At 37.0% G+C, this 136,245-nt stretch overlaps 4 protein-coding genes and 1 long non-coding RNA gene across 12 annotated transcripts; 2 read left to right on the top strand and 3 right to left on the bottom strand.

The window, feature by feature from the left end:
- Window positions 1-15,224: 15,224 nt before the first annotated feature.
- arhgef37 (Rho guanine nucleotide exchange factor (GEF) 37) lies at window positions 15,225-44,863 on the bottom strand. 3 transcript variants are annotated; one of them, XM_008420860.2, is made up of 16 exons: window positions 44,745-44,863; window positions 39,758-39,960; window positions 39,350-39,443; window positions 34,943-35,433; window positions 31,930-32,059; window positions 31,326-31,473; window positions 31,040-31,239; window positions 30,375-30,505; window positions 28,371-28,475; window positions 27,283-27,396; window positions 26,968-27,137; window positions 25,716-25,863; window positions 25,496-25,624; window positions 24,180-24,375; window positions 23,334-23,503; window positions 18,054-18,263 (listed from the first exon to the last, which is right to left on the bottom strand). In XM_008420860.2, exons 4-16 carry the CDS (start codon window positions 35,420-35,422, stop codon window positions 18,054-18,056), a joined length of 2,331 nt encoding a protein of 776 aa, XP_008419082.1. In that variant the 5' UTR covers window positions 35,423-35,433; window positions 39,350-39,443; window positions 39,758-39,960; window positions 44,745-44,863. The 3 variants fall into 3 exon arrangements, with proteins under 3 accessions (XP_017162749.1, XP_008419082.1, XP_008419084.1); XM_008420862.2 differs by having other exon boundaries at window positions 39,350-39,440; XM_017307260.1 differs by lacking the exons at window positions 39,758-39,960; window positions 44,745-44,863 and having other exon boundaries at window positions 15,225-18,263; window positions 39,350-39,449.
- An 845-nt stretch (window positions 44,864-45,708) lies between these two features.
- Window positions 45,709-59,301, top strand: elp1 (elongator acetyltransferase complex subunit 1). 2 transcript variants are annotated; one of them, XM_008420865.2, is made up of 36 exons: window positions 45,709-45,811; window positions 46,671-46,836; window positions 46,928-47,080; window positions 47,175-47,256; window positions 48,148-48,228; window positions 48,432-48,517; window positions 48,613-48,803; window positions 48,920-49,043; window positions 49,158-49,251; window positions 50,299-50,529; window positions 50,610-50,780; window positions 50,978-51,056; window positions 51,158-51,313; window positions 51,410-51,516; window positions 51,738-51,841; window positions 52,399-52,452; window positions 52,540-52,645; window positions 52,755-52,870; window positions 52,966-53,039; window positions 53,320-53,398; window positions 53,734-53,813; window positions 53,902-54,039; window positions 54,277-54,362; window positions 54,468-54,616; window positions 54,889-55,012; window positions 55,110-55,207; window positions 55,315-55,516; window positions 56,168-56,229; window positions 56,650-56,712; window positions 56,806-56,866; window positions 56,957-57,070; window positions 57,157-57,256; window positions 57,341-57,468; window positions 57,954-58,105; window positions 58,570-58,648; window positions 59,141-59,301. In XM_008420865.2, the coding sequence occupies exons 2-36, from the start codon at window positions 46,687-46,689 to the stop codon at window positions 59,206-59,208; spliced, it is 3,942 nt and encodes a 1,313-aa protein (XP_008419087.1). In that variant the 5' UTR covers window positions 45,709-45,811; window positions 46,671-46,686; the 3' UTR covers window positions 59,209-59,301. The 2 variants fall into 2 exon arrangements, with proteins under 2 accessions (XP_008419087.1, XP_008419088.1); XM_008420866.2 differs by lacking the exon at window positions 57,954-58,105 and having other exon boundaries at window positions 59,141-59,298.
- Window positions 59,302-59,397: 96 nt separating this feature from the next.
- Window positions 59,398-70,895, bottom strand: LOC103471686 (probable carboxypeptidase X1). 4 transcript variants are annotated; one of them, XM_017307266.1, is made up of 16 exons: window positions 70,741-70,895; window positions 70,367-70,567; window positions 69,437-69,595; window positions 66,178-66,287; window positions 65,964-66,103; window positions 65,299-65,383; window positions 65,055-65,214; window positions 64,578-64,669; window positions 64,083-64,206; window positions 63,246-63,442; window positions 62,981-63,160; window positions 62,115-62,312; window positions 61,943-62,039; window positions 61,645-61,784; window positions 60,688-60,790; window positions 59,398-59,813 (listed from the first exon to the last, which is right to left on the bottom strand). In XM_017307266.1, the coding sequence occupies exons 2-16, from the start codon at window positions 70,401-70,403 to the stop codon at window positions 59,512-59,514; spliced, it is 2,124 nt and encodes a 707-aa protein (XP_017162755.1). In that variant the 5' UTR covers window positions 70,404-70,567; window positions 70,741-70,895; the 3' UTR covers window positions 59,398-59,511. The 4 variants fall into 4 exon arrangements, with proteins under 4 accessions (XP_017162755.1, XP_017162756.1, XP_008419085.1 ...); XM_017307267.1 differs by having other exon boundaries at window positions 70,367-70,531; XM_008420863.2 differs by lacking the exon at window positions 70,741-70,895 and having other exon boundaries at window positions 70,367-70,730.
- Window positions 70,896-71,886: 991 nt separating this feature from the next.
- On the bottom strand, window positions 71,887-77,734 carry smu1a (SMU1 DNA replication regulator and spliceosomal factor a). 2 transcript variants are annotated; one of them, XM_008420868.2, is made up of 12 exons: window positions 77,627-77,733; window positions 76,597-76,807; window positions 76,246-76,398; window positions 75,783-75,893; window positions 75,573-75,701; window positions 75,343-75,462; window positions 74,937-75,053; window positions 74,606-74,733; window positions 74,334-74,460; window positions 73,648-73,815; window positions 73,410-73,562; window positions 71,887-72,522 (listed from the first exon to the last, which is right to left on the bottom strand). In XM_008420868.2, the coding sequence occupies exons 1-12, from the start codon at window positions 77,650-77,652 to the stop codon at window positions 72,424-72,426; spliced, it is 1,542 nt and encodes a 513-aa protein (XP_008419090.1). In that variant the 5' UTR covers window positions 77,653-77,733; the 3' UTR covers window positions 71,887-72,423. The 2 variants fall into 2 exon arrangements, with proteins under 2 accessions (XP_008419090.1, XP_008419089.1); XM_008420867.2 differs by having other exon boundaries at window positions 75,573-75,893; window positions 77,627-77,734.
- A 29,681-nt stretch (window positions 77,735-107,415) lies between these two features.
- On the top strand, window positions 107,416-111,596 carry LOC103471689 (uncharacterized). The gene is made up of 3 exons (XR_534710.1): window positions 107,416-107,491; window positions 110,458-110,525; window positions 111,516-111,596. It is a non-coding gene; the product is annotated as an uncharacterized LOC103471689 (long non-coding RNA).
- Window positions 111,597-136,245: the final 24,649 nt, after the last annotated feature.

The following is a 136,245-nucleotide window of genomic DNA, read 5'->3' as shown; positions in this document are numbered from 1 at the left end:
AGGACGGCGGAGTCCTCTATGAAATAGTTAAATTCCGCAAAGGACGGCGGAGTCCTCTATAGTTAGTTAAATTCCGCAAAGGACAATGGGAATTTGTTTTTTTAATTTTTATTTTTTAAATTTCTCTCTTTCTCACTGTTTATTTCTGTTTTTATTTTAATTATGTAAAGCACTTTGAAATGCCTTGCTGCTGAAATGTGCTATACAAATAAAATTTGATTGATTGATTGATTGATACAACAGCAGCAGCCTTTTCCCAACATTAAAAGACTTGCATAAAATCTGCTCCCGGTGGTCGTCTAGTTTTGCTTTAATGAGTCGGATAAAAAATGGTTTGAACTTGCTTGAACTGTAAACCTCTTCCTCTCCAAACAGAGCACATCCTCAGCTGTCAGCAGCTTGCTAGGCAGAGCCTCACGTATGTTTATCTCTCAAGAAGAGCAGCAGGATTTCAGTTGTAGATGAGAGCTGTCAGCAAACACGCATGTTGATGCATAAAAACATGTGCTCTGATTGCATGTTATTGACTTTGGTATAAATTGGTAAACCAGGAGTTGTCCACACATAGGATATGCTTTGAAGAAGAACACATTAAGACATATGGAAGCATTTTCTTGAACATAACATTTGGTTATGCATGAATTTAATTGGAGCAGTTTTATTTTGTCATCAAGTATTATTTGGTCCCTTGTTTTGCAGTCACAACAGTCCGGACGCCCGTAGACTTCTGAAGTTCTGCTGCGGTATCTGACACCACGCTGTAAAGGACATATCATTCAGTTCCTGATATCTGAGATGTGACGCCTGCAGAAATCTGGAACTGTTTGCAAAGGACAACCCACAAATGCTATTAGCATTCTCCTAAAACATTATTCTTGGTGTGGTTCAGGGTCCAATACTTTACAAACAGGTAACTTAGTGTGCACTGATTGTGTGACACCATCATCGTTCAGGCAGGTATTTGTATCTCTGACAACTACGACGCTGTCCAGCGAAAGCAATAAAGTGCTACATGCTTGTTCATCTGGTTCATAACTTTCACTGACTGTTTAACTAACCAGTCAACCGATGATAGAGATTTGTGAGTGTAAATTAACCTGCTCTTTTATAAATATTTATGGGCTAATCAACACAATGGTCATGCTGAAATATGTTTTCTAAACTTTTCAAAGAGGAATTTACCTTTATTCTGTGAGCGAGGCATTCCTTACAGGCATATGTGAGAGTCGTAACAACCGATCAGAAAATACTTATTAGAAGTCCATGTCAGAAGATTGGAACATCACACACTGTTTCAGTTTCTCACATTTTTGACTGACAGTAAGTACAACATTCAGTGGCATGTGTCAATCTGCTGAGGACAGAAATACACAACTACACTCAACTCCCAAAATGGTGACAGCTGGGCAAAACAAATAGGACAAACTTAAAAACACATACTTCCATCAAAATTGTGAGGACTTGCTTTTCTCTCAAGCTCCCAAGGTATGTGCAGCTCCAAACAGCCTCATCAGTCTTTGTCAGTGCCCGGCATGCACACTCACTCACAGCTACACAAAGAAAGAGTAGAGCGAAGACACAGCAGCTCAGCTTGCCTGTGCAGAAGACCTACCAAGCAAGGAAATGTTTGTCTTGACTCTTTCTACCATAAAAGACTGGAGAGGAGTGTAAAATATTCCTGCTGTGTTGTTTCTGGAGAACACAAATATCTCCTGGAACACAAAGCCACACATTGGACTCTGACTAAATAAAAGTGACTCTGAGTGCGTTTGAATTGAGATGTTTTGGTATATTCCTGTATAGAACGTCACATCAGAGCAGTTAGGTTGACTTAATTGCCTTTTAAAAGCATTTCTCTTTTTCCACTAAACACATAATTTTTTTGTTGTATTAAAACCTGGACAGCTTATTAAAATCTCCATCAAAGCTAAATGCCACTTAAGAGCTGTTCAACATCTTGCTCAATGCTACAAAAACTAGTTCCATTAAGAAATATGATTTAATGCACATGTCGTTACACTAATTGTTGTTACACGTATCACCTATACAAAGTATATGATTTTCTTGAAATAAAAAAACAGAAGGAAAACCTTCACTGAACATTAAGATGCCTAATGATTAATGATGTCTTAATGATTCAGCATTCAGTAGGTGAAATGAAGTGTGTATATAAAATGTGTCCTCTTCTAAATCTGTAATGTTGAAACAAAGAATTGAAGAGTGAGAGACTATACTTGAAGTCAGGACATGAGAAAATATTTTGTTTATTTGATGAAGGTAAAAACAGCAATTACAAAGAGCATCTCTTTGAAAAAAGTTACTGAGCCATAAAGTTCTTTAATTAATTGCCAAATTGAAAACAAGTAATAAAATGCTTGTTGTGTTGCATTAACTACTTCTTTTGAAAAACAGATTGCACTTTTCCCCATTTGATTTTGTTCCATGTATGTTTTTTTGTTTGTGATAATATATTATCAATATATTTTATATATATAAATAAACATTGGACTAATCAACTTAATAACAGGCTTTGTGCACTATACTCAAACTATTATTCAAACACTGGCTAATTGTTATTCTGACTTTAAAACTTAAGTCTATTCTTCCATGTACACTTTTTTGTGTAACTTGTGTTCTCGCTATTGAACATACACATTACACACATGTAAGAATATAGATACCCAACAAAACGTCTACTTTTCAACCTTTTGTTGATATTTCATATTTCATAGATTGTTTCCTGTACATCCTGTGTGAATGAATCTGACTTTAAGGGTTGCATACAACTCCAAGGATCATTCACAGCACTCTGTATCTACACTCCTGTAAAACAACACAAGGAGCACGGTTGTAAGCCATAAAACAAACTTGGACTGCCTGGACACTCAAACTCTGATGGCCTCCCATTGAAGTTCTGCATGGATCGAGATCTGGTCCAGTTCCATGACCAGGACAAAACCCACTCTGCTCCTCCTGGATCTAATATCCAACATCAGAGCCTCCTTCTCCGGCACCATAGGGCGATCTCTCAACAGTTGAAACACTATTTATAAACAAAATATTGGTTCAACATCACACTTCATTATTTTGGGAAATTGATAATCTGTGAACATTTTACCTTTGTAAACAAGAGGAGCAAACTGGTAAGACTGTTCTAACAACATGAGCTGTGTCAGCTAGAGTTACAATCAATCACTTGTAAACATTGAAGATGCAACATTACTTAACATGATGTCAACCAGCTACCATATGTGCACTACAAGGACCATTTCTGGGCTAACATACAATTTGTATTTTGAGTGTGAGAGAAAAACTAATGCTTCAAGAACTATAAAAAGTTTGTTCTTAAAAAAAAAAAAAAACAGCTTTCTCTCATGCCGCATGAGAGAAAGTGGAAAACAGCATCAATTGTAGTGCTTTATGTAATTTACAGCAGGTAATCCTGTTATTTCTAAACCTTTACAAACACTTTCTCAAACAGCCTGTTACAAAAACTGAGATATGTTCCCAGTCGGTTTCAACCTGTTGAAACCTGTTTTTTTCCCCCGACATGTAATTAAGAGAAGGGGAACATAAAAGAAATCGGGTATGGGTGTGTTGTCTTGCACAACTATGCTGCAGAACAGGAACCTGCTTTGTGCTTCGTTCAAGTGTTTAAATCAATACATGACAGTAATCCAAAGCTGGGAGACACAAATCTTTTGTCTAGGTTCACATTGTATTAAACTTAAAAGGTGTATTTTTCAAAAAAACATTCTAATTTCAGTTAAATGTGATATTTATATAAGCTATTTCACCTTTTTTTGCAAAACTCCTACAGAAGAAAAGATATTGTTCTGTGGTCTCTCAACCAAACTCACCTTTCATGCTGGGATTCAGCATTTATATTTTTAGGACATTTTTGTAGCTCAAAAAGCAAAGCTTGGCAAGTTTCCAGGGGCTTTGTTACTGATTTTGCTGATGCCAACATAAACAGACTTAGTCAGTACAACCGGGAGACGGGCTTATAAATGGGTAAGAAGTGATGTGGAGTTCATGTTGGAGGGGTGAAGTCACACATTTAACCAAGAGTAAAAAGAAAATCAGTTTCTCTGAAGAGGATGTCCAAGCAGAAGATGACAGCAGTGCCACGAAGGCCTTAAAGATTGGGGAAATAAACACAACTGTATGCTAAAAATAATCGTTTTCTCCATTAAGACACCAGATGTTAGCAATCAACACAATGTGATATATATTTGTTTTGAGCAGGTGTGTCAGGAAAACTCAGTAGTAAAAGGTTGAGTCAGTTTCATGGTGCTGCTTCCCAGGCCGTCTGATTAGATCACTGTTTCCCCCATCATGCTCTGCACTGTTTGGGTTTAGGTTTAAATCCTTTATGTTGGCTGCTTACACTGTCAACATGTTTAGATGTTTGTTGATGAAGAACAAGTCAGTATCAGTGTTGATATGTAAGCCTTATTATAAGAGAGTATAAACAATGACTAAAGAGAGTATGTGTGTCATCACACATCCAGGAAGTTTAATTTTGAGGAATTCTTTCTGTCAGACTTCCGCAGTTATTATTTTTGTTTGTACATGTGTCAAAATGCCTTAAAGTCCTTGGATAAGTACGTGTGTCAACATTGTAGTATTGTCTGCTAGGCGTTGTACAGACAAATAGAAAAACAGGAACGATGCAGCACACGAGACTGTTTTACCAGCACATTTTTAAAGTTAATTTAATTCAGCCAGCTAAATTGGGAACATTTACTGCACATCAAGGACATTTTTTATATATCCTTGATGTACAGTTTGATGTAAAACTAAAACTATAGTTTTACAGTTGATGAGGAGTGCAGAAGAACAATATTCAGAGTTCTTCCACTGTATTTATATTAGAGTCTAAAAAAGTCTAAAAAAGTTTGAACTTTTCTAGATTTTGACAATTACAGGAAAAGCAAAGTTTAAAAAAAAAATTTATTTCCAGACTTTTTATTTCCTTTCTCTTTCCATACCTAATGAATATCTGAATTTGTAAAGTCAAGTGCGTTGTGATCCGTAGTTTTATGTGTTTATTTTTGGGGGTTTTCTGTGTTTATTGTGATCCTGTCCCCTCTGAGTCTCTGTGATGTCCTGTCCTCCGTCTTGATTGATCCCAGCTGTGTCTCGTTCCTGTGATTACCCTCCCAGTGCATTTAAGTCCACCTGTTGTCTCTGTCTCTGGTCGGGTCCTCGTCTACTGTCGTCTAAAGGCAGTTCTGTCGTACGCCTGACGTTTTCTGCTCTCCAGTTTTACTGTATAGTCCTGGTTAGCGTTTAGCTCTCGTTTTCAGTCCTCATTGTATCAGTTGCTACCGGTAATTAGTTGTGTGCTAAACTCTCTGCTGTGCTGCCTGATCTGGACCGTTTTGAGCCACATTTATCATTAAATTCATCATCATCTTTATCACAACCTGGGCCTCTGCGTTCATCCTCACCACCACATGACAAAGTGTGATTTTTCTGATTGTTTTTATGTGAAACTGCACATCAAGGTGTTGTATCCATATCCTGACATGTTTCAATTTTAACCCGATCCTTTCCGTAATGTTTGGGTTACTGTCATAAAAGCCGTAACAAAGTATATGGAAGACCTAAAGCTACAGTATTAATGCAAGAATACATTGATCCTCCATTTCTACTGTGTAAATAAATATCTTGGGTCCTCAATCTTCAAAAGCCAGAAAGTAACAAGAAAAAGCTTTTACTTTAATTCTATAAGGCCACTATTATTTTTCTATGGTTTATAAATGAGTGTAGCTTAAATGGGTAGCCTGAAACACTATATCACTGAATAAGTGCCCAATCTATTGTTCAGCAGTCTGAAACCGATCTTTTAGAATCTCACTTATATTATGATGAAATTAAGGTTTTATTAACAGGGGCTGCAGCATAAGAGTGTGCTGCATAAAATATAATTTTGCTGGGCTAAGCAGCTCCTGCTGCTTCCTTTTTATTGTCAATAGTGTTGAATCAAACATTCATGTTTCTCCTTCTAAGTCTGGTGCTTCTTTTACTACCTAAAACATAAATTTTAAACAAACATACATTTTAAACAAAAGAAAACTATCCTGAGCTGTTAGCAGCCTTTTATGTCTAGTTGTTGGTCATCCTAACAATAGATGGTGAGAAGGGAAGGAAACGTAATTCACTTCTGGCTTTGGTGGTCCGCCCAATAAACTCACAATCATAAAAGTATTTCCTCATCTAGTAAGAAAAGAAGGATGTTCTAGGATAACCTGATGCTGGATCACAAAGACCTCACAAGAACAATCAGGGATCTCGTGACCAATCTGCAAAACAGAGGAAGAAGCCATAAACAGGGATCCAAAGCATGATATGAAGGCAGACGCTGTTCCTTTGGTTCCTTCCTCCCTACATTTACTTGTATTTTACCAGCAGAGGTCAATATACACAAAGCATTTCATCCCCTGTGCCATTTGCATTCTCAGTGTCTCAACTGTGTTACGAACAGAACCTTTATTATTATTATTTTTTGCTCATCTGTAAATTATTTAGATCATTTTACCCCTAAAAACTTCCATATGTAATTCACAGTCTAAAACTTGGCAGATAGTTTGGATGTGAAGCTCTGGCTTGCAGGATGTGAATGACTCACTGATTCTGTTGACAATTGGCTGTTTTTAGCTGCCTCTCCATGTCTTGTTCCTTTAGGGATGGCAGCTATTTGTGCTTGACAGTAAGCTGGCTAATTACTACATATATGTGATGGGCTGCTTTTCTGGGAAATGGGTTTGTCAACAAGATGTTAGCAGAGATCTGCAGTTGGGGCTCATTTTCATGTTCTCCAAGCATGGCAGCATGATGGCTGATGTTTCTATTCCTGTATGTTTTGGACTGCATAAGAGTAAAATAAAAATGTAAATCCTTTGAACTTTTCACTTTTTTTCTTAATAGGACCACAAACCTTAATGTACAGGTGAATCCCGAAGTTTATGCCAAAAGGCATATTCACCTTTTTTCTCTGTTTAAATTTAAATCAAACCAAATCAAACTTCTCTTGTTTTAAGTCAGTTTGAATTACCTTTTTCTATTTTCTAAATGTCAAAATTATAAGAGATTCAATCCATCCATTTTCTTTACACCCTTGTCCTTCAGTGGGATCGGGAGGGTTGCTGGTGCCTCTCCAGCTAACATTCTGGGCGAGGGGTTGGGTCACCCTGTACAGGTCGCCAGTCTGTCGCAGGGCAACACAGAGACACACAGAACAAACAACCATGCACACACACACACACACACACACACACTCACCTAGGGGCAATTTGGAGAGGCTAATTAACCTGACAGTCATGTTTTTGGACTGTGGGRGRAACCGGAGTACCCAGAGAAAACCCACGCATGCACAGGGAGAACATGCAAACTCCATGCAGAAGGACTGGGGCCGGGAATCGAACCCAGAACCTTCTTGCTGCAAGGCAACAGCTCTACCAACTGCGCCACTGTGCAGCCCTATAAGAGATTTATTTATTGATTTGTTCAAAATTGAGTTAACATTCAGGAAGAATACTATCTCTTTAAGGAACCTGACAAAGCACAGATGATTATTTTATTGCTTTTGAATTTTCTAAGAGGTTAACTGAAACATTTAAGTTATTTTAAGCCACACCTGTGGATGTACTTAAGGCCACACCTTGAACACTTTGCTTTCTTGTTTGACACAATGGGAAAGTCATAAGAAATCAGGAAGAGTATTGTGGAGCTGCCCCAGAGTGATTCATCCTTGAGAACAATTTCCAGATGTTTGAAAGAGTCGCTTTCATTTCTGAGGCAAGGAGGAAGAAATTCCAAAAAATGTTTTTATCTTTTTGAAAGAGCAATTAGAAAAAAAGCAGAAGGCTTATGGCTGGGGTAGATGTTAACCTTCCTGCAAGACGAAGACCCTAAACAGAGGTGAACAAAGAATAATTTAGATCAGTGGTATCCAAAGGCCCGGCATCCTGCATGTCTTAGTTCTCTCTGGTGGTAGTAACAACCTTCTCAGCATGTCTATGCTCCTCTTCGGCCTCTAATGAGCCATCATTTGATCCAGGTGTGTTAAACCACGGAGAGACCTAAAACATGCAGGACCAACTTTGGGCACCACTGATTTAGATAAAAGCATATTTGAAGCATAGAACATCACCTCCAGATCTAAATCCAATTGAGAATCTGTGGCAAGAGTTGAAAACCACCATCTACATATACTCACCATCCAATTTGACTGATCTTTAGTTATTTTGCAAATATGAATAAGCAAAAATGTCAGTCTGTAGATGTGTAAAGTTAGTGGAGACATTCAATCTCTTGCACAAATCCATGATTCTAAAAGCTACAACGACTACAAATGCAAGCCACACTTTTCAGGTAAATTATCTTCCTTCCCACTTCACAATTATGAGCTATTTTTTGGTCTATCAACTAAAACTCCCAATAAAATACACTGAAATTTAAATTTGTGGTAATTTTCCAAGAAAAAAAAAATATTTGGAGAGAAGTTGGAGTTTACCTGAATTTAGGGTGGCTGTTCTTACTTTTACAGCTCTGATGGGTTAATGGTGCATTCAGCTCATTTTGTACGCCTTTGAACTGAACATTACAAGAAATCCCTCCGGCTGGCTAAGCGGTTAATGACTGGAAGTGAAACTTGACGAGGTTGTAGGTGGTTTTTAACAGGTTGGTTGGATAAGCTTGGTAAGTTTATAATTGGAAGCTCTGGGCTGTCTGTCAGATGTTTGGCAGTTTCTCACTGACCAGCTGCTTGGTTTGAAGCTGCAGGACTCAACAACTGCTTATGGTGCTGGAGTTACTCAGAGAAGTGATTAGTGACAGAGTGGAAGGACGTGATTCTTGGTATGTAGGTCTAGACGTGTGGAAAAGGCATCCAAACCAGTGTATGCATCTATAATTTGGAAAACCCTCCAAAAGGGAAATGTATACCTTAAACTGCATTTATACATTAAACTGCATTTATACCATAAACTGCATTTATAGATTAAACTGCATTTATACCTTAAACTGCATTTATACCATAAACTGCAAGCAAATAACATGTTTTTGACACATTTAAAAGATGGAGTTGAAATAGATTTATTGCAATTTATGCCCAAACATGTTGATTAAATTTGAACAATATATAAAAAACAAGAATTTGTTTGAACATTTATGAGTTACTATTTCAAATTCAAATTTCAATAAATATAATTAAGGGGTATTTTGTAGGATATTAGTAATGCAAATATTTGTGGCTCTTAATTCTGTAGGAACTGGTTTACGTTCAACTTCCTGGTAAAATGCATTTCTCTGGCTGTGATTGGCTAGAAGATGAAGGTCAGTCTTTTCTCCAAACACTGTGTGAACTGTGTCTTTAAATAGAAACAGATATGTGCTTCTCTATTTTTTTGTTCTTATCCTTCAGTCAGTTTCCTCCAATCCAGCAAAAATTGTGAACATTTCACACAGAACACAACTTTCTAGATTGACTGGCACATGTGACCTTTTCTTTCCCCTCTGTGATCTTTTGTTTTATCTTCATCTGCTTATTTTGTTCTTCATCCAGTGAAGATCTGACTTATCTGCTTCCACACTTTCTCGCTAATTCATTTTTCTCCTCTAGTTAATATACATTTTCCTCTCTACTTTACATTTTCTTTCTCAGCATCTTGGTTAAATGTCTTATTCTTCTCCTGTTTTGCATAAATTATTTTAATGATAATTGATGATTAAATACTTCGATGATCCTATGTCATAATTTAATTAAAATGTGTAGTTCTGAGAAACACACAAAAACTGACCTTTGACATCCTAATTCATGCACCCAGGAAAACACTTTATTCTGAACACAACTAGCGATATGTCTGCAGGTGACATTGTATTGAATAAAATATTTTAACTCTGTAAATTGTGCTTTTGGGAGTATCCAAATGCAATAACAATGAAGATTTAATAATGTTTTAAAGCTTTTTTAAAAATTAAAAGCAAGTGAATAAATGCCAAAGCAATTATCGTTAAGCTAATTATGGGTTTTTTTAACGAAGAAAATACTGCTCCAAATGATGAAATTCTTACAGATTCAGATTTCCAGAAAATAAAATTGAAGAGTCATTAATTAACCATTAATTTTGAGGCAGTTTTGTGGTTTATATTTTTTTAAGATTATGCTTGAGGGCTTTGAAAATCTCATGATGACTCAAGTTAATTATTGCAACGTTCCTTAACTAAGATACTATTTAGACTCTGTCATATATTCACCCGGCTGTCTTCCCTTGCTGAGGAATGTGAGATGCAGTGAGGCAGCTAATGAAGAACGACAGGTCAGGCTGTAAGTTGATAAGCGCATATGTTTGTAGATGAAAGGGAAACGGCATATATAAATCTGTGCAGACGCTTGCGTGAGTTAGGGAGAGTGTATCCGTTTGCTGTCGGGAGACTTCAGATCTAATGGCAACAATCACCTGATATGTGTGAGAACATGAGGGTCTTCTGTCTGAATATGGCCTGCACCGCATCGTCATGCAGGCAGTAATGTGTCAGGAGTGTGTGCACAAAATGTATTGTGAATCAGTTTAATGAGAGCGTGAGTGAGCTATTATTTCCTGATGTTTATTTATCATGATAGCAACAGTGTTATTATGAAACAAGCGCCATCTGATCCGCCCAGCATGCATTTTGAAATGGAAATTCATCTGTGAGGCTGCTGTGCAGGCAGCTTACTGAGCCACAAAGAGGAAGCAGGTTTAACATGCAAAATAAGAGGGAATAAGTTTCAGCACTTAAACAGTCAAAAAGAAAGCAGAAACCTTATTTTGTGGATCAGTTTTATGAGATGACTTTGAAGGAGCCTGGCATCATTACGGAGACAGATTGTAGGAAACAAGACCCCGGCGATGACCACCAACGCTTTCAGAAAGCTTTCAGAGCGATTGTCACACATTCACACGCAGACTTAATTAGAACAAATTGGCACCTCAGTGGCACCCAATGCTCAGAAGATGATAGCTGTTCAGCGTTTATTTTCAGCTCTGAAGAGACACCACATTTGAATGAAGCTTCAGCGATAAAATCCCAGGAGTGACTTTGTGTTTGTTTCTATTTTGGATTGTTTTCATGTGTATTCTTGAAGGAATTCTGAGTACAACCACAAGTAATAATATTGATTTTATTTTGCCAATCTTAAAAATGTCATCAATATCAGCTCCTTTCCACCACAGCTCTTTGTTACTGTGGAAAATATCGCTGTGTTTTTATAACAAATGAGATTCTGTAATTTGCCAAGTTTGACATTAGCAACTTGGTTGATATTTTGCTAATGTCAAAAAACACAATTTTGCAATTGCAATGCTTTTCATTAAATAAGAAACCCAATTAAATCCTCATACAAATAAGCTTATTCATGCAATAAGTTATGAAAAAACATGCTGGGCCATCGTCCTCCTACAACTTCCTGTTGTTTTCTTCGTCTTTTCTGCCAGTAGTAACATCCAGTTCTTGATCACGTGACTTATGTGATGCAAAAAAAAGTGTTTGTTTTATTTCAAGTGTACTAAGATTTTTGTACTTCTAGAAATTAGACAAAAAATACAGTCCCAGAAAACCAGCCCTATTTTAAAATTAAGCTCTCAACAACAACAGTTGTTGAATACCAGCCCACAATTACAGTAAAAGATTGGAGTTGACCACAAAAATGTGTTTTTTCTACGGCTTGATCTCAAAATTTTACACAAGATTGTTGCGCTTGTGTAAAATTTTCCACATAATCCACAATATGTGTGGATTATGAATATCCACAATAAATTACATGTGTGAACATAATTCTTGTTTTATAAAAATCATCAGTAAACTATCAGCTCCCATCAAAAAGAACATTTCAAATAAAGCACTAAAAACTCAAAATGAGTAAATATCTGAACAAGAAGATAATTCTAGCTTTGTTTCTTTTTTTCATCCCTCTGAAACAAAATGAATAATGAATCTCGTAAACGATACAACTATATAATAAACTTTACATAATAAATCCAGCTCCAAAAGCCTGATCCAAACCAGAGGGCCTTGCAGCAGTTCTGCCGTTGTCCTCTAGGTGCCGCAGTGAGCTGCAGATCTATTTTTAGCTCAGCCTCAGCTGGAGGACAAAGTATTTATAGCCGTGAATCTGTTCACTGCTGGGCTGTGGAGGTTCAGCCTCACACACAAACATTCACACGACAGGATGTGCATCCTCCCACACACACTGCAAGGCACACTTTCCAGGACCCGGACTAATTCATTAATACACTCAGACATGCAGTCATTTAAAGGCTATCAAGTGCCTGGAGGGGCTTACTTGCATCAAATGGCTGCTGATGTAAGCATTAATGGGCATGACACACATCTTCACACTGAGGTTTAAGTGCTATTGCACATCCTGCAACACACGCAGTATGTTTAGCAAGAATGCTAACAAATAAACTACAAAGGATGGTTGTTCAGAAATGTAAACGGACCAATAAAATAGCCATGCATGCAGGAGGCTTCAAAACACTTGTGCTAGCAGCAGCCATACAGAAAGAGAGGCAGCTCTTGTTCTCTAAGTGCGCCCTTAAAAGCCACAGAACCAGCTCTTCAGTTCACACTCGAGCGGCTGCTGAAGCCTGTTAATGCTCTCGATGGAGGTGGTTGGTACACACATTCGTCTGCCCGGATTCCACTGGAAGCTCTGGCTATACAGACCAAACAGCCAAATACAGCTGGAGCTCCTGCACAAGATGTGTTTTATGGTGTTAATATGAGTAGAAAATCCCAATCATGTTTGGAAGAACCTCAAACTAAGCAGTGAAAACAGTGTTGAGCTGCAATATTCATCCACCCGTCGTCTACACACACTTATTTGCCAAGAGGCTGTAGTCACCTTCTACCATCATCTTTTACCAGATTCTGGTTTATTCCTTTTGTGCCATATACCTTAAAGGTGTCCAGCCCTCCTTGGCTTAGAAGACACACAAATACATTCAAAGATGCAGACAGAGAACAACATCAGCATCCGTCAAACGCAAAGCGTCCTCTTTCGAAGGTGCCGAGCTTTTGAAACATACTGAGCTAACTGAAACACATGATACTGAAATAAGTGCTGTACTTTATCTTCATCACATTTATAAATAAGTTTCAGTCATGCCATTCACCAATTGAAACCTTAGAGATTAACAACACAGATTTATGTTTTGGTTTCTGTTAATTCTGATTATTTTTGGCTTGCAGGTAATGACTTTATTCTGACAAGTTTAGTTCGACCACATTGACTTCAATATTTTAGCTACAAACTCACTGTATCCTGAAAAATGTCTGAAATCCTATAATTTATTTCCTATTTTAGGTGTAATCACTGTCATAGTTTTCTTCCTTGCTCAGCAGAAGTGCATTCTTGTAGAATCTAAAAATGTGATGAATAAATATTGCTGCTTTGCGCCCTAAAAACAGTGACACTTTGGCACCAACACTAAATCAGGCTGGACGTCCTGCTGTGGATTAAACGGCTACATGAGACTAATTATCGGTTTCAGCTCCAAGTCACACTTACACACTCGGTATAAAAGCAAACTCATGTAATCATTGCCAATTCACTACTAAGCTGTTGATGAAAAGGCAAAAAAAAAAAGAAAATCACACTTTATGATTGATTTTTCAGTTCATTATCGTCGAACACATTAAAGAATCATCTTTACTTCGAGAGGAAAGCATTTTTTGTGATGAACCACAAATTAATATTGTTGGTAAACTTAATAACCAACATGACCAATGAGATTGCTGCTTCTCATTGGTCACGTCAGGAAGTATCAGCAGTATGATCTTCTTGAATTAAGCTTTGGTTTTTGTTTTGTAAAAGAAAAAATAAAGTAACACAGTACCTGCAGTTTGTTTCCTGCAGATGTGCTTCGACATCCAGGTAGCATGATTCATATTTCACCTTTCTGCTGGTGTGATCAGGTCATTAATTCTTGCCAGCTCAAGCATTTCAGTGAAAATCAATCACATGATGTCTTTTTTTACCTTCTATTAGGTGCATCTCATCACGCCTTTCCCTCGGAGTTAGCTTTATTTACAAAATCTACTCAGTTGATTTTTGAAAAACCCATTAGGAGTCCCTGTGTTTGACTCCCTGTGTTTTTACACAGCAAAACGTGAGAAAACGGCAAACAAGAACCACCGTTCAGTATCCTGTGGATACACAGTGTACTTTATACAAACAGTAGGCAAAATAATCATGGAACATTTCAGTTTATTTATCAATATATCTCTAATCACATCAGATGTCAAAATCATCCAAACTAATCCACATAACACAAACAAAACAAAATTAGTCCACAAATGAATTTGGACTAATTTATTAATACGATTTTTTGTTTCCCCATGTAAAACAATAAGTAATGCACTTAACCACAATTAACTTGATAAAATCACTGCTCCAAACTCCACTGCGAAAGAAAAATCATGCTGGAGCTTCAGTTTAACATTTGCTGAAGATTTAGAAAAGCCAGTGAAATACTGTGAGAACATTGTCTGGTAAGATGAGGTTGAAGTTGAACTAATGGATGTCTTACGGGGAAATGGTTCTGCACATCACCTCAAAAAATACCTAACCAAAAGTAAAGTTTGCAGATGAGCGCATTGTGCTGTGGGCTGTCTTACAACATACAATAGACTTCATGTTCTTGAAGGAAGGATGAATAGGAAAATATTGAGGACACTATGAAATAAGAGAGAAAAGTGGATGAACATACTACTAACTAAGAAGAAAAGTAAATTGTCAGCACTGCAGGACTCCTCAGTCCATCTTGGAGATGACGTTTTCTGAATCCAGAAAAACGCAATAAAACAGAAAGGTAATAATACAAGTGTACCACAATATTTTCAATAAAGTTCAGAAGATGTGGAGACAGCTGCTGTGCAAACAGTGAGGGCAACAGACCTCCTCACCTTGCAGACTCAGAAACTGTGTTTACTCTGAAAACATTTCCAGTCAGTAACAAACTGCCACGACTGGTTTCCAACAGAGATGAGAAATATTAAGAGAAAGTCTGCAGGATTTGGTGTCTGTCAGAAATGTGTGGAGACAGATTACTATGTAACCCAAAACAACTCAAAGACAAACCAGGTGTTACTTCATTCTGGTTCCCGTTTGTGTCGCCTCAGAAATGTTTCTGATTTTGCGCTCATGTGAAATGACGTAAGCACACAAAACAGGTTTCAGCGCCGTTTTATTGAAGCCTCGAAACCAGATCACAGCTGCCCTGACACAGTGCTGCTGCACTGCAGAGACTCCCATCTGCTGTGCAAATACATGTGTGAGTGAATGAGCTCAACAGCATAACGCTGGTAACACTTCCAAGGACTTCATGCTTCAGAATGGCCCCGCAGCATCCAATAAGTTAAAATCACAACAGGGTTTAACATAATTACATTATAATAAATTACAAGGAGCACTGCAGTACAAATTAGAAACCAACATTACCAGCAGGTTAATTTGTTACATTAATAGTATAAACAAAAAATTACAAAATCTGGGTCATTATAGAGCTCAGGTCATGTCAGGATAAATACTGACAATGGTAATGATGTTAAACAAACAAACCTATATAACACAGTAACACAGTGTACTCAAAAAGATTAGGCACAAACAGTATCACACACTCCCTCTAGTGGTGGAAGTATGGGAAAACAACAGCCGTTTCAGGTCAAAAATCTCTTAACTGGTCGTATATAATCCAGTTTTTGGCAAGTGGTTTCAGATGTCAGCAGTAAGTACGTTTAGGTTGCACAATGCACATGCAAATACTCAAGTTTATAAGAAATAAGACACAAAATATAATCTAAATCAAGCAACTTTTTTTGTCATTTGCATGATTTACACAAACATATCCAGTTTGAAGTCATTTTCTTACTAATCATCCTTCCTCTTATGATGGCCTTTGATAAGTTAAAAGCAGCCAACATTCTCAGGGGTTGAGGGATTTACGTGTTCTTCCTGCTAACCTTAGGGACATTTGCTACAGTGGCATTTTGCGGAGTACCATTGCAGCATGCCTTTCCTGAGCCTCCTGCTGCTCTGCTCCAATCTGACATTCAAACTGATGGAGAGAGATGAGATCCAGCTGAGCAGCTCGGACTGCGTCGAGGCTCCCTCTGCTACACAGCAGCAAATGCAGCTTGTCAGGAGATTTTAAGGAACACAAAGTCTGGTTAGCATGTTGGCCACTGAAGGCCTGTGCAAATGTCTTTCTGAAAGAAAGAAACTGTTCCAGTTTAAAGGATTATCACTGCTTTAATGTCTTTTAACCTGCATGGTGGCAAAATCCACAAGCCTGACTGTTTCCAAATTTTGAATAATCTATCAACTCAGCAGGTAATTATTTATCCACTATATCAGATCAAGTATATATTCATATTTAAATTAAAAAGCTACATTTATCTATATTTTTTTTACTATTTATATAGAAAATAAAGGTGAATATTATTGTAAAATCTTTCGTTAGTTATTATAAATTCTTTCATTTTGACAGATTGTAAGAATCTGCTGGAATTAAATCATCTTTGGCCTCAAAGCCTGACATACTATATCAAACTTAATCCTGCAATGTCTCAACAACTTGGAAAAAAAACGTTACAGAGACGCATGATCTACTCTGATTAAACTGTATCCATAGCAACAACCATTATCAGGTGTGTTTGAAGACAGAAGTAGGTCACCTCTGTCCTGCCTGGACTGTTTTATATCCATTACATAAACCTTGTTAAGTCAAATCTGTCCAAGAAATGACGATCTTTGCTGTAGCGGGGGCAGAGGGAGTTTAAACAAAGGTAACAAATCACCTCCCGAAACTTTTCCTGAGAATAAATCTCGGTTTCAGCTCCCTTCAACTCAGTCGCTGAAATATTTTGCATTTACATCCCATTACAACGTGTGAGATTATGAGAATGTTGTGTACCTGCCAGTCTCGATACAATGCTGGCACTGCTTCCAGGTGAGGAGGAGGGAGAGATTCCCACACACAATCACCTGTCAGCACACTTTCACATTAGACAGGACGCACACGCCAACCGTTTGCTCTCAATGTCTCGCTGTTGTAGTTCCCTCACTGACACAGAGCGCCTTCTGATGCGTGTTCTAATGAGAACACGCTGTCTATCTTTTTCAATTGCTATGCTCTTCTTTCCTGCTGAGGATCATGGGAAATGAGTCAAGGTTAGTCCTGATATTCTTTCTTTCTCTTCACATCAGAAGGGCTGTCCAAACCGTCCTCTGGCACAATTAAAAACGCCAGAATTTACCAGAGTTCAAGATTGTACTTCATGCTACATTCACAGTAAGCCGCTACTCCTCTTCAGTGCCCATGAGGAAGGCATCAGAAACCAGTTAGCTACGGAGCAGCAGCTTCCTTCATTTTTATCCAGTGTCATATTTAAAAACTTGAGAATCATAAAATAAACAAAAAGCAAAATCCACATTGAGGCATAACAAAAATCAAGATTTTCTATTGCACAAATTCTGGCTACTTGAGCCCGGACCTTTCTAATGGCAGACTGTGAGGTTTAGCTGCAGTGTATGAGAGTTTGTGAGATGGCAATTTCTTAAAAAAAAAAAAAAACACAATAAAAAGAAAATATTGTACACATTTTAAAACAAAACAGAAAAAAGCTTAATCAAAATAATTTAACCTCCAAGTTCAACAATCTGCTGCATTTCTGTTGGTGACAAAAAAAAAAAAATTATGTCTAACTTGTTTGAATTAGTTTTTGATGTTGCATGTAGTTAACAGACAAAGGCCAAAAAAGTCATAAAACTTTAAATTTAAATGAGATTTTCTCCTGATTTTGAAGAAAATAGTTTTCTTTATGGAAGGCTGTGAGAAAACACCTCAGTGGTCATTCATTTAAACTAGCTCACATTTGTTCTTACATGTAGCTTAAAATCCTGTTTGACACAAAATAAATCTACTTAAAGTGTTTTTGAGGATGCAGCTGCAGGTTTATGACAAAATGTTGTAGCATTCACAGAACATGGTGTTTTCCTAGTGGAGTGGAGGAGCCAGTGACCCTGTGCCAACAGGCATCCTGGTGAGGTAATTGGAGGGCACGTAGCCTCTCTGACCTCTGGCCTCCACCAGGCTCCACTCGGAGTTCCCTCGTTTGTCCTGCGACTCCAGGACCCGGACGGGTTCACCGGCACGGACCGATACTTCATGGTTTCCCCTCGCCGTGAAGTCATAGGCAGCGACCACCTGAAAAAGAAAGTGAAATACGTCGGTTTTCCAAGAATAGATGAGAAAATGTTCAATGTGACATGACTGTGAAATTTAAAGGTGACCTTTTATGCTTCCTTCCTCAAACATGTTAATTACATTTTTAAACAAAATCATTCTTAGGTTAGATTTTACTCTGCTCAGTTGTGTCTGTTAAGCTCAAAACAAGATGTTTTGGGGCCTCTTGTCACTTTAAATCCATATAAGCTGCTGCTGGCAATGTCCTCAACTACACATTTACACTTGCACATGAAAACGGATGCACAAGAATGCAGCAAATAGAATGCAGGTAATAGATCCGTTGAGTCAACAAAACACTAGTGGTAGAAGACACTTGTGTCTTGCTTATTAAATTATTCTGTTAAGAAACTTTCAATTAGAAATTTGTGACTCTTCTTGGGTAGACATGTTGTGTCACAGAGCTTTCTTTATCTTAGTCATTTTTTTAGTTAATAAAGACAAGATAACATCACTTGAAAAGTAAGGATGATACGTGCTAATGCAGATAAATCAGGAGATGGCTACAAGAAAATTCCTACTGGTCAATATTGACAGTCGGAGCAGTAAGCTGGAACTGAACATGTTCATTGTGTTACTAGAGAGTTCATTGATAGAAAACAGAAACAGGTCACAGTCTCCATAAGTACCATTTGAAGTGATCTACATTCAAATGAGGGCCAGACTGGAAGAAAAGCTTTTATCATGACATATAAAAACATGAGTTTACAAAACACACTGTGTGTGTGCATTGTTCAAATGAAATGACAACTGTGCTTGTTGGCAACATACTTTCCAGGTGGCCAGGAATGAAACAAATGATGACAATGAGAAGTGCACACAAAGCCCACTGTTCAGAACGGTGGACGATCTGTTACGCTTAAATAACCAGGGGAGCCGGTAAGTGTGAAAGAGATGAGTTTTTTTAAACTGTGGAGCAAAATTTCCTGTATTTTTACACCTGTGAAAAGTCCAACTGGAATAGTTCCCTGTAGACAAAGTATGGTGAGAACTGGGTGGTTTGTACAGAACAGGGATATACAATAAATCAATATTCAATCATAAATTGAATATTGATAATATTCAATAAATATTCAATCATTTTAATCAACTCCAATCAATCAATCAAATTTTATTTGTATAGCACATTTCAGCAGCAAGGCATTTCAAAGTGCTTTACATAATTAAAATAAAAACAGAAATAATCAGTGAGAAAGAGAGAGATTAAAAAAAATAAAAATAAAAAAACAAAAAACATTACATCATTAAAACGTCGAAAAGAAAGAAGAAATTAAAAACATTAAAGACATAAAAACATGGAAGACATCAAAACCCGCACTCTAACCCTAATTTAGCCATAAGCAACTCTAAACAGGTGAGTTTTAAGTTGAGATTTAAAAGCACCCAGTGTTTCAGCTGTTATACAGTTTTCTGGAAGTTTGTTCCAAATCTGTGGTGCATAGAAACTGAATGCTGCTTCTCCTCGTCTGGTTCTGGTTCTGGGGATGCAGAGGAGACCAGAACCAGAAGGTCTGAGGGGTCTAGACGGTTGGTACAGTAATAACAGATCTTTAAGGTATTGTGGTGCTAAACCGTTCAGTGATTTATAAACTAACATCAGTATTTTAAAGTCTATTCTCTGAGCTACAGGGAGCCAGTGTAGGGACTTTAAAACTGGTGTTATGTGCTCTATCTTCCTGGTTTTAGTGAGAACCCGAGCACCCGATCCAGAACTGCACAGCATTTTGGGGGATTTAGGCAGAGGAAAGGCGTTAGCTGCTCAACCTCTCTGAGTAAGGTTGGTGGAATCAACTAACTCACTCGCTCTTTGGTTCCCTAGCAACTCACTCACTCTTTGGTTACCTAGCAACTCACTCACTCTTTGGTTACCTAGCAACTCACTCACTCTTTGGTTACCTAGCAGCTCACTCACACTTTGGTTACCTAGCAACTCACTCACTCTTTGGTTACCTAGTAACAACCTGCTGAGTAACTGGTAGCAGTTTCAGGTTTCACTACCATGCCTCGAAACTGCTTAAAAATAAAAAACAACACAGTGGAGTGAAAACTGTGGTAAAATAGGAAAAATTCACAGTATTTAACATTTTTAAAATAAAAACTAATCAATAATTATTGATATTGATCGGCATGAAATGCTTATCCTGTGATACGTTTTTCACTCCAGCCCTAGTCCAGAAATATTCTTAACTCTTTACTGCTTTTTAAGCATCTTTTTTATGTTTTGATAAATTTGTACTAAGCAGTTCTTTGCTAATTCATTTAAGAGACACCTTTTCAAGCAGCTGAGAAAAAAAAAAAACAGTAAGCATGAGAAAAACTACACACTTTCTACAATTCGTCATTGTGATATTCTCTGGAAAGGTTAAGCCCACTAGTTATGTCTTGACAAATCCCAGCTCATCACCCCACGCTCACACATCCACAGACCGAAGGCTTCCTAATGAGCCTCGTGTTGGTATGACAGAGCGACCCACCAGCACTAATAGCAGAGTTTAGGTGGCTGCTCGATGTCATTAACAAACCCTTCCCAGCAGCTCACCTCTGGGCTACAACATCCGTTCTGTCCCGACAGTCCACACCAATTACCATTTAATTAGAATTTTGCCAGGCAGCAAAAGGAAGTAGGAAAAAAATGTGAAGGTACCATGTCTGTGGGCTGAAAAGATATGCACATTGAAGAGAGAGAGAGAGACAGAGAGAGAGAGAGAGAGAGAGAGAAAGAGAGAGAGAGAGAGAGAGAGAGAGAGATCTGCTGCAGCTGAATTTAAGAACAAGAGAAATAGTCAACATGTGCACGTGGTAGTAACAAACATGTTGCTGCTTTTGAATCATCTAGGATGTATAGCAACAGTTTTTCTCTGAGATTTTTGAAGGAAATTTGTAAATATAATAAATAATTGCTGTGAAGAAGTGAAGATTTGGTAATAGATCCATAACTTGATGCAAGTTTATAAGACTGACAAGCTAATCTCCTCATTTTCAAGACTGATCTTTTATTAAAGAAATCTAACAACACGAGGTGAATTTAAGAAGATCAGAACGAAATGTGTTGCTTTTTGAGCACTGGAACAAATATTGCAATTTTCTGAGAATTATCTATACAGACTACTGCTGCGAATGCGTTTTAAACAGCTTCTGATCTTAATGTATCCCACTGATGCATATTTCACACATACAGTAATAAGCAAAAAGGTCAGATATAATAATTTTGTCAATTTGTCTTTTAAATAACTATTATTTCATCTGTCTAAATAAACGATTTGATTCATCTTGGTAGCAAAACAATTATTTTTGTTTAAATCCGGCAGTAAACTCCAGATTGTTTGAGAGGAAGAAGAGCAGAGAGACGGATCAACTGGCCAGAGAAGTTTCAGGATATTTTTTGTTGAGTAAAAATCCTCAATGTTGCCTTAAGCTAAACTGTTAATGTTTACAGTTCGCAACATTTTAGATCCTGAAAAGTTTGTCTTGAATGGATCCTGCTCTGGGTTGCTACAATTTCTCCAGTATTTTCAAACTCAAGGTTCTTCTGATTTCCATTTATTGTAAATAAGATGCTTATTGAATTTTCTTCCAACTCCACTTTGAAACAAACTTTTGACACAAATAACATATTAGAACTCTCTAATGGCAGGCTGGAAATTCTCTTCTCTAACAAATTAAGCTGCAGTGAACATCAGTATTGTTGATACACACATCACACTGCTGCATGAAATCCCAAAGCTTGTGACCAGAAAACAGTGTGTGGGTGTCTGTAGCATGGTCAGGGTGCAGGTGTGAAGGCTGTGAGCAGATTCTGGTTTATGGAGGATGCAGGAAGGCAAAACCATCAACATACCGTAGGTCATTGGAGCAATTACTCATTTTTACCAGCATGACATATCTCACATGTGCATAACTCACCATCTCCACACAAACACACACACCAATAGGAGTCACTCATGTACACACTCCTATAAACCATCCCAAATGTAGTATTCTGACACTCCATCTCTCAGTCGGCCGGTCTCAAATGTAAATCAATCGGACAACATGCACACATGAGGAGAGAGGAGCTTTATCTCCGCCTGCAGCTCTGCATCGCATAAATTAACTGGCAACCGACTTGCAAGGTTAAACAGCTAATTATGGAAGCATCCATTAATAACACACGTGCATTCAGGCACCCAGGCCTCTCTGTGCAATCACTGACTTACCATCACTGATCAACTCTTAACTTAGCTGCCCTCTCTTGTGAAAAAGTGACTCAATTTTAAAGAAAAACACTAACGATGATAACAAAATACACTTAAGCTGATCCTCATTAAGAAGGATTTATAATGATCAGAGTGCACGTTTAATCTTATGAACCAATGAATGCTTTCATTGCAGAGAGCTGTCGCAAGAGAAAGCAAAAGATCTGAGACGATCGTTCGTTTTACAAAATTAACGAGCCTTTCAAATTTTGGTGTCAGAAAATTTTAATCTCATCGACGTGACCAGAGGTCTAAGCCACAAATATCTGAACAGTTTTCTTTTCAGGAGCTTAGAAATTAATATAATATACATAATATAACCAGTGTCCTCCAGCGGTTAGCATCTGGTTGCTGTAAGATAATGTTAGATTTCAGTCTATGAAATCGTGTTTGAAATCCTGAGCAAATAAACACTGAGCTAATATAATAGTTCATCAAAACATGAATTTAAGATGAACCTGTCTTTAGTAGTTCATAGGCAGCAATAACACACTTCTTTCACATTTTTCATAACTTGAGACATGAGCTGCAGGTCTAAACAGCAAACATTTAGCTGTTTAGATGTGCAGCTAAATCTCCTGAAATATGCCTTTTAATATATTACTTATAAACAACTAAAACCCTCCCGACCCCACTAAGGGACAAGGGTGCGAGAAAAGGGATGGATGGATAAACAACTGAACTATGTTATCCAAACAAAAAGTAGAGGAGCATCAGACACACAAAAACAGAAAAAAAGCACTACAAATGAGGTAAATTTGTGGAATCGGTCAAAAAAAGTAAAATTGTGAATTACCTGGAATAAAGGCTGACTTGTGACGTGGATGACTTGGGGATCCGGGATGCAGGAGTGTCTCCTGAACGCCATCATGTTTCCCGGCGTAGGAAGGAATGGCGAGGGGGGCGGGTCCTCTGCTGCTTGGTGATAGCGAATGAGCTTTGATGAAGGAACATAACCTCTCTTTGCTGAAAAGACACAATTTAAAATGTCATAACATTAATAATTTCTTCTAAAGAAGATCTAAAACATATGTTTTACATTTATTAAGGTCTAAAGACAGTCAGACGGAAATAAATAATCAGCATTTGAGTTGTTAACTTGCAATAACCTTAATAATACATTTAAAAGTATCAATTTTATTAAAAATTGTAAAAGCTGACATTCTTAAATTAACAAAAGATGGCCAAATTTAACTGTTTCTTTATGTCTCTTGTTGGTGAATTAGATTTTATATAGGAAATTTATCCAACGCAATATCAATATTTTAATTGCTAATAATAAGAAAAAAAACAATACATTTAATTAATTCCATGCATTAAGGAATTAAGAGCCTTAATGCAAGGCTCTTAATTGAAAAACATGTATTTTCATTTACTAAGTTAGATGTCCAAATTATTGTTGTGTAATAAAAGCAACCCATTAGTGTAATGTGTAAAGTCAACCAATAGGTGGCAGCAGAATACTAAAATAAAAACTACAAAAAAATCCCAAACATCCCTTTAAAACTTGACCACAGCAAGAAACCACTTAAGCACTCTGTGCTTCTTTTCTCAATTACATTTTTTCACCAGCTTAATTTGTTACATTTTTTCATTTCTAAGCCAGTCAAGATTAAACGTTCTTGATAAAAAGAGTCTTTACCTCCTGAGTCAACCAGCCACCTCCGTTTGTCTCCGCGGGTGTCGAACTCGCTGATGAGGGCAACAAACTCCCCCTTGGTCAGGTTCAGGTCGAAGTCCCGGGTTCCCACCACCGTGTTTGTGACCTGGAAGATCTTACCGGAGCCGTGCTTATCTGTTAGCTGCTGCAGGCGCCGCTGACACGACGGGCTCAGAGGCTAAAAGAATAGAAAAATACACACATGAATAAAAAACATCAATTAGAAATTAAGTGAATAGACCAACATATAAAATTGTTTCAGGCATTTTGAAAGATTTTAATACTATTGCATGTGGTTTTTAGCTGTACTGAAACAGAGCAGTCTAAAAAGGTCTGAGCAGGTCAGTGAGTAATGATCACACGTAAATGACCTAAAGCCATAGGTCTCATTGTTCCGACTCTCCTGTGACTCAAATACTTTCAGCAAAACTTGTTGGACTTGTTCTGTTTCTTTATAAGGTATGTTTCCTAAGCTTCAAACAAAACATGACGTTTACATTCCACTCTCTTAAAAGGTATTTTCATGCAAAGTTGTTTGACAAGTTTTAATTAGTATGATGAGCAAGTAGAACAGCAGGAATTACAGCCAGCTGTGACTAAGGAAAAGTAAAGTATGTAATTATCACATATAAATGAGCAGCGATTTGAAGTTTTGAGCTTCATTTGATGCAAGATATAAATCAGATATAAATCATCTGTAGCTGTTTTTCCTATCCCTCAATTCCCAATTATGGGAATAACATGCTAGCTTGGTAGCAAAAATGAAGCATCTGTGAAGTGTTTTTATTTTTAAGCAGTTATGAGGCACAGTGACAAAACCTTCAGCTGCTGCTGCTGCGCAAGTTACTCAACAGGTTGTTGCTAGGTAACCAAAGAGTGAGTGAGTTACTAGGCAACCAAATAGTGAATGAGTACACCTAGCTTAGCTAGCCATGAGATTGGCTAAAGTCTGTCCTTTGCCTACATCCCCCAGAATGCTGTGCAGTTCTGGATAGGAGTATCATATGTATTACCTACTGATACTGATCACGTGTCTATTGTGATAAAGACATTGTTATTTTTTTTATTTTTTATTTTGCCAGTGCTAATTATATAAGGTTAAACACACCTAAAAAAACGAATGCACCCTCCATACCCTTTGGACTAGACGTAGATTTCTGACCACAATATTTTATGTTTCAGCTACATTGGAGATGTTATGTTGCTGAGCTGTATTAGCATAAATATATTAGTCACCAAAGAAAATAAGAATTATTATTAATGAATAATAATGAAAAAATTAATTATTTTATTTCAACCTGGACAGCTGGAGAATTAAGGGTTTCTTGGACACTTTGGCATAAAATGTCCAAATTCCTCGCTCCTTCAAGCACAGCAGTCTCTACCCACTCCTGGAATTCCTTTGGATGATAGGAACTGTGAGGAAGCTGCAGATGGAGAACATCAGCGTCAATAAGTATTAAAATATCAAATATTTGCTTAGTTAACAGCATTATTATTAAGTATGGAAGTTTGTACCTGTAGTGCAAAGCCTTGAAAGAGCTGCTCCATGTCTGCAGCGAGGTCTCTGTGCAAGCAGCTGAACGTCCCCAACATTCTCCAGATCATCTGCAGAGCGAGACCATTAAAGCGAGGAAGCTCGTTGAGGAGCAATGTGTTGATTGTCCTGGAAGTGAGGAGGGAAGGGGAAGAAATGTGGCTTTCAAAACTGGAAAATGGCAACAAAAAAATGTAATTCAATACCAATCTGACAGTACAGCAGAAGAAAGCGGACATGTTGTACTCAGACCTACGTTTGCGTGGATGATGAAGTATTTTGCTATAATGTTATGTTTCAAGGAAAGAGGTGGACCCTTTCAAACCTGCGAACATCGTTACAGTATAAGCAGAAACATGATGTTGTGTTGGTGTTTGCTGCAGAAGGAACTGGTGCACTTTAGGAAATAAATGGCTCCATGAGCAAAAACCATTACACTGGAAGATTAAAACAACATCCAAAGAAATCGCCCCAAAAAGATAAAGTTTGGGGCAAAAATAGGTCTTACAAATGAACAACCCCAAGCATAACATCACATCACTAACAGAGTGGCTCAAGCTCAAGGACATCAAAATCTGTTTTTAAGTGGCTGTTGCAAAAATCTGATCTCAATTCAGTAGAAAATTTGTGAGAAGAGTTGAAATGTGTGTAAGAAAGGTGACAGGAAAAAAGTAACATAAATCTAAAGACTGAAAATCTTGTAGAAAGACATCCAAATGTCATCCATTTTTAAAGGAAGGTCAAACAGTAAGGAAATGCATGTGGACTTCTGTATGTAAAGAAACTTAAAGGAAACTTTCTCAATATTTATTCTGGTATTTAGCAAATATTAATAATTCTTGTGATCCTAGCTTACTTAAAACAGCAAATGTTTTTCTTAATTTAAAGTCAAGCGGAAGCAAAAAAAAAAAAAAAAGTAATTTTTTCCCCAATGTATATAAATATCTGGTTTTAACTGTACGTAAAGCCAAAATGACCAGCAAAACTGAAAAAGTAGGAATTTTGACATGAAACATTCTAATGGTGATTTAGATGTTTTAGTCTGAATCCATAATCTGCAGATTTTCTTTCCACGTTGTAGCAAAAAGGCTTCTGGACGCCATATATCTGAGAGAAAATGTGTTCCTGCCTTTTTGACATTATTTATAGTTTAGCTAAAAGTGAATTAACTTGGTTACAATATTTACAACTATCAGCTGGTAAATTAACTCCATTTTATTTGTGTTTCGTTACTTGTATGCGTTGGCCACAGCCTGTTCCTCGTAGCTCAGTTTGGGTTTTCCCTCTATCACTTCATAGTCAAGCAGCTTGTGGAGTCGTTTTCTAATCAGGTTCTTCGGTCCCACCAGGAGGTCCCGCAGTTCACAGAGTGGCTTGTGAATCAGGGTCCTCATCCTTTTTTCCTGAAAAAAATGGCAAGAGTTAAAGCTGACGTTAAACACTTCTTATATCATGTATCCAATATTGAAAACTTTCAGAATTGTCTATTTATTTGATTTGATTTTGACATTTTTCTGTGATTACTCTAATGTCCTTGATATGACTTACAAACATTGGAAGGATCCACTGTCTGAGTGCAGTGTGGATCTCCTTGTAGCAAACAGGGGCCTTTTCACCATCCATGTCAAAGTCAAACTCTTCTGTCTTACATTCCAGGAACCTCTGCAGAGCAACAAGTAAACATTTAAATCTTAATTGGTTTACTTAATTATGTTTCTGTGAAGAAAAAAAACATTAAAAGTTTGAGTAGTTACTGAAGCAACAAGCTGTAAGGGAAGAAATAAAATAAAAAATCACTTTGAAAGTAATAATGGCCTTGTTGTAAAATAATATTTCTGGTAAAATACATGCAAGACAGAGAATGATGAAAAAACAGAAAAACAGATAAGTAGGGAGAAAATGTTAAACAAGAAAGAAAGGCATAGGACAAAAATTACGGGAAATTAGGAGAATAATTTTAGACCTTAAAACACTGGACTCTAGTGTGTGACCTAAAATGAGCTCCTGGGTTTACTCAGTGTGACTCAGATGGCAGCAGAAACATGTTTATTCATATTAAACTTCTCCAGCCACTGCAACTGGACTGGAAAGTTCCAGTATGTGAGTCAGTTGGTCCACTTTGAGCTTCAGAAATGAACATGTGGTACTTTCTCACTTTTAACTTAAATTATTTAGATCAATGGGAATCATCTCAATCTGATGGTGTCATATTGACAGATTGAAGGAGTGGAAAACAGTAAAAATAGTCAAAATAGCTATAAGGAAAATGTATTTCTAAAAATATTTTCAAATAATTCTCAAATGGTAAATGAGAAATGACACGAAGCAGCCTGGAGGAAGGTAAGTAGATTATGTGTTAGGGATGTGATGACCTATCAGTGTCACTGTAAACAAAGAAACACATGTTTTACATTCGGTTTCTGTCTGGCAGCTAGATTTGGTCAACGGCAAACAACATTCCTAGGAGATAATAAGGGGTTATTATGCCCAGGATCCACTGCATGAAAGGAAAAGTGTATGTCTAATATATGTTAATCTTCCTGCCTCAGTGACACACATTATAATAATTAGCTTTATTCTTATGGAGGACAAAGTAATTACACATTTCTACTTTTATTTGTCTATGGTAGACTTACCTGTAGGTGGAAAAGGTAAGTTTCCACATTCTCCAGAAGCACCAGGATCCCATATTCCAGAATGTTAAAGAAACCTTCAAGGGTATCAAACTCTTCATCCACCAGCTGCAAAATAACACAAGAGGAGAAATACGGTAAAATGTGCTTGAGTGCATGACAGCAATAATATTTGTTTATTGTTCATACAAGTCAAGAGTCCACAACCTTCAGAACTGAAAGAGGCATTTTGTCCTCAGTCCTTGTTTAGAAATTATTGTTGTTTTAAAAGATTGTAACACAATCTTTTAAAACATAGACTGCTTATCATTTTTTATAAATATCTGCGAAAGAAAATTTGCTTTCATGCTTAAAGAAACATGATTTTATTTCTGTTTTTAGATTTTAAAGCACAGAAAGACAACATTTTTGCAGCAATGAAAATGATGCAATCCAGGATGGATGATATTCCTGAAAAATGAAGTTTATTTTTATACATTTAGTGTCTGTGCAATGTGAGATCATTTTTGGTTGGCCACACAATTTTGCCCTATATAAAATTATTACTGATTTTGAAAGCATACAAATTTCACACCTAATGACCAAAATGTAGATGAAAAAAATTGTACTAACTTCTTGTGTAAAATTACTGCAATTATTCATCAAATTATCTATCAAAAAACTAACAAATTGATCAAACCTGGTATGAAGAGCCACTAGTGGCTCAAGAGCTGCAGGTTTCAGACATGATGAACAGTTATTAAAGTCACCTGTTTGCAATTCAATGCATAGATATTAAAACATTAAAACAGGGTTGCAAAAGGTAGCTGCTTTAGGTTTTAAAAAGAAATAGTGTTGGAGTTGCAGCCAGTCCACCACTGTTGCCAAACAGATGCTGAACATATTGGGGTTACTATAGCAACTGTGATTTTGCAGATGGAGCTGAAAGGCCGTTATGGTTTGTGGCATCTTCCCCTGATGTAACCCGAGCTTTTTTTCCCACATTTTGTCATAAAGTAACATCACAGGATCCATTTACTTATGTTAACGGTACGTACTCAAAATAATTACTTTGGATGCATAAATATAGCTGCTCAATATTGTAAGAAGTTGGGCTTACAATATGCACTAATCATTCATTCTTATAACAGCCTGGTCAAGCTTTTATTCACAATTGTGACATGTATAATGTATGCAAGAGTGATTTTACAAATATGTTACGAATATTTGTGAAGTCTGTTTTTATTGTCCTTCTTGTAGAACTTCACACGCCATGATAATCTTTCTCTTCCTGAGCAGAAATGATACTTTGATTATGCAGAGAAAAGTCACACAAACAAGCCATATTTACATCTATTTAAATGATCGGATGTCATAGAAAAAAGTCCTAATATTGCTAAATCCATGTTGAATTCCTCTCCAGGAGTAGATTTGTAACTCTGGTGTGCAAACATAAGTTTCCACCTGCAGGGTGTGTTTCTACAAATGCTATGCTTGTGCAAACTTAAACCACCACATCCACGGTGTTTTCATGCTCTTTCCCTTTAAAGCTGCTCTGCAAAGTGTTACAAATAACTACAATCAAGCAATGCTCTGATGTGTTATGCTTTTTTGTCCAACCAAACCTCAGAAACTTTGTTATTATTTTAGATTCTGCCATCTCATTCAAGTCCCATTCTGGTGGGTTAATCAGAAACTTCTTTTTCCAGATACGAAATATTTCCAAGCTGGATTGGAGATGATTATCCAGACTTTTATTTTATAATGTTGGCTCAATAACAGGCCAGTTCATACCTTTCTCTTGTGGATCATTAACTACTGAGGTGCAGCTAGAGATAAGGTGTGCACAGGTAGAGGTATTTTACTGCTTCGAGGCCATTTGTTTTTAAATGACCCTCTCATGTGACCCTCCCAACCCACAAGGAGCAGCCCAACCTTGTGGGTTGTGAGAGAGCAGCCCAACCCACAAGGTTGGGCTGCTCTCTCTCTAATACCTGTTGTGGTACTGGAAGTCATCTTGGTTCCTACCTTTGGTGCCATTCCAGTCTCATGTTTGATGTACTGACTGAACCTTGCGGTCTTCTTTGCGATGCTGTGCGTGCTGAGCCGGTTGATCTTGTCCATAATGGTCAGGTTTTCAGTCTTCTTGTATTTATCAGCTATAAAACATTAGGAACAATATCTCACAGCTTCTTTTATAAATGTTTAAAATTAAACTTGGATAAATCTTCGCGATTCTTTTTCTAGAACATTACAAAAGTATCTAATAGTGCCTAGAACGTCTGCATTTGCTGTGCAACAACTACAAATTTAAATGCATTTTATTGGGGTTTTATGTCATAGTCTAAAACATTCAGAAGATGAAGTTATCATATGTATTCAACCCTCTTTACTCAGATACCTCTAAATAAAATCTAGATATTTGTCTAGTTTCTAGTGCAAATATTTTAGTACACTTGAAATAAGACCAAACTGAACTTTAAGAGCTTGTTTTAATTCAAAAATTCCTAAATACTGATGAAAAAGTATTCATATATGTCTTTATCCACTCTCACTGCTTGAGCTATTTTGTAAAGAAGTATCAGTTAAAACTTCATAATTATGAGCTACTTTATGTAGGTCTTTCATATAAAATCCCAATAAAATACAGTAAACATGTGGAAGTGACAAAATACACTGCAAAACTGTCTTACCAACTTCTCTGAACCGTTTGTACTCATTGATGTTACAGTTCAGGGCGATGGAGGTGTTAGCAGTCTGCTCCAGGAGGGCGTACGCTGGGTGAGAGGGGTCTGTGTGCTTCTGGATGGTCTGCAGGAGGAGAGGGTATCGCGCAATCCGCTGCACTGGCATTACCAAGAAGAAACTCAGAGAGGTGGCATTGACTTCAGGTCTGGGGTGGAAAAAAAGGAAGATTATCTAACTTTAATGAAAAAGAAGCACTCACTATTAAAAGGCAGCTTGCTACTTGAAACTCACGCTGCTGATTTTACGACTTTAATAATGTCACTCCAAAGTGTCTCGTTCTGTTTGTAGTCGTTCTCCACTAACGAGATATGATTGTAGTTCCACAAGTATTCTTTGTATGCTGCTTCGATATCAGAGGAGAGGCTGAGGAATGAAGCACCTGCCAGGAAAAACAAAATGCATAAGTATGCATAAGATAAGATGAACAATAAGGTAATTCAACTGTTACTAACTTCTTTTTTTAATGGTTGAGAAAAAATACATCTCATGGGAATATGTTAATTACAGCACTCTATAATTACTGCCACTCCTCTGTATGCTCTGACCTTAGAAATGTTGCAAGAGAAAAAAAGGATTGTACAAACTAAACCACCAGCATGCAGTAAATTGTGGAAGATATTTCAGTTGACAAACAAAAATGCATGAAAACTATCCCAGGAAGAACATCTTTCAACTTCTCATCTTTCAACCTTTCAAAGTTTTATACAGTAAATCTTTGGGCACCATGTTCTCACTGAAACTGTCCAATACTTAGGAGAACAGTCTCACTGTAATATGAACATATTTCTCTTCGAATGTTGCTTAATTGGGAACAACAAAGGTTTGGGTGACTTACAGAGATTTTCTAGAAATTCTGGGCTTTGAGGCTTGAGCTGCTTCTGCTCCAACTTGCTGAGGAGGCGGCTCGACACATTCATCACCTCCTCTGTGTACAGAAACAGACTGTCCAGGTTTGGTGGCGGAGGCTTTGGAGAATATGAGATGAAAACAATTTTAAAAAACAAATAAAACCCTGATTAACTTTTCTATGCTGCAGAATTAGAAAAGCTTGAGATATGTTGCATATACATATCTTGGTTTAAATATGCTAAACTATTAAAGTCATAAATTATCCTCCTTATTGTAGCACGGACACAATGTATGTCTTGCAGTTTTTTCTTTATGCACTTTTAAAAAGCTGGTGAACATTACATCTACATAGCCATGTACTTATAAGACATAGAGTTATTGGCTAACAAATAGAGTGGTTGGTTCCACTTTTATTTAGGTGATACAGTAAACGAGACTAAATAAGATGCATGCCACAATTTTAAGATTTTATGTGAATAAAATCTTTCCACTTTGCTTTGCTCTGTCATGAGTCACTTTCTAAAACAGATGGAAGTAAGGCCAGTAATTGTGGTTCCAAATGAGCAATTCTAGTTCTAAGTTTTGGTTCAGTTGTGTCTGCAGAAAACTAGTTTGTCTACTTTGCTGGCCAGTTATTATCAAGATGAAGGTGACGGGGAAAGTGTACCGTGGAAATGTGGAAGAACAGCAGCCACGCTTCATTACACTTAGTTCAGATTGTATTACTGCACAGTCTAAATCTGGAGATGTCATGCATGTTTTCAACTGAATGCATGACGTCGTTTCATGGTTAATGAAGTAATTTTTAGTTTAAAAACAAATAGATAGATAGGAATTGATAGCGGAAGCTGGAAAAACATGTTGTCCCTCTCCATTTCAGTCAACTGAGAGCAGAGTGGGCACAAACCCTGGCAGCAAACAGAACAATGTGCATATTTCTAGAGAAAACAGGAGACTTATCTGTCAAACAATGGCTGTATTTATGTGGCTGTTTTCTGTTTCCAGCTCCCCTCATCTCTGTTGCCTCGGCTCTGTCCCTCTCCATCCTTTGTCCATTGTCATCTAAATGTATTTTTATGCCTTTCTCACAGATTTCTTTCATATTTTATTCCCAGAAGACAAATCTTCACTAAAACGTAATGAATCCACCAGATAATTTCATTGCTTTACAAGCACTGCGAGGTCTTTTCCTTTCCCGCTCATTCTCTTCCTTCATCTTCAGGCTCATCCATCACCATATGAACCTTAATATCATTATGTTTTATGAGGCTTCATTTCATTACTGCGGGAAGAATAAATTATTATTTTGCTGTAATACGCAATTCCTCAGGGGTAATGAAAAGCTGAAAATGGCAAGTCATTAGGAAGCTGCAGCAGAGCTTTGGGATTGTGCACAGCAACTTCAAAATAAAATTATTTTTGGGTTATTATAGCTTAAAATCAACTTTTTACCCACCCCGTTTGATATATTTGTACATTATTGGAATGCAAAAAATGTAACTAGGCTGCTGGATCCTTAATACTCAAACACAGCATTTGCTAATCAAATAAAGTAATAAAATTAATGGATCACGGATAATAAAGCAGTTATGGAAAGTAATAATAAACAGTCATTCATAAATGATCAGACCCTGGCATATCTAGTAAGGTAAATCTACATTAAAACTCAGATTTAATTTGAAAACCAGTCCACTTTGGCTTGGTGGTCTTCTCACTACAATAAACAATAAACAAACAATGTTTCTAGATTTCCTGCAAAGTAAATCATTATTCAGATCTATAATTTCAAGGCCCGAATAAAAAAGAGGAGAGTATAAATCACTAGATATCAGGTAATTTAAGATTCCTACAAGAGATGAGTAATTCAACTAATAGTTACAGAATGCAAATTCAAATTGTTCAGATTTTCCTGATTAGACTTATTTACAGCAAAAGTTTTCGATTAATTTAATTGTGGATTTGGAATAATGTAATATGAGAGAAAATATTAGATCAGTCGTCCAAAGTGTGCCAAGATGGGTCACTTTTCTCTCCAGATATCGCCTCACGTCAGCCACCCATCCCAAGTGTAAGTAGATCCCGGACAAATGTTAGATTTGAAAAGGATCTAAGAGTTTGCTTTTTTCACATATACATGTACAATTACATAAACTGTCTAAATGTAACTAAAACTATAACACTTCCCATGACAAGAAAGAAACCTGATAGAAACTGAACCAACATCTGTCTGTCTTTTAGCAAAATTTCACAGGAAGAAAGTTTTAATGCAGCCAAAGTATTTGTTGGGACCTTTTGTCTTCCCAACTGTAAGTTGGTAATTATGTGAATGGTTGGCAGTAAAATGTTCAGATTTTACAGCTTTCAGAAAACAATAGTATAAACAGAGGTGAGTAGAATACAAAAAAGTACAAGATAGCCAACCAAGAAATTACTCAAGTAAGAGTAAAATAAGTATTTGATAAAAATGTTACTCAAGTGCTGAGCAACAGATCAAAGCATCAATCATTTAAAAATATCAATCATCAGACAGACCAAGATACAAAGTTACGAGGAAATGTTGGTATTTTAAAGACCAAAAAGAAAACCACTTTATATAAATATCATAAGTATATATAAGTACTAAATAAAATCAAGCAAAAGAAACATTTTTCCAAATCAGTTTCTCTCAATAAAAACTGATGAAACTTTAAGGATAACTGCAGGTGTGTGTTTGTGTCTGGTGGAGTTTTGGTTAAAACATGTTCGTCCGTCATTCAATGAAGTTACTCACAGATGTTAAAGTATCCAGAAATTATGAAGCAATGATACTTCATAATAAAATTAGTAAAAATACTCCTGAAAGTACATATTTATTAAAATAGTTACTCAAGTAATTGCAAGAAATTACTTCTATGGCTGTAACCAACCCCAAATGTGAATAATCTATATTCCCTAGTCTGTTTTGATTATCTTTATCACTATGTTGTATAAAAACGTAGTTACATGCTACTTATTCTTACCTGGAGGTTGTTCAAACTGTTCCTGATATTTACAGTGCAGATCCGCAGCATTTTGAGGTAACTCTTCTCCGACTGGACCAGCTCTTCGATGGCCATCATCTGTCTCTGAGCTTGCCTCTCTTTTGCTGCCGCTTCCTCCTCTTCACTCTTCTTCTTGGCTTCCTCTGCCAGCCTCTCCTTTGACACCAAGGTCTCCTCTGAGAAACTGTCCTCTGAGGGAAATCTTAAACGTATTTGATGAGAGCCTGCATCTGCAAGTTCTGAGGAATCAGTAGTTGGTTTAAGCACTAAATCTTCTGCAGTCTCCTCTTCAGAGCTAGCATTGTCATATTCAACTTGATTGTCCTTCTCTTTATTTCCACTTTCCTTTGTTTGATTTCTCTTGACAACCTTCTTCACTGCACCTGAATAGCGAAGAGGAGTAGAGGCTGATTTGTGGAGTTTGAAGGGCGATGGGTTTGGTCTACCGGACACTTCCATGATGGAGATCGCTGTCAAGGAAAAACACCATAAGCCTTCTTAATGTATTTTATACACATTTTATTGTTGTCTTCAACATTTAAAAAATAATAAAATACTTTTACTAGAGACCTCGTAATCATTAAAAAGATCCAAAAAATTATGCAACTTCAAACAGTAAATCTCATCTTTAAACAGACTGTAAAAATATCCTAAATTTATTAACAATGAGAAACATGGATGTTCATATTCAGAACTTTAATCATGTTTTACTGAAATTATCAGACTTACAGAAGCCCAATAATGTCCAAATATTCAAAACTTTGGCCCAGAAAATCTAAAATACTACCTTATACTAAATAAGACACTGAGACCTGTTTTGGAAGTTGAACCAATCCCAACAATCATAATCCAAGTCGTTTTAAATGATGGGTATCATAGTTCAGAAGTACACTCCTCTACCAATCACTGTGGTTGGTGTGCAGTCCTTGTGACCAGTTTACACTGGATTATGACCATGCACATTATTTTATTGAGCAAAAGAAAAGTGATTCTGAAGCTACCACTATGTATCAAGAAATAACTTTGTTAACCATTATGGCCTTTTCACAGCTGGTAGCTTGTCATCCTACCTATAAATATTAAATATGACAAAATTTAAAGTAAAATATTTGAAGCAGAAGAACAGCATTTTCTATAGATTTGGTAGCCTCACAATTAACTGCAACTAAACAGAAATATTTTAGAAGCCAGTTTATCAAGAAGACATTTTAAAACAGAGAGTAAGACGGAGAATGATAAGATAATTCTTTAGAAATAAAAGTTAAATTGAAACATTGTCACCAAGCTTTGTTGGAACAGCATATTAATGTTTCTCTGCAGGATCAAACATTTCTGTAGCAGAGGGAACAAAAGTATCTCAAATATCTTGTTAATCAAGAATGTGGGTTGCAACGACAACATTAACAAGGAACGCAGATGAAATGTAGTGTGTTATTTTAGTGAACTTTAAAGGTAGGGAGTTTTTAATTACTTTTAGCTGAAAGGGTAAACTATAATTGTACAACTGGATTTGGGCTTGTATCGTAATTGAAACAGACACAAACATACTCAGACAGCAGCCCTGGATCCATATGCCTTATAATTAACTGAATTCAAGCTGTGTGCTCACAAAGAATCATTTATTTTTGGAGAAAAGAGTGAGACAGAAAATAAATATGCCACCAGAAATCAGTCAATATGTTTATCTGTTGGACAAGAAGTCTGACTCCCGAAAAGTACAGACGACTGAATATTTCTCAGAAAATCACATATGAAAGCAGCCTCACATCCTCTTCTGTGTTTTCACAGCTGAGCCGTCTCAACAGCCCACATCAAAACCTGCATATTTACAATAAAATATGAAACAGCTGTATGCATGGTCTTCATCATTTTTGTAGAGAAGAAATATTGCAACACCAACAGATTTCCAGATGGGGAGGCTGGCTGGACTGTGAACTTATTTTGCATTACAACATCTGCTTCACATCTACTTAACACATCACTAAGGCATCTCTTTAGTCATAATAAATCCACTTTCAATCACTTAGCTGCTACTTTCTGAACGTGACAAAAGAAAGAAAAGTTTATGTAATTGTAACAATTAACTAATGATTTTTTTTGCAACACCGTCACACCTTGTACTGATAATAATAATTCATTTGAAACAGACATTTCTTACTCAGTAACACAGCAGACGGCAAGAGATAACGGGTCATTGTTTACTGGTGACTTCCCTCAAGCATACAGACAGTGGGGAGGTATTGTCATGGATACGCTGAGCTTAAGCACCACTTGTTGAGCCACCAGGAGGCTGACAAGTTGCTTAAAGGGCGATAAATGCTGCCACCAGCGTCACACTATAGCTATTATGCGGTTCAGCTGGATGATCTGTGGTTTTCAGGGGAAAACCTGACAGAGACTTGAGTCTTTGTGATTAAGTTTGAGACAGAGGCAGCTTGTTAAAACATTCAATATCAGAGGATAAGCATTGTTCCACTTTCAAAGCCACTTAGCGTAATTTCTTTGATATCTCGGAACTTATCTTGCAAAACATTAATAATGTATAAATTAAATCATTGACATCTACCTTTTGGAGGCTTTTAAGAGCACATCCCAAAGGAAGGAGAAGACTTGGAATAGTGAGCTTCAGAATGTTATCCGTTTGAGATCTTCCATCTCTACTTATCCATGCACCCATCTTGTTTGCACATTTTCAGCTTTGTTTTCATAAACTATTTGAATTCACAGCTAATATGCAACAACTTCCCATTTATTTTTGTCCAGTTTCTACTGCTAATAGAAACAAAAATTAGACAAAACTTGCAAGTACAGTGATCCCTCGTTTTTTGCGGGGGTTGCGTTCCGAAAACAACCCGCAAAAAGCAAAATCCACGAAGTAGAGTTACTTTTATTTTTTATGATTATTGCACAGCATAATTAAATACTCTACATTGAAACCAAAGAACAAACCTGTTTTCAGGTCAGCGGATGTGCGTGTTAATCAATCGGGCCTCAATGTGATCCGGAGTCATGTCATTAAAGCGTCTCCTCCAACCTGCCCAGCGAGATTCAAGGCTGTATCTACGCCAGAGCGATGGACCTCGTCAAGCGAGCCTCAGGTCGGGTTTTCCACTGATTCTGGCCAGTTTTTTCCAGCAGGCGTTAAAAGTTTCAGTTTCATCTCTTGAATGGCCAATCTGTATTACGTATATTTAAATACCATAACATTATTGGCACACAGGTAGAGAAGAAGCGCAGAGACTGTTTAGCCAATCAGGACGCAGAAGACAATGCACTGTGAAAAAAAACTGCACAAAAAAAAAAAAAAAATCCGCGAAGCAGCGAGACCGTGAAAGGTGAACCGCGTTATAGCGAGGGATCACTGTAACTTTTTATCAAGACATAGGAGCTTCTTTAAGTCAATAATTCTTGAAAATTGATCAAAAATACAAGATCCACTGGCAGATTACTTCACTCACAAGACATTTTCAACCATTACTTCATTGCAAATGTACATGATTTAACTAATCCTGAGACAATATCAATGTTCTTCTCAAATAATAATATAATTCTGATGTATTTCACTCTACTATTAGCATAAATAAATCTCTATAACATAAAACAAGCAATAACATTTAACTTGTACCTTTTAATATTTATACTACGACATCCAAAAAGCCCTGAGCCTCACCAACTGTTAGGTCCTTATTCTGCTTTTGTATTTTGCGAAGTGCAATGAAAAGGCAAAAATAGTTGTGCAAATCATATTTTTCAGATTATTTACACTTGGTGTCATCAAGCATATGGATAATTCAATCACAAGTTTTTTCTTCCAACATTACATGAAATCATGTCAACATGTGCAACTTAAACAACAACTTGTCTTAAGATTTTAGTAACTTAGTTTGCTGCCATCTAATATTTGAACTCATAAATGAATTTCATGATCTCAACAATATCATTAGTCAGACTTTTACATGTTTCAGATTCACTAAAAGTCACAACATTTGCAGATTTGTTTCCGAAAGCTCTAAAGAAATGTAAAGGAAGCATGAACTGCTTGATTCACATGTAGCCAAGCAACCAACTAATGCTTTATTTAGTTTATTCTATGCTTTTGTTGTCATAAAGAGCTCATTATTGAGTCTACAAAAACATTTTAGAATTAAACAGGTATTTGTTTAAAAAAAATACAATGTCATTCAATTTAAATCCTGAATATTCCAGTATGGGGAATGAACTATTTCTATGAAGTTACAATCTAACTCACAAGAATAAAACAGTAAGTTATAAATAATAAAAAGGCCATAAGCTGCACCAATAAAAGTCACCACCATCATCCTGACAATAGCATGCTGTATGACAGAGACCACTACAAATACTAAGAGGTGAGGAGGCTGTCATTACCTTCTGCAAAATCCTGAATCAGCTGCGGTGAACTGAGATCTCCTCTTTTTATCCCGTTGTCCTGAGAATGCTGAGCTGCAGAGGAGAGCTGCTGCTGCATGCAAAACACAAACACACCAGTGTAACTTTCTCCAGTGACTCACACACAGCAGGCTGCTGCTGGGCCTCATGTGGCAGGAGTGTGTGAGTGTGTAGTTTCAACAGGGTGGGAGTTAGGGGAAAAACCTCCTCAGTGTGCAAAGAGAGGGGGATGGGAGTGGAAAGGAGGGTGGGATGGCTATTTTGTAGAGGAAATAGAGGGGAGGGTGGCCACGCAAACACAAACACACATTCACACTCACACACACTCCTGCTGCAGAATAAGCTAAGTGACTGCAGCAGCTGTTCAGAGGAGGAAACTGCACTCACCAAAACTAACAGCAATTGGCAGATCAGTCCTCACACGGGGTCTGAAGGACCAATCAGACGACCCGGTGAGAAGCTTTGTGGGACACTAAGAGGGGCCAATGAAGACAGAGCAGAGAAGTGATTGAAGTTTTCTTCTCACAGGAAACAAAAGCACGGTGGGAAATCCCATCCTCTTCCAATTGCAAAGGGATTGTCTGGAGTTTCTGGTGGATGGAAACAAAAGAAGATTTAAGAGACACTCCTATTTTTTTGTCAGTAAAAATAAATCATTCAAAATATTGTTTCTAATTTATAAAAAAAATAATGAAGACAATTGCAAGTAAATGTATTTTCATCAACAAAATTTCAAAAGTATAAACATAAAAAGGTTTCTGCTCCAACTGTTGCACATTTCTACAAGAAGAAACATATTCAACAGATCATCGTTTTGTTTTCAGACACTGTGAAAACTTGACACAAGAGCTGCAACACATTGTGTTTGAATTTCGGCATTTTAATGTAAAACAAACATTGACGAACGGCTACCTCCTCATATGGACACCAAGATGCACAACTTTACAGTCGATGCCTGTTTATCTTATGCTTAGAACAAATCAATGTGTGGATGTGTGTGAGTGACAAAGTGCCACAACTTTCTCCAGCGGGACAGAAACAAAACAGAGATTTATCTTTGGACCTCTACAGCCAGCAAACAGTTTCAGTTATTACAGCTAGAAACTAGCACTCAGGTCAAAAAAATGGGTGTGGTAAAGGACACAGACCTGAACATTCGGAAACACATAAAGACAGTTACAAAGTCAGTCTTCTATCATCTGGACATTTCTAGGACAACATTCCGTTTTTATACACCAAAAATCTGAAACTGCAAAACTGCTGAAACACTTAGTTCATTTAATCAAGGATAAAAGCCTACCTGTTTAGAGGTTCCTTTGATTAATAACAACGGGAATGTTGATCAATATATTTGATGATCATCATTCTTGATTAATTTGATGATGGTATTCGACAAAATAAAATGTTTATTGCTTGTTTTACAATTGTTGAATTTATTACGTTTCTATCATGTAAAACAAACTTGAAATGACAATTGATGCAATGAGTCTATTAATTCTCGTCTTAAAATTTTTTACTAACCTTCAAAAATTACTGCAAAGTTTAAGAAAAAGAATAATCATAAAGTAAATGCAGTCAGTCAACACAAGTCAGTCAATCCATGTGTTGCTGAGCTTTGGGAAATAACTGGAATGTGGTAGCAGCTTAAGGAAAGTCAGACAGAAGTGAGGCGTTCACCGCAGTCAGATGCTAAGGAATGAGGAAGGATAAAAGACAGAAACTAATCTTATTCAATAGATCAACACGTCTGGGAGGAATGCTGCAAGACTGCATTCTGCATTCGAGACACCTGCTCATCTGAAGCGTAGGTCAAACAAAAACTGGTTGGAAAGGAAAATAAACATTCATCCTTGACTTCATAGTGACCAAACATCCTTTAGAGTCAAAACCTGCTCTTTTAAGAAAATACTCAGGAAAATAACGTCAAAGGTCATGAAATTTCTGAAGTTGTTGTGGTTTAGAAACTTAAAGTCTAATCCCTTTATCAGGTCCAGAAATGTAAAGTACCGGTATGTTGTTTTGGTTTGCTGGTTTCGATATGGTTCACACACAGCAAGTGACTCATACCATGACTAAAGTGGAAAGGTAATTACAAATAATGATGAGCAAAGTTAGACGTGACCAACTTCTCATCTTTATAAGCCAGAGCTGAGCAACCAGCTGTCATCAAGATTTACAGGATGCAGATCACAAGTAAGTGATGGAGGAAACATGTTAGGGGTGGAGTGACACCCGAAATGTAGATCAACATTGGAAAAACTGTGAACTGCTTCATTTATATGTGAGATACACTGAATTTATCAGTTTATTTATTTTACTGTTCATGTTTATTATAGTTCACAGGTACCCCACACAATTTGTTTTATTATAATAAGTTAATTCCTTCAGAACTTTATCTTGTGTCTGTCTTGTGCCGGGATCGTCTGTACTAATATTTCCTATATGTCACTGAATGTGTCTGTTTTACGTGTGTTCCTCGAACGTGCCGTTTTGCGAGCCAGTGTTCTGTTTTTCGTGTGCTTAGGAGCGTTAGGCACCAGGTGTGACAGACTGAGTTTTCTTGCGTTAAGGTAAATAAAACCCTTTTAATTCACAAAGACAACTCCGGACGTCATCTTTGCCTGATCCCAGCAACATATACCTGTTCACTACAGTGGCAAAGTGTTCAATCTTATGTTCATCATTTAGCAACAGTCAAACAAACGGCACATGCACAAGGTGAAAAATGCAAGATCATATATTTATTGCCAAAATAATCTTTCATTTTGTCTCACAAGTTTTTTTCTCCAGCTAAACTTGCTTAGCTTGTTAAATTCACATTGGACTGACTCAGCTAAAAATAATAGTGGCAATAATTGCTTAGACATTGATCCTATCAAACTTCAGTGCTGCAACAGCCTTACCGGCAGTGAGAAGACGACAATTTCACAACTTCCTTCACCCCACAGACAAGTGTTTCAACTTGAGTCATCAGCCAAATATCAGTGGTAAAGGTTTCAACCTCATCGGAAAGAATTTATTCCTATAAGTGTCTTCACCAACTGCAAACTGTTTCATTTATACTCTGTAGTTCCTCTTTAGTTGTAGACTCCAGTTCTGACACAATCTGTTGTTCAGCTTTCTTCCTCAAACTGCAACAAAAGCTGCACAAATCAAAAACCATCAACAGAAAGATGCCATACTGCAGCATGACTTTGCTCACTGTTTTCACACCATAGTGAGGATTCATCTGAACATGTGAACAGTTTCATTGCTGGATACAGCCGGACATGGCCTTCAACTGTATTATTTACAACAAAGGAGGTTCAGGGAAGTTTCTGCAATGAAGAACGATAGGATGTAAACAAATAATTGGAAATAATCTTCTACAGAACAATAAAACACTTCAAATGTTTAGAATTTGAAAAAAAGTGGGGTAAATCTGAATGACCTCAGACATTCAGGACCAAGAACTGTCTGACCTGGAAATGTTGTCTTAGGCAGCCAACAGTAAACATGGGTTCCTTATCCTGTATGTCAAGATGTGATACATTTATCCCCAGAAATTAAAGTCGTTCCCCAAGAAGATCTCTCTGAATTTCCTTTTGGCGGTTGTGAAAGTTGCTTCTCCTGAAACTTTTTCATGAGATTCAGTCTAGTCAATCAAAAAACTGACTGAGTCACGTTTGGTTTTTGATTTTGTGGGAAAGGAAAACCAGCACTTCATTATGTTAACTATCAGCACCACATGTAACTTGATGTGTCCACAATATCAACTATACCCATATCCAACACACAAACTCATTTATTTGCAGAATACTGATGAAGATTTCATCAAATGTTTTTGCAATTTCTCCCCCAAACTGATTTGACAAGACATAGCGGATTCAAAATGTTGTAAACATCTGCATTCTCGTTTCTGAAATATCTTCATACATTACAGGATGGAAGATAAAGAGCCAGTTATGTTATTAATATTGTTTCATACATTTCATGGAATTTTTTTTTTTTTTTTTACTTTGGGTCTTATGCAGATTGAGTAGTCTTACAGCTGGTCATTTAAGATGAAAAACTTTCTCTCCAAAACAAGCAAAGGCCCTTTATTATTAAGTTAATCAGACTCAAGGTGAAGCGTGGCTTTTATAACAAAGAAATAAATTATTTGCACTTGCTGTGTTGTTTCCTGCTTAGTATTTCTGGATAATGGCATCAGCGAGTATGTACTCATCATAATTCTAAATAAGGTTCTTGGGTAATACATTTCCCAAAAACAATATGAGAAATGTTCAAACTAAATGTGAAACTGAAGTGACTTGCAAACCTATTCATACTCCTAGAAATATTTCATTTTCTCAGGTGTATTTCTTTGAGATTTTGAAATGGTGACAGGTGATTTATAAGACTAATTGTTCTGGAATTTGCGTAGAGGTATCAAAATAAATGATTATGAATGCCACATACTAAAATAAATGATTTCCTTCTACTTCACTGTTAGGTACTATTTTGTACTGCTTTATGACAAAAATGACAATTGTGGATTTATGATGACAAGATGTGTAAAAGATTCAAGAGCAAAGCACTAAACAACTTACATAGCCCACATTTAGAGTTTAATTGTAGACAGCAGAATCCACAATGACTGTAGGCACTATAATAGCACATAATTACATATGTGTGATTAGCTTAAGATGACTATTTATTTTTCTGTCATTTCTGTTTGGCCTTTGAAAACCAACTACAGAAGGAAGAACTTAGCATTTAAAGGGTTGAAGAGAAACAAAAACCACAAAGGCAAAACAAATCTAATGTTTTTGTCTACAACCTGATCAACCAGGAATTGTACATTTATGAAATAATGGTAAATTGTAATAACGAGCTCAGATCATTTACGAAAAAAAGAAAAAAAAAACATATCAGAAAAATATCACAGCTTATAAGAAACTATATTTCGGTAACCAGTCAAAATGTACGTTATTTCATTTGATTGTATAGCATGTGAGCAGAAAGATATACATTAACAAATTTCTTACAATCACCTCTATTTTTGTTTTGGTTTTTTACTGTTATATTTCTACCCCGCCGTTCATATGTATGTCATGTGTTTCACGATGTCAACCGTTGACTTACAATTATTTAAAAATAACTTTAAATGAGAGAAGACACGAACAGAAACATCACAGTGTCGTAAAATGTCAAAGTTTTCCACTTCCACGGAGCACAGACTTTTTAGTGGCCCTTTAAAAATCCCCACAATAACATTAACGCAACGCGCAAAGAGCAATAAAAAGCTAAACGCTCCGTTTCGGTGAGGACTGAGGAACACGATCCGTCTGCTGCCTCACCTTCAAGCAAATAAATGCTGAAATAACAGAAAATGTGAAGAAAAGAGTTTTACCATGTTGTTATCTTTCTGTCATCGCGTATTTACTCCAGCTCAGATGTCTGAGGCTCTCCACGTTCCACCTGTTGTCAAAAGCAGCTTGTCAAAACACAAAAAGAACTGGCTAAAGCTACTTCCTGGTTTCCTTACAAAATAAGAGTCCGCTCAAACCTTCACATCCTGTGTCGTTTCAGAATAAGGGAAATTTCATCAATGTAGCTCCTACTGTCTGTTTGATTTAAAAATATATAGAAATTAAATAAAAGCGTTAAGTCTGACACAAAACGAAATAAATAATAGATAAAAGAAATCAATAAGGTGGAAAAAACAGTCTAAAGCTCTGTGTCTGTTGCTTTATCGATATTTTATTCATGATTCACTATTAAACACATCTCCCTATGTCAAACCATTATTTAAAAAATAATTATCAGTAATTTATATCTACTTATTATATATTGGTTCATTATTCTCTCATTTTTAATTATGTAAAAAAATGTGGTAGCATTTTCTGATGGGTTGTAAATTTTTGCATTAAGATCATAGCATAAAATAAATTTTGATTCAGTTAATCAAAAAAAACAACAAAACACTGCAGCATTGTGTTTTCTACGTCTCATTTATTTTAAGTCTTCTCTTAAATAAGTCTAATCTTGCTTGAGAATAAACCCATAGTTAGACTAGAGAGACCAGTAACAAATAGAAGTCGTATTTGTCAAAAAAAAAAAAAACATGAGCAAATTAAAGATGATTTTTTTAAATGATCATTTGAGTCTGTTTAAACAGAGATTTTCTTATTTTCTTCTTATTTTCTCAGCTGATGAGAATCTTGAATGATTGTAAAATCAAAGCTGTGTTTTAGTAAAAAGATTAAATTGCTATTCGAAACAATATTACAGAATATTATTTGTCCTGCCCCTCTCTGTGATGTAGTTTTACTCCAAGTCATTAGAGGGCGACATCACTGAAGCGTCATCAGAATCAGCCAGGGGTGAAAGGGGAAGAGTTGGACAGAACCACATGTATGTTGTTGTGTTGTTGGCTGGATACTCGGGAACTTCGTTCCCCCAAGTTACATCATTTTGGTGAGATGTACACTTGTATTTCCATTTATTAAAATGCTAAAGATGCTAGTTTTTATTCGGCTAGGTTAAATTTTGCATCCAATCCTCAAGCTAACACACCAAGTTCCATTTTCGGACACAAAGTATTTTGCTTGTAAACGGAGTCGTGTCTTGACCCTAATAAATCTTTGACATATTCGTTAGCTTGCTATTTAATAATTGTGTTTATTTTATTATCAGTGGCTTATGAAAAACCCGTTGACAAAGCTCGCAGAGGTGTTCATTTGAAACTGCTGAGCGCTAAGCTGCTACAGGACTTTGAGACAGAAATAAACTTTCCTCTTTTTGATTGTAGCAAATGTTTTTGTGGCTTGATTTTATAAGATTTCAGAGACTTTAATTGAAAAAAGATTCAACATTTTCTGTGTTGTTACTGTACTGAGCTGTACTCTGTAACTTATATACTAGAAATTAACTTCTAGTCTTTAATCTGACTCTGATTGTAACCTTTATTATACAGTTGATAAAATCTGATTTAATACGTTTAAACAGATTGTTAGATCTGTTTTTTAGCTAACTAATTAACTGATTCTCATCATTTCAAACACTTTATTTACGTTAAACAGATTGATGGAGAGATTTCAGAGCTTTTATTATTTCCAGATAAAACCTAATGAGATTCAATAATAATGTTTCCCAGATAGTTTTATTCGTATCTAGTGGTTCTTGTAGGAAGAATATGAAGAGCTTCTTTATCATAACTTTTGTTCATTTTTGTCATGTGCAACATATGAAATTATAAACTAATTGAAGAAAATGGGTTCACCAGATGTTTGGATTGATGGTGTGATCAGATAAAAGTAGGTTTTTCCTGTTTCAGGTTGCCTTGAGGTAAAATGAGGAATCTGAAGCTGCTGAAGAGCCTTCGTAGCTCAGAGCTGCAGGGTCCTGGTTCTCCTCAGTGTTTCTCTGTGAGGTCCGACACCGGCTCTCTCCTCATCGCCTCTCAGTTCTCAGTCACAGAGTACGACCCACACACAGGCGAGGTGCGGTACTCCTAATTTCTGTATATTTTAAGATGGCAGAATCTCTTTGATCAGATTGATTACTTTCCTCCCTATTTTTCTTTTTCTTTAGGTTGTCAGAGAAACATCGTTAACAGCTGACGGTTACCTGCCAGAGGATGGCAGTGGAGTGGTGGTGGGACTGCAGGACCTCGCTGAGCTTCAGTCTGCATGTTTGGCCACGGCAGGCGGAGACGTCGTTCTCTTCAACCTCAACACCAGCCTGGTGTGTTTTGTTTTCCATCTATCTATTTCAGACACTACTTAATGTGATTTAGGGTTATGATTAAAAGCAGATTAAACAGCAGTATGTTCCACAGTTGGAGTGTGTTGGGAGTGTGGACAGCGGTCTTACGTCTATGAGCTGGAGTCCTGATGAAGAACTCGTCATTCTTACAACTGGTCAGTATATTACAGATATGTCACATGTAAATAACACACAAATTAATGCGTAGAATGATTAAAAGCTATGAAGGGACTTGAATATTTGAAATATGATGGCAATTTACTTCCTTTTTAATCTTTATGGTTTTTGTTTCTTTTTTCTTGTCTGGATTTAATTGTTTATTTTGTGTGTTCTGTTATTTTTTCTTATTCTAAAGCTATGAAGAGTGGAAATGGTTTATTTGCAACAAATATAAAAGTAGGCCCAAAAACTGATTCAGTCTGCAGCTTTTTGATTTATACAACACATGAATTATTTTTACTTGACTTTTGTAATGTCTTTGATTTGTAGTTGGAGTGTTGATTGACTATAACAACTGTTATGTGTGTGTCTGACTGTTTTAAATTAAATAAACTAAAACTAAATCTTTGAAAAAATCAGTTTCCGCACAGTCTGGAAAACGCTACGATTCAGGTTGTACCACACATCCTTAAAAAAATCCTTAAATTAATGTATCTAAAATATACTAAATTCATTTTAAAACATTTAAGTTGGGTCTAAATATGCTTATCACAGATCTTACAAGTGAATCTTGTATGAATTTTTTCTTCTTGTTGGGCTTCTCTGTCAAGTAAAAGTTTAAGTTGCACACAGGCGTCTTCAGAACCAATGTCAGCTTTAAATCAAGCTGGCATTTAAAGGTCTTAAAAAATCTTACATTTTACCTACAAATATCTTGCAAAGGACTGGAAAACTTGAAAGTTTGCATAAATTGAGAAAAATTGTTGTAATATTAGATTCCATTGCTTATATCTAAAAGATCCATACTCACACAGAAATACTTATCACTGCTTTGAATAAATAAATAAACAAACAAACTAACTAACAAACAACTGTTTTGTCCACAGGACAGGAAACGATCATCATGATGACCAAAGATTTTGAGCCGGTCACTGAGGTTGGAATCCACCAAGATGATTTTGGTGAAGGTATGCCAGCTTCAGATTAACTTCTCTCTCAGTGTTCAGAGATTAAGTCTGCTAAAAAAAATCTGCCTGGATTTAAGTTGGTCTCATTTATCATTAGTGTGCATGACTTGTTTTATTTTTTTAGTGATGACTTGTTTTGTGTGTTATGTTTGATTTGAACATTTCTCATTGAAAACTGTAAATCTACATGGTTTGTTTTATAGGGAAGTTTATCACAGTAGGTTGGGGGAAGAAGGAGACTCAGTTTCATGGATCTGAGGGAAAACATGCAGCACAGAAGAAGATTCAGGTTGTTGATGATTCACTCAAACTTCAGACCTGCTTTAAAGATGAGATTTGATTGAACTAATGTTACGTCTGTCCCGTTTACATGTTTCATTGCAGGATGTGCAGCCAGCCGTGGCCTGGGACGACCGCAGACCCAGAGTCACGTGGCGGGGCGATGGTCAGCTGTTTGCCGTCAGCGCCATCTGTCCCCAGACTGGAGCGAGGAAGGTCCGAGTCTGGAACAGAGAGGGCGTCCTGCAGGCCACCAGCGAGCCCATCAACGGCCTGGAGCAGGCACTGTGCTGGAAGTGAGAACTCCTTAAAATACACAATATAAAGTTGTGGAAAGATAAAAAAAAAATTATTTCTTCTCCATTAATGTCAGAGCTGCACATCAGTTTTACAGCTTCATGTGTCGTTTCAGACCTTCTGGTAGCCTGATTGCCAGCTCTCAGCGACATCCCAACAAACACAGTGTTGTGTTCATGGAGAAGAACGGACTGCTTCACGGAGACTTCACACTACCGTTCAGCAAAGACCAAGCCAAGGCATGTTTAAACTTCAGTTATTTGCTTCTGATTAAGTACATTAATACATTCTGATTAATAAATATTTGAGCTGACAACATTGTTAGATCATTGTTATAATGTGTGTGTCTTCAGGTGAAGGAGCTGGTGTGGAACAGTGACTCCACTGTTTTGGCTGTTTGGTTGGAAGACTTGACTGCTGGAGAGAATGGAAAAGTCAAGAGTTACAGTAAGCACAGCACAGACATAATAAAAATATATATATTTTGAATAATAGCATATATCTCTAAATGTAGTTTTGAGAGAGAAGGGATTAACAGATAAAGTTTGATTGACTTCAGCCAAGCTGAGAAAAGGATTTTAGATTGAAATCTTTCCATTGAGCAGAGAAAACAGGAACTACTGCTCTCTGTAATGTCACTGCTGTCCCAGATTTTTGTCTTTTGTACATGTCTGTCTTCACTGTGATATATTTTTTTCTAGTCTTCCCCTGAGTGATACCTTTGCAATTAGTGCTTTGTGACATTTCTGCAAACTATGGCTTTAAGGGCTGAAATGATTAATTCTGCAGAATCGATTATTGGAATAATCGTAACTAATTTAGTAATGAACTAATTGTTAACTAGAGTATACAAACTGAAAGAGTTCATTTGCTCAAAGAACAACACACAGAGCAGTAATTACATCAAAATTGTACAAAAGTATACACATTTTGCATTTGAGATAGAAAAAAACAACTTTTGTCTGTAAATCTGTTTGATCTTGTAGCTTCACCTGGTTCAAATTCAGTTAAACAAATCCCCTATTGTCACCTTTTAATATCCAGTTATTAATCAGATAATGCAAAGATTAATCATTCTGCAGATGATCAAGCATTCACTAAAGGAACGCTCTTATTACATTTTAGGCAATAAAATGTTTATTTTCTTATTTAAAAATGAATTGAATTCTTTGTTTATTTGCATATTTCTAATATTGTCTAAAAAAATACTTAAGCAATTGAATGAAAAATCTACACAGCCCCAAATTGGGACACTGAGCAGTTTTTTTATTTTTATTTTATTAATTGACCAAATAATTGATGACTAAAAACTAATAGTTGCAGCCCTAATGGCTTTAGTTGAAATATAAGGTCAGGTGAACTTTATAATAGGTTACTTAGGGTTATTATGATTGAACATTAGGAGGCTGACAAAGTTTGAATCAACTAATTATTATTTTAAGCTGGTGTGAACTTAACGTCTCTTATATTCCTCTCTGTTTCTTCTTGCTGCAGTCCAGCTGTGGACGGTGGGAAACTACCACTGGTACCTGAAGCAGAGCCTGGACTTCGACGGAGACCCTCAGAAAGCTCCTGTCTGCTTCTGCTGGGACCCAGAGCGCCCCCTACGCCTCCACGTTGTGACCCACAGCTGGACGAGCATCGCCTACGACTGGGGCTGGACAATGGAGCGAAGCCCTGGACTGGACGTGACTGATGACGCCAGCGTGGCGGTGATCGATGGAGGTGAAAACAAAAAAAAAGGATTTTATTTTTTACCTTGTTGATTCTATAACATGATTTTAATGTTCTATTAATGTTTTCAGAAAAAGTCCTGGTGACGACCTTCAGGCAGAGTGTGGTTCCTCCTCCCATGTGTTCGTTCGAGCTCCAGCTGAAGTCACCAATCAACCAGGTGGCTTTCCTCTGTCAGACTGAACGCACCAATCAGATTGCTGTTTTCACCTCCAATGGACAGATCTCGGTGTTCGGAAAACGTAAGTTGTAAAACTCTGGACTACTTTACAGCTTTTATATCATATTCAGTGTTTCATAGTGGCTCTCTAATGAATTATGCAGTTTATGAAAATGATCTAGCCATGCCTATCTGCTGCAGCAGGCATTTCTGTAGAACTGCCAGGCTCAGGCATGGAAAATTGTTTTATATAAACGTCACGTTTTTATGTAAATCCAGTTTCAAAGGAAGATTTGGACAAAACTGCAGATGGGTTCAGCATTTTGTCCCATCCTCTTGTCCTCCAGAAATCCTTCAGGTAATTAAAGAAACCCGGTTGTTCCGACACATGTCTGCTCCTCATTCTTTCTTGTAAAAAAAGAAGTCACCTCTCTTGTTTTGACTTGACATGTTCTTCAGATTGACGGCTCCTCAGGACGATCCCCTCGCCCTGCGGCAGCTGCTGTGGCTGCAGGAGGAGCTGTTTTTTGTCGTCTCTTCTGGTGTTGTGCCCAACACCTCCACCCTGTTGATGCTTCATCCTGCGCAGGACGCCTCTGACACACTGGCTGTTCGGTCTGCAGACTTTGGATCATCCTTCAACACTGTTTTAAAATATTCAGAATGAATTTTCAAATAGTTTTTCCTTTTCATCCTGGTTTTCATCGTCAGATCTCAGGTGGAAGCTGAAGGTGTTGTGATCAGTTCGGTTCACTGCTCTCAGACTGGGACGGTGGCTCTGCAGCTGGAGGACGGACAAATAAGGAAACTCCTCTGGGGTGAGAAAACAAAACATAATCTGCTGCTTCTGATTTTTATGCTTCTATTGCACTGATACTTATAGCTTTTGGAGAAACTACATCTGCAACTTGTGTTTTCTTATCTATTCATTACTGTGGATTTTTATGAGATGCACTGAAACTTGTATGAAGGCAGATATGCTTGGAGGCACATAAAATGTATTTTCTGTAGAATATTTTCTTTTGTATTTTGTTTTCAGATTGTCCTGAGATGTCAGTGGAAGACTGGCGCGACTCCAGCGGCTGCAGCATCAACTTTCCTGTTTCCTGCATCCAAACAGCTTTATGCTGCATCAGTGGAACGGTGCAAACATAACTACACAACACAGGCTGCTTTACGTTTTTTTATATTCACTTAGCGTTTATTAATATTTATCAATGATTGCATCCTTTGCAAGAATAAGTTAGAGTATTTCTAATAAAACCTGGAAAATATTTCAAGTTTTTGATATGTATGGAAAAATAAAATGGAAAATATTTTTAGACTTTAAAAAAAAAAAATTCCTCATCCTATTTTATAAAAGTTGCATTTGTTCTTCAAAACAAATACTTATTACTATTACTAATTACTATTTACTAATGCAAAACCTACATTTTATTGTTATATTTCTATTTAAAACAGTTGGATATTGAAAGACCCAAAGTTATAAAGACCCATTGTGGAGGATTCAGAGAGCCGCAGGTTGCAGACCCCTGATATTCTCTTCCTCGTCTATAATCACAATCTGAATAGTTTAGAAACATAAACACCATACATTCACTGTAATGTCTTTGAAAACCTGGCTGGAACTGTGAGAAATTTGAAAGGTTTTGAACTGAATACTGTGCTGGTCTTAATGTTTCTTTGCTTGATGTTTGCAGGAATACCTGCTTGGCCTCACAGACAGATCCCACCTGTATGCTGGAGACACAGAGGTGCAAAGTCGACGTGGTTTATTTGTGTTCAGTTACCGTTTTTCTTTTTTAGCATTAACATTTTTATAAAACCTTCTTTGTCCTCAGCTTGCGTCCAACGTTAGCTCCTTTGCCGTTTGTGACGACTTCCTGCTCATCACCACTCACTCTCACACCTGCCGCTGCCTCCAGCTGAGCACACTCACCCTCAAAGGTGCGGCAGAAACAAATAAAATGCTCGGAGGCACCAGAAGTGGTTGTCATCCTGTACATGGTGAATTTTTTTCCTCATGAAATCAAAAGTAAAAATCGTCTTACTGCAGGTCTGCAGGCAGCTTTGTCCTCTGATGGAGGTCAAAACGATGAGACGCTTCGGCGAGTGGAGCGAGGCTCCAGGATCGTGACTGTGGTCCCTCAGGACACCAGAGTGATTCTGCAGGTCAGCTCAGTTTATGTTTACAGAAAATTACAGAGAATTTCCTCTAATAAAAAAAACTTTTAAAAATGTGATTCATGAGTTTATTGTGTTTTCAGATGCCTCGGGGAAATCTGGAGACCATTCATCACAGAGCGCTGGTTCTGGCTCAGTTAAGGACGTGGTTAGATGGGTGAGTTTAATATCCTTCCAGTTGCATTTAAATTTGTTACATATTGCTTAACTGAATATTTTTGTAGACTGAAAGATTTCCACTCAAGGAACATTTTCCAGGATTAAGGATAGTTTTCTGCAACCACACTTTTCATCCCTTGTTTTGCTTTCACTGCATGCTTAAAAACTAATAACATTATTATAATGTTGATTGTCACAGCAGGTACTCCCGTTCATCATCATTTAATTTTCAAAGGTGACTTTTTTTTTTTATTAATCTAGCTGTTGTTTTTTCACAGCTTGAGATTCAGAGAGGCATTTGAGTGTATGAGGAAGTTAAGGATCAACCTAAACCTCATTTATGACCACAATCCAAAGGTACGTATAGATTTTATAGAGAAGAGTCTCTAAAAATACTAGGGAAACAAAAGTTAGGTATATTTTGTGGAACATCATGAATTACATGAGGAGTTAAAAGCTTTCTTAGGTGATTTTAATGGGATTTTCCAGCTTCAGGACAAAGATCTTTCAGTGGTTTCTGGTTTATAACAGTTTTACCCTGAACATCAATACATAGACACAAAAATTAAATGGTTTAAGTTTGCTGCCAGCTTTTTGTCATAATGGGGCATAAGCTAAGAAGAAAATTAAAAGACGTATATTTTTAAAACTATTTACAACATGTCCTACTTTTTTGATTGTTTCTTCTCCAGGTTTTTTTGGAAAACGTCGAAACCTTCATTACACAACTCGACTCCATTAACCACATTAACCTCTTCCTCACTGAGCTCAAGTAAGATGTTTATAAAGAGAAGCTTGTCACTTTGAGGGAAAATCTTCTCCTTTATGACAGAGATATTTTTCTTTCCTGTTGTGCACAGAGAAGAAGATACGACCTGCACCATGTACCCCCGGCCAGAGAGCAGCCCGCTGCAGAGCCGGGCCGCGTCAGGCCAGAAAAAGGTCGACGTTGTTTGTGATGCTTTACGGAAAGCCATGGAGGCAATGGATGCAAACAAGTTAGTGATGTTTCATGTTTTGGCAATTTGTTTATTGTTACTGTTAGGAGAGCAACTGAGCAAATCAGTACGCAAAGTAAAAAATAAAAATTTATTATTAGTTGCTTTTCAACAAGTATGTCAGTATTGTAAAAAATATTTTATACTTTCATGGTTAAAAAAGCAAATATTAAATTAAAGTAATTAGTATGTGTAAAGAAACGCATAAAATGTGTTTCTTTCTTCATGTTCTTAAAGGTTCTGTCTGTCCATATTGACTTCTCACGTGAAGAAGTCCATTCCCGAGCTCGAGATCGCTCTGCAGAAAGTGCATGAGCTGCGAGGTGAGCCGTACTTACTGATGACCTGCAGGATGTGAGTTATGTGTAAATGTGCATTGGTCGTTTTTCAGTTATTTCACTATGAAAAATGCGTTTGTGTGCTTTTAGAAAAACCACCTGAAGCTCCGGGAGCTGTAAGCGCTGAAGAGGCCCTAAAGTACCTCCTCTTCCTCGTCAACGTCAACGATCTGTACGAACACTCACTCGGGACGTACGACTTCGACCTTGTTCTCATGGTGGCTGAAAAATCACAGAAGGTACGAGACGATATTAGTCTTAATACAACTGATAGATGATTCGTGTCCATATTAATCAGAGTTGTGTTTCTAACGTAGTTTATAATTAAGATAACATTGTGTTCATGTGAACCTCGCATAATGGATTCCCTTTAATCTACTTCACCAGAGTAACAAATACAAACGTATTAGTTAACCTAGAATTTTATTTTCTTTTTTTATTTAAAAAAAATGTAAAGGAAAACTTTTTAAGGTTCTTGTATGATAAAGTATTTTCCTCTCAATCCTTTCAGGACCCCAAAGAGTACCTTCCTTTCCTGAACATGCTGAAGAGCCTGGAGCCAAACTACCAACGCTACACCATCGACAAACACCTGAAACGCTACAGGAAGGCTTTGGTGCATCTCAGCAAGTCTGGTCAGGCAGCTTCTGCTGGACAGTCTGATTTAATCTGGAAACATGTTTGGGGGTTATGATGCTTATTTCTTGCCTGGATATTGATTGTTTTACTCAGGAGAGGAACATTTCATTGAAGTTCTGCAGCTGGTGAAGGAGCAGAAACTCTTCAGTGAAGCCCTGCGGTTGTACACAGCAGATAGTCCTCAGTACAAGGTGAGCAGTTGTGGATTAAATCCCATCACTAGTTCACATTTCTCAACAGTTTTGAGATCTAACTAGAGCAAGTCAGTCCTGAGTGAGTTGAGTCTTTTTGCCTTCAGCTTGTGAGCTCTGCATATGCTGAGCACCTGGTGGAGCAGCAACAGGCCGAGCAGGCCGGCTTGTTGCTGTGGCGATGCGGCGAGCCAGCCAGGGCGCTGCAGGCTTTCACCAGCTGCTCCAGCTGGAGAAACGCCATCTGTGTGGCACAGCAGATACCGCTACCGCCGGACCAGTTAGCCCTGCTGGCCAGAGACCTGGCAGGTAACCATGACGACATGTGGTCTGACTGATGCCACTCAGAAGCTGGTACACAAATATAGTAAACATGAATTTCATGTGACTTATACTTTTAATTAGTTTGAAGTGTTCTTTTTTTCTGAGCAGAATAATTATACAGCTTGCTTTTGAAAATAAGAACTAGATGCATATTAGAATATTTTAGTTTTTTTTTAATCCAAACAAGGTCAGAATTATACATTCAGACCAAATTATGCTTTTATTTGGTTGCAGAGAAAGTTGTTCTGGCTGAATTATTCTTGAATATTGGAGATATTGTGTTATATTTTCGTAACATTTATTCTTATTTTCCATCAGCACAGATTCTGCACAGAGGACGAGTTTAAGATCTCAGTCACTAAGATTCATGTCAGATCAGTTAGAGAACCATGAAAGTTCTACATCTATCAAATATGTTATTAACTATCAGAGTTTTCATTCATGGCGCTCCTGCATCGTAGAAACTGAGTGAAGAGTGAAGATGGAGTTCTACGTTCAAATTTCTCTTTAAACTAAAAACTATGAAACTTGGACAGTAATCCCAAACTTGCATTCAGACTAGTTTTGTTAAACTTTGAACCACATAAATTTGGCTCCATGAAATTCTGATGAAGTTTTTTCTTCCTTCTGTCACAGAGAAGCTGACCGAGCAGCGGCGGTTCTCAGAAGCTGCTCTGCTTTTGGACCAGTACGCCAAAGTAAGATTTCACTTAATTAAACTAGAAAAATTTGCACTTCCTGTGAAAATGCAATGTGAATGCAGTAGGCTGGATATTTTTAGTGAAAATTACCAAAGCATTTTAGCAGAATTTTTCAGAAATTATGGGATGTTGTATTAATTTCAATGGGGCCAAAAATGGTCACAAAAAGCTGAATATTTCCTAAACCGTATTCGATGTCAATACCAAAAGACATAGCTATAATGTCCCGAATGAGCAAAATATGGTAAAAGTTGACGGGTTGAAATAGCCGCACAAAGTAAGCCAAAGTAGCTAAGTGGTGAAAAGTGAACGGGAAACGGTGGAGGACTCTTCTAACAACGTAAAATAATTTTCAACCAGCAACAGAGGCTGTTTTATGGCCTCATTATAAACATTTTTATTTGTTGTTTCCAACAGGATTGTGAGGAAGCCATCTTGGCTCTAATCACTGGTGCAGTCTGGGAGGAGGCGCTCAGACTGGTCTGTAAACAAACTCATCTTCTTTGTCAAAGTGATTTTTTTTCTTTTTGAGTTGTGTGGCATTAAAATATATATATTCTTTTATTGCTCAAGATTTATGTGCACAACAGACAGGATATCACTGAGACCAACCTGAAACCTGCCCTGTTAGAGGGTAAGATGAAAGACAGAACAGTGATTGTCTCATGTTTATGTGCCATGCAGAGGATAGTTGGAGAAAATGTTTTACTTTTGTTCTCCGCAGCTGTGAACTCTCAAACTGGGTTCTTGGAGGCTCAGGTTGCAACATTTAACCGGCACCGGAGCCGTTTGGCTGTGGTTCGAGAGCAGAAAGAAAAAGCCAGACTGGATATGCTTGGTGAGAAAAAATCCATTTCATTCCATCAAAATGTCTTTAAACATTTGTTTCTAGTTGTGTGTTAAACCATTTATGTTCCTTGTTAGATGAAGAAGGTCCAGACTGCCCTGATGCTGAGCTTTACTCTGAAGCTAGCAGTGTGTTGACCGCGTCTAAATACTCCCAGAGTAACTCCCGGATCTCCTCGTAAGGGGCACACACCTAAAAAAACATTAAGTTAATATAATATTGTTATTATTTTTGGTTTCAGTGTTTGGATTTCTCTTGCAGAAGGTCGTCAAAGAACCGCCGGAAAGCAGAGAGGAAGAAGCTGAGTCTGAAGGAAGGAAGCCCAATGGAGGACAGAGCTTTAATGCACGCCCTGAGTGAAATCATCACCACTGTAGACAAGATGAGAGGTACAAACAAGTCTTTTTATTTTACCTGTTGTCCACAAACTTGGTGCAGATTTTTGTGTCCAATACAAAACCAAGATCCTTAATGCTGGCTGAAAGCATTTGAACTGATCAGGCTTTTTAAGTCAGGATTAAAAATAACTTTTTGTTTCAATTAAATGTCATACATATTTCTAATTTAAAGAAATTATCCTGCAGGTTTCTCGTTAATTAATCTCATTCATTAATCTAGCAACGTATGCAGAGATTAAATGCATTAAAACATTAATCCCAATTTCAATGAAATTCAAACTAGTTTGATGCTTTTCCAGACCAAAACAAAAAGTGTGAATCTTCCATTTTGATGCATTTTATAAATGAGGAAGAAAACAAATGTTTCATATTAGTGGCTTGGGGAAAAATTGGATGAGTTTGGTCACAAACCAGTCTGCATTGGACATGCTGCAGTAAATAAAGCAGTAAGGAGTTCTGGTGAATCTCCTCCGCAGAGGAGATCCACGGCCTCCTTAAGGCCTTGGTGCTGTTCCAGTTCGATAAACAGGCCGGGAAGCTGCAGCTGGCCTACGAAGAAGCCCTGCACACGATGGAGGGAGCCGTTCCTGAGGTGTGGCCTGAAGGCCTGCTGAGCAGCAACGCTCCGGTAAACATAACACCCGCTTCAAAATGCTTCACTCATAATATGTTTTTTTTATATTTCCGTTAAGACACCAAAAATCTAAAGTTTATTAAAGGTTTTATCTAAATGACTGGATTCAGGATCCTAAATAATTTGGCTACAAAAGCAACAAAGATGGTACATTCTTCATCGCATCTGTTTTTCCCATTTTTTCCATTTGCATCCATGTCTACTAATTCTATTAATCATGTATTAACTTTCTGCTGTGATGCCTGAATTTCCACACTGTGGGATAATAAAGGATATTTCTATTCTATTTCAGTTCTTATTTCTGATCAAAGGTAAAACATAAAAGCAGTTGAAACTGCTAAAATGTGTTGTTGATTGAGTGAACTATAATCAATATTAATGAGAAATAAGAAGGCAGAACTGTTTGCACAATTTTTCTAAACAGAAATTTTGCTTTTTAAAATGTTTTACCTTGAAAGGTAACGGGTCCAAACTCCACAGCCAACAGCATCATGGCTTCTTTCCAGCAGCAGCAGAAACCTGCAGCATCACAACCAGGTCGGTACAGTTTGTGGCGTTAAGATTTGAGTTTTTTATTTGTTATCTCCATCTCTTAACCCCTGTTACCTTCAAAGTAATGCTTAAACCCCATTTCATATTTTATTTTTGTATTTGTTTAAGAATAGCATGGCCTGGAGTTTAAATTTTATTACATTTTAATGACGGCCTTTTATTTCTGGTTTGTTACATCAGAACAGTTATTGATTTTAACTGATCTAAGTTTGTGCAAATTCTAAAAAAAACAAAAAGTTTTTTTTACCTCTACTGAATTGGAAAAAACCTCTAGCCCTGTAAACCAGGTGAATATTTTTAACTCAAATGTCTTGTGAAAAACTGCCAGAATATTCTCTAAGCAAAGTCTTGAAATATGTAGATATTGTTGACATATAAACAGGTCTTTGCTATGTGAGCAAACATTTAGAAACTGTTTATTTTTTTAGAGATTTGTGCCAGATCTGCAGATTGGAGAATGTATTTTTTCTTTTGCAGATCCTGAGATCCCAACAGCACCAAGGATGAGAAACGGTGTCAAGTGGAAGCTCATTGTTCTTAAATAAACAAAACATGTAGTATTGTTTGATTTTGTTTTTTTTTTAAACTGTAAAGTACAATTTCAGTTGTATAATAAAGATTCATTTAGCATCTTCTGATACTGAATCAAGTTCCTTTTTTTACATAAATAAAACAAATATCAGCGATTTATCTCCATTTCTAGAGTTATATAGTGCTGCTCCACAGCTGATCATTAAAAAAAGTAGATTGTTGCTCACCTGCTCTGCCCTGATAAATATATTTTAAAAAATAAAATCTAATGCTAAATCCAGTGAGTTTTGGTGTCTGAACCAAGCCCTGCTTTGCTCTCAGACCCGTTTTGCTCGTTTGGCCGCAGCACGCCGCTGGTTGATGGCCTTGGTGGTGACGCGGAGTTTCCTCATTCGTTGCTGCCGCAGCAAGAGCTGCAGGTCCTTGGGAAGTTTCCCCCCCTTTGCCAGAATGTCCTTTGCTTTCCGTCTGGGTGTCTTGGTGAGGTTGAAGTCGCAGATTGTGGGGAAGTGGTCGTACATGACGTAACATGTACGGGAGGAAGGGAAGTAGCCTTCAGCGCTGACTGTCAGGCGGTACTCGCCTGGATTCAGCAGGCGCCAGAAGTCGCCATCAGCCACTGCAGCAGGGAAGACCAGGCACAAAGCTCAGCATGATAAAAGCAAATGATAAAAAAACACTGCTGCAAGAGAAAAATATTATTTAAGACTGACTCACTTCATTAGAAAAACACAACATTTTACTAAGTATTTTTATCTAGTTTCTAGTCCAAATATCTGAAAGCACTTGAAATAAGACAAAACTAACAAGTAACATTTCAGCAGAATAGCTTGTTTTAAGTCAACAATTCCTTAATATTGATGAAAAAGTACTTGTTGCCCTGACAGATTATCTCATAACATGGGAAAATGTCTAGTTATAAAGTAAATAATGTCAGTAGAGCTAGTACTTCAGATTTATCCAATTAATGAAGGTAGAAGATGAACATAAAGGACATAAATGCCCACATTCTGCTTTTGGTCAAATACACTAATTGTAACGCAATTCTGAAAATAAAGAAGTTGCAACAAAACACAAAAAAGACGATAAGAAAAGAGGCCGGGAGGAGGCCTCGGGGAAGACCCAGGACACGCTGGAGGGACTATGTTTCTCGGCTGGCCTGGGAACACCTTGGGATTCCTCCGGAGGAGCTGGAAGAAGTGGCTGAGGAGAGGGAAGTCTGGGCCTCCCTTCTGAAGCTGCTGCCCCCGCGACCCGACCCCGGATAAGCGGAAGAAAATGGATGGATGGATGGATGGAAGAAAAGAATGTGATTTTGTTGAACAAAAGTTAGAACCCAGTGATCTGGGTCTGAAGTAGAGAGATCGTATCAAGATGAAAGGTCAAAGGTTCCTGTCTCTCTAATGCTCCAGTCATGTTAACGTCATTAATGACAGCAGGACTACCAGCTGTTCTAACTCTAGAGGGCGCTGCGTATAAAAAATAAATTGCACCTGATCTGATGTGATGATCGATGTCCTCGACTTTGATGATGGCGTCTGCTATTCCCACCCCGGTGTCTTTGTCCCGGATCACACCCTTAATCCCACGATGGATCTGAACATTCAAATGAGAAATGTATGCAGGCTGAAGTCCTAAAGCATTAAACTGTTACAGATTATATTTTATAATGTAAAATCAAAATACAAATCCCAAAAAGCAAACCAGGTCAGATCATTCTAGGTCAAGTCAAAACTTGCTGCCTTCAGTTTGACTTGAAAGAAGAAAATCTTGATTTTTGTGAAGAAAAGTGGATTCTTATCACTATTCTTTAAAAAAGAGTTATATTAGTGCCTTTTTTATGTGTCCATCACAACTATTAAATCCATTTCATTAACTTTTTATTCTGAGTTTGTATTTGTTGCACCAGATACACATTAGTTAGAACCGATTGTTATGTGTCCCATCAGCATGACCTGGTTTTACTGAGCAGACTCATGAGGAAATTATGACTCATCAGATGGATTATATATAACTTCAGACAGTTTTTCTTCCCTTTAATAAGAAATAGCTTCTGTTTTCCTGAGACCTTAAGGTTTAGTCTGTAAAAACAGATTTTAGTCCCAAAAGTCTCTTTATTAACAGCCTTTGGAAGCTGCTTCTCTTCTTCAAATGACTGCTGTTTTTTTTTTTTTGAGAAATTATCTTAATCAACTTAACAGACTAATTAACTGTTAGTCTGTTGATTAGTAGGGAACGAGGAGTAGGGCACCTCGTTCCCTACTAAGTTGCCTAATCAACTTAGTAGTTGATTAAGCAAGATGTAGAGAGACATTTGATTATGGGACACCACAACTACAGCTCAGTCATATGTTTGTTAGTGACATGTGAGTAAATATGTTAAGAGGACCCAGGTATGGAGGCAAAAATGATAATTAAAAAAATGCCCCCTGAAAGTGATGCTTTCTGACCTGCTCCATGTAAACCAGCAGAGACTCTCTGTTGTTCTCCCACTCGATGGGAAGTTCGCTGGCGTGAGGAAACTTATCGCAGGACAACTCCACTGTCACCTCGAAGCAGTTGGTGTGCAGGTAGCTGAAATCATTCATGCCTGCAAGAACAGAAAACATCATGTGCAAGTGTCAGAACAAGTAATGCACTCATTCAGTGTTGGCTGTAAAGAGATATGTTGACAGGGACTTAGAATTATTGTCAAAATTATTGTTGCATTATATTAAATTGTATATCCAACGAAACATGGGCTCTTACTTCCAGGTACGTTGTGCCAGTCGGCCCCATTGATGATGTTGTTGTATCTGAGGAAGTCCTTGTTGTGGCACGGCCTTCGGTCTGGGTTGGACATCACCTGGTTGGATCAGACAACAAACTTTCCTCAGTCACTTCCCTGAGGAGGAAGTTCGAGCAGGGAAAAGTGAGAGACCTGATTAGTGCTGGCGTACGCTGCAGCCAGCCAGCGGAAGAAGCTCTCATCAGGGGTGGGTGTGTGTTCGCGCGGCGCCCAGTCCCGGGTCATGTCGTACGGGTAGGTGACGACCAGCTCTCCTCCATGGAGGTTTGCACCCAGAGCAAACGGGATGTTCTGCATCCAGCTGATGACAGCTCGAGTTTCAGGTGCAACCTATTAAAAATATATATATGTCATTCATGCAACTGCTAGTACTGCTGCATTGCAGCAAGACATTCCTGAGTTCAAATGCCTTTCTTCAATGGTGTACCAAGGACATTGTTGATTGAAAAAGCAAAAAAGAAGTAAATTACAGCCAAAATTTATCAGAAATTTTCTAAAACGTGGACATTTCTGAATTTGAAAAGTAAAAATTTTGCTACAAAGAAAACTCAAAAATTTTGAGATTAACCTCAGAAATAAAAATTGGAGAATTTAATTTTTTCTAGCAAATTTTCTGAGATTAATATAAAAATGTCCTTGTTTTTTCTAGAAATTACTCTAGAAATTTGTGAGTTTTTTGTCAGAAATATCCTCTTGTACTTTTGTTTTTTTAAATCTACAATCTAAAGGATGTGAAGAAAAACTTTTGTCAAATGGTATGAAAGGAGTTTGACGGGTCAATGCTAAAACACAGCAGATTTATAGAAATGCTTTACCTCAACAAGTTCTGAAGAAAGTTCCAAAGTTTTACATTTAACCCAAGAGCATTGGATTAATCTTACGCAGCTAATTTTCACGTAAAATTGAAGTTGATGTGCAAGTTTTGGCGAGTTTGTTCAGGCAAACTGGATGAAGTTTTGTTGATTTTGAAACAAAAAATAGATGTCTGCATTTCTTACAAAAGCCTCCTCAGAGGTGTATTGTTCAGGGATGGGGAAATAGTGGTTGATGAGTTTGGACTGGTCTGTCTCCAGCTCGATGGCGGTCCACATCACTGAGTTGAGATCAGCAAAGTTGTGGTTCATGTCGATGCCTTCGTAGCTGTACCGTCCCAGAGCCCAGCCGGCCAGCTCGGAGCCCTGAGGACGAAAGGAAAAGGATTTGGTTCTGTTTGAAGCTCTTTTTAAGCTCAGAATGGGAACATTAAATCAGGTTTTCTGGCACCTTCTTAAAGGCCATCTCGTATCCGTCTGGGTTCATGGAGGGCAAAAGGTGGATGCGAGTCTCTTTGACCAGATGGACGATCCGCTGGTTTCCTCGTTTGTACTCTTGGCACATGTACTGCATCAGGTTGAGCAGAAGCTCCCGACCCAGCACCTCGTTCCCATGCATCCCTGCAACGTACCGAAACTCTGGTTCTCCTGCAACGAGCATCAAAACACACATGCAAAACGCAGAACAATACTCTTTGCTTTTCCCTTAAGAAGCTGAAATGTGTGGTGATTTTTTTCCCTTATTTTCTGTCTGAGTATTTAATCAGCCTCCCTCAGCTCCACATTGATTGCTTCTCTGACGTGTTTTTTTTCTTCCTTTTGGTGGGAAAATCTCCCCCAACCTAAATGGGCCAAAGAAAACATTTGTACATCTCAGAGCCAACATAGAGGAACTCCAGGCGGAGCAGCTTTAGGTTGTGCTTGACTTGATACATCAGTATATAGCAAATATTTGTCCAGGCAGTAAATTTGTACTTAGCCATGAAGCAAAACAGCTAGCCAGCTAGCTAGCAACGGTATGCTAGCAGCGAGACAGAAAAATCTCGAAAAAAAACAAAGAATTTACAAAATTAAATAGTCCTGCCAAGGCCAAATTTAAGACCAATTTACTTTTTTTTAAATTAATTTAAGACGTTTTAAGAATCTGTGGACACCCTGCTGAGAAAAGATAACTGCATTTTAAATTAAACCAGTTGGACTTTAGTCGACAAAATCTCCAACCAGGTTTGACTGATTCTAGAGAATCTGGACTATATTTTGGAAAAATGTTTGCAACCCACAATCTCACCCAGTTCATGTTTTCCAGGATTGTCTGAGATCTCCATGACGTAAAGCTTCAGATCCTTGTAGCTTTTCCCTATGCTGTAAATACGGGTGATGTTGGGGCATTCGTCATGCACAGACTTCATCAACTGGAAAAGAAAATAATTGTACATTTAACCACATACTGTTTGAGAGAGAGAAAATTTAATTACAAAAGCATGAATGGACCCAACTTTCCTCATGTCATTTTTTTTTGTGTAGATTGCATGAGTTTTGTCATAATTAAGGAGATGTGGATCCAATTTACTCCCAGTTTCAGATTCAGGAAAAGGGTCTTCAAGCAGACACTAAAGTGAAAATGTTAAAGGCTGAACATTTGGCCCTACTTTTCCAAACATACACAAGTTTTCTATAGTACTAAACAATAAGAAAGAACATTGGCAGACAGCAAAGTGGAGTGGACTGAATAATGTTTTTACTGTAAAAATCATTTCTGGACAGAGTTTTGTGTCCCATCTACCTTTCTCATCTCTTTATAGTTGTGGTGCTTGAAGTCCAGTTTGTCTCTGGACTCTGTTGGTTCTGTCTGCCATGCATAGACATTACTGGGATCTGTGGAAAAGGAAAGAAGACAGTTAATGTTTTTCAACCGTTTTAGATTTTGTGAAATCTAAATGAAATAACCTAACTGTGTTAGAGGTTTTATATGGAGTCACCTACAATTAATCAATTATTGAAATAATCGTCAACTTATTCATTTACCAATCAATTATTACCTAATGTAATAATTGATTATTTTGTCCATCAAAATAGACAATATTCTGATGGATCAACATACTGAGCAATAGTTTTTATAAAAATCGTAAATCATTTTGAAATGCACTGAAGTTTGACACAGACATTATTAAAGAGTTAGTACTTTTGAATACTTTAGCATGCTGCTTTACAACCAGACACATAGAAAATAAAATGCTTCCTGCTGCTTCTTTTCTCGTACCAGGAAGTGTGCACCCCAGCACTTCTGCCCTGAGGCATATGTCTCCCTCTGTCCCGTTCTGATACCACGTCTGAGGGTTGATCCGAATGTAGCGTGCCACTGCGGGACGGTCGAACAGGGAGAGGACTGGAGTTTCTGTGTCTTGGTTTCCTTCAAATATCTGCAGCAGAAGGAGGTGTGCTGATACTAAAGGTGCATGTAGAAGGTGGAAAAACTGTTTTCATGAAATCAGATGCTCACTCACAGCCTCTTTGCTCCCGTTCATGCAGGGCTTCCAGAGCAGCGTGTCGTTACTGAACTGAACCTTGTACGTTTGGACCATGTCCCAACTGCATGCAAGTGAAACAAATATGTAAAGAAAAGAAGAGAAAAAAACAAAAGAAAATGTGTGACAGATGCAGAAACTTTGCAAAGAGGCTGAAGTTAAAACATTAATATTTTCATATTTGGAGGTTCCATCCAGGGTTATGAAAATATAAAAAATCCCTTATTGCCACAAGTGGATGGAGTATTCAAAAGTTGTATTGAAGTAAGAATAGCACTACTAAAACATAATTTTATGCAAAGTAAAAGTAAAAAGTAGTTGTGTTAGAAATTACTCAAGTAAGATAAATAAAGTATTTGGCAAAAGTCAGCTCAAGTACTGAGTAATTGATCAAAACATTAATCATTTAATACTTCAAAATTATAAAATCAGATGGACCAAATGATAAAGTTATGTAGAAATTGTGTTATTTTAAATATTTCATATAAATAGCATAGTTTCAAAAAAGCAAAATCAGACAAAGGTAAGGTTTTTCCAAACCAGTTTCTTTCAATATGACATTTTTAATAAAAGCTGCAGGTGTGTGTTTAAGTCCGATGAGTGTTTTGGTTTTAAACAAGCTTGTTGTTCCCACCAGCACTGACCTCCAGATGGAGTTGCGCCCCTGCAGGATGGCCCCGGTAAACCGGGTCAGCTTCTGGGCGTCAACTTCCAGCCACTGGTTCTTGTCTTTGTACCGAGCGCACCAGGCCCCGTCATAGATATCCCCATCGTCTATTCCAGACTGCAGCAGAAGAACAGCAGTAAAATGTTCTTGCCTGCAGGGTTGAATCTGCAGGCAGAAGATGTGACGTGTACCTGGATGTTTAGTCGGCCGCGGTGAGGTCCCAGGCCTCGCCGCTTGTAGGATGAAGCCCTCAGCTGAGCGTCTTTCACCCTCAGTGACTCCAGACCCAGAGGAGGACATTCTGACAGTCAACAGATCTTTATGCATCATTTAAAAATGAAATTTGTTTTCTTAGCTTCTAATTTTGTACAGGCAGTGTTTGGATATGTGGAAAGGCTTTATTAAAATTAAAAGTTGTGTAAGGTATGACTACACTGCAGAAACATAAAATGTTACCAAGTATTTGTTTCTATTGCAAAGATCTTAGTACACTTGAAATAAAACAAAACTGACCAATGTTGCAGTGCTGCCTGATATCCATCACCATTCAGAACACACTGAAAACCCTAAGGTAAAACCTGAATTAAAACTTATATACTTTATATAAATTATATGATCCAAACACTGACACATAGCTATAGAACAACAAACAGCAAATTGCAGAGCGTCAAGGGATTCGCTCTGGAAAGCCGCAATATGCAAGAAGGATGGAAAGAAATTTGCTTAGATGATTAATTAGTAATAGTACAGCAAAAAGTACAGAACGTGCTTCTTTATATTCACAGTTTTATGTTGCATAGTATGAAAGAACAAATAAAGCTCAGCAGAGCTTCATTGACATGCGGCCATCTTTGAATTCACAAACAGAAAGTGTTCAGGTGAGCAGCTAATTTTCATATTCATCCCAAAAATCTCCCAAATCTCCTGTGTCAGACAGACTCAAGAATAAATGCGTCATGACAACTAGAATCTCTCTAAATAAATGTTTTGGGAAATATATCTGTTGAGCTCTTTTAATAAACTCCACATTATTAGGGAGGAAAAAAAGAAAGAAAGCAGAATAATCTCAGATCTGATTTTTATGCCATCCCAGCATCTTTTGCAGTTCCACTGACGCCTCAGACTTAGACAGACTTTTCATTGTCTGCAGTGTTCGACTCAGCTGGAATTGCCTCTTCCTGCCAGAGAGATCCCTTAGCTGCTAAGAAGTGTCAGACTAAAGAGTTGAAACTGTGGAAGTGACTGCTAAAACCCTGCTTCCATTTTGCCCTGTGGTCCTGAGGGATCTCTCCAGCTGCTTGTGACTAAAAATGGCTGTTTGGTGTTGCTGACCTCTGGAGTCCAGCCAAACCGCAAATATCTCCTGAAACCACTGAGGCTGAGCTGGAGAAACTTGGCAGAAAACACAAAAATCCTCAGCTTAAGCAGCTGATTAACTTGATAAATGTAGAAAAATCCAAAATAAATAAGCAATAGTTTATAGTAAAATCTTTTGAATACCTGAAGGGCAGAAAACGTATTCCACTTTTCCTCTAATATTTTTTTTATGCCCCTGCTGCCCCCGCGACCCGACCCCGGATAAGCGGAAGAAAATGGATGGATGGATGGATGGATTTTTTTTATAGTGAAACAAAAAGCACAATTAATTTTCAGCTTCCTAAACAACTGAAACAGATTTAGTCTTTCTCACACCGTAGTTTCACTTTAAGGTCTTTCTTTCATTTATCAACACAAAATACAAAGGTCCTATAAGAAAGGGAAACCAGAACATGTGCATCTAAAAGGTGATGCCAACTTTAGAAATAGAAAAAAAAGCAAAAATCTGACACATGAAAGAGAGAAACATCGTTCAGCTGATTTATCTACTTTGTGCCAAGTTTTTATTCTGATAATCAGCTTTTAAGTTGATGTTTCTGCTAAGATAATACTGGTTAAACTAAACACAGCAGGTTTAGTTTAAACAATTATGTAATCAGCTTACAATATACAGTATGTCTCTCATCAGCTCTGGGGTGAGAGTGAAAGTCACTATTATTGTGTAAAAGACAAATATCATCATATTTCAGAGTCGTTTAGAGCATTAAAGCAGATGATGTTAAATTTACTTTTCTGATAAAAAAGGCCCTTTTCTGTCACGTCTGTTAAAACTTAGCGGCTAAAGTCTGGAAATCTTTCTCTGCAGTGACAAGACTGATTGTTTTAATGACTAAAAATTTATATTTTTATTGGAGATATGCCAAGTGGAAGCCTGGCCGCTTATTGGCGACGTGGAAAAATGATGGAGTAACTCAAGCAGAGTCGACAGTCAGATCACCATGACGACTGTCAAAAGTGTCTAATCCATTCAATTCAGTTACATTTTTTTTAGATACCACCGATTCAAACGTCATCTCAAAAAATTTCACAAGAGAAACACATCAAATTAATCTACAGAAACAATCAAATAAATCAAATCACATTGTTGATTTTTTTCATTAATTCTTTACTTGAACTATTGTAGCAGCATTATTTTTCCCACTGTGTCTGAGCCAAATGGAGGCGAAAACGTTTCACTGCAGACGCCTCCAGATGAGACATTTTTCCACATTCCAGATCTGCATTTTAACCCTCATTAGTATTTTAACCCTCATTAGTATTTTAACCCTCATTAGTAAAGCACAGACTAATTCTGTGGAGAAAGATCCATTATGCACAATAACTCCATGTTTCTAATACAAAGAATTCTGATTTGGAAAAATTGAAGTGTCGGCAGAAATTATAACGTCCATAATGACAGTTTTTTTCTGAAGGGAGTCCTTTGCTACTGTAATGAATTACAAACAGACTGGACTCACCACACTCCCTGTATAGGGTGCCAGTTAGTTAGATCTCCAACCTTTGCACTCAAACAACAGTTCTCCTGACTTTCTTTGTCTTCTTTCTCATTCAAATCTTCACTCTACAAACTGAAACAAAAAATTACTGGAAGTTTTCTTTGTGTACTTCTACTCTGTTTACATTTTTTACTTTGGTTTTGGGGGGTTGTTCTTTTATGCATGACTCAGGTCTTCAGCAATTTTCTGCAGTGTACTCAGCTGCCATTTTTCCTTTCATGCTCCTCATCTGAATGATGAATTGAATGAAGCAGAATATAAATACACAAAGAGATAAGCCTGAACATAGCTGGAAATAAAAGAAAATGATGATATTTGCCCTTAAAGAAATTAGTCATTTCAGAATTTCTTCAACAAAAAGCCCATTTGCTGTTTTTTTCTGTGGATTTGCTGATAATTTTGAGACCAGGTCAGTTTGATGTTTAGAAGATACGTTGTTTTATTACATAAACTATCCATGACTTGATCAATTGACAACAAAGCAAAACCCATTTCAGAAAAGCAGCAAATCGGCATTAAAATTTGGTCCTTGTCTGATTGTCATACTGTATATTTCAGAGCCTTTCTGAATACATACGTGAGGCAGTTTTTGTGGCGGCTGACTGGTGATGTTTGACCTTTTTGATCTCTGGTTTTGGTGTTTTAGTGACCTTTGGCTTCTTAGGAATGACTTTTGGTTTCTTCAGGACATTTTTGAGCTTCTTTGCTACCGTAAGGCTTCTTGTGGATCTTTTTGCTATAAAAAAAGCAAAACACCTTTTAACAAGACTTTATACAAGACCATACACCCTAGAAAGGATACACATGGAATGAGACTAACAAAGATTTTTGAAAGGTCCTGTGTAAATAAAGGATAAACATATGGAGAAGCAGCTGCCCACCATTAAGCATGGCTGATGATCTGTGATGCTGTGGGCCAATTTCTCCTACAAAAGCCTTGTAAACATTGTTAGAGTTCAAGGTAGCATAAAGTATTTGAAATACTTACAGTTTGTATTAAAATATGCTGTGCTCAGTCTGAAAATGGATCATCAGTGGGTTTTGGGAAACATTTGACCAAATCAAAAAATAAACTGTTCAGCAGACACTAGTTTTCTTTGATTTAGATCTCAGACCCCAATGACTGGGAGAAAAAGAGCAAATTTTCCCTGTTTACTTAAACTCAGTCATTAGAAAGACCATCTGGGTTTCATCAGCGTAAAACGTGACCTACCCTCAACACTCGGACACTGATTACAGAAATGCAAAGAAAAAGATCCTTTGCAGCTACTAAAGCTTTAAGTACAAATCAAGGTTGATCAGATTAAAAGCATGCTAAACTTTAGTTACTCTCATGCATTTTCTTCATATTCAGAGCAATAACATTTATTAGAAACAGTGGTACAATGCGTGCATATTTAATATAGACATTTTGCAAAGAAATAAAAAACACGTGGACATTAGCAGTCACTTTAAATTTGAAGACTGATTCAAATGCAATAAAAAAAGTTTTCTGATAAGACCTCACCTAATTTCAGAGGACCTTCATCATCTTCTTTTTCCATTTTCAGGACTTTCCTCACTGGTTTCTGACCTTCCTTCCCAGTCGGGCGCTCTGTAGTGGTTTCAGCTGTTGACTTTCTGTAGCTGGTTGTGAATTCTGTGGTGGGAACCTCTGATGCATTGGAAGTCCCTGCAGAAAAAAGACTCTCTGTGGCAACATCTACACCTGAAACCACAGTAGGTTTGACCGGTAATGTGAAATCTGTCAACTGGCCACAAACAAAGACGAAGAATCCACAAGCTGAAAATATCAGCAGAGAGATGGGAAGAAATGCAGCCATAGTAAGCCTTTCCAATGGAAAGCCCTCACACACTGAAGACTCATTCAACCTCCCTGACCTGGAGCTCTGCCTCTCTGTCAAGCTGCAACCAGTGGGAACTGTTTCCTTTTACACACAAGCTAAAGTTGTGTGCAAAAGATATTAGTTGTAATAAAATTGTTTTCAAGGCAAACAAAGCAATGGGACCAACTTTTTTATTTTCTACCATAGTAAAAAATAAAAATATATATTTCTTTTTGTAGTGAGAAAACACGCGTTATCAGAAAGCAAAGTCTAGACTGGCTAAAAACTAGCATCATGCTCTGCGCTGTCTTTTGTGTTTGTCAACTTAACGGATGCGCGCGCAACTTGACTGCGGAAATACTGGCCTTTAAAACTGTCACTGGTTGCCGTGGTTACCCTCTTTCATCTTGGGTGTTTAAACATTAGCCACCATGTTGCCAGCATCCAACTAATGTGATAAAATAAGTTATGCAACCAAATTCCCTTTAGTGAATGGGATGCGTCTGAGTAAGTGTTGAATGTATGAATAAAGGGCGAGAAAAAAAAAATGGCTCAAACTTCAGTGGGCAGAAGACGTCACATACTTGGAATATTAAATAAGTTTTGTTAATGGTAATATTATCAGCTCCCAATAAGAAAAGATTGCTTCCTGGAGGTGAGGATTCTGTTGAAGTTTTACCTACTTGCTAACATTTGGCCATGATGTCTTTAGTGCACCATTAGGATGTTATGAAGTTTACTGGAAACTACCTGCGCTGTGAACAATCATGGAAACAAGCATCACTTGTTTACCAAAAAAGATAGCAGAAATTCATAAACCCAAATCATTAATGTTTAGATTTTAGTTATGATCAAGCTGACTTTAAAAGATTAAATTTGGAAGAAAAACAGATCATCATGCAACACAGGCTTTTATTTTGAAGCTTTTGCTGAAAAGCCTGAGTTTTCTCTGCAGAGCAGCTGCTTTAAGAATCAGTGGACCCGTTTGTTTAGGGTTTAAATTCCACCAGGCCTCTGCTTCATGAAAAATGGCTGAATGTAGGGTCCTTTTTTTCCTCCCACAAACACTGGCTAAGAAAGTTGAGACATGTCTCAACAACTTAAAGCTTAAAATAATAAAAAACAAAAACACAATTTGTTTGTTAAATACCTTACAACTCTTTCAGGTCTGTTTGATTATACACCAAAAATAATTGCACTGTTCAGCTCAGAGGGCTTTAATGGCACAGACAGAAAAATATTACATGACATTTATACTTTCAGTAGATCTTCCAGTTTTCAAGTGATTTGCCAGAAATTTTCTAAATTTAGATGAAAACATTCACATTTCTCTGCACTGAGCAAGTCTTCTTACTGTCATCTTTGGAGTTCTGTTTTGAACAAATGGAAAAATTTAAGGGATCAAAAGCTTATTTTATTTTAAAATGAGGAGTTCCTGTCCAGCTGTTACAAAACATTTCTCTTTCTAATAAAGTACTTTAGTCCCACAGGCTGCATTAAAATGCCATAAGCTGCTAGATTTTAATGATAAAAAAAATAAAAAAAAACAAAAAAACTGTACACTTTTTCTTAAATGAACTACCTTTCTATTTATTCTGAGTGTAAAAGACTGATGGTTCTCCTGTACATCAAAGTCCATTTGATCCTGGGAAGGATTCAGAGTGAAAAAACAACAAAAAACAAACAAAAAGGATGAAAAAAAAAGAGAGAGAGTCCAGGCTCCTCTCCTGAGGATGCTTCAGGGTCTCCAGAGTTTCAGCAGGCCATCCTCGCTGTAAGTGGCGATCAGGTTCTGGTGGGGGTGATGGGCGATGCCAATCACATCTTTCTCGTGAACCTGAAGAAGAAAGCAGCAGAATCAGCCACCTGGAGTAGAACTTCACTGTTGTGCTAAAGGTAAAACTCAGTTTTCATTTCAACTTAGTAGTTGAAATGAAAACACAGATTATGGTTGGTTTCTTTTCAGATCCGAGTGTGCACTCTCCTTCCTAGAAAATCGTTCTTATTTTGCAGTTCTAGTGTTAAAGGTTCATCACTAAATTAAAAAGTTTACTGGTCTTTGAGTGGGTGAACTTGCATTATTAAGCCATTGTCAACATATTACTTGAAAATAGATGTAAAACAACATTATTGTTTATCGCTATAATTACTGAGACAATTTATCATCCAGCAAAATTTGTTACTGTGAGAGGTTCAGTAGCAGCTGAGCCAAGACAACTTCATTCATATATAAACCCAGAAAGTTGTTTGAGAGAAAAACTGTTGCTTTTCAGTCAGTGTTGCAGAACAAAATAAAGTATCAACGTGGTAGATATAAAAAAAAAAAAAGCTACAGCAAATACCTGCACATTTAATGTTCTGATCAAAGCATTATAGCAGCTTCAGTAAAATATAGATTTTAAAAACAGAGCATGGATGTCAGGGTTTCTGCACACATTTAACTATATTATTAAAGCTACTTTAAAAAATAAAAGTAGAACAGCAAAGCAAGTGGGGGAATTTGTTTAAAGGCAATCAAAGAACAATAAGCTTAATTTAGAAAATCATTGATCAAGATACAACCTTGATTATTAATCAGTTTGTGTTTGCATCCTGCAGGTTTACGTTCTCACCATCAGTACCTATGTGGAGATTTGCCTGACAGATGCTGCACCACAAGTGGTGCAGGGGGTGTGCTGTGATATTTTTGGACTCTTTGATCTGTGTTTGCGTGCAGCATCGTACCGTCAGTGTTCTCTCCAGTTTGCCTGTGACGGTGCTGAAGCAGTAGAGCACAAAGTCTTCACCTACGCAGTAGATCCATTCGCCGCGGGGCGACAGCGTGCAGCACACAAAGTCACCGCCTTCCCTTTTACCGGAGCTGAAACTCCTCACAATCTGTGTTCAGACAAGAAAAGCAAAGATGCTCACATGAAAATAACATATAAAAGCTTAAAAATATCTACTTAAAACTTAAACTTACCTGTCCCTGCATGTTCATGATGACCACTGTATTGGAGCGGTTACACACTACGAAATGCTCAGGGTTCTTGGGCAGCAGGAGGACATTGTTGACGGTGATGTCTGTGCCAGCTGACGTACCAAGAGGCTTAAAAGTGCTGCTGCACTCTGTGGTTTTCACATTCCACACCTGAAAAGAAAACACAAGGAAAGAAGTCGATAGGCTGCAACCGGACTGGATGATTCATGTTAGGATCCCAATAAGTTAAAGAGAAAGTCTGCCATACTTTTTCAGACTCAAGTTCTCTTTCATGTACCATTTGTTGAAGGAAAAAAATGGACTGTAGGTAAGGATTAATAAATTAATTGTGGTGACTAAATAGACAAATTAATGGAGGGATAGACACATGGATAGGGAGACAAAATAATAGGTGGATGGAAAACTAAAAGGAGGAGTAAAGTAATGAATGGTTTGCTAGAGTGTCTAACAAATGTATAGCTGAATAGTTGAACACACATATTTGGATGAGCATCTTTTGAATAAAAAAAAACATGATAAAAAGGTGATTTAATGGAGCAGAAAACTGATCTGAAAATCTGGATGTACATAAATTCTCCCCATAATTATACAGACCTGGAAAAACAATTTAAATCACTCTCTTTTCTTTTCTATAGTTAGTAAAATCTAAACTCTTTTCAATATCTTACTTTGACTGTTCCATCTGAGGAAGCACTGATGATGTGATGGCCGTCTGGGGTAAATGTAGCTTCGTTGACAAACGAGGCGTGACCACGGAACTCCTTCAGTGATTTACCTGATTTCAGTCCATGGATTCTTGTGCAAAACAAAACAAAAAAACAAAAAAAGAAGAATTGAGCATGCGTGTTCAGCAAAGACTACAAAGCTACTTAAGCTTTAAAAAGCTGCACTTACAAAAGTGTTCAGCGTGAAAGAGAGAAGTTAATTTAGATGAGTTTACCTGATGGTCTGATCGAAGGAGGCGCTGAGCAGCTGGCTGGTGTCTTTACAGAAACTCACACAAGTTACTCCTTTGCTGTGGGCGCGCTCGAATCTCCTCAGACACTGACCACTCTGAATCTTCCACACCTACATGCAAGTATGCAAAGTATTTAAAGATGATTCAAGGCAGAGAGAACAAATACTGCTCCATCATTCTGTTTTTATGCTTTTTTTTTACAAAATAAATGTATTTTACAACAATAGGGAATGAAATAAGAATGTAGAGTGAAAACAGTAAGAGTTAATCTGTGTTTTAAAAACATCAAAATACAACAGAAACAAAAAGTGACCTTGATTTTTCCATCCTGGGCTCCAGTTGCTAACATCTCAGTGTCTCGACTGAAGCACATACACAGCACAGCATCATCCATCATCATGAAGTTATCTTGAGCCTGATATTTCAGATCCTGGAAAACAGGCAAATTAAGTCTTGGCAAATAAATACACAAATTCACTGCAAAAGCACAAAATCTTATCAAGTATTTTCTGTCTAGTTTCTAAGACTTGTAATGATGTTACAAGTAACTTTTCAGCAAGATATAGGAGCTTGTTTTATGTAAGTATTCGTTTCACTGGCAGATTATTTCACTCATAACTAGTACTTGCACTAGAAGTGAGACCAAAAACAGTAAGATTTTGTGTTTTTAAGTGTATACATTTTGTTTATTCAAATCCTAATTCTGAAGATTATTATACCTTCCTGATTTTTCCAGTGGTGAAGTTCCACACTTCAATGAATCCGTCCACAGACCCAGTGACCAGGTACTGACCATCAGGGGAGAATCTAGAACACTCCACGTGAGATTTCTGTCCAAACTGCAGAGAGACAAAACGACTTACACCCAGCTCGGCTAAATGAGCAGCTTGGATTAAAGAGGGGCCAATATAACCCCCTCTGCAGGTCATATTTCTGACAGTGTGGGTACCTTTATGTGCCTGCTCAGCTGAGTGGGGAAGCGCTCCTCCTCCACGTCTTTCACAGCTGCTTTACCTCTGAACAAGTCGATGGTCATACCAGGCGGCAGGAGACCTTGATGCTGCTGCCACTTCAGAGACTGAAGAAGGAAATTTAAGAGTTGTGAAATGTCAGCAACTTGTGTATATAATGCAGGTTTAAAGGTTTTAAGGTTACTAACCTGTCCCAGTAGAGCCATGAGACGGGAGGGCGGCACCACGCTGACCTCTCCTGCCAGGGCCTGAGCGATGGCTGCGCGCCGCTTCTCTTTACTGCTGCCATCTGGGTAAGCCTGTACAGAAACGCATCCAGGTAAGTTATAAAGGGAAAACGCTGCAAAATTCCACATTGTGCATTAGTTCTTCAGTCAATTTTTAAAGTGCACATATAAAAGCTTAAAAAACACATGTGACAAACTAGAGCTGGGCAATAAATAATTAATATATATCACAATCAATATCAGCAGAAAATGCATCCAACATAATGTTCAATGATTTTACTGAACTCCAATCCAGAAGCAGAGACCTGACTCGAGTAGGAAAACTAAAATCTCCCCCAGATCAGTAAATAGGATTTAACTAGGCCACTAAACTACTACCGTAAGGATAAAACAGTGCTGCATCTGCTGCACATGTTGCACTCACCTCTCTGGGATCGAAGTAGGAGCGAGCCAGCAGGTTCTCCAGGTGGATGTATCTCTCTGGCTGCGTCTGTTTGAGCATGATCATGGGATCGGTCTGTCTGAGGAGAGAACGAGCAGCACCGAGCTCTCTCAGCTCAATAAGCTCCAGGACAACCTGGTCAGGAAAAGGATACTCAGGTTAATAATAAGCTAATTTTATAAACACATCTAATATAATAAATGAATTATAACTTGAAGCTAGTCTGCAATAGGTCAAAATGAGCTAGAATAACTATTTAAAAACAATATAGTTCTGAAAATGTTGATGGGTAGTAGGATTTAATGTAGCAAAAATAACAGATCCAAGACTCACCTGTTCATAAAGATCTATCAAGGTTTTATCTGGTAGCTTGAGGGACTGGATGGCTTGCAGGACGGTATCCCAGTGACCACTGTTGATGTCCGCCACAAAGCTTTCTATGCTGTCCACTGTGTTTAGAGACACTGTTGTCTCCTCCTGCAACGTGGCCAAGGTTCGGTGCAGATTATTTTCCTTCAAGTACTGCATAATCAGACGCACCACGCTGGGAAGACAGAAATTATACTGGTGATACAGCTAATATAAATACTGAATGTAATAGTTAACCACAATCTGTGCTGTCGCTGTTTTTCATGTTAAAAATATAATATTTTACATGATTTTGTTTTGTCAACATTTCTTTTTTTAGTTAAGCCACTTTTTGACATGCAACTTGTTTGGATATTTAGGTAGCATGCCCAATATTACTAATCTATAAAATCTATGCCGTCAACTCGTATTCTTCATTTAATGGGTTCATAAAATCACCAAATACTAAAAATAAGGCTTTATTAACAAACCTCCTTCGTTAAAACGTCTCCAGAAGGGAGACGTTTCAGGTCCTTACAAATTTATATTTAACAGAATTATGAAGGAACTACGGAGTGCATCAAATTACAAAACAGTATGTCTACATATTTAGGCAAAATAATACATGTTGCGTGATAATGTCTTAATTTGCCCAAGTTTGACAGTTATAGCTGAATGAGCGAAATGCTAACTGATGCTAACTTTAGCTTCATTTAGCCTTTTTAAATTGGATGCGTGTGGGGTAGTATAACTATGAAACAAGTGAGCAGTTTAAAGCCCATTCCTGCACTACAATTAACAAAACATTCTACTTAGGCAAGCTGATGAGCAGGATATACGTTTAAAGTGCTTGAAATAGTTAGCGTGCTAGCTTTGGGTGCTAACGTCGGTCGGTGTTCTGCAGCTCAGGATGAGAGAGGCCTCTCCTTAAATATAAATATTTAATAGTCAGATATTATTCTGCGAGTTTTTATCAAACACATAGAAGTTAACTGTTGTTTCAAAGACTACTTACTCTGCAGATTCCACTTCAATAGACATGGTTATTTATTTCGATGAAGCAGCCACAACACACTCCTACCGCATGAAAAAGCACGAAGAAGAAATACGGAAGTTATGGAAGGAACTGTGGCTCTTCAAAATAAAACCTACAAGCATCGTCGTATTTTTTTAGGCGTCAAAAAAAAAAAAAGATAAAATATATTTTTAATAAACCTTAGGCTGGGATCAATCGAGTGCCAAAAGAGAAATAGAATAATACTTATGTTATAAAAATACATATATCGTTGTTGTATGCAATAGGTATGCATCAAATAAACAAATTAATTAAATAAGTAAACAAAAATATGTTCATAATTGTTTAAATGTGGTAATCATTACATAGATGAAAATAGAAATAAACGGAACTAAATTAATTAAGTACTTGCATGTAAAATTAATTATCACTTTCACATTTTTTAGATAAAATATCCATCAATTGGTGACGTTAATCTTGGAATACATTACACTTTATTTTGAAACCGGTTTTTTTTTCAATCGTCGTCCTATTCGATTATTTGCACCCCATAGATCAATATGCATCCCTTACTTGAAAGTCATGTTTATTTTGTCTTTCCCATTTGAAGAGTAGATAAGAGAGGCAGGCCTCTATGTCAGATCATGTCAGTATAAAATGGAATATATAAATTTATAATAGTGTCAACAATCACTGTGTCACTCAATAAATCTGAAATTAGTTTCCATCTTTCTAAAATGTTCAGTGTGAGATTATACTATTGAAATAAAAGTTGAATTTACAGTATTCTCAGCCTTTAATATAGACATTTAACAGAGTGCTAATATTTATGGAGCAATTTGATATTTTTTTCACTGTCTTTCTGGTAGCCTTCTAAATAACATTAAAACAATTTGATGTATCTATTAAAATTACAGTAGCATATCTTCTATAAGCATACAATTAATTATGTAGCAGCACATTAAAAGTCCTTCCAATTACTCCTGACTCACGTTTACTCAGATCATGAACAAGGTTATTAAGCCAGCTGTTATTAATAGACTGTACATAAAACATGTTTCCTTTAACCTAGAGTTGCTGTAGTTTTAGCATGTGTAGCTGTTGGCTTTTTCTTTTATAAAGCACTTGTTTATTTCTCTGCATGATCAACAGGGGCTGCTGTCTGCACAGTTATGACACAGAGGCCCTCTTGACTCCTTTTTCTCTGCCAGTGAAGGTCTTTCAAGGTTATGATGATGCACCACTTCAATCTGCAGGGTTTGATTGTTTTGGGCAATCATGACATAATCCTGCTGTGAGCCCCATCCACATTCGATGTGAATTTGGCAACAAGAACACAGCAGAGCCCGCCTGGTTGTATTTGTCTTTGCAGATGGAGAAATATATTGGAAAGTGATGAGGAGCAACAGAGAGGATGGGGAGGGGAGGAGCAATGAGGAGCAGCAAAGTACCATAACACCCCAGTGCCTCAGAATACATTAACATGAAGGCAGAAAAAAATCCATCAATGTATTTTCTGCCCTATTCTCTCATGACAAAGCAGGAGCTGTTTAGAGAATGCTTTCCAATGAGGTAGCTGCCACCGCGCTGGAAGACTGACAGCAGAACAAACGGCTGTAATTTAATCACTTCATCCTTTGTGGGGGAAAAACAAAAGATGATTCTAAATTTATGGCATTGCCAGTTTTTGACTACAATACAATAAGATCTTTGCAACATATTTGGATAGCATAAGCAGCACAATGAGGAAATGTTCTCACCTGACAGTTAAATTCATGAGTAAAACTGTTTATAAATACATATTATGTGGTCTGAGGTGCTGCTGAGTTGACCGTGCGGAAACTTCCTCAACAACAAATCAAAGTGCAGCAGCTTCTTTGAAAGATGAACAGATGAATGAATCAATCGATGGCGGCGCTGCAGGGCCGGGCAGCAGGAGAGATGGATGAACCTGAGGAAGAAGAGAAGGGAATAAAATACATCAACACAAGGTTGGATCTGTTTATAGGTTGTTCTCACAATGCATGGGAAAAAAATAGCTTTTATGGATTTAACTAGAGATGTGCCGATCAGGTTTTTTCCTGCTGATACCGATACCGATCACCGATACCGATCACATAATTTTATTCTTTTTTTTTTAAAATCATAAACACTACCGGTTATATTATGTGGAAAAAGGAACCATGAATTCACCTTAATTTAGACAAAAACTTGTTTTTAATAACTTTTTCCAAGAAGAAAACTAAACAAAACAGACATTCTGCAAATTGTACTGCTTTGGTAATACTATCTTTAACAGACTGAAAACATATGGAGGCTCTGAAGAGGCTAAATAATACAAAGAGCCAAAATAAAACCTCTCAACATTGCCAGAAAAATTAAAGTATAAAACTTAACATTCAAAGGCAAATACAGGATCCATTACAATAAACAATCCTTATTACTGCATGAAAACTTCCTGATAGTATGGCGGCTAGCTGATTACTGCTAGTTCTGAGTGGCTGTTTCTGACTGAGCGGAGTAATTATGCAGAGCAGGGAGGAAATCGATTATTTTTTAGAGATTATCTGTCTCATGTTAGGACAGCGAAAGTTTTAATACGTCTGTAAAATGTATTTTTTTAGGTTAGATGCTGCAGCTTTAAGCAGAGGTTCGGTGTGAGAGTCACTACCAGGTGGAGCAGAAGCGGCACTCCGTCTGTGAAATATTACTACCTGTAGCGCGTAGCAGCGATTCAACAGCGAGAGCAGAACCAGCGTCYTACATCGCAGCTYGAAGACTTAAATAATTTTGCAGGTTATTTGTTTAGCTTTCTGACCGTCATGCTAATCCGGGTGAGTGTTTGTAGCTGTGCGCTGCTTTACCTGCTATCTGATCCTCCGTATGCCTCGACGTAGCCAAACTCCGTCAAGTATGGCATTGTTTTTATGTTATTAGCTTCTTGTGTTGATGCATTTTGACCTGCTTCAATTTTCCACCTCAACACGCAAACTTCCCCATTCATTCAGTGCGTTATAGATCCACAACGCTTAGGATTTGTTGCTGCGCGTTTGCGCAGTGTTCAGGAAAGAGGAGACCAGCTGCACAGGCAGGCTGAGAAATGAGATGCAGGTGATCAGTATCGGCAACAAGAGACCGTGATCGGCGATCTCCGATCATACAATTTTTCACGGAAATTGGCCGATTATGATCGGTGGCCGATCGGTCTGCACACCTCTAGATTTAACAGATAGTCCTGATTATCAAGGTGAGATAATCAAATCATCTTGCAAATGTACATCCAATCTCAGCTTCATTAACTTTTTCCATATATTTTTATGTATTTTATGACTTGTTAAAAACAGATTTATGATTTTTCAAAATAAACTGGCAGATACTAAGAAAAATGAAAACAAACCCACATGGGAAATCTTACTCCAAATCATGAATGAGTTTCAACAGAATTTATTATAATGGAGAAAACAGATAAGCACATTTTGCTCATAACAGTAAATCTTTGAAGCTTCTTGTCAGATAAAGAGGGGATTACAAGTACAATACTGCTGAAGGAAGAGGATTTGGACATGAATAAGTTGGAACAGGGACGAATATTTGCATGGATATAGTTATTTCATTTGAGCCTTTAATAATTGCTAGAAGCAGCAAGAGAAAAACAAAATTTAATAACAAAAGTAGGATAAAGGATTAAAATGTGCCAGATTTTTGATCCAGAATGTTGATTGATGATTGTGTAATGTAATACTGAGGCAAATAACAAGAATATTACAAGTCATGATTTAGACGGTGTTTCCTCCCACAGTCCAAAAACATGACTGTTAGGTTAATTGGCCTCTCCAAATTGCCCCTAGGTGTGAGTGTGTGTGTGTGCATGGTTGTGTGTCCTGTGTGTCTCTGTGTTGCCCTGCGACAGACTGGCGACCTGTCCAGGGTGTACCCCGCCTCTCGCCCGAAACGTTGGCTGGAGATGGGCACCAGCAMCCCTCCCGACCCCACTGAGGGAAAAAGGGTGCAAGAAAATGGATGGATGGATGGATGGATGGATGGATGGATGGATGGATTTAGACGGTTGAAATACAGATGGAGCAGTAAATCAAAAACTTTCCGTTTAGCACTTTCTTTGCGGCATCACCATGTCTTATTCCATCCACTGGAGAACAAAACACCAAGAGATTTGAATTTCTGTTTGAGGCAGAGACTGATTTCTCAGACAGCTCACCTTTTCCAAGCCAGTAAACTTCTGTAAACCATTTGTTTGAACTCACCAACACAACAAAAGGTTACCAAATCAGACTCCCTCCTCTTCATGATTACATCTTGAATTATGATGAAGAGTACCAATAGAAAAGTCAAGCCTTCCCTGGATTTAAGTTTGACTTCAGCTGAGAACTGTAAACATAGCTCTTGTTTGAGACTATTATTTCAGAATTTACAAGATGATTGTACAAATATTTTGTATCTCTTGGTTTGTGTCAGGTTGACTTTTCCTGTTTCTGAAGAACTTGACTATCTTCCACTTATCCAGCTTTCTGCATTTTTTAAACACATCCTCTACAAGAGGGGAATTCAAATCCCGTTCTTGAGGGCTGGTGGTGCAGGACTCTGAACTTTACATACTGAAGATGGGATTCAGCTTTTTGATCTAAGCCTCAAGACTGGACCTTCAGGCTTTTCATCTACAATATATTGTTAAGTACGAGGTCTGACCAAAGTTTATTGAAAAGAAATTTTAAAAACTACTGAAAAAATAGCTACTGTCGAATGTTTAAAAGAAAGCCAACCTTGTTCAAATTCCAAATTCAAGGAAATTCTGGACAGTTCAAAAGAAGCATAATGCTACACACCAGATTAAAGCCTTCAGTCGGTTTTTACATCAAAGTTGACATTTTTGATCTAAGTTAAAAGTGCATCACATTATAAATAATAAATTCTTACTGTCTCCATGAATCCTAGCTCCTTCCTTTCATTTTACTAATAAAATGTGAGCTTCATGTGATCTTTATCTTAATAAAAGTGAAAAATGAAGTCTTTATTGTTTAAACAAGCAATTTCACAGGAATGTATCTCAAGAAAAAAGTTTTAAACAACTCAGATTTAATTATGTTATGTCAGATAAAGTTAGAAACAAATATCCTTCTGTAATAATAAAACTGGAGGTACATTTCATTGACATGCTCAGAAACTCGTCCGTAACATTTGTTTACATTATTGCATTTTGTTTTGTTGTGGTTCAGTGAAGTTTGAATTAATTTTATTGGCTTTTGCAAAAACATGTTTTTTTCCTAAGGCCTTTTCCAGATGGAAAGGCTTCACAGAACTCATTATAAAGAATAAAATATGTAACCCACACTTTTTGTTTTTGTGCCACAGAAGGTCTAAGAGATAAAAAGCCCATATTCAAGCTGCAGGAGGAAGATGTAAAAACAACGAAATCATAACTTGAGCTGCAGATTGAAAATCTGATTGGCTGGGCTTGAAGGCAAACATATACACCCTCTCTCATGATTTATTTATATTTCCATCATGATTCTGTAATGTGAACTTGTACAGTGCATGCAAGGAAAATTTTTATGTCTTTTCACTACTGCAGAAACCCACTGAAATCTGAATGAAAAATGTATGCTTCTAATAACAAAGAATTGCTGCTTTGTATTGTTTTGTTTGTGTCTTTTTGAGAGCTTTCCTCTTGAGTGCACCTGGAGGATACAAAGAGCATGAGTCCATTGATTTGTTGCTAAGAAGCTTCTTGTAGCTACGTGCTAATGGCTGATTTCTGCTCCAGTCAGTCAGCCCTTGAGTCACAAGTGGCAGGTTGTAGAGGCGATCAGGCAGTTAGTGTACGAAAGACGTAGAACTATAAACATAGAGCTGGTGGAGGGCCGAGTTGTAAATCTTGATTTTCCCACAGGGAGTTCTTTACCGAGGCTTAAGCATCTCTCATAATGACATTAAATGATTCCCAGTGGATCTATGGCGAAGCCAAAATTAAACTCTGAGACAGGAATAGTTCAACTTTATGCTCAAAAATCCAAATCTGATTTGTAGATTAGACAAAGACTGCAACTCTATATAACTATATACAAGGGACACAATTTGAGAAATGTACCATAAAATAAATAAGGCTAATTCTACTGCTAGGATCTGTTTTAGGTGCTGATTTGTCTATTTTTATAACAAAGTTTGGTTATTTTTGATAAGTTAGTGTATAAAGCTATTTAAGATCCTGTCAAATGCTTTTTATCATTTTTATGCAGATGATTTAGTGATTTACTGCTATTCTTCATCACTTGTACAGGCAATTCAGTACTTGCAGTCTGCTTTTACTATAGTTCAAGCCCGCTTACAAACTCTGAAGTTGGTTTTGAATGTGGATAAGACAAAGGCAATGGTTTTTTCACACTCTAGGAAACTATCAGAGATCCCTCTATTGCTGTAAGGACACAAATGGAGTTTGTCAGTAATTATAAATATCTTGGCTTTATTTTAGATAAAGAGCTCTCTTTTAAAAATCACATAGCAAATTTGCTACGAACACTGAAAATGAAGATTGGGTTTTATTACAGAAATGAATCTTGTTTTTCTCTTAAAGCTAGAAATAAACTGGTAGCTGCAACATTCCTGCCAATCCTGGATTATGGAGATGTTTTATATATGAATGCTTCGACCAAATGCCTTCAATCATTAAATACTGTTTATCATTGTGCTTTAAGGTTTGTAACCGGTAGCAAACGTTTCACACATCATTGTGAACTGTATGCAAAAGCTGAATGGCCTCCTTTAAGCGTACGGAGAAACAGTCACCTGATGATCCTGATTTATAAATCTCTACTCGGTTTGGCTGCAGCATATTTAAACTCTTTTTTACAAAGATCTGTTAATTCCCATTCTTTACGTTCCAACAACATTTTCCTTTTGCATATTCCTCGTTGCCGAACTGAAAAAGGAAAACAAGCTTTCAGTGTGATGCTCCTTCAGCCTGGAATCAGCTCCAGTCTGAACTCAGATTTGATTTCACTGGACTCATTTCGAGCCATTCTTAAAAACAGGCAACGAGATTATTTTAAACAGTGTCACTGTTTTTAAATTGTTTTATACTTGTGTAAATGTATTAATCAATTTTGTTTTGTAACCAGGTTGCTGTGTACTGCAGACTTCTGTCCAGGTCCCCTTTGAAAATGAGATCTGGATCTCAACGGGGTTTACCTGGTTAAATAAAGGAAATTTTAAAAAATCCATCCATCCATCCATTTTCTTCTGCTTATCCGGGGTCGGGTCGCGGGGGCAGCAGCTTCAGAAGGGAGGCCCAGACTTCCCTCTCCTCAGCCACTTCTTCCAGCTCCTCCAGGAACCCCAAGGCGTTCCCAGGCCAGCCGAGAGACATAGTCCCTCCAGCATGTCCTGGGTCTTCCCCGAGGCCTCCTCCCGGTGGGACGTGCCCAGAACACCTCACCAGGGAAGCGTCCAGGAGGCATCCTGACCAGATGCCCGAGCCTCAACTGGCTCCTCTCGACGTGGAGGAGCAGCGGCTCTACTCTGAGTCCCTCCCGGATGACTGAGCTTCTCACCCTATCTCTAAGGGAGAGCCCAGCCACCCTGCGGGGGAAACCCATTTCGGCCGCTTGTACCCGTGATCTCGTTCTTTCGGTCATGACCCAAAGCTCATGACCATAGATGAGGGTGGGAACGTAGATCGACCGGTAAATCGAGAGCTTCGCTTTTTGGCTCAGCTCTCTCTTCACCACGACGGACCGGTACAGCGCCCGCTTCACGGCAGACGCTGCCCCAATCCGCCTGTCGATCTCCCGCTCCCTTCTTCCCTCATTCGTGAACAAGATCCCCAGATACTTAAACTCCTCCACTAGAGGCAGGAAGACCCCCCTGACCCGGAGAAGGCACTCTACCCTTTTCCGGCTGAAATGAATAAAAAAATAAAAAATAGGACTACTGATTATTTTCAGTTAATGTTTTAAAGGTTAACTGCTTTTGACCCATTTGTTTATTATCATGATGTCTCTGACAGTGTTTGAAATGTTAATATTTGGGGGGGAATTGGTTCTGCCATTGGTATAATTTTGACTGTATGTAAATATTTTATCTTCATTTATTATTATAATTTGTTTATTTCTACCATTAATATTTTACAATTTAAATCAAGTTCATTGTTTTTGCCTGTTTATTCGAGACAAGCTGACATAACTAATCTAAAGTATGTGTTCTCCACAATGTAAGGGAAATATGTATGACTGAAATTTAGGAGCAGCAAAAATAATTCCTTAATATTGATGAAAAATTATTAGTTCCTCTGGCAGTTTATCTAACTTATAACACTGGGAAAATGCTTTGCTATAAGGGAAACAATCTGTCATTTGAGTTTTTTAAAATCAATATTAAAGGGATTATTTACTTTAAACAAACTCCAATATCTTGCTGAGAAATTACTTGTTAGTTTTGTCTTATTTCAAGTGTATCAAGACATTTGCAGCAGAAACTCGACCAAAAATACTTGACAATATTTTGTGTTTTTTACAGTGTACACGTCATCTAAATCCTCTGAAGCAAAGCCAGAAAAAAAGCAACCCTGCATCTCAGGAATTCATTGGAATGAAGGCGAACAAACCCACACAAAGACTCTTAGCAGGGTTTTTTCATCCCACATGAAGCTCGCATTGAGGCGAGATAAATTGTAGGTCATCAAGGTGATAAAGCATGGAGCTTGAAATGGGATTGTGGCTGTAAGGCAGAGTACCAAGCAGCTCACATGTGAACTGATATATGTCGGTGCAGAGCAGTCTGGATAAGAGAGATACGCAGCAGCAGGGCTCGTCTCCACCAGTGACAATGTAAACAGAAGCAAGCCACTCACTGAGTGAATGCTGCTGCCTCTGCTCAGCTGAATAGCTGCAGCGTCTGCTGTCTGTTGAATGGCTACAGAGGAAAAGCCGCTGACACAAGTGGATAGTTCTGAGAGGGCTAAGCTTTCTCTTTTAACTGACAGGCCTATCTTGTTCCACCTTTTACTCGTTCCAGTATCTGCTCTCATGTAAATCTACAACCCGGGGCCTTTTGTTTGTCAGCTCATTTAACCACCCACTGCAGAGCTTCATGGAGGTTTCAGAAACATACAGGGCATTTGTGCAACCAATAAAGCAATTCAAAAGAGGGTTTGGAGTTTACTTTTTTTAGGTTTTGGGTCACAATGCTCACTTGAATTGTTCAGTTACATCAAATCAAATTGCAGAGAGGAAAATGAACAGAGAAGCTTTTTGAAAAGTAGAGTTGCATTGCAAAAACAGGACATTTCATCTTGGTCTAGTTTCTTGTGCAAATGTCAGTAGACTAGAAATAAGACAAAACTAACTTACAAATAACTTCTCAGTAACCTGCAGGAGGTTGGTTTAAGTCAATAATTCCTTATTTCACTAATGAGACATTTTTCCCATCATGTTATAAGTGAAATAATCTGCTAGGGGGAATGATACTTTTTTCATGAATATTAAGGAATGATTGGCTTAAAACAAGCTCATATATGTTGCTGAAAGGTAACTTGTATGTTAGTTTTGTCTTATTTTAAGTACACTAAGATATTTTCACTAGAAATCGGAACAAAACTAGTTGGCAAGATTTTCTGTTTTTGCAGTGTGGGACTCAGAAAAGCTTTAATTTTATTTGGATGTCTCAACGAATTATAATTACTTGGATAAAATATTGAAAGTCATTTTGTAAATTAAACATTACAGGCGCAGGAAAAGATAATGCAAAGAAACATTTTGTATTTCAGGAGATTCTATTGTTTTTGACCCAGTAGAGAAAGATGAATTACCAGTGAGTTAGAAAACATAATGTTGAGTATTTACTAATTCAGATGTTTGGTTTAATTTTTTTTATGATGTTTAAATATTTTAACTCCATTCATCCACAAGGCAACACAGAGACACACAGGACAATATAAAAAAATTTTCCAAAAAAAGTGAAACAAAAAAACTCAAACTTTTCACGTTTTTATTCTATATTTGTTTTAAAGCCATTCTTCATTTTTCTTCAGAACTGTGCACTACTTTGTATTTAACTATTACATGAAAGCTTTATTAAAAACTGCACAGTCTGTCATTGTAACAAGTGAAAATTTGGAAAAGTTCAGAGGTGAATATTTTTATACTGAGAATTATAAATTAATTAGTTTTTGTAACTTATTCAACTAATTGGTCCTCATTCTGCTGAGTCATGAGGGTCTAGAGATAATAGACACATTAATCTTTTGCATATTTTTAATTAAATGTATCCTGTTCAAAGACACAATCTTATGAGATTAATTTGCTTCAGAAGTTTTTTTTTTTTTTAAATTCATGTTAATTGTGTTAAACACAAACTGCGCAACATTATCATGGTGAGAAGCAAATATGCATATAAAACTAATGGAAAAAACAAAGGTGGAATAATTATTTTCAAGACATACAGCGATTTTTGGGAAGAAAAAAAAAACAATTTCAACTGCAGCAATCCAGTCCACCTACTGTATTTCATGGATGAATTCATTCTTCTTGTTTTCTTCCAAATAAATCGCATGGGTGTTGCTGACGAGCATTTTTATACTACATACATTAAAAAATCGTGTGAAGTGTAAAGCCAGACAGGATTAGGACCGCTCCTTAGAGGCCCACAATTAACGTCCATTTGTTTTCAGAAACCCATTCATCAGAGCTCACAGTGGGCAAATCCAGCAGGTTGAAATGAGGTTATTATGCTAAATGCAGAAAACAAAGAGAGGCTATTTACTGGTAATTAACATGGTAATTTCTTAGCAACTCCAACTATTTGCACAACGGAAAAGATGCAGATTCCCTGCCTACATTTTCCTTATTGCTTCATTTATAAACTGACCTGACCTTTTAGCATAACAGTCATCACCCTTGTCCTGGGGACTTATTGATGGGCCTATGCAGACAAGTTAACGAGTAAATATTTCTTCTTTCAGTTCCTGCAGAGCAGAACGCCATTCAGAGGAAAAAAGACACATTCAGGTTGAACTTTCCTGTTTTTTTATAAGGATTACCTTCATATTGCACAACCTCCATCATGACAACACAGCATGAAGAGCAGAGGGACTCAAATTATTGTGAAAGGTTTTCTAGGAGAAAGAATATAATGATGGAATCCAAAAGATGTATTTTCAAACGTACAGAAACTGTACGAAACGTTTTAATCTTGAGTGATTAATCCTATTCCATATGGGATACTTTCCTGCAAAACTAATGTGTTAAGGTCTGCCACAGTGATGTTAGTAAGCTGTGATGTAGAAAACTGGGTTCAATGGTTGTTCTTAAAATTTTAGATCAGGATGAAAATCTCAAACTTTTTCATTAGAGCAGCTGCAGAAATAAAAAAATAAATCTGAAATGTCTTGCTGCTCTGCGCCCTTCAGTTTAAAATGGTACAAATGGGCCTGTGAGTCAAACTAAATAATAATAATAATAATAATAATAATAATAATAATAATAATAATAATAATTGTTACGGCCAGTGGCCTTGTGTATGTTTTCTTTTCCTTTTTTTTGTACCATCAGCAGCTTCTAATCAAGTTGACTCCACTTGGAAGTGGATGCAGCCCTGCCTTCCAGTGCCACTCCCTGAGGCCTACAGCGATTGGCTCATCAATTACCAGCTACACCAATCCCTGAAGAGGCCTCCCCTTTAAAAACCAAGGATTTCCTGGGAGAAGGCGCAGCTGATTCTTTGCTTGGACAGCTTGCCACTTTGGGTGTTTGTTTGTTTTGTTTAGTTGATTGCTGTCAACTGACTTTGTGAACTTTGATAGCCCTGATCGCTTTTGTTAGTTTTTGCCAGCTCTTACTAGCTCTTGTCCCTGTGAGGGATCTCTGAATCTCTGTTAGAGATTTGTAGTTTGTTTTTGTTTAATCTGTATGGAAAGTCCATTTTTGTTTGGTTAAGATATTTGGTTTACAACCCTGATTGTTTTGTGGATTTTCTTATTTAGTACATTTTTTTTTTGTAAGTCCCTAACTTTTGATGTTAATTTTTACCTTTTTATTTTTTGTCAAAACCGTAATAAACTCCCAAATTGTAAAACCTTACCACCTAGGTTTCTTTAATGTTGCTTCCCTTTCCCCTGGCCGAGCCGGGTCGTAACATAATAATAATAAGAATAAGAATAAGAATAAGAATAATAAATACACAGTTGCTGCGATTGTTATAAGTAACACATTTCACATTTTCTGGCCAAATCACTACAGCTACTAGTTGTGTTTTTCTTTCTCTTCTACATCAACGTTTTCTCGTTTGAAGAAAAACACAAAAACCTAAATCCTTCAACTTTTTATATAGGTTTACTTCAGTTTAAAATGCAGGAAAGACATGTTGCCTGATTCTCCTCCGTATAAAAACAAAAGTAGAAATAGAGGTTGATTTTTATCAGGCTGCTGGTGAAAAGTAACTTCAAGGTGAAAGAGAAACAGCAGTGAAAAGATAGAAAACAGAGTTGATCAGGGACATGACGAGATAGAAAAAGGGAGAAAAGGAAAACATTAATGAGAGTGTGGAGGACAGGGGTAATCAAGGACAGGAGGAAGTGGAAGGACACGCAGAGATAGAATACTATTTAAATGACTGCAACCTTTTAAGATAAAAAAAAAAACACTTATCGGAACAGGAAACTGCTTCAAAAGTGTAAATGGGACAGACATGAAAGGAATGTAGCACACATTTTAGAATGACATTGTAAAATAGCCTTATATTTGATATTTTAGTAGATTTTTTATTTACCCTGCCAAGACTTTATGATAATAAACTGAGACTAAAACCAAAGTACCCAGTTTGATAAATAAAATGTAAAAGGTTGCTTTTTTGTTGCTATGTAATTTCAAAGATCCTCAGCATAAACCTCACAAAATCTCTTGCAATACATATGTTTCTAGATCTACTCGTTGTTGTAAATCATTTTAATTAAGGGGTAACAGATTAAAGGAGGCTGAATACAAACATAAGTAGCAAAACTCAACAACTATAAAACTAAACCCATTAGTAGGATGTCCAAATTATCACTTCCTGTGACCCCCATTTAGGGTGACATATACACACACATGTTGTGTCATTGACACATTGTGGGTATCAACATGGCCTGTTAGCAGAACTGCACTTTAGGTGTTTATTATTATTTTGATTATTTTGGGGGAAAAAAGTAAAAGCCATTTATCAATTTTATTCTACTTTAAAAGTACTTTATGGTAGTCTATCACATCAAATCCGGTCAAAAATCTTTGTGATGAACTAGATTCAAAGCTATCATCAGCAGAAAAAGCTACTAAATTAGCTTGCTATGAATCTGATGCATTAAAAGAGAAGGATTTAGAGGTTAGCTGACACAAAACCAATAATTCATTGGAGAAAGCCTGAGAAGGACTGGCATGTGCTAGTCTACAGCCAGACGGCATGTGAGAAAAGACCTTCCCTTTCTTCCGCAGGGAGAAATGGAAAATCAACACCTTTAGAAGAGAGGAGCTGAGAGGAGGAGTGACAGTACCTCCTCTGCTTCAGGCAGCTTCCTGGGCACCAGAACTGCTGACTGCCCAATGCTGGGGAGCTGATAAGTCTGTAACATGCAGCAAACCCCTTGCACACTGTAGAGAGACAGTGCTGGTTTCTGCAGTGGTTTCAAAACTAATAGGACAAGACATATGTATGTTTGTGTGGGTTTGAAAATAACAACCCGTATATGCTGTCATGGTATTTTAGGAATCTGTCACAAACTGACTAGTTAGCAGTTTTAAAAGGTGGACGAGTCAGAAACCAAGAGGTTCTCATGGTGTGTGTGAGGAACTACAGACACACACACGCACACACACATGCACACGCGCACGAGCACACACACACACACACACACACACACAMACACACACACACACACGCACGCAAACACACACACACACACACACACACACACTTTGGATGTGAACTTTAACGTGCAGAACAACCTTTTCACCAGTCGCTATAAAGTCAGTTCAGTTTAATTAAATAGCACAAATTCAGACTAAAACGCTTGACAGTGCCATTTATATAGATAAATATGCTCCCAATTACATGCGTTCCAAATCAATCCTAGTTTTAAAATAAGTTTAACTTTTTATTCCAATTATTAAACGTTTTCTATGAACTGAATGGTTTTCTACTGTGTAAAAACTAAAGTAAACTATTTATTTGTAGATGTACCTCCTTTCTTTTTTTTTTAAAAAAAGAAGTCACAGTTTTGCTCTTTCTGCTTCACAATATGAACAAACTCTAAGGTCAATGTTAGTGCATTGCTTCACACATTACACTTATTTTGCCTGACATTTAACCAAAATATCTTTAACATACGTCTTTTTTTACATTATTGATGCCGTTAGACTTCTACACGTCAGGGTTTTTCATTCCTGAACTGACATCTTTATTCAGGTCTGGAGTCAGTTTATTTACCTCAGAAATCAATTATTCATGGCTACTATCTTTTCTTTTTTTAAGAGAAGGCTGACAAATTATATTTTTCTTTTTCTCTGTAATTTGATCAAGCTTTGTCACAGTTTCGCAAGTCCACAGCAGGGTTTGTCCTAATGAAACCAATATCTGCTGAGGGTTGACATGGCAGCCTCACTAAAGAGATGACACTTTGAATAAGAGAGCTTGGGATGCTGGTGTTATTTATCCACACTGCTGTTAGATTTAGCTTTTTCATCAATCCTTTGCAGTTCCCTGTTGCATGACAGTTTGTGTTGACAGTCATTAATGTTTGTACAGTCCAGGACAAATGACTTTATTTTAGATCTTGATCGATTGTTGGTGAAGATCATTTGAGTTTCTGCTGTGTTTTATGATGTTTAATATTGCGAAAGATGCAGCTCTATTTGAACACTGAGGAAGTTCATTTAAATTCAGTTCTTTTCAGGATGCCAGCCCAAACACAATGTAAAACTCTTAAAATAACAAAAAATAAGACATCTCAACCTCTATTGAAACTCATGCTAACTGTGCTAAATACATGACTTTTGGAAAGCAACACTTTTTTACACATTTTGTTGTGGCATTATGTCCTTTTATGTTCTGTTACATTGGGACTATTGATTAATCAATGACTGTTAATCATTGATGAAATCAGGTTTGATAGATTCTAGACAGGAATGAGTGCAAGGACTCTGCATCTTATTAAGATGTTCTGTGCTTTTCTGCCACACAATAACAAATATTTTGTTAAAATTATCCAATGCACATTTTATTAAAAACCTGCCAAATGTTGCCAAAAGCAGCCCAAATTTTAACAACCCATTCAAACTTTTTTTTTTCCAAGAGCAATGTGTTTAAAAGAATCTCAGTTGTGTGGAAACCCACCCAATCAAAACACGGCTTCCTTTACCATTATGGCTATCAAGTGACAAGCATACAGGTTGAGTTGGAGCAAATCTACTTAGACCTGAAACAGGGAGGGACTAAAATTCATAAATTATTTCCAGTATCTGCTTGCTTAGTTAAAAGAATAGAGAACTACAGGGGTCTTTAAAAATCGTCAGTTTTTTTTTTTTAGATCCACAAATTAGGGAGGAGTTTCTTTATTTTCTCCTTCAATTTGGACAAAGCCACATATCCTGTACAAAACACAAATCTGAAACTTTCCCAGTTTATCTTAAAGAGTAATTAGTTAATATTTTAAGACTTAGAAAGCGTTTGAATATGCTCATGTGAAAGTTATTCCTTGAACTAACTCAAATACATAGACGCCTCAAAAGACAGATGTTGAAATGACACAGGATGCGAGTAAACCCTGTCTTTTAGATAAATCTCATCATCTGGGTTCTTTTATAGATGACCAAACTCATTCCCGTTAAGGCAGCAGTCCTGCTGCTGGGTAGCAAAAACACGACAAACAAAATATGAATGACTCAGGGGGAATTTCAGATTCAGCGTGATATTAAAGGTCATCTTATTTTTTTCAGATTATTTCTCTCTGTCCTCTTATTATTGCTGGAAGGCAAGGAATCTTTACTCCTTATTTTCCTGCAAGTTTACTCTCAGACACATCAATCTCCTGTCCTGAGAATGTTACGGTTGGATGTACATGAATTACCTCGCCCTCAGTAGTGAAATAAAATTACTTTGAGTGAAAACAGGAAACCTCTCACAGCCCTGAAGAGCAATCAGTCCTGGCTGCACTGCTTAGTTCACAACCTCAGCTCCATTAAAGCAAATGAAACGCTCCTAATATCCATCTTGTTGAAAGGTTCCTCGTGATGGAAGCATACATTTCACTCTACACTTCATCCCAAAGAGTCATTAAGACTTAAAGTAGTCCCTCAAATAAAAATCAATGGGATTTTCAAAGTTGTAGTTCATGGTAAATTATGGAAAAGCTAATGGTGTTCATCTTTACACCCGAGCAAAAAGAAAATTCCCACAAATCAATATTAGACTTGTTTCAGAGAGTGAAATAAAAAATATAAATTTTGGATTCATTTTAGCCTTCATATTTAACTAAAATTATTTCCTTTTCAGTGGGATCAAGTCTCTATTAGAGAAAAATCTATAAGATTTATTCTAGTGTGAAGGTTTTATTTTGAGAACAGACTCAGAGAGCAGAAAGGTCAAAGGTTGAAAGCATAAAAACGGTTAACTTTGTTTGAAAGTGGCAACGTAACCTCACAGCCAACATAGCAACTAGCAGACAACAATGTGCACAAAACTTTCTTGATATTCCTTTAAATAAGAGACACAATTAAAATCACATGTGAATAAGTTTTTTCCACACAATAGGTCATTAAAAAGACGTCGTGCACATCATCCTCCACCCACTTCCTGTTGTCTTCGTCTTTTCTGCTAGTTGTAACATCCAGTTGTCACATGTGATGTGAAAAAAGTGTTTCCAATGCAGTCTTATCAAATACACCAATTTTAATACAGCTGAAAACCACTACACATCATAGCATAAATTATTACTCACACATTACTACTCTCTGTTATTATTGCAATGAATATTGTGCTGATTAGAAAGTCCATACACTATTTCAGCTAAATTTGCTACACAAATCAACAGCAAATTTTTTATGTAAAAAAACTCTGAAATGTAATTTACCCAGATTTACGTCTGAAGCTGACTCTGATGACAAATCCTTTCCTTGTATAAAGTCACATTCACAGCTTAAAAGACTTTCTAGTTACCCACCCAGATCATTGTCATGAAGCCTTGGCGTAAATTCAAACTGGAAGACTCTATGCCTCATCCAATCGGTGCGTCTCACTCATCATCATCGATCTATCAACGTGGGCCGAGCCACGTCATGGCCAATCAGGGAACATATTACTCCCATCCTCAAAAGCTTGCACTGGCTGCCTGTATCTTACAGGATGCACTATAAAATCCTGGTACTGACTTTTAGAGCTCTTCATGGACAGACGCCAGACTACATTAAGAACCTCATACAGCCTTATGTTTCAACTAGGAGCCTCAGGTCGTCGAATTTGAACTTGTTGACGGTTCCTCGGACCTTTTTTAAGACTCGTGGAGACAGATCTTTTAAAGCTGTGGCGCCCCGCCTATGGAATGAGCTACCTTGCACCATTCGATCTCTACATTGCATAGACACTTTCAGGAAACAACTTAAGACCCACTTTTTTAATCTTGCTTTTTAGTGTACTACTGTGTTTTATTGTTTGTATGTTGTTTTTAATTTGTTTTATTTTTTATACTTTGTGCAGCACTTTGTGATCCTGGTCTGTGAAAAGTGCTATAGAAATAAAGCTTACTTACTTACTTACTTACAATCACCGACCAAGCTCCTGCTGATAAGGACCTCTCCATCCATGGCATCTTCTACTTTCCACCTGCGCTCAACCCACCCCCACCCCTTCTCCGCCTCCACTCTCCTGGCTCTTCTGGCTCCCATCCTTCACCAACCTCCACCACCAGCGTTGGGCCCCGGGGGATGACATTCCTAATCAGCATCAGGAATGCTCATCCGAGCTTATTGCAATTCACAGCTCGATGTCCTCAGCTGTGGCCAAAGAACTTTAATTCACGCATGTCAATAAACCTTTTTAATCGCTGTCTGTCTCCGTCTGAGTCTCTCCAGATTGAAATGAACAAACGAGTCCTTCGACGCCTCCAAATAAAACACCTCCGCAGCACATTAGTACCATCTCACAACTTGTCTGTTTTTAGCATCTCCTGGGTATAAAATCCTGGAAAAGTTGGTAAAGTCATGAAATTTCCAGAAACAAAACTGTCCACTGGTCTGAACACTCAGTTGGTATTCAACATGTACTGAATCCGATTATTTCTGATTATTTCTTCATTGTTTATTTGCCATTTTAACTTTTTTCTTTGAGTTAGTCAATTTATACTCATTGTTTGTTTTTGACTTGTTTTCTTAGTTTTGTGCTCCTTTCTGTTCATTCTTGTTTCCCTGTGTCTTCCTCTTGTTTTTATAAATATTTCTGGTTCCTCGTTAAGGTCTTCACTATTACATCTGCCTGTGTCCTGTTGCATTTGGGTCATCAATTTAACTCATTGGAAGTTGATATTAATTTGACCAAATGATTTGCTCAGTTTGTCTGCAATAAAACAATGTCACATTTGTTCTTGAAAGAACTTCTGTGGCAAAATTTCATAGAACTAGTTCTAAAAGAACATGTTCAACACTCCTCAGTTTTTTTTCTCTTTCTCGAAGATCCATTAAGCTAGCGGTTCTCAACGTGGGCGGTACCGCCCCCCCAGGGGGCGTTCAGAGGATGGCAGGGGGCGCTGGTGGACATTTTTTACAAAAGAGGGGCGCTGGGATTCCTTTGGGGGGCGTTTGGTCAAAGCTAAATTTTACACCTTAAATGCACAACAATGCCAGTTTAGACTTTGAACAGCTTGGTAAAACTATATTGTGTAGCATTAAATCATGCTTTACTGCAACTGTATCGATGGCAGCTCTCCTTCAGTGTTTGTTAGCTTCTGTTAGCTTTTTGGCGCAGCTCCGCTCCTGCTTGTAGCTTCAACGCAGCGTTACACCGGCTGATGAAGTTGCTGTGATTCACTTTGTCTGGTATTTATGTACATATGTTTTGCCAGTTCTGTGATCATGTTAAGCAGCAAATTATATTAAAAAGTGTTTTATTTCCGTTTGAAGGCTGCTCGCTTCCGTGGAAGGACAACAGAAAATCGCTCTTGTAAACATGTAATTACTAAAATCACGATACCCTGACTTTGTATCCCTCTGAAAAATGAACCCATTTAAATAAAGAAATCCCTCCATGGGTGATACCACGATAGAGAGCGTWMATTTTATAGCGTTAACACCGGTGCTGTAAGTGGTCCGGTATGAAACGGGGGTGATAGAACAACACAGCACTTTTAAATTTCAATAATCAGAATGCAGAAATTGTTTCCGTTGTTTTAAAAGGTTTATGTCAGTCTGCMTTTTCCCCATCGATACGCTTCCCAACCGCCCTGCACCTTAGGGGCTTAAAAAAAAAAAATAAAAAAAAAACGATGCTCATGTAACCCAGCTGTATTTTATTTGTTTGTTCTGTGTTATTTGCTTTTCTGTATTGTTTTTACTTTATGGGTAGTGTCCCTTTAAGAGCAAGGTATGACATCACTTTACGGCAGCGTTCCGACTGCAGTTACTAGGGAAACTCCCGGGCTTTAGAGTTTCAGAGCTGCTGTGGAGCAGAGACGTCTCTGCCCCCCTTCTGTATAGCTTTGACCTCTTTATGCCTGATATATGATGTTTTCCTGCTAGGTGAGCATTACTGGAGATTTGTAATGTCGTATGTGTTCTAATTTTATGTACTAAGTCGTCGCTAATTCTGTAATGTTTTAGAAACCAAAMYYCYKKTTTAYYGTGRGTATTGTGAGTTAAAATGACTGYCGAGTTTGTCGTGTTAAGTGAAATATTTCATTTTCATCTATGTTCATGAGGTGCTTATTATTTTATGGAGTTATATTCCTGATAAAAAATCTTAAGTGCTGTTTTAAAATGGAACTCACTGCTCTTAGTTACTAGGGAAACTCTCGGGCTTTAGAGTTTCAGAGCTGCTGCGGAGCAGAGACATGCCAGTCTCTGCCGCCCTTCTGCATAGCCTTGACTTCTTTATGCCTGTTATATGATGTTTTCCTGCTAGTGCATTATTGTGGCCGATATTGGGGAAAGAAACAATGGGAAGGTGCTCCTGTGCCTGCGGAGGAAGAGAGAGAGGCTGCAAAGTTTCTGTGTCTGGACGTCGGCTGCCATCTTCATTCTGGGTCGCCATCCCAGCCAGGACAACCTCTTTCATCGTTTTGTACGCATCAGACACACACACACAAATATAGAGCTCTATATGAACTTTTTTTTTTTGCTGGCCAGCTTCTTTTAATTTAATTTTATTTTTTACCAAGGACCCTGAAAGGATTCCTAAATGTTTTTTTTTTCTTTTCTCTTTGTGGGTTTTCCAGGAAAACTGTATGACAAAGTGTTGAGACAAAGTTGGATGTGTTTCAGTCCAGTAATTTGTAATAAATAAACTGGTTGATAGTAAACTGCTATCTGAACCCGAGTAAATTCTCTTCTTTGGTTACACGCACATTGGTATGGCAAGACCTTTCGAGCAATAATTAATACAGAGGACTGTATGGCAAGAATAAACAGACACTATTTCCACATAAAAGATAAAATAATATTGTTGAAATGTCATGGGTTTGTTGAGACCACATCTAGTACTGAGAATAAATATATCTTGCAGACCATAACAGTAAAGAACAGATTTATGTTTTAATTAGATTTGATATATTTATTTCGTCAATATTATTTTTCATGTCAGTGTTAATGTCATAAGGCTGATGACTCCATGACACTTTCAATTTGACTCATTAGGATTTAAGAACCAGATTTGTTCTTTGTAATTTCTGTCCAGAAAAACTATTAATCTATAAATCAATAGACAGGTCTATATAAAGATACAATCCATGTTTCTGTCTCATATTTGTATGGCATTAAAAGGACCTGGAACTTTTGTTTTTCCACTGAAAGCTCTGGTTTGCACAATAAATGCCATTTGGGTGAAATTTTATGCATGATACTCTGATGTCCCATTCTCCTGAAGGCAGCACAGAAACTGACCAGAAACTGACTAACACTGAAGCGAAGAAGAGCTATGATTAATGTAGTTACAGTTCAATCCATGTTTTAATGTTGCAGAGCTCAGTTGTTTTGCAAATAGTTCAAAGTTTAAACTGGCATGTTGAACATCTTTTATCTGSTCATTTTGTGGAATATTTAACAACTAGAAAATGGCACAAAATAAGAATTTTTTTTCCACTCTGATTGGCTGCTGTCAGGCCTACCAATCGTAACTTGAATGTTCATTGCATTTTTTGTAGACACCTGTGAAAATAATTTCTATTCACATTGGTTTTTTGTTCTCTGGGAAATTATTTTTGATGATAAATACAGAAACAAGCATAAAAATCAAAACATCTACAATAGTGATAGTAATATTAATAATAAAATAATGGTCAGTGCAAAGTAGCCTACAAATTCTTTGGTGGGGGGCGGTGAGGGACCTGGATAAAGGCTGGGGGGGCGCTGGGCCAAAAAAGGTTGAGAAACACTGCATTAAGCCATTAGAGGCTGCTGTATTACCATGTGGGCAGTTTATGTGTTCATGACAGAAACTACTTCTGTTTCTTTGCTAGTGAAATGCTCACGTTTCACAATGCTGCAATGTTTTCTCAGCTACCATTTTCTTCCCCAAGGATCACCCGAACACCTCGGCATCTCCTCGTCTTATCTCCTTCCATGTCACACATGACAATGAAATCTGACTGGAACAGCTACCTGAAAGAGTGATCATATGCAGCTTGTCTCTGGTGAATGCCTCGGTACAGCAGATAAGAGTTTTCCTCTCTGAAGGGTTGTCGGGAACCTGATTGTGCTCACTGTGTAAGTGCCACTTTATCTTGTTGCAAGGTGAAGAGCAATGCCGTGAAATTCATTTGGCTTTTTGCTACAGTTTGATGAATTCTGTTCTCATGGAAATTTAAATCACTGAACATATAGTGAGACCGTGCAATTTCACACTGAAAACTGAGCAGAAAACACTTTTAAAAGGGTCATGAGTTCACAGCTTTTCTGCACGCATGCCTTCATGTATTGATTCGCCTGCAGAGGATTAAAAGCACCGTCTAAGTTCGGGCTTTCAGAGATACGAGGCAAAATAAAGAGATAAATGTGAGGCGAACATTAGCCTCAAGGCCAAACGAATACGGTGCCGCTTTAATGTTTGTTAGGAAAATATATTCTGTTCTTGTTCTTATTTTTGCCTAAAATGTTTTATGAAGAAAACTGTAGCAAAATTAGATTTTGAAATGTTTAAATCATTTTAGAGTTGTTTTGATATCTAATCAACTGAATGCAACATAGGAGACTAACGATTTCTGAACAATGATGATGATGATGATTGACTTCAGCTTAGCTTCACTTTGCCGTTACTAAAAGGATTTATTTGGATGTAGTTCATTAAGAGTTTAAGTATCCAGTCAGAATTATGCCAGAGGCAAACTGATGGTTGCAATAGCAGGTGTGGTACAATAAAATAAAATATATTTGAACCTGTATGTATAGTTTATATTTAAACATGGCTGCTGTAAGTCGGCTTCTTGGGAACAAATATCAAAGTTACAGTTTCAGTCCTGGATTAAAAACAGAATATTTCCAGATTATTTGAATGAAAGTGGAAAACATGGATACATCATACATTGTATTACATAATCTAATTTAATCAATAGTTTCTTTTTTGATTTACTTCTCATGGATTTATGAAATTTCTTTTGTCAGATCAAACCCTAACCAATATCAGTGCTCCATGAAAACTTAATTTCCCTGCAATGAATATGGTCTCTGTGGATGAAATTCATGTTTAATTCATCAAAATCTCAGTTAAATTGGGACAAGAGATTTAATTTCCTCATGCTTCACATGGTCATCTCCCCACAGCAGGAAACTTGACAGTTGCTTGGAGACACAAAGTTTCCCTTCATCACTTTAACAGCTCAGTTGTTTGTACGAGAAATTACACTCACAAGACTTATTAAAATGGAAAGACAGATCTTCACTTTGTGTGTATTACACAACTTCTCAGTTAAAAATATAAAGCAACCGGCCACTTCCAGAGTGCCAAAAGTATTTCTTTTTTCATGTAAAACTCTGATTATTTTCTATTCTTCACGTTTTAATTTTCTATCCAGACATCTTAATTTGGGTTACTTAGAGCTAATTAGGTTTTGTGAACACATTACATGGACTGATTTGCTAATTAAAAATATACTAATGAACTAAAATAATAGGTTTGTTGAAAAATAATGTGCTCTTGAATTCAAATAACCCCATTAACATGGCAAGATCTTATTGCTTTGTTTGAGCGAGGATTATTGCAAGCATCCTGGATAGATGTGCACCCGAGGCACCCTGCATAAAATGTTTATAGACACAAAGAAAGTCTCACATTTTCAATAAAATGCTTGTTATTTATGCAGTGTTATTATCCGAGGAATAGGGTGTTTCAAATGGAAATGATGAGCACAGGATGGACTCAGATTTATTTTTAAAACATCAGTCTGCGCTGGAGATTCATAGTACTGAAAAAATACTATTTAGTCGCCGTTGAATCTTCTTAAATGATCCAACAGTGACTTTAAAACAAAATCCAATTCAGTTAAGACAAAAAGGAAACGAGATGAAGTTCAAAAGTGGCCCACGTTCGCTGTGGAGGAATTTAAAGATAAGTCTCTCGTCCTGTGACAAAAGACTTCAGCTCATTGAAACTGCAGCTCATTGAAACTGCAGCAGCAGCAGCAGCTCTATTGAGACATGTAACCTTTACACCAAGGTGAAACATAATAATGAATGGTAGAGCAGGGAAGATGGATCCGTCCCCGTTATCAATGTTGTCAGCTCAATCTCTCCCATCAAAGACTTGCAGAGTCAGTCAGCTAGTATTAGTATGCAATTTCCAGGTGTGGCCAGGCAACAGCTTTGCAGTTTATTTGGCTCCAAGGTCACCAAAGAAAACTGGGATTTATTTTGTGTCATAAAGGGTCAAAATATTGGACACTTAATATGAGTTTTGCTGTTGCTTTGTGGATTTGAGACTTTGTGGACTCTCAATTTGACAGAAAGTTAAAGACAGAGAGAATGAGGCAATTTTCCACCTGTTAAAGTTATCTTGAGTAAAATGATAAATACATTTAAGGTATAGAGTGGATGATGCTGTTTGTTCATTAATGTTCAGAGTTATAATACTTTTTAATTTTTTATTACTGTTTAATTGTATTTCATTGTGTCTCTTTGTCTGGTTCTGTCACTTTTAATCAGCTTTTGGAGTTTGTTTGATAGCTTTTATTAGTTGCTATAGATATTGTTCACTATCACTTTAGTTTTTGTTAGTTATAGTGGAAGTTTTAGTTTTTTATATACTTTAGTTATTTTTTTATGTGCAGAATTATGTGTATATCATTGGTACACATACCATAATTTTTTATTTTTTAAAACAAATTTTTAAAATAATAATTTTAAAAAATTCAATAAAAAATTTCACTCAATTATTGTTGAACAACAAATGTCTGGTGTTTATCCCAACTTTTTCTGTCTCCATTTGTGGTCTTAGAGCCGTAATTTGCTGTGGGGAAAGAAAAAGCTTATTGTTTTATACCTGATGAACATGTACATGGAAAATGTAATGTTCTGTAGGTCAACTTTCAAAAATGACACCTAAACATACAAAGAGGAAACATTAACGTGTTTTTATGCAAGTACAGTGGAGAAAGAAATGTGTACTTTATGTCAGAGATTCACAACAGCATTAATGTTTGACTCGGCACTTAACTGAATTACTCACTGGAAACAACCTGGAGCTAAATCTAAACATGGAGAAAAGTCATCTGACGTCTTAATTGCTACCTGCAGTATCCAGTCAAACTAACCTCCTTGGATCATATCAAATATAAGGCACATGAGGGGGATTTTCCCAACAGCTGCACATGCTGCATTCAGGTACAGCTGGGACATTAAGCTGTCAAAATGTCAATAGAGCACCACAGTAATTAAACATGTTTTGTCTAAAATATGGACACATTGTTACCTAAAAACACTTAAACACCAACATTGACTGCTTTTAAGTGGATATTTTTTGTGTAATATATCTACTGTATCTATCCAGGTATTCACAATGTCTGATTTATACTAAAAGAAAAGTCATTTTTATTTAATTTTTTTAAAATAATATAATAAAACTGTATTGTATTTATTTTTACTTTTTTGAATAGTTCACACAACAAAAATCTGTAAAAATATGACGACCATAATCCTTAATTAAATGCTTGATGTATATAAGATGACATAATTTGGTACAAACCTTTTTTTCAGTATGGTGATGGGGTTAGATAGCATTTGTTAAAAACTGGAACTTTGAGCCCTTTTGGTTTCGTATCTGGAGTTATTATCGCTGATACGCTGAAATAATCTTTCTTGGCAGAGCTCACAAACATTTATAGTGTCTGTGTGGGCACAGTGACTACGTAGAGAAAGGCACATTTTTCTGTCAAAATGCTTGGGTTGTGTACAATGGCTTTCAGCTGAAAACTCACAGTTGGAAAATGTAAACAGCATAAAAAAGCATAAAGTAATCTGTCTTTGTCTTACGGTAAGTGACAATAGAGAGCGTACAAATCAAATATAAAAAGAAAATGTGTTGTATTTGTGTTGAGGCTACATGTAAGATATGTTTTGTGCCTCTGTTGGCCTAAAACATCGACCACTCCTGACAATTTCTCACCACAGTTAGGTCTTGTCTCCCTGACAAGATGGATGGTTTAACCAAAAAAACTATTTTCCCCTGCTGTCCCGAATCTGCTCCCTGACACAAAGACAACAACGTCATCTCTTCTGATGCTCAGCGTTTATGTCACCACACTAAAAACCAATCTTTTCCTGTGATTTGCTGCAATCTTCTTCTATACGTTGCCAGCAGTGCATTGAGAGAAGTCAATGTATGGGCTGTCATGTCTCTGCACAGCCACAACATACGACAGCATGAAAAACACTGTCACGCACAGCTGCAGTGTGGGCCTGCATCTCGTGTCAAAGAGCTCACACACTGTCGCCGCTTGCTGTGACATTTCTCTGTAGCGCCACATGCCAGCTACCGAGGCGTCAAGTGGGAGGAAAATGTCAGGTATTTTCACCTCCATTTAGTCCGGAACAGGTGATTCAACTGCAATAACATGTTGCTTCGGATTCATGCCACGGAGCTGCCAGGTTAAAATGCAACCTTTGGAGCTTTGTGTGGATTCATCAAGAGCACTTCTATAGCAGCTGGGAGTTACCTCTGATTCGTGTTTCCACTTCAAGCACTTCCTACCAGTTTTTAGTGTGGAGTCAAAAGGTGATATTTCTAAAATGTGATTTAATTAGGGTTTAATCATACACCAAGGTTATTATTTAGAGGCATTTTTCAAAGGTCAGACTGAGAGTTAAAAGCCATCTTTGCTGTACAGATGAGATATTTAATGTTCTGTGTTGCAGTTTTGTTTCTGACTAGATGCGCTCCCATATTTCACCTGCAGACGACACACATTGTGGGTGTTTGTGTTAGAACACACCTTCCATACACGGCAGAGCACCTGTGGACACCTGTCCTGTTTCAGTCATGTGGGTCTCAACTGTTTTTAGAAGCAGTTGAGACACAAATGGATGTATAAAAATGTGCAAAAAGTGAATTTTGCATATAGGTTGCCTTTAAATAATTTTTCCCTATCTGTCTGTCTTCTCTAATGCAAGTTGAAGGACAAAAAACATTCTTCACATACAACTAGCAATAAACACATGGCATGGTATGTGATACAAAAGAATAATTAACAAATACACCTTAAAATCCAAAACTAGGACAATTGAAATAATTTAAATGATACATGAAAAGTGATGCCTCAACAAGTGAACTATTTGCCTAAAAAAAGAAAAAAAGTGAAAATGTCAGTGGTTTGTTTGAAAGACCAATAAAAAAGGTGAAAAACTGTAAAGGTAGAAGCAGGACACCAGGAAATAACATTATAATTTAAACATATCTGTGTTTTTACGATGTAAAGCACTTTGAACTTCCTTGTTGCTGAAATGTGTTTACAAATAAAATTAGATTTGACTTGATAACTCTGTTTAAGATGAAACTTTCTCCACCTGGACATTAGCAGCGTCCAGGCAGACATTTGTACTCTCTCAACGCAGAATTTGGCTGAAAAAACTCCTAAAAATTAAAGCACCATTACCTAAATAGCCACCACTATCAAGTGAAACATGCTGAGCTCTTCTGCAGCTTTCATAGATACTTTGCTGCTCACATAATGACTGAGTGATTGTGTGCTGCATTAAGACCTTCATAATGATGAGAAATGACATGAAATGAATGACACAGCATGCTACAAATGGCTCGTTCTTGTTATTGGCTCAACAGCCTGTGATTTCTCTAACAGCCTGTAATTTCTCATTGTGATTTGGGGTGGAGAGAAGAGGAAAAACACACGGTTGGACAATTCACGCTGAGTATGTGTGTCTCTGTTTGGGTATAATGAGAAAGTCTGCAGCGTAAGGCGCTTCAGCTGGGAAGAACTCCCTGATGCATTTGTGGAAAAAGGCAACAGTGAGGTAAAAATTATAAATTATTTACAGGCAGTAGAGTATAGTAGGCATCAAATCACATCACCCACATTTCTACACACATTATCACAGCCCAGTTGTATGGGATGTAGAGTAAAGTTGCCTCTTTTAGAGGATGTTTTCTCTTTAGGTTGTAGGAAACTCCAAGGCTGAACTGGCTTTGAGGCGTAAGTAGAAACATGTCATTCATCTCAGCGAGTGGTCGCACGTCTCAGCTTTAATTAGATTCCTTGGAGAGATGAGAGTGATGCGTCCAACTCTCAGTGGCCCATCAAAGCCTGCAGTCGATCGGACGGAGCATCAAGCCTCCGGTTGTTTGGGCCGAAATTAAAAATTCATGACGGTTTATGTTCTTGATCTTTTTTCAGCAGGAGTTTCCATTTATTAAATAAAACTGATGTTTGGTTGTAGTTGGACAAATTAAAGAAATCTAATGAAGATACATGCAAGCAAAGCTTATTTGTATAGCATCAATCAATCAATCAATCATTCAATCAATCAATCAATCAATCAATCGATCAAATTTTATTTGTACAGCACATTTCAGCAGCAAGGCATTTCAAAGTGCTTTACATAATTAAAATAAAAACAGCATGTGACATTAAATAAACATTGAGAAAGAGATTTAATAAAAAAAGATAAAAACATTCAAATCTGCGCCCCTTTTAGGACTTCAGTTAAACGTCGTTTAACTGGGATTTTAACCCTCTGGGACTTTAGTCAAAAACACCGTTTGACAAGGACTCCAACCTCTAGGTTTTTAGTTGAACGCCGTCAACTGGGACTCTAAACCCCGTAGGACTTTAGTTAAACGTCGTTTAACTGGGACGTTTTCCGGGGGGCTTTACATCATTAAAACGTAAACAGAAATTAAAAAGTAAAGATAAAAACATTAGATTTAGAAAAAAAAAGATTAAGACTAAAGTTCTTCAGTCTGAGGTTCCTTTAGGCAGGGGATCAGCATGTTTAAAATAAGCTGCAATGTTGACTAAAGTGTGGTATGAAAATCCTAAAATAACAGTATTTTACCATTTCTTCCCACCAACAGACTGGATTTTATTTTTTCTTAGATTTTAATGGAACAAGCAGAAAAAGTGTAAAGATTACATTAATAAGGAGCAGGGAGAAAAACAGCATTTTCTTGTAAGTTTTTATTTTTGTGTGGTTAAAAGAAAGCATGTCTGGGTTTTATATTTTGCCACCCATTTGAGAGCTGGAGATAGGCACCACCATGGATGGATGGATGGACCTTTCTGGGTTCTAAAATAACTGTTAAGTAATACATAAAAATAACTTTTAATTGATCTTTTGATCAAGCTGTTGCCTTGCAGCAAGAAGGTTCTGGGTTCAATTCCTGGCCCTGGGTCTTTCTGCATGGAGTTTGCATGTTCTCCCTGTGCATGCGTGGGTTTTCTCCCGGTACTCCGGTTTCCTCCCACAGTCCAAAAACATGACTGTCAGGTTAATTGGCCTCTCCAAATTGCCCCTAGGTGTGTGTGTGTGTGTGTATGGTTGTGTGTCTCTGTGTTGCCCTGCGACAGACTGGCGACCTGTCCAGGGTGAACCCCGCCTCTCGCCCGGAACGTTAGCTGGAGATGGGCACCAGCAACCCTCCCGACCCACTGAGGGACAAGGGTGTAAAGAAAATGGATGGATGACCTTTTGATCTAGGAATTAGAAATGATGAAATGCAGTCCAGGTTCTTTATAAAAACTGTGAAATATCCCAATAATTTAGTGTCAATTCAGAGTCTGATTTGTGAATGACCAGCCAGTCATGATCATATTTTCTTTCTGTGCCCTCCAGATCATGGTGCCCTGGGCAGAGAGCCATTTCGCTCATATCAAAAACAACACTCAACATGACTTTATGTGTAAAAGCATAGAAAATGAAAAACAAGTGATTTTAAATTCCTACTCAGGACCCAAACAGGCTGAAGATGGTGGGTTATTCGTATCAGTGTCTTTAGTGTTTGACAGACAGATGTAATTGCGTCCCACTGACATCATGTTTCATCAGACTAAAACGAGAATCCCCTCTGCCTTCTCTGTCGTTCCCCCCTCTGCCTTCTCTGTCGTTCCCCAGCTGATGAAATAACGCTGATCAATAATGAAGAAAGAAAAAATTAAACGTGGAAGCCAGAATCCTCCTTGAGATGCTGGTAATTAATTCAGCTTTGCTCTCAGACTCTGTGGGAAAATGAATTAACATAGAAAAGCAGTTTGGGATCTGAGTAATTGTGCCAATTATTTTCAAATATATAAATTTAGGTGACAATTATCTATATATTGATCAGTAAGTTTTGCTGGTGGGATGCAGAGAAATTAAAATGTATGGTGAAGTAATCAAATATAAACAGAGTATTATGATTTATTTTAAATTAGCTGCTTCCCACCAACAATCTTTAAATCAACCAAATTAGCTCCACGTCTAGTTTTATGTGACAGCATCAGAGCAAATTTATTTCTTAAAATTAATCTGAGTGTTTTTCATTGCTGAGGGCAAAATATTTGAATAAAATGAAGGAAAAAAACAAGTATAAAGTATTCTGAACAAAAAAGACAAACATTGCTCTTAAAGAACGGCGAATTTGACTGATTATATTTTCCTGTGATTATCGAGTCTTGCAGGTATTTAGAAATTAACCTGGCAAGCCCACAAGCTTTGTTTACATCTTAAATGTCAATTTGACGCTTTGCATTGCTCCTGTTTATATAGCTTCTGCATGTTCAACATTTACCTGCTGATTTTTTTCTTTTCTTATTTTACCAATTCACCTCTGATGTGTAGCAATTCTGCAGACAGGAAGCAATACTAATTACAGATTCATCAAGGAAAAGACAGAATGGCCTAAATGTTGCTTATTTTATTTGACGTATGAATTAATTTAAGTTGTGTTTTTTTTTTTATTAGTAACTTTAATTATAAGTTATCTGTTAGTGTTCTTTGCTGTATTTTGTTCAGTAATATGTAACTGCTGGGTTCCCATTTTGTGCCAATCTGCTCTCATTAGTTTCTGTTTACCTGTTAGTTTACAGTTTTGACTATCAAACCTAAACTTTGTGTAGTTCATTCAATTTCTTTTGAGGCCCCTGTCATATGTTTTTGTATGTTCTTTTGAATTTTATGGTAAATAAACCCACCTTTGTCCTTGCGCTTTACTTGCTTGGTCCATTACACCAATAAAACATTGCTTCAAATGAAAATAAACAGTCAGGAAATTAAAGTAAGGTGTGAACATATCATTAGACGCAGGTAATAAAGAAATTGTGCTAAAATGTTAAAACTAAAGCACTTAATTTATGCCACTTCAGCACATCACAAAAAAGGCAAAGACTGCAGAGAGATACGGTCCCAATCGAAGGCTGAGTGGTTTAAAACTTGTTAAAGCCTTCAGACTTTGAGCCGACGCTCCTACAAAGGTCTTTGAATTAAACACGACTGGATGTGAGCCTTGAGCTCTGATCCCTGTCAGCAGTTGTCAAAAGCCGAGGCTCTCCTATCACTATTTGCTTTTGACAGCAGTGTCGAAATGAGGGGTCCACTGAGGCATGGGGGCCCGCAATCTGCTGCGGCTTTGTGACAAAAAATATTCCTTGCAAGACAGTTTTCCTCAATAAAAACACAATTTATTTGACACCAAAGCCTGCTGGGGGCTTGTGACTATTAAGTTATCTTGTGAAAGATTTTCATATGCCCAAATTTATTTAACAAACAGAATACACTAAATGGACAGGTGCTTTTTTGGCACTCTTTGATTTCACTCCAACTTGTTTCAACAAAGAGGGTTGAACATATATGTGATTTTTTTCCAGATTTTCCACTGCTTTGTTTGCTCTATTGCATAAAATCTCAATAAATTAAATGTTGTTATTGATCAGTTGCAATATGAAACTAAAGTCTTTTGTAAAAGTCATTCCTATTGACAGTCTTACTTCAAAATGTTCTATTAGAAAATGAAATAAACGTGCCCATCATTTAAAAAAAGTATTTGAAACCAGAGTTTTCTGCCAGAAGAGGGAAAAAACATAAATGACATTTAGCTTTGCAAATTATGCATAATTCAAATGTACTTGTGCTTTTCCTGAACCAAACTATCTAATGAACAAAAGCCGCAGTGAAAAGACGACATGGTGATACTTCCTGTCATTTTTATGTAAATAAGGTAACAATTAGCTAACTTTTGAGCTTTTTATCTAAGCTGGATGTCATCTGTCTCCCAATGTAGAGTTATGTAAATTGCATTTCCTTTTGTCTAGTGCCACAAAGTTGTAACAAAAAGTCAAAGTTTATGGCTCACATTATTCATCCAAGTCTTAATTTGTCATGTGCTGCATAATGATTCTGTGCACACGTTTTGTTTCAGCAGGACGGCCCCCCGTGATCTTCTTCCTTCAAAACCAGTTCAGCTCCTACATGCTGCTTTCTTATTTGCATCAGTATTTGTAGAATTTTTTTAGAGCTGGTGTGCAATTTCTAAATGCTTGTGTTTTGTTCAAAGTGTGTCCTGGCTGTGGTTGTGTTTTGTTTTTGACATGTGTGTCCGTTTAATGGTCCGATCAACATTTACTGACCTTTGGCTATCCACAGGAACCCTTTGTCAGGAGGAGAGAAAGCTATTTTCACATTACTACTTATCTAGATAGTCATAGAAAAAAATATTTTTATCAGATTGTATAATGTAAATATGTTATGAGCATTTCTGGTGAGGAATCCCTGCCTTTGGACACCAGCAGTGATATTTTGCTCTGAAAGAGAAGCCTCTAAACGGTGTGGTCAGACTGACGGCTGAAGCCAAGAGACATTGTGATTCATGGTGACAACAAACTGCAATCTGCTGCAATGTTGGCTCTCTCAGGAGTCATCAACTGGGAAGGATTGCAGTTCCTGTTCTTCTTCTCTTATCGGCCCCAATAATGTGGCAGAGTTTAAAATGTTGATTTTAATGACAGAGTCCAGGGATTACTAAGATTTCATTAAAGTTTATAAATGTGAAATGGATAAAAATGACTCCAAACAAAACAAAATTTGATCAAATGTGTTGCTTTACACCCATCTGTTCATGGCGAATGGTTTGAGGATCAGCTAACATGTTATTGCTTTCATTTTGTCCCTTTTGTCTTTCAGTCTTCTGTTAGTGTCTACAGAAGGAGAGAAACACCTGAGGCAGACTTTGTTATCTTTTCTTCAGTTAGGTAAATATATCAGAAGCCAGGATAATAATTTCTGGGTCAAGACTTTAACTATAATAATTATTTATGAAAGTCTTGGACTTTTAAATAAGACTAAGCTGCCATAATTGATAGATAATTTTCCTTTGACACACAGCTGTTATCTAAATTTGCAAGCATCTTTGTGTCAGGGTTCCCAGATGCTGTAAAACCAGCAACCATTTCCTACTTATGTAGACTTTTATCCATGAAAAGTAATGTTACTGTCTTAAGAAGGCAGATTAGAGCAAATCTCAACTTCTGAAGACGGTTCTCTATTCTCAGGATCACTCACTCTTATGATCACTTATTTACTTAAATGGTAACAATAAAGCATAAGGATATTGCAATATATATTGTTCGCAGTGATATCTAACTTGTTGTACTCGTGAGTCACCATCATTTCCAGGTGCCATTTCAGTAAAATGTTGGAGTTAAAGCTGCAGTGTGTAACTTTATTTTATTTTTTTTTGCATATTTTTTTTAAAACTATTGCTACGTACTGACAGCATACTATGAGACAGATAATCTTTGAAAAAATGTTGAGCTTCCAATGCTCACTAGAAACAACCAATCAGAGCCAGGAGGCATGTCTTAGCGCTGTCAATCAACTTCTGTGTGGCGCTGCTCTTCCTTCTTCCTCCTTCCCTCCCTTTGTTATCGAGCCTGTTGCGAATGCTCAGGCTAGTTAGCATGGACACCAATGACAGTGGATAAACGGTTTTCTTGTGAAAGTGTTTCTCTGCCATTAGCACATTTAGCAGTGGCTACATGAGGATGATTGACAGCGCTAAGACCCTCCTCCTGGTTGTTTTTGGTTGGGAGCAGTTCATTTCTTCAAACGGCAATAGTAACTCTGAGAGGAGGTGGAAGAGATTAATCTTTTCACAGATTATCTGTCTCATATTAAACTGTCACAAGATGGTGACAGTTTAAATAAATATGTAAAAAACTTTTTTTTTTTTAAATATGCAGCTTTAAGCAGGAGCAGTGAAATAGAGACTGTGCTGGTCACTGGCGTCCTCTGGCCCCGGGTGATATGATCCACTCATCTGAGCCCCTGGTCTCTTTCACGTGTGTGAGTCACGAGAACAGTGCGAAGGAAAAGCGGGAGAAACATCTTTCTTTAAGTCCACTTATTAAGCTGAACAGCAAGGAAGCATACTGTGAGCTGAATTATGACTGACTCCTACAAAAAGCAGTGAAAGCTGTCCTGCAGAGGCTCTGTGGCGGAAAAATACCAATCACTGTCAAACGATAAGGCAGATTGCAGAGTCATGAACAATATTGGTGAGTCAGTAAATGACAATTATAGTAATGTAGGCAATGTAAAACTCAGAAAATGCAGTGTGAATCTCAGTTAAAAGCTGATTTAGTCATATTTTTTAAAAACAGTTTTTTTTATTTTCACATAAAACATATGTTAATTAAATAAAAAAAGAAAACATGCTATATTTAAGTGTTTTAATGACTAATGGGTAGACCTGTAATCCTGTAAATGCATAAAAACAACATATTGTTTTACACTAAATCAGATTTGGTTGTATTGATGTTTTCATTGAAAATTATTGTTTTGTTATTGAAGTCAACCCATTGATCGAACACGTTAAATGTGAGAAAATGTAACATCATGAACTATGGAGTTTGGCCAAAAACAAACAAACTGTAAAGCAGTTTGGAAAAAAGAACATTTCATAGCAATCTATAAGTTGTTTTATAAGTTGTTTTAAGGGATCACATTCATCTTACCAAAATAAGCAGGTACACTTTACTTTGAAATTACTTAATTACAGGGATGATGTAAAAACAAAACAAACAATATTGTCTTTACTGAACATCTCGGAAAACTACTTTTCAAGTTTTTCCAAACAAGTTTGTGACACTTTTATGGAAAAATACCTGCTAACTTCATTACTGATAATTTTTTTTTTTTTTTTCCTGAAAAGTAATTCAATATTCACATTTAATGTTAGCGAGTAGGGAAATTAATAACAGCTGAATTTAGACTCACACAGGTTGCTGATCAGCTGATAATTTCTTTACACCATTTAGCCTTAACAATTGAAAATATGCACATAATTCTGCATTTGATGTGATTTTTTTTTTCTTGATCTTACCAGATGATGGCAAAACCAAACAGCCATTTTTAAATCGCCTTTCCTGCCAAAGTTTGGAACAGCAAGGGAGTCATTTAAATGTGAGGACTGTGAGAATTATGGGCAAAAAAAAAGTCAAGTTTTAGATTTAAAGGGTGTCCTCAAGCTGGATTAAGTGACCCTCAGTCAAAATTAAGGCTCTTATAAATGCTAACTGCAGTCCAGTGATCATTAGGTCTGCATGAGAAGTGCAGGCCTAATGCAGGAGGTCTCTGCTCACCACATCGAAAACTTCACTGTTTAGACTTTGCAAGGGAACAAATGGAGGAAGAAAGGTTTGGTTTCTTGTTTCTGACATGGAAAAGTGTTTAATTGTGGAGGTGCTGATGGCTTTAAACTGTTTTGTTACAACAGCAGGGCTACGTACTGTGATGTTCTTCCTTTGACATGTTTTTTGGGGACTATGCAGCGTGTTTTACCTTCACATATTTAATCATTGCTCTACTCTGTCTTGCCTTTTGCTCCAATTTCGTATTTATGCATTTTTCAGCTGAACTTAATTGAGTTGCTCGCCTGATCCAATTTGAGTTGCTGACCAGTACAAGATCAGTAGTTTGATTCCTTGCTCCTTAAGTCAGGATATTTACTTTTCAAGGATAAGCAATGTACTGATCTTAAAGTAGAGCAGGTGTATGATCTATTTTAAACCAGGTGCTCAGAAAAAACAACAATTCTTTGCAATTTCCATTTTTTCCAAAAAAAAACCCAACCTGGCATAATGAATATGTAAATTTCATGATGATTGTGTGCACAATGTTCAAAACTAAGCAGAAGAAGCTCAAATGCATCAAGAGGAATCTCTGCACTGTGTCATAGTGAAGCGTCTATATTTAGCTCTGATATAAATAATCTAAACTAGAAGGTGTTTCCATGGCCAACAGCTGAATGTGTAAAACAAAGCTGTCGCTGCAGGTAATTAACATCAGCTAATGTTTTGACCAGAGCTAGCAGGTGGTCCCTGCTCACCACAAGGTCCCACACAGAGGGATAAAGGCTAACATATGATCTTCAATACCACTCATTAGATGACCTTTTAAACAATTGCTTTGATTAAGCTGCACATTAGCTTCCTGTAGAGCTGCTCGGTAAGCCCAATAAGCCAGGAAATCGACCTCAGGGACAGCACAGCAAGCCTGCAGATAAAATCTGCTCAGTTGATGAATCGCAAGAAAGAATGATAAAACTGTGAAATATCTCATTCATTTTTCTCAGGCAGTTTTTATTAATAATTTCCTAATTATTTTCCGGCTTCATGCATGTGAAAAAAGTTTGTTTATTTATGCAAAATGGACTATATTTGAAGGGATGTGATTTATAAAACTAACTTTTAAATAGATGGCAAGTTGCCTGGTTCAATTCTTGTTTCTTTTAGGTCTTCAGTGATGTACAACCCAGAAATGGTGACAAAATGTACAATAATTCAGGTTCTGGTTGATAAACTTTTTACACTTTCCCACTCTTCATCATCTCACTCAAGCAGGCGTGTAGCAAATCCCAAAAAGCACAAACTAGCTGCATGAGATTTGATATATGTCTCACATTTCCCTCCCAGAAACTGAGCAAACGGCAACAGTCTGTCACCATTAGCCGAACCGTGGAAACAAAAGTAATCCATCGACTTTCTCACTGGAGAAACCTTTTCCGTCAGCAGAAAATAATCCAATCTAGCCACATAGGCAGAAAAAGTTTTATATGCAGAATTTAGGAAACAGTTCAATTATTGAAGAAGTGGAGGGACTTCAGACACAAGGCAGCTGAGGTGTAGTTCTCCCAACTCATTCCTTCTCCAGCTCCTGTCTCCCGATATTTGCGGATAAATCTTTTTTTTTCCCCCCTGCAGGTTCTTGAAAATGCAGCTGTCAGGAATAGTATCCTTCTTCCCATGATGCAATTCATTATTTAACAATCCTCATCCTTTGATCTTCATGTATTACAATGACAGCAAAATCTAAAAGTGGCACGCAACAGCGATTTATTAGAAAACTGCATCTTCACTGGAAGGAACAGAATGTTTTTAAATGGTTCTGGTTTGGTAATCTTACCCAAACAACGTGGATCTTAATAAAAAGGCCACATAATTGGGTGGAGGGGGAAAAAAAAGTACAATCGATTTGCAGCTAATTCTAGCAGATCACTCTCTTGCCTGCTGTAATTACAGCATCCATCACACATAAAGAGGCATGCTCCCAGCACTGACACCTTTAAGGCAGATATAGGAACCACCGCTGCTAAATGGGCTCTTTAATTACAGACTGCCAGCTGGCCTTGATACAGAGTATGAACTCCAGCTCTCAGGCGTACACAAACAAACCCAAGCATGTACAGAGACCATCACACACTAAACTTCCATGGCACCCCCTTATTAAACCGATTACCAGATGTTCTTGGCCCCACTAAAAAGTTTTACTTCCTCTTAACTTTTACATTGAAGAGTAATTTTCTAATTTTGGTGTCAAACTTAAGTGAAAGGAAGCTGGTCTTTGAGATGTAATCTGTGAAGACACTTCAGAAAACAGGTTTCATTCACTTAAAGCTTTACAGAATATAGTTCAGACCAAGTTAAATTAAAATCAATGCGGTTCATTTCAAAGTGATGATATAGGGATGAGTATAGCTGAAAATTATCAGCGTTTTGTATTAACATAAATTCCTCTCATGCTTTTTATTGATTTTAATGGAAACTAATTAATTGTAAAGAAATTTGACCCGACCAATAAACCCTGTGGTTCTCCACAACTAACTCTGGAGAGAGGAAGATGATCTTTTCTACTTGTCTCCACAGTTCAGGAGAGCATAAACAGTGTGGTCATCATCAATATATTTATCCTGAAATGCTTAAATGGCCCTAATTAGCTCATTAATTCTTTAGAAAAGAAGTGTCAGGATGTAAAATTTAAATAACCTTATATATAGTAGTAGCAATCAGATCATCAGTTATGTTTCTTTGAGAAATATTGTACTTAGAAATATTAGATCATTTCAAAATGACTTTAAATAATTCAGAAAAAGACAACTTAAGATATATTTAGTAACTTCTGTTTGCTTAAGTAAAACAATTTCTAGCAAACTACACAAGTTTAGTACATCAAAGTCCATGTAGTGATTTACATGATTTATTTGCACAATAAAAATATTCATTGTCCCCTAAGTGCATTTAAAATTAATTAAAAACGTAACACTATATGCAAGAGAACTGCCATTAATTTTACTTTATGCTTCTGTGATCAAATTCAAGACCCTTTACTACTTCATTTTTTTTAAATAAAGCAATAAAACCTACTACAGCACACTAAAAACCAATAACTTTGTATCTCTTCCTCTGTTTATTAGACAAAGTCAATATGAAAATGAAAGTTTAAAGCACTTGTTGTATAGTATTAATTTTGTTAGTAAATTAGCAATATATTATATAAAATCTAAATATATTCAAAATAAATTAAATGATGGGGAAAAAAACTGAAGTTATTTAACAAAGGGATTGTGTATTTTTTCTATAACAGTCAATTAACATTCCTTCTTCCTGAAGTCTCAAAAATCCCAACTTAATAAAATAACACAAAAAGCTTATTTTTCTGGACTCTTTTGGCAAAAGTCTAAAATAAATCTGCGGCTGACTATTCTTAAATAAAACTTCCCCATCTGCTGCTCCTCAGTCGGCCTTTATACGTCTGATGAGGGATTCTCCCTGCAGTGCTAGAGGTTCACTGAACCACATCCAGCTTTGTTGCGTTCCAGCTACATCCTTGTTTTCAGATAACATTTAAACTTGTCTCTGCAGATGGACTTTCACACTGAGCTGGTTTCTGCTGGAGGCTTCTCCTTGTTAACAGGGGTCACTCCTTCCAGCTGCTCTTCATTCACACACCCAGAATCACGGATCGCTGGGCGGGCAGCAGGTATGGCTTACAACTACAACCAAAAGACACATGACTAATGTAATGGGAAGGGATGTAGTTTAAATTAAATCTACCTAAATGACAGGACTGAAACAGCTGTAAATTAGTTTTGATACAGTTATAAAGATAAACTAAATTAAGCTGAACTCAACCTGAAGCATGGTGATGTAAGATTTAGCACTGAAAGCCTGGAATATCATTATAAACTGAATAAATTAACAATAATCCTAACAAGCGATAGAAAAAATATTGAAAAAGATAAATGATCTAGATTGAAAAACATATTAATTGTTTTCATCACTGAAGATATTTGTTTATATTGACTAATCAGATTTCTACGGAAGAGGATTAGGGCCACTGGGAAAAAAAACAAACAGTTCTGACTTTAATTTCAGAATTCTGAGATTAAAGTCAGAATCTCAGAATTCTGAAATTAAAGTCAGAATCTCAGAATTCTGAGATTAAAGTCAGAATCTCAGAATTCTGAGATTAAAGTCAGAATTCTGACTTTTTTCTCAGAATTCTGACATTTTTTTCTCAGAATTCTGACTTTAATCTCAGAATTCTGAGATTAAAGTCAGAATCTCAGAATTCTGAGATTAAAGTCAGAATTCTGACTTTTTTCTCAGAATTCTGACATTTTTTTCTCAGAATTCTGACTTTAATCTCAGAATTCTGACTTTAATCTCAGAGTTCTGAGATTAAAGTCAGAACTCTTTTATGTTTTTTCCACTGGCCCTAATCCTCTCCCGTAGGATTTCACCTGTCATCATTTGATTTAATGTTGTTTCAAATACCTACTTTTAATGGCTTTCAAAATACAATTTCATCAAATATTTTGTTGGTTTCACCTTTAAATAGCAGTAAACACAGAAAAATATCCTGAGTTTTACCAAAAAAATGACTAAATAGATTTGTCGGGTAACAGATGTGACTTGGTTTTCTTCAGGTCTTAACTTAACCCGAGTTTCTTTAACCTCATTAGTTTTTTCTCTCTAAAAGGCTCAAAACTTGTATTTGTTGTCCTTCAACAAGTTTTGGATTTTAATTAATATTTAATTGAGGTTGAGTCACTCTCATGGGAATTTAATGAGGCTTAAAAAATAACTTTATTGTGCTACTAAATAAAATCTCTGTGATAATAGCAGTTTTCTCACTTTAATGCATGAATGTGATTTCTCAACAGCTGTTTAGTGAATCTTTCTGTTTTTGTTACATCCTAGACAAGAACAAAATATTTATCTTTTTTTATCTCACAGAGAAACAGAAAAAAAATTACATTTTAAGCTCTAATTTGCAATAAACCAATATTTTAGGAAAGACTGTGGTTTCATTTGAAGCGGTAGATGTTTTCAATAAAACTAAGATTAAAACTGGGGCTCCTTGCGTAGTGTCTACACTTTACACTCTTCTGATTACTATTTGGCAGAAAGTATTTTCTAAGGAGACTCAGAGTCCTATTTGACAGGATAATCTTCATTTTATTTCAATGTTTTAGGATGTTGCATTACATTTTATGAGCAAAAAAATCAATACTTTATCACAGTAGTTTCAATCATGTGTGCAGGGAGAAGAAATGCATATTTAAAAACATTTCTACTGAATCTCATAGCTACAGAGTTTAAATCTTTTTTGCCTCAGGAATCACTCCCCAAAATGAATTGATAAAGTAATGTTTTTTTTTTTTAATCTTTTTTGATTTGATCTTAGTAGTTTAGCAAATCTGCAGGTAATGAATGATGCCCATCAAAACCCCTAGAGTGAATCAAAATTAATATGTGAGCTTTCTTCTCACAGTTGGTGCTTATTAGTAAATGAACTAATAATTCAATAACCTTTAATTTGGTTTATCCATCCAGTTCAGAATCACCAAATGGGCTAAATTTCTGTTTTATGTCACCCAGAGAGTGCCTTCCTTTACGTTGTGAATGTACAGCTGATTCTACTGCACAATTAACTCAGAAATCATCATTTCTTATCAAACTATACAAATCTTAGCTGGTTTCCTTTGCTACCTCGGGCTTCCTTACACTATGCCCCATTTCTTCTTTTTTAATTCGATACAGACTCGAACTAACTGACTTGCCCTAATTCTTCAAAAATATTACCATTGAATGAAGAATAACTGGGGGAACATGCTCTCCTTCCTGTGCACCTAAATCCCACAGGGAGCTGAACACTGCCACACTGAAAACATCCAAATCTTCATTTACCAGATTTCTAAGATAGAAAAGCTTTCTGTTCAGGCGCGCACAAGACCTGCTTTGTCTTTTTTAATAATCCAAAGCACAAGCATAATTGCGAATTTTCATCCCTTTGACAGATCTCTGTGGTGGGTATTTTGGCAAAGCGGATTGCATTGTGTTCCTGCTTACAACCAAGACAAAATTAGACTGAGAGGAGGGGAGGGAGATGGAGATTGCACAAACAACTGTATTCCACTGATGAAGACGCATTGCAGATGCACTGGGAAGCAACAGACACCGCCGCTGCCATCACGTTTCTGCTCCGTGGTGCTGCACGGGGCTTTAGAAACCCCCTGGAATGTGGCTGTCAATGAGAAGAGCTTTTAACTATTCCCTCTGACTGGTGTCACACTATTCCCCTGCTGCTTCAGGGTACAGCTTCTCTTCTTTTTGAGGGAGATGTGAAACCAGATGAGGTATAACAGCATATCTTTTTCCAGCTGGTTCCCCATGTGGGGTCTACATACAGCTAAGGCAGTCCATCCATCCATTTTCTTACACCCTTGTCCCTCAGTGGGGTCGGGAGGGTTGCTGGTGCGTATCTCCAGCTGGCGTGCCGGGCGAGGGGCAGGGTACACCCTGGACGGGTTGCAGGGCAACACAGAGAAACACAGGGCACACAACCATGCACACACACTCACACCTAGGGACAATTTGGAGAGACCAATTAACCTGACAGTCATGTTTTTGGACTGTGGGAGGAAACTGGAGTACCCGGAGAAAACCCACGCATGCACAGGGAGAACATGCAAACTCCATGCAGAAAGACCGGGGCCGGGAATCGAACCCAGAACCTTCTTGCTGCAAGGCAACAGCTCTACCAACTGCACCACTGTGCAGCCCCATCTAAAGAAGTTTAAAAGTAAAACCAGGTTTACGTTTAAAAACTCATTTAAGTGAAAATATAGGAGGTTTAGTTTTATCAGGTCTAGATTGTTGAGGTTATCTTGATAAAAAAAATTCTTGTAGACATGTAACTGGATCTTTATAAAAAAACAAACATCTGTCACATCATTAAAATAAATATCATACACACAGAAAAGTTTTCATCTGCATGAAGTCACAGAAATATGTCACTGAGTTGTTTTAAACACGCCACACCCATAGGGGGCAGTACAGCGCAAAGCTAAAACCTATATTGCTTCACAACAAACGCAACTTCTTGTTAGGAATTAAACATGGTGCCAGGAGGTTCATTTGTGTGGACAGATATATAAGTTAAGCTACTTTTAAATTGCGTATTGAGTATAAAGTTATTAAAATACAAGACAACGTCGATTGGGAATCAAAACAAAGCAAGTATGATGATATATTAGAGCATTATTTGTTGAAGTCCTAAAACTCCATTTTCCCATTTACACACAAACATATAGAAAGTTATCTCAAATTTCCACTTTGATGAAATTCTTTTGAAATAATTGTTTTTAGTGACAGTTTGCTTGTGGATGAAAATCCAATACTTAAATATGCGACTTTGTGGACTAGACCTAAGTATCTTTATCTGGGATACAGTTATTTCCAAAATAATTCAAACCTTTGGCAGATTTAAGTTTAAAATCAATTTAACAAAATGTTCCAATTAATCATCTGAAACTGGAGACCTAAACTTACAAGCCAGGAAAGGAGATAATTGATCACAAGCATCCAACAGGAGAGGACCGAGGTAAAACTGGTGGAGATGCAGAGTTTAGATGGGACCAGTCTGTTGTTGGGACAACTATGAGTCGTGTACGACGCAAAGCTTTAATGGTAAAGTGGCAAGAACAAAGTAGTTGTGGAAAGGAAACCATAAAAAGTTCTGTTTGCAGAGCTAGCACATGGAAAATGGTTGTCAGATGATACCAAAGTGGAACCACGTGTGGAGGAAAACTAACATTCTCCTTTCTCATTGTCATCCATGGTGGTGGCAGCATTGTGATGTGGGGAAGTTTTTCTTCTGGGACAGAGAAACTAGTCAAACATTAAACTAAGTCTGATGAATGGCACTTTTCCGGTCAAACCAACCAAACCAAATCATTAGAGCCACATTCACAAACACTCATGCATTTTTTATGTAGCTCAATAAGTAGCTCAGGTTTTTAGACAGGCGCATGTCAGCTCCAGAGGAAAAAGACATAGTTGTAGTTCACTAAAAGGTGAACAATAAAAATTTAAAAGCTCAATATTTAGACATAAATGCTGGAGACTATAAATCCTTCCAGTGTGACACAAAGACACATCAAGAAGAAACATTTTCTATATTGAGTTTTTATGTCCTTCCTGTGCATGTGTGGGTTCTTTCCAGGTACTCCAACTTCCTCACACAGTCCAAAAATACAACTGTGAGCTCCATTAATTTCCCTTAGCTGCCAGATAAGCAGGTTCAGACACTGGATGGATGGACATTTTGTATGAAATTATAAAACCCAGGCCATTTTATTTTGTTTTTTACAGCTCATGTGAACAGCAGGGATTTGCTCATTCCTACATGAGGGTGAAGAAATGTCACAACCTGGACAAAATGTGCAAGAAAAGCAAGCAGAGTCTTTTCAATACAGAGAATAGAGTCTCCATAATTACATATTGTTGCTTTTGTCCACACCTTGGTGTTCTGCCAGGAAATGTTCAATTAACTTTCAAAACCTTGAATGAAAAGAGTTATTACCCATTGTTGAGCTAAAATAAGAAAACACAACTTAAATTAAAGTTGTTCAAGTTTACTTTTTCAGCAGGGTTGATTAAAAACTGCTTCAGTCGCCACTAGAGGAAATGACTAAAAAGTTTGTGGAAAGCTTTGTATGTAAAAGTGGAATGGGGATAATAGATGGGTAGTCAGGTTTTAAGAAAAAAATACAGCTATTTTTTATTATTTTCATGACATAAATAGTAGAAGCAGTAGCTCGGGTAGGAACTGAGGATGACCTGTGGAGAAACCTGAAGAAGAAACAGGTCTAGAGTAGCCTAGGTTTTCTCAAATACTGTGTAAACCATATACACTTTTTGTTTTATATGAAAAGCAAAACTTCTTGTGATCTTTACATTTACTTTTCTTTGACATCAAATATAAATGTCCTATTTTTCAAGCTGTTCATCTCAGAAGCAGCTCAGTTGTAGGAAATCTGTGACAGAACTTCAAAACTAATGATTTGAGTTATTATATGAAATAACTTTTAAATAAAGTTCTAAAGTATTCAACATGACTGTATAGGTTTCAACTTAATTTTTTAAAAAGATGTTTCCAGTCAAATCAGAGAATCATCTCACTTTTGTTCCACTTTGTGTTCATCTATTGCACAAAATGCCACAGAAATAGTTTATTTGTTGATATTGTGTCAAAATGCTCTAGAAAAACACTGTATAAAAGGGAAAAGAAGAAAGACAAGCTTTGCCACAACGATTAGAAGTTTGCTTCCCAAAATGTGTTTTGCAATTAGAAAACAAGTTGAGTTTGCAGGTGGTAAAGGCAATAACAGTTTTTAGGAGATTGCAGTTTTAAAAGTCCTAATTAGAAAGCAAATCAGAGGATGTAGTGCGAATTAAACGTTCTGCCTTCACACCATGCGAGGAACAAAGTACCCATTTAAAGTCACAAAGCCAATGGAGAATGAAATATGTTTAACAAATTAAAAAGTATCTTTTTAATTTTAGATGGAAGCTTTATTTAAAAAATACGTGGATCAGTTTTACTTAATGCCATATCTTCTTATTCTTTTCTAACAAACTTCCTAATCTTGCAATTATTTAATTAGTTCAATTAGATCAATTTATTTACTAAAATCTGCTAAGAAATACTTACATTTTTCATTCTGAAAGGGGGAAGTTGCAATTATTGACTGAATTTTATCACATTTTATCAAACTGAACATTCTTGCTCAGTTTTGTTCCGATTCTGTTGTGTAATCTTTCAGCTAAGAGAGAAAACAAAAGCAGATCTGCTGGGCTGTAATTTAATTTAATCTAATCTAAAGCAACAAGACCTAATTGAATTGTCTGTTTTAATGACACCACTCTTCCTGTTTCTGTCGTATGAACAAGGATGTTGCTACTGTGAAGCATTTAATCTCATTTTATTTTCTCCCAGTATCAGATTGCGTGACGTCAAGCTTGAGTTACAGGAAAAATCTCATCTCCAGTTTAACCAGTTATTTTGGCTGAGCTTTGCAACATAAGCATAACCTCTTTTTTGTCTAAATTTCCTGCTGTGGTTGTATCTAAAACCATTTAAACACAAACATCTGCGTACTGTAGGTTTGCTGTCATCCACATATTCTTTGATTCAGATAACTCTCAGTGCAATAAAAAGGAAACTGCGATGTTGACAATAACAGGGTTGGCATTTTACCAGCTGGGAGTTTGTTAACTTTACAAGGATTTTTGAGTCAGGGTGAGATTTCACATTATTCAGTGTTGTTTTGGTAGAACATCTTATTTTTATCCAGACTGTCATCATTTCACCTCATAGCTGCTTCTGTTTTGTTTTATTCATAAATTAGTTCCATGCTAATTGTTTCAAACACAAGCAGCACATTGAGTTGAGTTATACTGATGTCATTTGTTTTAAACATGGCAAAATAAATCCTGAAGTTAAACTGACTACAACTATAAGTACTATAAATGAACAGATTTATTAAAAGATTCAGATGCATATCATGATTGTTTTGGAGGGAGCTAGAAAACCTACAAAACTTGGTTGTGGAAACTTAAATAAACCTGAATTTTGCAGCGATAATGTAATAATAATTTAAAACAGTTTACTGACACAATCACATTTTTTGAAGGCATAAAACAGAAGCTGAATTTACTATTGAGCAAAGTTATTTATAACCCTGAAAACATTCAACATTTTTTCACATTACATGAAACTTGTAACATATTTGTCTGATATAAGTTTTACTCTTTTTTACAAATAAAAATCTAAAAATGTGACATGTATTTCATGTATCCCACCAGAATCACTGTAAATTGGACTTGTTAGGACTCTTTAAATATGGATTTTACATGTAGGGTGGACAACTAATGCTTGTCCTATCAAAGTCTTACACTATATTTTAGGAGCATCAGAGTAGATGGGGCTGAAAACAAATGCACAACATACTTTTCAGATTACAATTTATCAACAAAAAAACATGAAAACAGTGAGTCAATTTTCTTTCACTTCATAATTAATGCACTACTTCATGTTGGTCTATCATAAAATCTTTACAAAATACCCTCAAATGTGTCACTGGATTATGAAAATCAGAAAAAGCACAAGCAGAAGGTATTAATTTCTGTTTTGCACTATCCAGATTCCATTCTTTACAAATAATGCGGTTTTTATAAATGCTACTTTTTCTTTCAAATAACTAATTTCCTGCTGCCCCCGTTCAGTTTCTCTGGTTGCATGTTTGAGGATTCAGAGTGAGAGCTGAGGTCGTGATCTCTCTCTGCTGCATGTGCTTCCAACAGCAAGGTGACCTCCAAACAGAAAAGTACGTCACTGAAACTGGTTTGGAGATTTGACACATGCAGCAAGACTGGAAAATAACCAGGAGTGGAAAAAAACAACTCATGTCAGCTGAGGTTGAGCATGGATGTAAAATAATTATTCAAAAAAGGTAAAGTAGCCAAGCATGCAATAACTACCTGCTGACTCATTACACCATCCCTGCTGAGTGCTGCAGGAAAACTATTCTATTATTGTTTAAGTGCTTACAGAGTTGGTTTAGTTAAATACACTTATAGTCAGTTTTACCAAACCATTAGATACTTGATGGTTCAACTTCATTAACAGGAAAAGGAATAATCATGATGTCATCAAAAACATGGAAAATGTAAAAAAAAAAAAATGTTTTCATCTAAACAAAATCAAGTCCAAATGATTTAATCACAATCAATGCAAAGTGTAATTCTATTAGAACAGCTCAGATGAGTTTACAGCCTTTCCCCTTCCACCTCATATTTTATTTCTCATTTTCCATTAAAGGATTTCCTTCCAGATGGGGGTGAAAAGTTTATGACCACCATTAGGGCCTGGATGGATAAGGCTGCAGACTCATTCGTTCCCAGAGGCGATTCAGACTGGACTGAGAGGTGTGATGGCAGACTGGCTGCGGCCAAACCAAGCAAAGGACAGACTGGCTCTGTTGCTCTTTTAGGTGACTTACAGCAGCATGCAAACGTTTAGCTAAAGAAGTGTGTGCACCTCTATTAAATGCAGCTTTTTGTCATTTTTCCACATTTAATGTAACATGTAACAGAGCATTTTACTGTGCTTTTTATCTGAAAAACAAGACTGTTCAGACGGGGAACAAAATAAAGAGACAGTCATTTTTGATTAAATCCAAAATTCTGAATTTACTGAAGCACATTTTGATTAGATTTCAGCATTAAGATCTCGTGGACAAATGTGTTTTGGTTTGATGAAACCAAATCTTTGTGCCAAAATTAGGAAAGTAAAATTTGATATAAAACAACACTGCATAACACCAAAGGAATACCACAGCGGTGGCTGTATCATGCTCTGGGTTTACTTTTCTCTAAATGAAGCATAAACAATGTGGGTGGAATTTGGTTTGAGTGGAAGTGATATTTTCTTATTGTTTGTGATCTTTAGTGTTTCTATTTTTGTTACAGTGATAATAAATGTTTTTTTACTTGTTTCTGAAAGTACATATATATAGTTTAATATTTCTGTGTTGTAATATGTTTCAAACTATGAATCTGTAGTCATTGTACTTTACCCTTAATGCAGTTATCTAGTATTCTGTAATTTAATTAATTTAGTCAGACAATGCACATTAATTAAGATTTTTTTGCAACTTCGACAGTATCAGCTGATAAGTCTTTTTTTCAGCTGTTGTCCGTGGACAATGAGTAATTTGTCTTCCTAAAAACAAAAAGGTTAAAATGACTTAACACAAATTTTGAAAAAAGAGATTAAATACCTACTAAACAAAGAGATGCACTGATTAGCTCTACGCAACCAATCAAGTGTAGTTTTAGAGAAAAATCGTCCTATTTTCTGTACTTTACTTCAGTGTAGTGATTAAATGTAAAATAACACAAATGACCAGGATCTTAAAAGTGCTGGTTTTGCTTCGGAACAAAACCCAGGGAGGATCACACAACTCAAGGATCTTTGTATCCTCGAACTGACAGCTCACAGCGAGTGACTACAGTTTGCTGCCTGTTGACATTAAAGGAATGTCAGTTTTCCACATGCAACAAAACACAGACGATGTTGGAGCGCGGAACATGAAACACGTAAGAGGTTTGTGTCAAAATCACTGATCTAGAAGTTACTCTGAATTGTAGAAGGACTAAAAATAATTTACATAAAATATTTTCCTTGCCTGGGTGGCAACAGAAACATCTATTTTGGCAACAACTACAGTTAGTATGAACCTTACACTGGTGATAAATTAAAAATTGACTCAACTTATAGTCCATTTGTCATGTTGGTTTTATAAATAATAAGGCATTGGTGTGTTTTGTTTGTAAAATCAAATCTTGCTGTAAGATCTGAAAAGAAAATCTGATGACTATGCGTCTGAGAAGCACAATTCTGCATTTCTAGTCATATTTAATAAATTAGAAAATTGTTGAAAAATTAATTTCTACATGAAACAAATTAATTACACACAGACCAGTGTTTTCAACTTTTTGTTTCTATTCCATGTTGCTTTAAGCTAATAAAAATGACACTATGTTGTAAACAAAAGTTGGCGTTTGCATATAATAGGGGAGCGATTTATCTTCAATCACTTCAGTGTATAATGTATAAGTGGAATTATGATTAAGTGTCCAGATCTACCGAAGCTCAGTTATATTCTTCAAAAAGTAACGATGCTGGAGAGAGAAATGTCCATTAATAGAGCTGCTGGCTTCTCATTTTATGCTCAATGTAAGCCATGCTAGGTCGAAGGAAAATAAGTACGTAAGAGAGGGAGAAAGACGCCGAGTGGATGGGGATTACTCATTTTGTTTTTCTTTGCAGCCTCTATCTTCTCCTATGACAAGACCGTCCATAATGGGTTTTCTCATCTTTTCATGTGAGGTAAAATGAAATGCATTCAGCTGAAAGGAACTGGCTCCACATGGGGTTCAAGCACAAACATAACATGATTTTACCTGCAACAATAACAAGACTCCAATCCTTCCTGTGCCTTTTTTAATTCATAATACAAACCCTGTCGAGCAGGATTTGCAGCTGATATATTTAGAAAGATATTCTCAAACTGTTTCACAATTTAAAAAGGGACATTTTTTAAAAGCGCACTGCCAGGAAGTGACCAAAACTGTTTAGAATCATGCAGCTAGAATTTACTGTCTCTTATTTTGATTTTCGGCTTGAAATATTCTTCCATCCTTGACCTTGGCTGTACAGCTTTCTTAAATCGATTTAATCCCTCTAAGAGCTTCAAATGAAGACTTTCATGTCTGCTGCTTGGGAAAAAAATAAACTCAGGGAGAAAAAGGAGTTGAAGGAAAATACATTGCTATAAAAGCATAATTCAGTCCATTTGTAGCGTTTTAGAAGCTCAGATGTAACCGCGATGCCTTCAGATGTCTCTGTGATTTTACATTAGCCTTGGAGTGCTGGGAGAGCTGCCACTGCTGCCCATGCCTCAGACACTAGGCTGAATTAGTATTTGCATAATAATAATGCTTGGCTTTTGTTGACCTGCGCTGAGGACTAAATGTGTGTGGATCTACTCCATTAGCAGATCTATGAATCTTTGCAAACGGTCACTTGTGTTTCCAAGTGTCTGCAGCACTTTAGTGGTAAAATTCAGTGGAAGATCTTAATTAGAGTTAGAATGGAGCACAGATATACATATAATGCTCAAAAAAATAAAGGGAACTTAAATGTTAAAGTGTTCCCTTTATTTTTTTGAGCAGTGTATATATAAAACTATTAAAAGGCAAACTGAATAATCTATAGGTACATCTGCAGCATATGAGAAAGTGAAAGCAAGACTTACGGCAGATAACAGGAAGATTGGACAGAGTAAAACTTTTATCTGTATAATTTTTTCTCTATTGTCTATTATGAAACAATAGATTTGGGAATGTTTGCAGGCTTTGAGTGTTTTGTAATGCTAGCTGTGCTAATTGTTAATGCAAATTGTAAAGTCATCCTTAATACAGGAGGTTAGAAAAACGTGAATTGTAATTCTGCTCTTGTAGTCTGTGATTTTAGTTCCTACAGAAAATCAGAATAACCTAAAATAGGCATCAATCAGCATGTCAAAGCTTTACAGAAACAAGTTATCTAAATCAACACACTCAATTCTTGTGATGAAAAGTTAATGCCATGCTTCTCTTGCAGAGTGAGGAAAAAGCTAACTTTATAGTGACAATATGTTTTATGCTAGTCTTGCATGGAGCCAAGTCCAGTATTTGTTTTTCCTCCAGACTTCATAATTTCATTTTCTGTTGTTTCACTGTAAGATTTTTTTGTTAGCTCACTATAATAGACTTCAAATATTTTACCAATGTCTCTGGAAACTTCACAAAACCATTAGCCATAATATCTTCTAGGTCAGAAAGGTTTTAGTCATCCATTATAAGTTCTTGAAATGGAGTTCAATTCATGCTGGCATTTGACTCTATGTGGAAAAAAAGATGAACACCCACCTAAGAAATAAACTACCTGCAGTCAGCTATGGTCATGGGAATCTTGTCACAACTGCACTGACAAAATAAAATCATGGTCATGATCTGACTTGGTAATGGTAAATAAAAAAAAAGTTGAATGAAAAAGAGCATACTGTGGTTTTATACTTTCAGTTTGACCCAATCTAAACTGATTGTTTTAAAGGTTGAGGAGAACAGGATCAATAATCCCTTTTCTGATTGACAATTATTCAAATAAGACAACAAGACTATCAGCCACAATCGGTGCTAGTTTGTGCCATCATGAGCAAAACCACCAGTTAAAAATATCTTCACATTTTAGTAGATGGGGAAAACATACATTTACATATTTTCATTTTCACATTTTATCAATAGTGAAGTCTCTAAAATGACAGATGAAATGCAGTAACTATATTTAACAGATCAGTTTTGCTTCTTTTCCATCCTGCAGCCACTATTATTTATTTGTAGCGTCTCGAAATGCATTTTTTCTCAAATTATCCACTCTTATACAATAAAAAGATTAATTAAAATGCTAGCTAAAGTCTGCAAAGGAATGGAATATGTATGAAGAGGTTTTTATTGTATTTTACTTCATTGAAACTGTATAACATAACTGAAAGTATTACTTGCACAAAAGTCTTGCAAAAATGAAGCTCAACACAGCAAAAATGCAAAAAAAGTCATTAGAGGACATCCTCCAAAAAAAGTAACACATTCTGTAGCTTATAAATATTTATCATGTTTAGAAGATGTAGTTATTTTCTCCACTGTAAGGAACTGCTTATAAAGTATGATTTCTGGGAGAGGCAATGGGGAGAGTGCAGAAATACCTTAAAAATATTTATATTTCACCCCCTCTGTGACATATTTAAATGTTTGGGTTGGCTCAGTTTGATTGGACTATTTATGTTTTTAAAAATATTTCCTGTACTTGAAAATCACCATTAAGAAAAATATTCTGTGATGAGTGATTTTTTAATTATTCATTCTCAACAATTTGAGAATAAGTCATTGATTTATTTATAAAAAGACAGAATACTGGGATTTTCCACATATCCATCTTTTGTTTCTGGAGAGCTTTTGACTGAAACATTTAACGTCAGATTCACTTGATGAAGACACAAGACTCCAATCTTAGAAGAGTTCAAAAAAAATTAAAATCTCAGTTTAAGATGGTAGATCAGTAAAGGTTTTTTCCTGGTATGCCTCACATTCAACGGGTTAACATGTAGATCATGTATTAGTTGCTATGGTGACTCAGTTATTCAGTGCAGACATTAAGCTCTCTTAATGTCTACTTTACGCCCTCTTTGCCAGTTTCAGTTTTTTTAAACTTATTTTTATTTTTTCCTTTGATGTTGGATATGATCATATTTTCTCTTGCTGCTATTTCATAATGCATAAAAATAAACATATCTGCCTCACTTCAACGGCATCTTTTCCCATTTCCATTTTGAAGATTGGCTAAAATAATTGGCAATGTGTATTTACACAATGCCAATTATTTTAGCCAATCCATTTGAATCCACTAAAACGTTCTTACATATTTCTTGGGGGTTTTTGGAGATAGCAGCAGGTTTAGCACCTGTGATCTAGATAGAAAAATAAAGTTTTCACTGAAAAGTACACAATTGTATCAAAGATCAACTTATTTTAAGCCTTTTAACAATCTTCCATGGATACCAATAGCTGTGAAGGAATCTGTGGAAACAAATAAATACCTTTAAAAGTTTATGTTGCAGGTTTGAAGAAAAAACTTTGGATATTCAATGTCAAACCTGCAAATCAACATACAGAAATAAATCAATATCCTTACAGTCTGAAATAAATAACCTGGAAAACGACAGTGATTTGTCTGGTTTGCACTAACAGAGAATAATTAAATAATTTTAAAAAAACATCCTTTATGGGCTAATTTTGTGGTTAATTATGTGCTGAAAAATGTTACAAGTGACAACAAAATTAAGATAATGTCTTAAGTGGGGGGAAAAATCACACTTTCCAGCATTTAAATGTCTAATAACGCAACTGGATTCTTCTTTAAGAGATTTGTGAAAGCTTTTGAATGCACTATCTTGACACGTATTCAATGTGTAGGCCTTTTATTTAAAGAGATAAATATAGAGATAACCTAATAGAGGGGGCCGGTTCTAAAGCGGTTTAAATACATTAACACCCAGCTTGACATTTCAGGATGCAGAAGTGTGATGACAAACTATGACAGCAAAATGCACACTTTCTGTTTTCCAGAATATTGAATTTAATGTCCCAGTGTCTCTCAGCAAATTGTCCAGATGACAAAATGGAAGCCCTTTTCAGAAACAAAATGTGCTGACATAAATGGACACATTATTTCACCAAGATTTTTAAAAACTTGCAGGATTTTCACAAGCAAGAGAAACACAGGTGGACTAAAACATCAACAAAATGTAGCTATTTATATTGAAAAAAGAAGAAATTGTTCAACAATTAAACAAATGTTGTTAGCTTTCAAATTAGTTTACTAAAATTAATGCATTTTAGCTTATTTAATAGTTATCACAGTCAAAGCCCTTGTTCCATAATTTAATTCACTTCAGTTCAATGAATAAATGAGTTTATTATACCAGCTGGATTTATAATATCAAAATGCAGACAAGCTGGAGAGTTTTATTGATTTCAGAGAGCACTTTTCTCAAACAAAAATCTACTACAAAAAATAGAAAGCACTATCATGTATGCATAATGATGCAGCATCTGTAATGGTACCATCAAGTCTTTTAAAGAAGAATATGCCAAATGAATGTAGCAACAAAGAAAAGTATATGCTAAAAACGATAATCTATACAGGAAACATGGGTCGGCACATCTTCTCTTATGCTCTTAAAGTATTTATGTGTCTATGTGGTTCTCTACAGTCCATGTTTTGTTTTGCTCCTGTATGTTTGATTGAAATAAAACTATTTGGGGGAAAAAAGTGAGACAGTGAGGAGAGGAAATGGAACATCAGAGTAAACACCCTCCACCTACTTCAAAATAAGAGCATGAATATAAACATCTAACTACTTCAAGGATTCTTAACGATCAACAACCAAAACTTCGTCACAGACATCAAACTTTATTCAATGCATGGTTTGAGAAACAGCCAAGAAAATGTGCATTTTTGAATTTATCTGGAAAAATTAAATTGCAACAAGAGGCTTCTGGATGGTAACGGAACTCTGTTGGGGTTGCTGGGTAACGGGCTGGGTTTGGCTGGGGTTGCTAGGCAACGGGTAGTGCCTGCTGATTTGTGACATTACATTCTGGAGGTTTTTTGAAACAGCCCGTTTTCCAGACAAAACAAAAACAGCTCTGTGTTTTTTAAGCTCTTGGCCTGTTTTCAGAACCAAATGGAAATACAAAAACATGCCATATGTGATCTTTGCATACTACATGTCCTTTAATAATCATGAAGAAGCAAAGCTTTAAGAAACCTTGAGTATTCCGAGAAGAACTAAGCTGATAGGCATGAAAATAAAAATAATTTCTGACCCGGATAGGGTTCAGTAGTCATAAAACGCATTGTCAGGAGGTTACTCAGATATCATCACACAGTCCTTATTTAATTTCGGAGAGTAACCCTGTTATACTTTGTAATGAGGGAACAGTAACCATAACACATGGTGACGGCGGAAGCCTGTCTGGCACCTTTTGTTCCTGACATTTCTGTCCAACCTCGGGCTTCAAGGAGAGGGACAAGGACTGCAGAGGAGGGCAGTGGAAAGAGAAAACATGCAGGGGAAATCTCACCTGATCCACCTTCCTGCTCTGCTTGTTTCCCGCTGGAGAAACAGCCGACTGAGAGCACGACCAGGCTGCTAATGAGGGCAAAGCTGGCCTGCCGTGATGCTTTTATTCACTCCAGCCGCTGCTGTCATTACCAAAATAAGTGAAAGGAATATGATTTAAATGAAAGAAAATTTCTCAGACTCAAAAATTGAATTGTGAAACTACATATTTTCCAAACATGCATCTCTCTAATTCACTTGGGATAATGCTTTTTACAAGTATCCAGATCATCACATGGTTTCATGACTCAGCCTTCTCTATTTATAAGGTATTTACACGGTAGTGGTTGAAGAGTTTTCCATTATATGTCAGAGATAAAAGGTAACAAGGTTCCACCAGGAGTGAGTAAGCACATTTCTGGACCATTTCATTGTGCTTCAGTGTATGAAGGAGTTGAAAGGCTTGCTTTGTCCTTCTGTTTAATGTATGCCATTAAAGCTGAGCTGAAGAGTCGAAGAGACTAGACTGAATAATACATTAAAATAAGAAAACAGAAAAACTCAGAGAAAGAAAGAAAAGGACTGGAGAGATTTTAAGTCATGTGTGTGTGAAATGGAGCCTTACTGCATGGTTCAGACCTTCTTGCTGTCAGTTAAAAGTATTTTGCTTCATTTCCATTGACAATAAAATTGAGTAAATTGGAATTATGAAAATAAATTTGCTTCATGGAAACATGGCAATTAAAAAATGTTTTAATGCTTGTGCAAAATGAGGTAATTTTTCCACATTGTCGAAATTAGTGTATTTCGCAAAACTGCAATGGAAATAATTATTTGCATCATACAATTCATGTGATCAACATCCAGGTGTTACTACTGGCAAAAATGACTAAGATGACAGGAAGAGGTAGGAGAATGTCTTTCAATGACTTATCACATGATTTTAATTGTGTTTATTTAATGGAAACACTGCTATTCCAATTTTTTTTTTAATAAGCTACTGATAATGTGGACACTAATGACGTGTTATATTCAAGTAGTTTAAAAAATGAATTATTTAGTTTTTTCTCCCACAACTTGAGCTGAAAGAGAGTTAATACTATCTGACACTCTTGTTGATGTTTCAAATGTCTCGTCTTCTGAAGGAAATACTGGAGGGAGTCAAGCTCAAACTGACAGAACACAGGGAATAAAAGATAAAATATTAACGATGATTTTTAAAAAGTACAGACACATTTAAATGTAAAAATTTGAGGGAAAATGTGCAGATTGTGTTATGAAAACTGGATATCTGTGGTTCAGACTGGTGGCAATTAAATGACAGATGAAGGTTATTTTACTTATATGTACAGCTTCATACCTCTTTGTTTTGTTTTTTTTTCCCTTCAGATGCCTTGACTGGGGTAAACTGCTACTGCTGGGAGGTAAATGTAAACATTTACAACCAATAAAGTTTATAATAAAATTAGCTTTGCAATGTTGCGTCTTCAAATTAATCTTAAATTCAAAAAATATACGACAAACCTTATATATATCAATATTGTTTTATATGTAATAGCACAAAATAATGAAACATTTTTTCTTGTATAACTTTTACTGTGCCAAAAAGAAGAGAGTTTTCGTCATGGCTCTCCTAAAGCACACTGTTGATTTTAAAAATGCCAAAAGGCAATCAGCCCTGGGATCAAAGCTCTGAGGAGGTTTCATGTTCTGGGTTTTATTTTTTGACTTCTTGATTGCTGGAATCCCCGCAAAAGGTCTAAAGTAGACCAGTGTGTAACCAAAGAGGCTGTCACTGCGCTGCAGTTGGTCTCAGTGGGATGTGAGGCCACTGATGGTAAAAATAAATCGTTCAAACAGAGCTGACGCATTCTGGCTGATTCCCAGAAGACAGCAGAATTAGTCCTGGCATGCATGAAAAAGGGAGCAAACAAATAAACAATGAACATGAAAGTAGGGATTTAGAAGGAAATAGAATTATAGATGCACAGAGACAGACTTTACACAGTTTCATCTACACTTTAATCCTGGTAAAACTGGATTAAAGTCATCTTTAGTTATTGTAAATATTTAAATTTGAAAATTGTGTCACAGTTGTTGAAACATCTTCTCTTATTACCTTGTACAACATCTTTTTGGCAAAGATCTTTCACAGCTTCTCTATTTCTTTGTCTTACTGAAACCTTATTCACATTTTCCTCTACTCTCCATATTTTACAACACAAATTTAAATATTAAATGAGTCATTTTGAACAGTTACTCAGTACTTAAGTAGCCTCCAAACCAGATACTTTTTTACTCTTGCTGGAGTAATCAATTATAAATATGCACAACTAAGGGTGGCTTCTGTATTTGCGGTTTACAGGCATCTGGAGGAAAAGGGAAGCTGCTATGAAGGTTGAGGGATAAAATCTGGAGATAGCTCTTAAAGAGAGAGGTGAATTTGAATGGCTTATTGTTCCAGAGTTGAGGGAAAGAGATTCTGGTGATGTGTTGTGGAGAGTGAGGTTAGCTCTCCACAACACATCAGGCCCCAATTGGTACCAGTTGTCTGGTGACTATTGGTACCAGACAAATACCAATAGTCTGGCGGATTGAGGGTCAGAACTGGGAAAGAAATCTTTTCAGTTTTCTGCTCCATGTTCATGGAGCAAAATATTCTGTTGTCATTAAGGTTTTTAAGGTTATTTTGACTGATTTTGAGTAAATATTTCGACTACGGAATCTTTTAGTTTATTTATGACAGTGTTTCTGAATTTGTTATGCATGTTCTGTAATTTCTGTTTGATGTTCCCAGTCTTGGCCAGGATTTTCTTACAAAAGAGATTTTTTTTATCTGAATGGGATTGTCCTGGAGACATAAAGGTTATATAAATAAATTAAAATAGCATAATTTGTTATATTTTCAGTTGATGGGATGCTTTTGTATCCCACAAATTTTAAATAAATTGTCCCCATTAAAACCTGTTCACTTCTGCTTCACCAAGAACCACTGAAGGAAACAACACAAAAACCATACAGGAAGACATTGAGTGCAACTTCATTTTTCACAAAATGTAAAGAAAAAACAGAATGCTGTCAGATTTAGACATTGTAGGATTTCTCTTTTGATTTTGGCAAAAGACAACAAGAAGTTTCTCCCACTAACATTTGCCAATTTGTTTAGGTTGTATATACCCAAAATGCCCTGTGCTGTTTTGCACTTCCCACTTTTGGAGTAGCTTCCTGTCCTCTTGTCATTCACATATGCATTTGAACCATGTTACAGCTCACAGTCCCCAAACAAACCCAACTACCTAGATATATAAAGGAGGGAAAAAAAACCATAGGTCTTGACTTCATAAAGAATGCTGATCATCAGTGTAACTCTCCAACAGCTCTTAAAATCCCAATCAGTCAGATGAGATTATAGCTCACAGGTGTCTAGTCTGCAGCAGGCCAGCAACACCTGCATCAAATGAGTGGTTAATGACCAAGTCTTTGCAAAACTGCCAAGGAGGAAATTCAGCCTTCTGATTCAAACATGGTGTAGCAGGAATGCATCCAAAAGTTAACTCAAGTTAAAGTTAATAAAAAAAAATGAATGCCAGAATTTCATATTATAGCTCTTTGACATTCCCCATGTTGAAACTAAATGCCAATTTTATGTTTTAAATCAACCAATGCAAATTTAAATGAAATCTCTTTTTTATTAAATCTGAAAGCTTAAAAGTGAGCTTGGGAAGAAATTGTTTTATTTTTAAAGACTTTTCTTATTCTTTAAACTTGCATGACTGAAAAAAAATTATTGGCAATGAGAACTGACACCAGAAGATTCATCTCTCCTGATCCTTTAAATCAAGGGTGTCCAGTCGGATCTCGAGGACAGGCATCCTGCACGTTTTAGTTCTCTCCTACTGAAAACATAGTGGCGCAGCGCAAGCAAAGAACGCTCTGCTGAAGAGACACTTATGCTTTCTTAGGCAGCTGTGTAGCAGCACGTGTCCGCTTCTTTCCACTGTGCTATGTGACCTTCGATAGCTCAGTTGGTAGAGCGGAGGACTGTAGAGTACAAC

Source organism: Poecilia reticulata, linkage group LG10, assembly GCF_000633615.1.
Source record: "Poecilia reticulata strain Guanapo linkage group LG10, Guppy_female_1.0+MT, whole genome shotgun sequence".
Classification (NCBI taxonomy): Eukaryota; Metazoa; Chordata; class Actinopteri; order Cyprinodontiformes; family Poeciliidae; genus Poecilia; species Poecilia reticulata.
The sequence above is the reverse complement of the archived record's forward strand: the minus strand, read 5'-3'. Positions and strand labels throughout refer to the sequence as shown.

What these genes read in the sequence shown, in the direction of transcription:
- arhgef37 (XM_017307260.1), bottom strand. Translation starts at nt 39,449, where the DNA reads ATGCAGCAGCAGCTCTCCTCTGCAGCTCAGCATTCTCAGGACAACGGG. An exon ending in GATTCAGGATTTTGCAGAAG is followed by an intron (nt 35,434 to 39,349) that starts GTAATGACAGCC and finishes TTTCCTTGACAG; the next exon opens with CGATCTCCATCATGGAAGTG. An exon ending in CAAACGGTTCAGAGAAGTTG is followed by an intron (nt 30,506 to 31,039) that starts GTAAGACAGTTT and finishes AATGTTTTATAG; the next exon opens with CTGATAAATACAAGAAGACT.
- elp1 (XM_008420865.2), top strand. Translation starts at nt 46,687, where the DNA reads ATGAGGAATCTGAAGCTGCTGAAGAGCCTTCGTAGCTCAGAGCTGCAG. An exon ending in TCAACCTCAACACCAGCCTG is followed by an intron (nt 47,081 to 47,174) that starts GTGTGTTTTGTT and finishes TATGTTCCACAG; the next exon opens with TTGGAGTGTGTTGGGAGTGT. An exon ending in ACCTGCAGCATCACAACCAG is followed by an intron (nt 58,649 to 59,140) that starts GTCGGTACAGTT and finishes TTTCTTTTGCAG; the next exon opens with ATCCTGAGATCCCAACAGCA.
- LOC103471686 (XM_008420863.2), bottom strand. Translation starts at nt 70,682, where the DNA reads ATGGCTGCATTTCTTCCCATCTCTCTGCTGATATTTTCAGCTTGTGGA. An exon ending in GCTGGGGTGCACACTTCCTG is followed by an intron (nt 64,670 to 65,054) that starts GTACGAGAAAAG and finishes CCTTTTCCACAG; the next exon opens with ATCCCAGTAATGTCTATGCA. An exon ending in CGATCATCACATCAGATCAG is followed by an intron (nt 59,814 to 60,687) that starts GTGCAATTTATT and finishes TCCCTGCTGCAG; the next exon opens with TGGCTGATGGCGACTTCTGG.
- smu1a (XM_008420867.2), bottom strand. Translation starts at nt 77,652, where the DNA reads ATGTCTATTGAAGTGGAATCTGCAGA. An exon ending in CCCAGGATGGAAAAATCAAG is followed by an intron (nt 74,734 to 74,936) that starts GTCACTTTTTGT and finishes ACTTGCATGTAG; the next exon opens with GTGTGGAAGATTCAGAGTGG. An exon ending in CCTCAGATGGAACAGTCAAA is followed by an intron (nt 73,816 to 74,333) that starts GTAAGATATTGA and finishes TTTTCTTTTCAG; the next exon opens with GTGTGGAATGTGAAAACCAC.